This window comes from Prionailurus bengalensis, chromosome D2 (genome assembly GCF_016509475.1).
Source record: "Prionailurus bengalensis isolate Pbe53 chromosome D2, Fcat_Pben_1.1_paternal_pri, whole genome shotgun sequence".
Classification (NCBI taxonomy): Eukaryota; Metazoa; Chordata; class Mammalia; order Carnivora; family Felidae; genus Prionailurus; species Prionailurus bengalensis.
In genome coordinates, this window is record NC_057351.1 from 51370591 (window position 1) to 51514769 (window position 144179).

Consider the following 144179-nt stretch of genomic DNA (forward strand, 5'->3'; position numbering starts at 1 on the left):
ATGGGTATTGAGGAGGGCACCTTTTGGGATGAGCACTGGGTGTTGTATGGAATAAATTTCATAAAAAAAAAAAAAAAAGAAGAAGAAAAGAGAAGACCCTGTGGAGAAAAACTGCCCTAAGGAAGCAAAGGGGATGTTGGAGCAAGTTTATAGATCAAAAGAAAGGCACTCTGTGGTGCGTCCTAAGGGTGACAACAGGTGCCAGCATTAAGAACCTAAGCGGTGGGGTGCCCGAGTGGCCCAGTCCATTCAGCACCCGACTTCAGCTCAGTTCATGATCTCAAGGTTCGTGGGTTCAAGCCCTGCATCCAGCTGTGTGCTGACAGCTCAGAGCCTGGAGCCTGCTTCAGATTCTGTCTCTCCCTCTCTCTCTCTCTGCCTCTCCCCTGCTCGCTCACTCTCTCTCTCTCAAATATAAACTTAAAAAAAATAATATCATTAAAAAAAAAAAAAGAACCTAAGCAGAGATTGGCCTGGAACAGGCACTCTCAACGAGGGGTGATTTTGCCCCGCAGGGGATATTTGTCACTTTCTGAAGAAATTTTTGATTGTCATGACATGACAGTGTGAACAATTGGCATCGAGTGGATAGAGACCAGAGATGCTGTTAAACCTACTACAATGCACAGGACAGCCTGCCCACCTTCCCCCTGCCCCTCAACAGCAAAGAATTATCTTGCCTGAAATGTCAGTAGCACCAAGGTTGAGAAATCTTGGCCTAGAAAAGGGCGACATGGAAAGTTAGCATGAGACAGACACCCACTAAAACTAGCACAAGGAAAAATGGAGGGCATTTGACAGGATTCAGGGGAACTTCCCAGAACTCAGGTTTGGAGGCACAGCCTCATAGGAACTGGAGAGTGATTTGGAGGCCATTGCCTCCATCTTGCTCAGTTTGGGGTCACAGGCTTCCCTTTTCTTCTCTCTGCTCACCTGCTGGGTCTCCTCCTTCCACTCTGCTTTCCCAGTACATGGCCCAGGCTCCCAGTCCCAACCCTGATCCCACTCCTGGCCCATGGTTTATGGTCCAAGTCTGTATATAGGCATTTGTTGCAATCTTGGTGCTGGGAGACCCAGATTGGCCAGTCCTGGCCAATGAATGATCTGGCTTTGAGTCCCACTGTAATCAACTATGGCCAGAGGGCAAGACCCTACCCATAGTCCTCCCAGCAGGGCTGTGGCAGGCAGAAGTGGTTTTTCCCTCAGAGACATGAAGAAAAAGAGTGGGTGAGGCAGAGAGAAAAGTATTCTAAGGAGTTCAAATCAGGTGGCCCGAAATCTTGCTAAAATGGTTACCTGCCAAGACCAGGGCCTCTGAGAAGATCATGGGGAACTGCAGAAGTAGGTGAGCTGGAAAAGAATAGCTGTGGGGGATTTGATCAGGATCTGACCAAGAGGCAGGGATTGCCAAGTGGCTCTAAGAGTCTCCACTACAACTGGAGAGGTGCCTGCTTCACTCAAAGAAAAGGAGACAGCCTTCCCCTCCCGGATCACAACCACTGGAGAGCCATTTTTTGGCCTGTGGAGAGACTGGGGCAAGTTCGGTAAGCGACCAAACAGATGAGAGTTATAGGGGAGACACTCCAGCCAAACAAGACTTCCCAGAACAGACGCTGAGAGGCTGAGAGCTCACAGGGTCTCATCACTCCTCCCTGGGAAACCCGACAAAGGGGCACTGCTTCTGTCTGAAGTTGGCCTCCCTCAAATCACCCAAAGTGGATGTCCAGAAAGGCTTCCTGCCTCCCCTCTGCTTGTGTAGTGGGCAAGTTATCAATTTATTGGCTCTCAGTTCCAAATATACGCTTCATTGCCTGCTCTGTGATCATTCAGGTGGGCCCTCTAAGCATTTTTCCATTGCAGCAAGCACGGTGTTACACATGATCAGCATAGGACATTGGAGGGACTCGAGGAGAAAGAGGCTTCTCTGCCTACATCCAGTATGCTTTCATCTGCTTCTTTCTGATCGCACTGCAAAACCTACGGAGCTGTGGAGTGTGGAACATCTGTGGCATTCCACCCCAGCCAAGAGCCCAGACCTACAATGGCTTGACAAATTCACAACCCTAGCCTGGTGACCACCTTGTGGTGGCCCTCCTGATGGAACATGGCGTATGTTCTACACACACAACATATACACACGTGCGCACACATGGGACGTGTGCACCTGTTAGCAATCACTCTCTCTATGCTGTGGGATTATGGGTAACTTGTATTTTACTATTACATATAGATGTCAGGAATCAAGGCCAAAGAAAAGAGGTATGAATTCTCAAATGTCAAAAGATCATCTTTCTCCTGTCTTTTAGAAAGAAAACTTCCCCTGGGGCACCTGGGTGGTTCGGTTGGTTAAGTGTCTGACTCTTGATTTCAGCTGAGGTCATGATCTCACAGGGACGGAGCCCTCCATTGGGCTCTGTGCTGACAGCACAGAGCCTGCTTGGGATTCTCTCTCTCCCTCTCTCTGACCCTACCCACCCCCTCTCAAAATAAGTAACCTTTTTTTTTTTAATTAAAGAAAGAAAACTTCTCCATATTAAGCTGGTATATATCAGTAGGTTAACTTTCCTCATGTAAGTGCATAGAACTATTACATTGAGCTCTTACATTGGTTTGGAACACATGGAAATATACAGAAACAGAGCAGGTGCTTCAAGTCTATTTACCTGCTGCCAAGGACAATAGCAGCCCACCTGGGAGGATATTGTACACAGAAAAATACATCTTGTATTTCTTTCTTGAAACTTGGGACGTGGGAGGAGAAATGAAAAGAAATATGGAATGGCAAGCACATAGGAGTAATTATATATGCAAATGTGTAGTTACTTATTCATTTGAGGTGTTTCATTTGCCCTTGCAAATGTGTATTCTGAAACCACACAGGATGAGTAGTGTATACCCTGAATCTCTACCTTAATTGCTTTATTAATTTTGGCATTCCAGGAAGAAAAGCCTCAGGAAAGACAGAGGGGTGGTATGTTGGGGATGGGGTTGCATTTGTGATCATAATTGTGCTGTAATACTTGTGAAGCCCAAATTCTCTGCCCTCTTTTCCGTGGGTTAGAAATGTTTGTCTGTAATATCAAATGAATTTATTCCTTGGCATTTAAAAGAAACACTCAAGTAACATAGTTTCAATGGGTTAAATCAATTTCAATTTCTGGGAAATGAAGGAGTGTGTGTGTGTGTGTGTGTGTGTGTGTGTGTGTGTAAATCATTTTCCAAGCCTCTTGGATTGTGCTGACACCATTGTTATTTCTTGAGAATAGATCCTTCCTAAGTCACCCACTCATATTTTGAAACTTGCCAGGATTTGAAATAACTTGATGCATTTTCAGTGCTAAAATTATCCTTGGAGGAAAAGTTCTACACACCAAACGTTACCCAAAAAAAAGGACTCTAAAAATGCTAATTTGGGGTTGTTCATGCCAGGAAGCAAGGCTGGAGAAGAAGTGAATTCATCCCTGCCCAAGTTAGGGAGGGAAAAAAATATCTGCGGTGCCTCTCGAAGCACAACTCTGTTACCATCGCAGCTTGGAAGGCTGCTCGTCATGCTGCTGTGTGTGCTCCTTCACCTCTCTTTGGCATTCTGATTCTTTAGCTAAGCAAAATGAGGAGTGAATCCAAGATGTCCACATCTGGTGAGTAGCTGGGGTGCAGGGATGGAATGCACAGTGAAGAAATCATATTGTTAGCTAAGCAACTTTTTCTTCTTTTTAAGGCAGTTGTCGTAGTCTAGAAAATGCATGACTTTCTTTAAGGAAAACTACATCGCAGGAATATTCATGTGTATGAAATAGTATTGGCACCACGATTTCATGAATAATTATCGCTACTCTGATTAGGATTAGAGACACTGTGGTTTAGCTAATAACTTTGATCTGGCTCTAACGAGACCGTGGCTAAGTTGTTTCAGGTATAGGTGATGGTTTTTCTAAGAAGCTTCAGTTACCTGGGCTACAAAACCCACTCATTTCACATCACATCCACCAGGCACATAAATAAATGACCAAAATATGATGATTTAGAAGATTCATTTGATCACAAATACGGATTTTGTCTTCTAGCCTTGATACTCTGTGTTTCCTCTTTCTGGAAAAGTCCCCTCTCTCCATCTTCACCACTCTCTGGCCCCTCCCTCACCTTCCACCTTCCCTCCACCCCCATGCATACTTCCTTTCATTTCCCACAAGAGAAACTCTTCTTCCTGATTCACTTTACGTGCCCACTGCATCCCAAAGACCAACTTAAATTAGGTGCCCTTCTATGTTCCTTCAGCACCCCCACCTATATCAGCACTCATTAAGCTGAATCGTATCTGGTTTTCTCATCTGCCTCCTCCCACCTGACTGGACGGCTTCTGGAGGGCGGTGATCGATGCTCTAATCCTAGCATTTTATTCGGCACAGAGTAGATTCTCAGTAAACGATGGTCAAGAGATGTTAAAATGCTGTGCCTCACAGGATTGGCCGAAGATCCAATGAAGTGAGGCAAAGGAGATTGAGTTTCAAATGGCAAAGCCCTTTCTAAGTGTTAGATAGTTCTGACAAAATGGAATACACAAAAAAGTTGTTCTGTTGTGCTCATGTTTAAGTGGAAGTTTGGAACAGCCTACGCTTGTTACAATGAATAAAGGGAGTTGGGAAGGGAACGGATCTTTGCTTATCATTTTCCCTGCGCCGCACACTTTTTCATATATTCTTATTAATCCCTTCAGCAATCCTGGAGGCGATATTAATATCCCCATTTTATAGAGGAGGAGATTGGAGCTCAGGAAGACTAAGACACTTGCCAACATCACACAGCTAATAAGTGGCAGAACCAGGATTTGATCCCCATCTGCCTGCCTTCAGAACCCACGTTTGCTCTCCTATGCAGGATGATGCTGTTGCAGAGGAAAGAATCTTGGGCCATTCATAATTACCTTGCTCTTTCCTATCCTACCCATCCCCCATTCCACAGATCTGGAAAAAAAGGAGGGGGGAGGTGGTGGTGGTGGGGGGGGAATTACCCAAGGGCAAAATTGCCGAAGGCATGCAACCCAGTGGTGTCTGAGATGCGGATGGCCCAGGAATCTGCACAAGTTTTGATGCCCAGAAGCCAGGAAGGTACTGCATCTTTTGCACAGCAAAAAGAAAAGGTATTCACCCATAGGGTAAATCAGCAAATCCACAAACCACTGGAGTCTGATAGTCAAACAAGTGTATTTTTCAAGCTCTGTTTTTATCCCACAAATTAAGGAACATAGGAATTTTTGTTTGTTTATTTTTCAGGTAGCCTCCAGCCCGACATGGGGCTTGAATTTAAGACCCTGAAGTTAAGAATCACATGCTCTCCTGAGTCAGCCAGGCGCTCCAGGGTTTAGAATTTAGAAATTCTAAAAGGGATGGTAAACAGGTGTGCCTGGGTGGCTCAGTTGGTTAAACATCCGACTTTAGGTCATGATCTCAAGGTTTGTGAGTTCAAGTCCTGGGGTCTGGGCTGTCAGTGCAGAGCATCCTTCAGATCCTCTATCTGCTCCCCCCATCTCAAAAACAAGCATTTAAAAAAATATTTTTAAAAAAGGGGATGGTATATGTTTTCACTCTTATGTGGATCCTGAGAAACTTAACAGAAACCCATGGGGGAGGGGAAGGAAAAAAAAAAAGAGGTTAGAGTGGGAGAGAGCCAAAGCATAAGAGACTCTTAAAAACTGAGAACAAACTGAGGGTTGATGGGGGGTGGGAGGGAGGGAAGGGTAGGTGATGGGCATTGAAGAGGGCATCTTTTGGGATGAGCACTGGGTGTTGTATGGAAATCAATTTGACAAAAAATTTCATATATTAAAAAAAAGGGGGGGGATGGTAAAACAAAGTCAGTATTATATATCCAAGAAGGGGAGGATGAGAACCATAGCACGTGTTATAACAATAGTCTGGATTATTATTAAGAACACAGTCACTTACATATTATTATATTAATTGTATTATATTATATATAATGTTATATATATTATTATAATCATGATAGATATAATCAGGGTAGAACAAAATCTTGACTATGATATATAGGCCTATTTAATTAGCGTGTCCTAACATTTCCAGTAGAAAATCTGTAGTAAGTTTGGGAAATGTTTTGTGGGTATTACATGGGGAGGTAGGATTATTTTAACATCAGGCTGAAGCACGTTTGAACCTCACATGGAAGGCACCTAGCCATCAGCAGAACATCCTGTGTATTCTAATAACTAATAAAGGACCAGCTTCCTTTACTCAGGCTGCACCTTCAGCCATGAAGGAACACACACACACACACACACATACACACACACCTCAAAAACTCCTATGCATTTTTGGGAGGTGCTGCTCCAGTGTTATGTGTCTGAAAAGCCCTTCCAGACATACTTAGGGAGAATTAGTTACTACTGTCTCCTCGGCGTGCTCATGCATCTTTGTACATACTTCTGCTGTAGTTCCGTTTCACACTGTGCTATGGTTAATGTCCTTACTGCTGGACCAAGAAATCAACAAGAGTAAGGACTAGGTCTTAGCATCTCTCTGTTCTCAGAGGTGATCTCTGAGTGCTATGCAGTAGATGCTCAATAAATGTTAAGAAAGACGACCTAAAAGGAAATGTTTACTGCACTTTATACCCTCTTGCACCACTAGAGGGCAATGTAATCAAGATTACTGAACACCACTGCTGTAGTTCCAGATGAATAGATTTGTTTCTTGTTTTTGTTTTGTTTTGGCCATGCCTTTTAATGAATTCTGTACTTCAGGGTGAGCAAACATTTCACAAGTGTAAAAAGAACACTTGAAATAGAGGCTAAGTGCTGGAGTGCCGAGGAGTCTAGGGATTAAGTCCCTGGCCTGGCAAGAAGAAACCACCGACTACAAATGGGATTAGAGATGCTCCTTAGCCCTCTCAGACGTGAAGCGGCGATCTGAAACACTGCTGCTACATCTTTTCACATTTTTACATGCTTGATCCTCCACATTAACCCCAGGGTGAAGTTAAGCATCACTGCGTTTAAGGGAAATCTGAGGGATAAGGGAATTACATTTATGGGGTGCGTGCCGAGGGGATACAAATTGAGCGCAACTTTCAGTCTAAGTAGTTTCTACATGTCCGTTCTGAGGCATAGCAATTCCACAGCTGGTTTTCCTCCTGTTCTCATTTCAGGCCCTTGGCAGGACAAGAATTCGAGGGGCAAGTTTCTCATGAGACATCCCCTCTGTCAAATGTAATATGCTTTGGAGGAAACTCCACTCAGTGACCATTGCCGTGGTGTCAGAAGATACCTCCAGGAACCCTTTCCAGGTCTCTTCCACCACAGGGCAGCTCTCCACCCTTTCAGCTCCCATAGTGTTTGCTCCCCGTGAGAGCCCCTGTCACACTCCACCTTGTACTGTATTTACGCGGGTACCTGCGTCTGCCCCCCCTCCTAGACTGTTACTCCTGTAGGCCCAAGGCGGGTTTCTTCATTCTCATAGTCCAAAGAGTGTCTGTTAATACCTTACATATAGTAGGCGTTCAGTACGTTTTGTTTCATTAAACCAAACAGAAATGAGTTTGTGTTCCACTAACCATGAATCTGAACCTATTTTTTTTAATTATTTAATTTTTTTTAAAGCCTGATTTTTTTTAAGTCTATTTCCACTTTCTTTTCACACAGCTGACTTCGCAGCAGCACCTGTCAATTTTAAATTTGGATAGATGCTTGTTTGATTAAAAAATTTTTTATCACAAACATTTAAAACCGGTCCAAGATTTAATTAACAGTTACATACTTATTTGGCCTAACTAGTTGCCTCATCTGTATATTTAATGGTGAGGCGTGGACAAAAATAATAGCTTTTTTAAAAAAAAAAAAAGTTAATAACTAATGTCCCTTTTCTTACTGTCTCCTGCCCATTAAAGCTGTGGTTTGAATGATTTAGCCAATCTAACTGCATTTCGAAATACAAACAAGTTTTTATTGTCTAATGTATTCAAAACATAAATAATTGGCAAACCGTTGAATAACTGTGGTTATAGTACAGACTTGATATAATTCTAGCTCAAGTCGTTTATTTGTTTCAGGTTCTGTTCTTAATATTGGGCCTAACGGGAATAACTTCTAGGGGGGCTGAAAACGGAGAAACTTGATGGTTATCAAGATTAAGTAAACCTGTGTAGCAGTACTTAATAATAAATGCGTGACTTAATATAGGCTTTAAAATTTGGAAATAGCTTACAGCTTAATATAGGCTTTCAAAATGCTTCCTGTGTCTAGAGACCCTCTTTGTCTAGGTAACCAGTGGACTAGAGGCATTCTGTGGTCCCTTCTACCTTAAATATGCTGGCATTTTTCTCGACCGTATCAATTCTATGACAAGGCAAAAAATTACCACAAACTTAGTTGCTTAAGACAATACCCATTTTGATCTTACAGTTTTGTAGGTCAGAAGTCTAGGCAGGCTTGGGTGAGTTCTCTGCTTGAGGTCTCACAAGGCTGACGTCAAGGTGTCGGCCAGCTGGCCCTCCCGTGGAGGCCCTGGGAAGAACCCCCTTAGGAGTTCATTCAAGCTGTTGTTAGAATGCAGTTAGTTGCAGTTGTAGGGCTGAGGTCTCTGTTTCCTGGCTGACAGTCACTGAGTCCTCTTGCTCAGCTCCTGAAGGCCACTTAAAACTCCTTCTTGTGGGGGAAGGCCACGATGGCACGTGAAATCCTTCCCGTACTTGAATCTTTCTGACTTCCGCCACCAGCCAGAGAAAGCGCTCCACTTTTCAGGACCCATGGGATTAGATGAGAGCCAGCTGCACAATCGCCCTATTTAAGGTCAGCTGTGCCACATAGCACAATCACAAGTGTGGCATCTCATCACATTCATGGGGGCTGGATATCATCGCGGGACCTCTTTGAGGACCATTTCAGAAATTCTGCCTTCCATACTGACCAGTGGAATTTCCACCTCAAGCAGTCAGTCACGGGGACACCTTTGCTGCCAGACAGGAAGATTTCACCCACGCCAGAGACAAGGTTTTCAGAATCATATAAGATTATTTTATTTAATTAAATGGACGTCTTTTAAAAGTGCCTGTTGGAATTTTATAGAATCCTTTCTAAGATTGTTCTGGTCCCTTTTCCTTCATGTCATTTCCTCAGAAAACATTACCTTTTTAGGGAGATAATAGGTTAATCACAGATACAATAAGCAGCTTCAAGTAAAAAGAATATTCATATTCATGAGGTGTCATTTACAGAAGTCTTTTTATGCCTAATCGTCTAAGATAGGGGTTAATAAACAATACAATTCTCTTTTGGCTATTTTCATCTGCCACTCATTAAATTTTAGCATTTGGCTACTTTTATTGGCAGAGTACAGATGTGATGAGCTGGCACCCGAGAGAGGAAGATGACGATAAATGTGCAGATCCCTGTTCTAGAACATTTTTTACTTTTGTGGAGTTGGAAGAGTAAAGGAACTGTTAGTTTTGTTTAAGTGTTCTGATCTGACTGTTGACTGGTTGACAGGTGACAGGTCACTTTCCACTAAGTAAACTCTACACTAAACACTACATAAAACTCATTTTCTCCACTTCACCCTGTAAGAGGCATAACAATTGTTGTCATTGTGACCGCAGCGAACCTGGCTTTCCTGGCCTTATAAAACTAGAGTATCATCAGCAACAATGGACAAAAGAGCCTAAAATCATAATAAGGCCATCACTAAGAATGCAGCTTCCTCCTTAGAAATGGCTTTCCAAAAGAGGTTTGTAATCATGATGATAAAAGTGTATGAGTATCAAGGTAGTCATGGGACTTCTTGACTTTCACCATGAGCTTCTTTACCAATTTATTACTACTTCTATGTTGATAGCACTCCCCCCCACCAAGAAGATGTTCTAGTGCCATTTAGTATTTTGTCACTAAGCAAAGCTCCTGCATGGTGAAAAGAAGGGTCAAAAGAAAGAAACAATGCATCAGAATGCATTAGTACAGAGCCTGAAGCCAGGAACCCCTTGAAATTCTGGAAGATGTCCTCATGTTAGCGATCCTCAAGTCACAGGATACTGTTACCTTGTAGGTGATGAAATGAGTCAGTACTTCAGCTCCCTATGAAGAAAAATACAGTAGAAATAGAGTGGACCTAGGAAGGTTTAATGCACCCTCTTTGTTTTTAGAGGAAATTTGCCAGGTGAGTGCTAATGACTCTGCCTAAATAGTGATACTGGGAGCCCCAATTCCTTATCTGTCTGCCCTTTAATAATGAACTCTAATACCTGATGTGTTTCAATAACACAGGATTTACTACAAATCTTTCCAAAATGTCCTCTGTTGCTTTCTTGACCAAAATCTGATTATAACATTGTACGTTGGCAAAGCCCACAAAGGCAGAGTCTCTGTGAAGCATTTAACATTCTTCTGTTTAATAATATTTGTTGAGCCTCTGGGCCAGAAGGTTGCAAAAGGGATTCTCTGTATCTGTTCCAAAAAACTTCCAGAGGCAATAGAAATTATTAGCCAAAGATGCTTAACTTGAATCACCACCTCAATAAGAGCTGATTATTTCAATATCTCTAGTAGAAAATGTTCTATTAAGATGTTAGGCAACAAGGAGGTGCTGGATAGGCCTTCAGTAGCAGTATTTCATTGTGGCCAAATCTGAGTTTACAACATCCTAAATGGTATGCAATTCCTCAAAAGGAATAGAGTGCACCTCTATTCCTGCCACAAACATTTTTTGAGCAACTATTCTGCACTTTTTGGAGAGTAAAGAGATGAATCTGCACAATTTACTAGATATATGATTGTTTAATTTCCCCATCTGTACAATGGGTTTGAGTTCTACGAAACAGAATAAAGGAAACCTTATTTAAAATAGAGTCTGGACGCACCTGGGTGGCTCAGTTGGTTAAGCCTCCAACTCTTAGTTTCAGCTCAGGTCATGATCCAGGCTCAGGTCGTGATCTCATGGTTTCCTGAGTTTGAGCCCCGTGTCAGGTTCTGCACTGACACTGTAGAACCTGCTTGGCATTCTCTCCTTTTCTCTCTCTCTCTGCTCCTCCCCTCACGCTGTCTTGGTCTCTCTCAAAATAAATAAACTTTAAAATTGAATCTGGAGGCCAAAGGGGGGAGCGCTCATACGCTACCACTTAGTGAATCACGGATGCAAACTTGGAAGAATCCTACTTTACTACTCCCACGGGAGGAGGTAGAAAGAATTTCTCCTTGCCCAGCAACTAGCTCAGCCAATAAGAAAATACCACAATTCGGCCAATGAGAAACTGTCATTAGCCTGAACTCTCCATTTCCTCCAATGGACGTTAGTTCAAAGCAGCTGCTCCCAACTTCCTTCTTCTCTCTATGAAGTTCCTCTCTTTTGAACTCCAGACTTGCCTATGTTTTGCCACAGCTTGCATGTCCCGGATTGCAATTCGTCTGCTATTCCCAAGTAAACTGGTTGTTTTACTTTTAAAGTCAATAGTCCCTACTCTACAGCAATATTAAAAGTAGGTTCCGAGAAGAATACATGAGCCAATCCTTGGAAAGTGCTTAGCACAGCCTCTGGTACCCAGTACGTGCTCATTGTTAGATTTATTAAAATGCATCACAATTCACAAAGCACTTCGTATGTTTTCTCATTTTGCCTCACCACACCCACGCAAGGATAAGGAAACTAACTCAAAGACAGAGTGATTTTGCCGAGGCCACATAATTAGTTAAAAATTGGAAGAAACAGAAAATCCACTGTTCAAAACTTCTAATTTTACTCTTTCCAATACCTTGCATTGAAATATAGAGGCACCTTTTCTAACTCTGAAGGGAAATGTTCATACTTGTACAGACGTGATTGCAATTTCCGAACTATTCATCTTAGAATTAAGACGACACATTTTACTTGATGAGGATTGTGTTTTCATAACTGAAAGAAAGGTTAAACTGGTAGAAATTCAAACAGTTTACTAAGACGAAAACAAAACAAAACAAACGGTGTGTGTGTGTGTGTGTGTGTGTGTGTGTGTGTGCGTGTGTACGTGCACGCGTATGCAAGTGCGTATACACACACACACTGTGTGTGACAGGAATGTGTTCAGCTGCAAATGACAGAATAAGCAATTAATACTAATTTAGGCAAGATAGGGACTTGTCTCATAAAACAAGAAATTTAGATATAGGTAGTCCAAGCTGATGCATCAGTTCCACAACGTCAGGAATGTTCCAGATGTCTTCCATCTTGCCACTACACTGTCAGTGTTTTGGCATTCATCCTCATACTTGCATCCTCATGGTTACAAGATTGTAGCACCAAATCCACACATCATACACTAATTTCAGGCGGGAAAAAGGTAGCAAAACTTTGCCTAAAACACTCAGCTTACACTTCATTGGCCTAAATTGTCACATGTAGCTAGCTACAAGGAAGTCCAGAAAAAAAGCCTCTTTTGATTGGGCATACTGTCATCTCAAATTGAATCAGGGTTCCGTTAGCAAGACAAAGGGGAAGAATGAATAGCGGCATCTGCCACTTGACTTATTTTGATGTCGTCAGCAACCTTAGAACATGTAGTTTCTTTTATTTTTTAAATGTTTATTTTTGAGAAAGAATGTGAGCGAGTCGGGGAGGGGCAGAGAGAGAACGGGGGACAGAGGATCTGAAGCAGCCTCTGTGTTGACAGCAGAGAGCCCGATGCGGGGCTTGAACCCATGAACTGTGAGACCATGCCCTGAGTTGAAGTCAGACGCTTAACCCACTGAGCCACACAGGTGCCCCAATTTTTTAAAGTTTTATTTATTTAAGCCGTCTCTACACCCCATGGGGCTCAAACTTGACTCTGAGATCAAGAGTCACACACTCTTCTGAGCCAGCCAAGTGCCTCCATATAGTTTAACTTAGATTCATGCAAATTTGAAATAGGTGCATCATGCATGGGATGTTTTTGTTGTGCCATTGTTTTATTGTTGTTTTTTGTCTCACGAGTAGAAAACAAATCTAAAATTGGGGTTAAAGATTTAAAAGAAGTATTTATCTACCTATACTGAGGTATCTAGGGGTGTCTATGTGTGTGTATGTGTGTGTTGACATACTGCTATTCCTTTGGAAATATCGAAAGATGGAATCCAAAACCAACTTGAAACACTCCATTTTACTGCCATTCACATTTTCTTCTACGTAGCACTGGGCTAAGACAAGATGTTTGTTTCATCCACAAGTGCCGACTCCCATGAAAACCAAGTAAAAAAAAAAAAACGTAAAAAAGGAAGAAATTATTGAGAGTGTTAGGCTTGTTATCAGAATTCTTTAAGATCTGCCCTCATTATCAGGGAAGGTTTGCCTGCAGACATTCTAAAGAGTGAAGTTGAGAGGCAGTAAAGCCCATTAATAAAGATGCCAAACTTTTAAAAAGTTGAGATGTGACTCTAGAGCTATGACGTGCAATAGGGTGGCCATTAGTCACAAGTGGCTGCTCAAATATAAATTAACTAAAATTTACAATTCAGTTCCTCAGTCACAATACCCACATGTAGCTAGTGGCTATCGTACAGGGCAGTACAGATATAGAACACTCTCACCATTGCAGGAAGTTCTATTGGACAGTATTGGACTTTCAAGAAGCATTCAAGACCAAATTGTCTGAATGAGTACAGCCCATCACTCAGAGCATTTTTCTAATTCCTCTTCGAAAACTGTCTTCAAAGCTCTTACAAACCACACTAAGAAAACATCTTATTTCATTTATTCTGAGCATATCAAGAGCCTCCTTAACAGCACACTCCAGATAGCGCTCCCTGAATAGCGATGCAAGGAGTAATTAGGCATGCCCCTTCTGCTCTGTGCCATGACCTACTGGGGGGAATAAATAACTAAGATGTAAGGTAATAGGTGTATAAATGTAAGTATGTACAATATGCTCTTGGAGCAGAGAGAGAGAGACAATTGATTCTAATTAGGACATTAAGAAAATGCCTTCTTTGTAAAGAATTCAAGTAAATGCTACACAAGCGAGGGGTTTCACAGTTTTGCTTTGAAATTTTGAAACAAAGGGCTGACAAGGAGTTACGTATTTTGAAAAGGTCATTCCAGTAGGAATTGGAGCAAGTAAACACTGAAGGCAAGACCAAGTGGCAAGCTATGGAAATAATTTGGGTTAGAGGTTGTTGAGGGCCCTTACTAGGTCAATGGCCAATGGTATCTAGAGAGGAAGAACACATTCTACAGAGGTCCGATTCAAAATTCAAAGCTTCAGTTTTGCCTCTACATAAACCTGTGCAATTCTTTAAAAAAAAAGCCATTTTGGGGGTATTCTAAAGAATAAGTTGCACAGATTCAAAACATATTTCAGTATGTTCTGTTACAAAAACAAATCAAGAAACTGTGTGTGTGTGTGTGTGCGCATGTGTATGGATGGAGAAATTTTCTAAAGATACAGACCAAGGTCTTAGCAATTATCTGTAGTTGGGTAGGATCCAGAGTTTATTTTCTTCATTTTGCTAACCTGTACTTTCTTTTTCTATAATGACAATGTGTTGTTTATGTAATAAAGAAAAGCTATTTTTTACATAATAATTTTATTTTTTTAAATTTTTTTTAAACGTTTTTATTTATTTTTGAGACAGAGAGAGACAGAGCATGAACGGGGGAGGGGCAGAGAGAGAGGGAGACACAGAATCGGAAGCAGGCTCCAGGCTCTGAGCCATCAGCCCAGAGCCCGATGCGGGGATCAAACTCACAGACTGAGAGATCGTGACCTGAGCTGAAGTCGGACGCTTAACCGACTGAGCCACCCAGGCGCCCCTTTACATAATAATTTTAAAAGCCACAGTCATTAAACCTAGGGAAGAGTTCTAACAATGTTTTTAACGACGTCAACATGGCTAAAATAGTTTCTGTCACCAAGTTTACTACTACTTTAGGACAACAGTTGAAATGCGAAAAGGATGTTTTCTTTAAAAAAAAAAACCTTAAAAAAATAAAACAAGTTTACTATTTCACAGCTATACTTTCTATAATTAAGGTATTAGTTATAAATCACTCTTGAAAGACCCGTCGGAATTTACTTTTCTATTGTTCACTAGATTTCTATTGTTCTGTGTAATTATAATAGAATGTTATCTATAATTAGGCCTTCCATTACCTTGTAATTTGGTCCTTCCTTTTCTTCCATGGAAATAACCAGTTCTCTAGCCTTTCCACTCTTCAAACTCCTATTCCTCACAGGTATAATTAATGGGCTTGGTTTTCTATCTGGATTTAGGAAGGTGAAATGTTTCTCCTGCCTCACTCCCAGTTTTTCCAAGGCTAATGAGTTTATACTTAGATGCCATCACTGTTGCACTTCTGGCTGACACTTGCATAGCCAAAAAGCATCTTTATACTTTTGTATGGAACTGCCAAAGCACGTCCTGCTCCACAACCCTCTCTCTCCCACCTAGGCCCCAGAGGCATGTTAGTGGTGATTGGGAATGAGCCCCTCAAGCCCACTAGTTCCCTGGGAGCCATCACTGGGAAGCTTTCCAGCATCCCCTTCCCTGCCTCCAACCCCCATCCTAGAGTTCATGTGCATCAAGAAGGGAAGGAGTTTTGCCTGGAGAGCAATGTACCTAATAGGATGTAAAAGAAAACATCGATGAATTATGGTTTGGGGTACGTAACTCACAGGAGAGTTAATCAGTGAACTTGTTTAGAAATGGATTATCTATGTTGGTGCAGTAGCAGAAATGAAAATTTCTGACTTGCCTGGTTTTGCCAATATTTAGGCATTTTGTTCTATTGAATGGGACTGCATGTACAGACACACTTTTATTTAGTCTCACACATGAAAAGAGAAAGCATAAGGCATGTAACTCAAGTGATTTCTCATCTAAGCATTTTTATCACAAATTACTAAATCTAGTTGAAAACAGTAAGAAAGGATACTTTCCTCCCTCTAGTATGTGTTCTACCAACCTAGCTTGGCACCTCAGAACATCTTGAATTGTAGTTAAAGGCCTCCCTTTAGAAAACAACAGCTAAGTTGTTGCCATATCAAAAGATCAGCAAGCTGGCCTGCTAAAAGTCGGATGTGATTATATGTTCCTCCCTAGAAGGTACTTCAGAGGTTTAACAAGGAAAGAAAACCCTGAGAAAGAATTCAAGAAAAATAGGGAGATGCTTCAAAGTGATGTCTGCATACATTATTTTCCCCCAAGGCTAATTAGCACAGAAATACTTTTTCCTATTACACTTGCCCCATACCTTTTACTAATTAACACTTAAATTGGTGATAATGGCAACGATAACTAGAAAGCCTTTCTATAAATGAGTCATAATTTGTAATTCAGAAATTAATTGAATACTAATTGTTACACTCATTACATTGGTTGCTTCAGATCTGCTTGCTGCAAATTCGGAGTTTGAAAAACATGCAACTTCTGCACTTTAGTACTTAGTTATGCTACTAATTCTGAATTATGTAAAACAACAGATAACCCAAACATCATCTTTGGCTTTGTTTCAGATATATTTTTGGTTCTTGGATCTGGGTATCGCTTTATCTGACAATTCACTCAACCTCAAAGCAGCAAAGCCACAACCTAAAAATCTGAAGACCTGAATGCCAAGAAATTGCCTACATTTAATAGGCAAAACAGCGCATTCTTACTCTCTCCCTCCTCTTAGATCTGCAGGTGTCCCCGCTGCTCCAGTAGACTGAGAAAAAAGAGGGGGCGACAAGAAAGAAAAGGAAATTGTCTTTGTGGTTGGGGGTGGGGGAGAGATTGTAATATCATGATTAAGAAGCTTTCCTTTTCTGTTTGAAAGTTCTTTCCCATATTAATGATCTGACATTAAGGAATGAGTCTACGCAGCAGCGGAGTTTGAGCCTGTCCATCTGTAACTTATAAAAGGAAAGGAACAAAGCAGGGATAGGAGGCAGGAAAGGGATGCAGCGAGAGAGCGAGATGTAGGCGCGTGGGGACGGGAAGGGAGAGGCGGATTTGGCAGTCAAAGGGGGGACGAAACGAACAGGAATGGAAAGTGTGGCCTGGCCGTCCAGCGCTGTGGTGGAGAAGGTGGAACCCACGGCGTCTCACTTCCCCCCACCCCCAGGTTTTTCCTTTGTAGGTGGGGGCTCTCAGGGCATCTGGAAAGGATCGGTGGGCTAAGAAAGGAAAGGCTGTCGCCTGAGGATGCGCAGGCTCGAGACCGCCTCTCCTGGGGCAGGCGGACAGGCAGGGACAAGCAGTGACTCCAAGGCTTTGTGGGCACTGGGCGGGGGAGGGGAGGGGAAAGGCCACCAGCCAGGTCCCGCGGGTCCTGGACGCCCAAGGTCAGGGCTGTCCATGTAAAGCATGTGGCCGCGCCCGCCCCGCCCTAACCAGCGCCAACTCGGGCGCTCTCTGTCCCGGCCCGACCCTCTGCAGACCTCCGCTTGTCCCCCCCGAGCCCAGACCCTCTAGGGCAGACCCCTCCTCGCCGTGCCTGGCGACAGTCGGCAAACAACATGGCGGCCGGCGTCGGCCGCGGCTCCTCCTCTCCCAACCCCGAGAACGGCCCGGCCAGCAGCGGCGGGCGCCCCGACCAGCAACCCGCGAGCCCGGGGCGGGGCGGGGGCGGCCGCGGCGAGCGGCAAGCGGCGGCCGCTGGCCCGGGCGCGCGCGGGGGTGGTGGCAGGGCGGGGCATCCGGGCTCGCACCCCAGGTCGGGCGGCGCGGGGAGCGCGGGCGCGGGGAGCGCGGGCGCGGGGAGCGCGGGCGCGGGGAGCGCGGGCGCGGGGAGCGCGGGCGCGGGGAGCGCGGGCGCGGGGAGCGCGGGCGCGGGGAGCGCGGGCGCGGGGAGCGCGGGCGCGGGGAGCGCGGGCGCGGGCGGAGGCGGCGGCGGCGGTTGGAAGCGGCGGCCCAGAGCCCTCTCGCGGCCGCGGCGGCAGCAGCGCCAGCCCCAGCAGCAGCCCGGCCGCCGCCGCCGCCGCCGCCGCCGCCGCCTCGCGCTCCCGCCGCCCGGCCCGACATGAGTGAGGCGGGTCGGGTGCCCTCGCCTGCCGCGCCGCCGGAGGTGGCGGCGGCCGCTCCGGACGAGAGGAAAGGGAAGGAGCCGGAGCGCGAGAAGCTGCCGCCCATCGTGTCGGCGGGCGCCGGCGCGACTGCGGTAGGTGACGGGCGGGGGCAGCCGGGCGCCCCGACGGCGGGCGTCTGGAGGGAGGGCGGGGGGCGCTCGGAGACCCTCGGGTCCCCCCGCGGAGATGCGCCCGGGCCACGCTTCCCCGGGCTGCAGTAGAGTGTGCCTGGTGGACAGCCGCGAACACCTCTAAAGCTGCACCTTTCATCCTCGGGAAATGTTGGGGTGGCCGCGTCCGCTGGCTGTTCGCGGTTATTGTCTGCTTTGAGGGGCCCACTTTGTCTAAGGAAATGGCCAGCATCTCGGAGGCGACGTTATCATCTGTTGGATGAGGATAAGGTGTCAGGCAGGGAGGAGTGGGTTTTCCATGGAGGTGCCTGCCTGCCTGCCTTAGGGGAGCCGAGATTTCCCCCCTGGCTTCGCTTTTCTTTCCCTTCCCCCCTTCGGATTGCACAGGCTGGGCGGCGAGTTTCCACTTAATTGTGACCTTTCCGTGGCTGTCAGGGTAGTGGGAGGTAGATGCCTCGGTGATGGTTTTAGTTTTCATATGGTACAGACATGTGACGTAAGGTGGGGAGGCTTTTTTAACCTTTTATTTAAACTCAAGTTATCTAAGCTTGACAGGGATGATTTCCCAGCTGGATTTTCTTAAGGATTATTTGGAGAGCGCTCAGCGGCTTCAAACTACATATTGCCAGATGATGTAATGGGACAACCCCCCCCCCCCTTCCCTGTTTTTACTGATGGTTATGACTCTGGTACTTTGGAGCACACACACACAAATTAATCTTTAACTTCTGGGATTTTTATTTGACATAACATGTACTTTCTGAAAGTTTGCTTTGGTACATTTAAAGACCATGACTTGTCATGCATCTGTGCTCGACAAAATAGTAAAAGTTTAAAGAACATGATACATTTTCTTTATTCCTACTTGCAATTCATTTCTTAAAACCTCCCTCTTAAATGACTAAGAAGTTACTAAAATAGCTCACTCTTTAAAGCGTTAGGAATAATGTTTTGATTCTGTAGGTTTTTCAAAAATGTCTAAGGACTGTGATAACTGGAAATTGTTAGAACAGGCTCGCTTCATTAAATCATTGTGGCTAAGTGTGGACAGTAATAAAAGAACACATATGGTAAAATATAGCTACAGTTGAGTGGTAAATTGGAGTTGCGGTTAGGAATCACTTTGGGAAATGCTTTGAAGGAATTTGTCATCCACCTGCTTGCAGACCCATTGGGGTTCCTGTGTTGGTACCCTGGACTTTCAGAGCTTATCCAGGACTTTCTGAACTTGCAAAAAGGCAGTGTTTTAAAAGTTCATTTCTAAATCGGTTGTTTAAAACAATGAATGCATATGCTTATGAGAAACAGTTACATGAATGTGGGTCCTCAAGTGAGTGTCCTCCCCAAAACATATTTATCTCAGTGTGGCTGAAAAATTGAAGGCTTGTGATAAAAACTTGGAGAAATTGATAGTACGGACCCAGGACTACAGACTGTTTCCTGAAACCCTTGGAATTCAGAAATTTTCAGACTTTTAGGAAGGTAATTTGGTATGTAGGTCATGTATAATATCCACAAGTGGGGTCCTGGCCAGTTCCCTATAATCAACATGTCAGTAGTTCTGCAGTATAATGTATGTTTGTTCCCACTAAGTGAGGTGAAGTCAGACTTAAGTATAAATAGCGTCAGATCAGTTCAGATCAGGTTGGATTGTCAAAAGAGTTCAGGTCAGGTACATGTTTCATCACCATATGAGTTACAAAAGCCTTTCCGTTTTAATAGCTTATGGGGTTTCGGAAGTGTGAATAAAGGATTATGGACTTTTTCCACTAGTCAAACAGAAGAATAGAGTTCAGTAAGCTTTTTTTTTTTTTTTAACCTTGAATTACAGAAATTAAAGAAAATTGAAGAAAATATGTGTTTGGTTCTCCAGAGGGCAAGAGAGCTGGGATGATGTCTCAGTCACCAGCAAGTGGGGAAGGCCTTGGTGTGGAGGGGCAGGGAAAGACAGTTTGTGGCCTGTTTGGTTCTTTTTCAACCTCCATTGTGGATTAGATGGAGCTTCTGGAAGTTTGCTTAGGAACCTGATTGCCATCAGTAACTTTTTTCTCTGGGCTGCTTTCGTGATTCTTTTTTGCCCCAGGTGATCAGTTCTGTCTATGTAGACTGAGTTCATGATTCAGTTAATGTAACCCTCCATTATTGGCTTTTTCCAAAAATCATTCTATCACATTTTTGTGAGAGTTTGGAAATCATTCAGAGTGACAGCTCCCTAGAATAAGTAGAAGGTCAGATTATGATGACCCTAATGAAGCCTGAAGAGTTGGGACTATATCCTGGAAGTTTAAAGAAATGTGCAGGAGTGGGCTTCAGGGTGCTGGAAAGAGAGCCCTAAAGTGATTGATCCTAAGACCCCTGAAGTGTGAAGGAAGCCCATTCTAGCCAGGAAGTGCCTAACACAGTGGTCTCAAACCTGACTGACCAGAGTTACCCTGGTAGCACGTCAAAATCCTAATTCCCAGGTCTCCCTCCACAGCACGGGTTTTCAACGTTTGTTGCACCGTAGAATCGCCTGGGGAGCTGTTCGAGCCATCATTGCCCGGTTTCAAATGCAAGCCAGTGAAATCAATCTCGGGCTTCTTTTTACTTCTCACATGTAGCTAAGATTGAGAAATTGATGCTTTATGTACTGAATTAAGGGCTCCATGGAATCTGTGTTTTAACTACATTGCTTCAAGTCTACTTAGTTTGTGGAGCAGTATTTGAAATGGACTGGTGAAAGGTAGGGATTAAATGAATGAGGCACAGCAGAAACCAGGGGTGGTGGGAGAACTGAGAGAAAAGGTGGTTAAAGTGGCTCTAGGATGCTCGAGAGGCTCAGGGTAGAGCCCTGAGAGAACCATCAAGGTGCGTGGTTTGTGTGGCGAGGTCGTGCAGATCTGCAGAGGTGAGGAGCCCAAGGAATTGGAAATAGTGCGTGGATACGAAAGGCTGGTGGTGTGAACACTGAATCTGCTGAGACTGATGGATTAGAGTGGAGGAGAATATTGCAAATTAGTTGCTACTATAGTTGCTAACGAAGTTAGAAAAATGTGGTGAATGGGGGAGAAGAAAGTGGTCAAAGGAAGAGCAGAAATGAGTGGTGGTGAGGATGAGTTTGACTGTCTACTTCAACATTTAAATCAGATGAACAGGAAAAGGGAGGAGGTTCTCCACAGGATAGGGTGGCAAGGAGTGGAATGGGTTCTAACAAGAGTTAGCTTTAATCAGGTCAGGAAGGTGAAGGGAAATGCAGAAATCAGTTTAGGATTTCAAAGAGAAGTTTGCCCACAGTGAGGGCCAGGAGACTTGTCAAGTAGGTGGAAGGTGAGGGAAGGTTTTGAGGGAAAGCACAAAGTTTGTGGAGAAGATTTGATAGGAAATCAGTAGCAGGAATGAGAAGTTTGTACACATTGTATGAGGTGTGTATAAATGGGCTTAGTGGAACCACTAGCCAAAATGTAACTACCAGTTATTAAACACCTATTATGTTTAGCTTTGGGCTAGATGCTAAGAAAACAGAAAAACAAGGTTTAAAAACATTCCTGCCTCGGGGTAGGCAGGGCTAACACATAGAAACATAACAAAGCAAAGCAATGTGTAGAAGTCACAGTGAGCCATAGAAACAATTTGCCCCATAGGAGACCAGAGTAAGGAAATCAATGTGTGCAGAACTGTGAAGAAAGGCCTGGAAGTAAAGGTAATTATTTAAGCTGGCTGGCCATTGAAGGATGATAGGATTTGGATGGGCAAAAGAAAGTGGGAAAAGTACTCCAGTGGGGAAAACAACATGAACAAGGCTTACAGAGAAGCATTAGGGAGCCATACAGCGAGTCCAATGGAAGCGTGCTGGGAACTTGTGGGAGGTAAGTAAGATTGCATGGGGGCTGGAGCCAGATCACTAGGCACAGAAGTGTGGACTTTTTTTTTTTTTTTTTTTTTTTTTTTGTCCATGGTTAGTGGGAAGCCACTGGAGTTGCTTAAATAGAGAATGAATGACATAATGAAATCCATGGTGGTGATTAGCAATAGCATGGACAGGAGGAGGAAGAGTGTAAAGGAAGGAGCTTCGTAGTCGGTACCCAAGATGACAGGTGCATCCACTCAGGTGGTGGCCATGTGATAAGGGTAAGGGATGGAGGAACCCGCGTGATGTGGAACCTTATTAGACAACAGAATGAAAAAGAAGGAAGATTGATACATAAAAGGATTCTGCAGTTTCCAGACAGGTTCTCTCAGAGAAACATGTTTACATAAAAAGGTAATCCAGCCAACATCATTCCAAATGATGTGTAGAAACTCACATAAACTCTGTCCCATCTAGTGTTCGGAACAATCTAACATATGGAGAATCTTGTGCCCTTTGTCCATCTTTTTTTTTTTTTTTAATTTTTTTTTCAACGTTTTTTACTTATTTTTGGGACAGAGAGAGACAGAGCATGAACGGGGGAGGGGCAGAGAGAGAGGGAGACACAGAATCGGAAACAGGCTCCAGGCTCTGAGCCATCAGCCCAGAGCCTGACGCGGGGCTCGAACTCCCGGACCGCGAGATCGTGACCTGGCTGAAGTCGGACGCTTAACCGACTGCGCCACCCAGGCGCCCCTGTCCATCTTGTTCTAAACAAGAGGTGAGACAGGAAAGAGTGAAGGCTGTGGTGCCGAAGGTATTTTAAGCAATTGAATAAACAACAGATATTACAAAAATACATCATATATGTGTATGCTTAATACACGTAAGTCATATAAATAATAGCTAGTATTTGAGTATCTACTCTACACTAAGCATTTTCCCTGTGTCTCTTGTTTAGTCAGATTGCAACCAAAAACAGTCACCACAACCACTGGGATGGTGAGGAAGATAATCTTCTTATTTCACAGAAAAGGAATCTGAGAGTCAGAGAGGTTACCTGTTCCTTGCTGGAGGGTAAAATGGCCGGTTAGGAGCAGAGTTGGTTTTAAAATTGAGATGTTTCTGACTCAAAAACTCTATAGTATGCTCTTTCCACATACTATATTGCTGGTGAGGGGCAGTGTGGTTCAAAAAACCTGCACCTACAGCAGTATTTGTTATTTTTGAAAAGAGGTTATGGTCCAGTGACAAGTTTGTTCAAAACTTTGTTACTGGAGATAGAACTATTATGGAAGAGAAAGATGTGTTCAAGGATATCTGATAGTGTCAGTTTTCGTGATGGTGTGAATATATCATTAACTTCTATGTAAAATAAAGCCGTCTAATTAGAGAAAAATAATCTGAGAGTCTTGCGATGTAAAAAGGAAGGGCTATAGCTATATAAACACATATCCAGGGTGTCTCTAATTTTGAGTGGGTTGTAAAGTCTGTTTGTCAATTTTTTTAACTGCACAGCCATTATGTAGTTGCCTGCTTATTCTCTCATTCATAACTAATTCAGAATGTTAGGACGTGAGTAATTTGACTGTATTTAACAATTGGAGAAAAGTGGTCGTTGTGCGTTGTGAACCAGGGAACCTCCAAAAGTGCCTTACGTGATTCTGAATCTTCTTCAGAGGGGAAATGAGAAGACTAAATTAATACACAAAAAGCATTTAGGAAAGAGGCTTGACAAAGTGAGCTGAATAGATGTTGGATGATATTATTATTAATATTATTATTTGCAAACCAACATCTGTCGCTGGAAAGCTGTTTGTAAGCCAGCCAGCCCTTTCTAAGTCCATCCTGTGGCTTTGGTACTCTCCTTCACAACTTTGTGTATCAAGCCTCCAGCCCCGTACCACCCTGTCTTCTTTCTCCTTTCCTTCTGTGCGTAGACACCACACACACACATACACACACAGACACTCACACACACTGAATTAAAGGACCTCACGCGTCCTCTGAACTCTTCAGGGCTGGTGTATGCCTGGGTTCACGTGAATTTCTTTTTGGAGAGGAAAAGAAATAGCTTCACAAAGGGATACAGCTAGTGTTGCCAGAGCAGCAGCTTGTTTTGGCATAGTGTTTGGAAATTAACTTATTTTGAGTTTGAGTTGAGGAAGAGAGAGTAGAGAAGGATCAACAGAAGACAAGTGAGGAAGTAGGTGGAGCTGAGAAGGCTCTGGGAAGCTTTGATTTCCCTACTTTTTCTCTGGTCTTGCCTTGCAAAAATGTTAGACTGCTACGCCTTATATGAGTAACAAGTTGTTCCTAAGTTCATATTTGTAACTTAGTGACATTTTGGTATGCAATCAAAAAACATCTTTGGGGGAATGATTGTAGTAAATGAATATGCCTCTTAAAAATAGAAATTATTGGGGTGCCTGGGTGGCTCAGTCAGTTAAGTGTCTGACTTTGGCTCAGGTCTCATGACCCTGTGGTTCATGGGTCGGAGCCCCATGTCGGGCTCTGTGCTGACAGCTCGGAGCCTGGAGCCTGCTTTGTGGATTCTGTCTCTTGCTCTCTCTGCCTCTCCCCTGCTCGTACTCTGTCTCTCTCTCTCAAAAATAAATAAAACATTTTTTTTTTATTTTAAAATTAGAAATTATTGAAATTTTACTAATTCAACTGAATTGAAAAGTCTGTCTGAAGTCTGAGCCTAGTCATTAAAAAGAGCTCTCTTTCAAATTACCTTGCTTTTGATCCACATGTTTTTATTAAAGAATAGCAAATTGGTTGATGAATTGCGATTGCATCAAATCAGACATTTTAAAAGTAGTATTTTACTATATAAAGATAATCTGTTGATGAAAAAATTTTTTTCTATTCCTATGTTGTAAGATATGTGAATAACATTTCCCATGCCACCTTGCTTTCCTGATAAGTGAATACTGAATTTTCTGAGCTTCAGGACTAACCTTTCTTTTATATTAAGTCGGATTACTTTTCAGTTATTTATAAGATTAATTAATTGCATCGTGACTTTTCTGGTGTCAGGATTTTGTTTCAGAATCCACATCCTTATTCCTAGTCTCCTTTGAAAGAATTGGTTTATGTCACTTAAAAGCAATTCCACTTGGACTGGTGCTACTTAGTTTGGGAGGGAAGTTCACACCTTGCAAGTAGCTGACTTTTCACATCTTAATAGAAGGCTATAGAGCAAAGTTAGCACTTCTGATTTTATAACGCAGCATCCTAATAGGGAACTGTGAAAAAAAAAACAAAAACAAAAAAAGAAAAACAAAATGTCTTTATCCAGTAACAGGGCTTAAAATAGTCTCCTTTGTAGACTAAATACAATTGAGGCCTCTCATCTGATGTGTCCCTAACTGGTGGTTTAGGTCAGTTTCTATTAAAATTGATAAAGCAGAGAATCTTAAATGCTTTTTATTTTAACTTAAACATATAAAAAAATTAATGTTTATTTTTGAGAGAGGGAAAGAACAGGGGAGGGGCAGAGAGAGGGAAACACAGAATCCCAAGCAGGCTCCAGGCTCTGAGCTGTCAGCACAGAGCCTGACATGGGGCTCGAACTCACAAACCATGAGATCATGGCCTGAACCAAAATCAAGGGTCAGACCCTTAATTGACTGAGCCACCCAGGCGCCCCATTAACTTAAAACATATAAATGTACATATGTTCACCTGCCTTTTGATACAGTGACCTTTGCTCAGTATCATAGAAAGTCACTTAATCTTTTATAAAGTTTTTCTATGCATGATAGGTAGTCCCCGGACTCCTTAATACTGAATGATACATGCATTACCTTAGGAGCACTTAAACTGTTGCTGAAATATTTATCTTTGGATTTGAAAAATAAATTTCAGTGAGGCATGGCCCAAAGTATAGATTGCTATTATCCCTACATGCATATCAGAAATCACCAATGCAAGAAACTCAGTTTTTATCCATTTAGATAATCTTTCGTTCTTTTTCTATAGTCTATTTTATACTGCATTTATATTTACCACTTTTCCAGCAAAGCCCTTCATCCAAAAGTGATGCAGGGATATTCTGAATCAGAATAATAGTTCTTTTCTTTTTCCTAAGGTTGTATGTTGTATTGAGTCTAGTTTAGGAAAGTATGTTTTCATCTGTCTGGATCAGCTCTGTCGAATACAAATATAATGTGAACCACACATGTAATTAAAAACTTTCTAATAGCTACATTAAAAAGAGTAAAAATAAAGAGGAAAAGTTACTTTTAATAATATATTTTATTTAGCCCAACATATCCAGAAACTTACACTTCGGTATTTAACCAATATAGACACTTCCTGAGAGACTTTGCCTCTCTTTCGTACTAAGTCTTTGAAAATTGTGTATTTTATACTTCATAGATATCTGTTTGGACTAGCACATTTCAAGTACTCAGTAGCTCCCTCTAGCAAATGTAGTATATGCTCCAGCAAATGGGCATATTAAGCAGTGCAGATCTAGAGAATATCTTCTTGTCCTCCCAAGATTCCTTAAATTCATTCTTAGTTTGAATGCCTATTGTTGCAATCCTCAGAGTGTCCTCCTCCTCCTCCTCCTTATAGAGATACATGAGGTGGAAACTACTTCTATGATGATACTAAGTGTAGCATCGGAGTGTAGAGAGTAGTTTTCTAGAGGATGCATTACACTTGGTATCGCAACAAATTGAACACAGAAGCAGGTAGAAGAATCCATGAAATCAGATGTTAAAAAATAGATTTGCAAAATGCAAAACAATGGCACTCTTCTCACTAAGAGGTTTGTTTGTTTGGGAAAATAATATTTTCCACAAACGGGTTTATTGTTCTCTTAAAAGGAATTAATACATGCAATAATTTTTAAGAGGGTAAAGGGATTCTGAGACCAGAAAGTTGGAGACACAGGTTGAATTCCCTTGGTTCTTTATTTGGCATTATTGATGACAGGTATTCTACATAAGTGTGTTTTCCAACTAACGAAGTGTTATTGCACATTTTAGAATGTCCAGATGTTGTTTATTGTATGGAGCGTTTTCTAAAATACATCATGTACATGTCAGATAGACGATACTGAATGTAATCTAGCATGTCCTGTTGACTGGACCCCTGCGACAGCTCTACATCCAGAGCTTACGTATCCACGGAGCTCTGTGTCAAGTTCATCTACCTGTACATTTGCAGTGTTGGTCTCTTCGGTGAGTAAAATTTCGGCCAGTTGACCCATCTAAATAGCTAGAATGTAACATTAATTTTCACTTGATACAGTTTAAAATGCAAGCATTTCCAGCTTGTTCACAAAACTAGTAGGTTGAACCATGTTATGAATGAATAATGAGTTTTCTAGATAGAGAAATTCAATTTTAATTCAGTCTAACATAGTGGTGAGATGCTATGGCTTGAAAATGTTTCATGGTGAAACAGAGCCAGCAAGGATTATTTTATCAATGATTGGTTTAGAATGTGAACAAAAATGTTTTATATTGTACAGCAGCTTTTGGGGATTCAAGGATGAGCAAGGTAAATTTTATCACAATCTTGAATATGGTGGAACTTGGTATTCAGCACAAAAGCTATTATGGAAAACTATGAATGTCCTTTTTATTAGTATCTGATGAGAAATATGGTAAAGAAATCAGAAATTTAACTCGGGTAGTTTGTTCCTCAGTAAAAGTTGAAAATAGGAATTTGTATTAAAATAAAATTTAAAATAAAGTTGGCAGTATTATATGTTAACAGGAGCAGAGCAGTTTTTGTCTATTTGTCTAAGTATTTTTTATTTCCATTTTTTGAAATTGCTTGTGATTATAGAGACCACTGAGGTCAATGTTAGGTACTTGTGAAATGTAATCTTTGATTAGTTATATAATTACCGCGCAAAAATTTTTCTGCTGTTCGTTGAACTCAGTTGCCTCTGCCTAGAGAGTCAAGTCTATTATTTGCTATACCAGGTTTAAATATTTTGAGTTTTTTCCTCAATGAATTCTTGCTGTTCCCTGCCCCCCTACCCCCCATTTGTGCTTATCTTCAATCTGTAACAGCTGGTTGGGTATCCTGCTACTCTGTGTTCTTCAACACATCCAGCCCACTGTTTGCAGGCTGGCCACATTCCAGGACTTCATCCTTAATGTTCTCCTTCTGTAGGACTCACAGATCGCATTTCCGAAACTCCTCACGAAACCAGATGTAATAATTGTGGTAGATCCAATTCTTAGATGACTCAAAAAGTAATGATCTCTAACCTTTAACTTAGTCTGATGTTTGATGTCAGTTAATACCCAATAGCTTGTTGAGTTGATTCTCTGATTTTTAGTTTACACGGCACAATATGCTGCCCTGTTTCTTCTCATGAAAGTATTGGTTTCGTGTAAGAGTTCTCTTATGTCTTGGACAAGAGTGTGGGGCAGCGGCTGTTTTGAGAGTTGGCTGTTGTTAATCTGTAGTGTACTGTCAACCTGTAAAACGGTCCACGATTTATCCCATGTCATCTAAGTATAAGGTATCAAGAACACAGCTGTCTTACAAACGAGAGACTTATGAGACCAAGGATTTTTTTTTTTTCATTTCATTTAAGGTTTTTTGATTAGAAGGAGCAGAAAGTAAGGCCAAATATGCCTCCTTTTTGAAAAAGGTGGGGGATGCCTGGGTGGCTCAGTCAGTTAAGCATCCGACTTCGGTTCAGGTCATGATCTCGCAGTTCATGGATTTGAGTGCCACATTGGGCTCCAGTTTGGAGCCTGGAGCCTGCTTCGGATTCAGTGTCTCCCTTTCTCTCTGCCTCTCCCCCAACTCACGCTCTCTCTCTCTCTCTCTCAAAAATAAACATTAAAAATTTTTTAAAAAAGAAAAGAAAAAGGGGGATTTATTGCAATGATACATGCATGCATATCAGAACCAGAAAGCAAAGTGGAAGAGAGACTGGCTACTTTCTGTGCCTCTGCTGTTCTCTTACTCTTGGCTGGGCTCTCTTTTCCATATTCCTTTATCTGAAGTCTGGAAAGACCTTCTGATGAAATGCTAGGAAGCATCGATGCCCTTTATGTCAGGTAACCTAATGTGTAGCCACATAGGCTGCAGATGGCTGCCTTTTGGTTGAGTGCCTGTCTCCGCTCCCATCCTTGGCCATTCCTGCACAAAGAATAGCAGTAATGCTATGGGGTCAACAGAAGCAAACATTGGATTTGGCAGCCATGAAACATGCTCAGTGTATCTTCCCTCAAACCTTTGTACCTTTCCAGCCACTGGCCTTTCTCCCCTGCTATGAAGCTTCTGGACAGAGCAATCCCTGCTCATTGCCTACATCCCAAATTTCCCATTCATTCACCAGTCCATTTCATATAGTTTCTGCCACTGCCTTCCCTGAATGTGTTGTCTCCAGTGTCCCCTAGATCTCACACTTGCTCATTCTAGTAGGCTCATTTCAGACCTAACCACTCTCCATCATTTAACATCGTTGATCACTTTTTTCTTGAAACTTTATCCTCCCTTAGTTTTTAACACATCACCTTTTCTTGGATTTCATATATCTTTGGCTGTTGACTCCTTTTCTTCTTTGTCAGCTTAATCATACATGCCTCAGAGATACTGTAGGTTGAGTTCTAGGGCACTGCGATAAAGCAAATATTGCAATAAAGTGAGTCAAATGAATATTTTGGTTTCCCGGTGCCTATAAAATTATGTTGACACTGTACTGTAGCTTATTAAGTGTATAAAAGCATAATATCTAAAAATCAATACACATACCTTAATTAAAAATACTTTATTGCTAAAAAATGCTAACCATCATTGGACTTTCAGTGAGTTGTAATTTTTTTCATGGTGGAGGGTCTTGCCTTGTTTTTTTTTTTTAAGCAAAGCCTTTTTACTTATTTTCTTTAAAGGATGGGGAGAAGGGCAGAGGAAGAGTGAGAGTCCCACACTCAGTGTGGAGCCCAACATGGGGCTCAATCCCATGAGCCAGAATCAAGAGTCAGACACTCAACCAACTGAGCCACCCAAGCACCCCAGTCTTGCCTTGAGGTTGGGGTGTCTGTGGCAGTTTCTTAAGACAACAGTGAAGTTTGCTGCATCGATTGGCTTTCCTTTCACAAATGATTTCTCTGCGGCCTCTGATGCTGGTCGATAGCATTTACCCACAGTAGAATTTCTTTCAAAATGAGAGTCATTTGTCTCAAACCCTGCTGCTGCTTTATCAACCAAGTTTTCGTAATAATCTAAATCCTTTCTTGACATTTCAACAGTCTTCACCAGGAGTTGATTCCATCTCAAGAAACCACTTTCTTTACTCATCCATAAGAAGCAACTCCTCACCTGTTCAAGTTTTATCGTGAGATCGCAGCCGTTCAGTCCCACCTTTGGGCTCCGCTTCTGATTCCAGTTCTCTTGCTCTTTCCACCACATCTCCCTCCAGTGAAGTCCTGGGCCCCTCAAAATCTTCCCATGAGGGTTGGAGTCAACTGCTTCCAAACTCCTATGAATACTGATATTTTGACCTCTTCCCATTAGTCACAAATGTTCTTAATGTCATCTGGAATGGTAAATCCTTTCCAGAAGGTTTTCGGTTGACTTTGCCCAGGCCTATCAGAGGTAATCCTGTCTATGGCAGCTATAGCTTCATGAAATGTATTTTTTAAATATGACTTAGAAGTCAAAATGACTCCTTGATATATGAGCTGTAGAATGTTGTGTTAGTAGGCGTGGAAACAATATTCGATGCCTTGTACATCTTCATCAGAGTTCCTGAGTGACCAGGTGCCTTGTCAATGAGCAGTAATATTTTGAAATGCATCTTTTTTTTTTTTCTGAATAGTAGGTCTCAGCAGTGGGCTTAAAATACTCAGTAAACCATATTGTAAACAGATGTGCTGTCACCCAGGCTTTGTTATTCCATTTATAGAGCACCGGGAGAGTAGACTTAGCGTAATTCTTAAGGGCCCTAGAATTTCCAGAATGGTCAATGAGCATCGGCTTCAAGTTAGAATCACCGGCTGCATTAGCTCCTAGAAGAGAGTCAGCCTGTCTTTTGAAACCAGGCATTAACTTCTCCTTTCTGTGAAAGTTTTAGATGAATCTTCTTCTAATAGGAGGCTGTTACGTCTACACTGAAAAATCTGTTGTTTAGTGCAGCCACCTTCATGAATTACCTTAGCTAGATCTTCTGGATAACTTCTGCAGCTTCTACATCAGCACTTGCTGTTTTACGTTGCACTTTTATGTTATGGAGACAGCTTCTTTCTTTAAACTTCATGAACCAACCCCTGCTAGCTTCCACCTTTTCTCCTGCAGCTTCCTCACCTCTCTCAGTCTTCATGGAATTGTAGAGAGTTAGGGCCTTGCTCTGGATTAGGCTTTAGTTGAAGGGAATGTTGTGGCTGCTCTGATCTTCCTTCCAGAGCACTAGACCTTTTTTCATATCAACCACAAAGCTGTTTTGCTTTCTTATCATTCATGTGTTCATGGGAGTAGCACTTTTAATTTCCTTCAAGAACTTTTCCTTTGCATTTTCAACCTGGCTGTTTGGTGCAACAGGCCTGATTTTCAGCTTATTTCATGCATCAAAATACCTTCTTCACTAAGCAGAATCACTTCGGGTTTTTGATTTAAAGTGAGATATGCAAGTTTTGCCTTCACTTGAGCACTTAGAAGCCATTGTAGGGTTATTAGTTGGCCTAATTTCAATATTGTTGTTTCTCAGGAGACAGGGAGGCCCAAAGAGAGGGAGGGAGATGGGAGAAAGGCCAATCCATGAAACAATCAGAACACACACATTTACCAATTAAATTTCCCATCTTATATGGGCATGGTTTGTGGTGCCCCAAAACAATTACAATAGATCAAAACAATTATACCAAAGATCACTGATTACAGATCAGTATAATAATAATAATGAAAAAGTTTGAAATATTGCAAGACTTATCAAAATGTGGCACAGAGACACAAAGTAAGCAAATGTTATTGGAAAAATGGTGCTGATAGACTTGCTTGATGCAGTTGCCACAAACCTTCAATTTGTAAAAATGCAGTATCTGTGAAAAAGGATAAAGTAAAGCATAACAAAAGGTGTGCCTGTATTTCCCACAGTTCTGTCCTTATATTAGTTGTGCATAACAATGGCTACACAACAGTGGCATAATGACAACCCTGTCAATTAGTAAAATATCCATTATCTTGACATGAGAAACATGCTTTTGCCTAGCAGCGAGCATTGATTCCTTTTCCGGTCACTCATGAATCATAGTCTTATAAAACCCAGTCTAGAATTTTCAAGTTTTTGGTGAGTTGTCAAAGTATGCCTGTTCTCCTGAAATTTGAAATAGAGCATTTTACATTCCTTATTTATTTTGTAATTTATGGAAGAGTTCTGTGATTCTCATTATGCTTCACATTTGGAACTGAAGTAGCTGTTACGTTTTGCCATTGTTTTGGCCCAGCCCTCCATGCCTCTTCTTTCCCTGTTCCTGTTGTCCTGGTTCAGACTTCCTTGGTTCAGACTTCAGATTTCCTCTGATAGGCCTGGTTTAGCTTCTAGTATTATGCCCTTCAGCCTCTTGCCTACACTGCCGACAGAGTGATTTTTCTAAGATACAGATATGGTCATGTCACTCCCTGCTTAGAAGTCCTCAGTGATTTTTCCCTTTCTCCTTCCAGCACATCATCTCTACTCCATAGCCTGAAGCCTTCATGAGATGGTTCTGCCTGCTTTCCCAGTCTCATCTTACTGGGCCATTCTCCCCTTCTGATTCTCTATTTCAACCACACTGCTCCCTAAATCCTACTATTGCTAAGTCTTAAATAACGGCTGTCTTTGACAGTTATCAGTGGAAAAAACAAAAACCTTCCTTTGCATATTAACTTATTAGAGATATTTAAAGCTAAGTTAACAAAGCTCCATTATTGAGAGGCCACTCATTGATCTCATTTTACAAATTGGTTACTTATATTGCTTGCTATGTGTAAATGAAATTTTGGCATTTGCTCCCACTATCCTTTAAGATATTCTATAGAACAAAACATACAAATAAGCAAACTTGGCCGTAGTAGTTAATAAAATTCTTATTTAAGTATCCTAATATTTATAGTAAGGAATGATTTACTTTTTAAATATATACCTTATTTTTATTTTATTTTCCTAATCAACATACTAGTTTTGTGAATTTGATTATGCAAATTATGTAATTTACTAAGACTGTTTTATAGAAAAATATTGGATATCACTGTCTTTTTTTTTTTTTTTAATGTTTTTATTTATTTTTGAGACAGAGAGAGACAGAGCATGAGCAGGGGAGGGGCAGAGAGAGAGGGGGACACAGAATCCGAAGCAGCTCCAGGCTCTGAGCTGTCAGCACAGAGCCTGACGCGGGGCTCGAACTCACAGACTGTGAGATCATGACCTGAGCCGAAGTCGGACGCTTAACCACTTAACAGACTGAGCCACCCAGGCGCCCCTGGATATCACTGTCTTATCTCTTTATCCAATTTTCTCTCTCCCTGGGAATCTGTATTCTAATTCTACTAGAGATTAGAATTGATAACTGTTAAATGGCTTTATTGATAGGATCAGTTAGTTGTTATTTTTTATTATTTGGAGATTCCACATATGAACTGAGCAATGTTCTTTGGGAGCTTCTTTTATTGAGAAGGGGTAGAGGAAGCAAGAGGAAAATAAAATATTGAGTCTTTCCTGGATTGCTAGGACATCAAATATTTCCTTAAAGTACACTTAGTTTTTCTCTTTAACGTTAATTTCCTCTGCTTAGGTGAGTTGCTCCTAAAGCTATTGAATTTCATTCAGCATATATCTGTAAAAGTCAAGAAGATAATGTCAGCCACAAAAGGTTGTTGTGAAAACGGCCTGTGTTAGGTATAACACACTTACTGTCACAGGATAGATTCTTAATAAGTGATAGCTACTATACTGAGAGACTTTGATATAAGGTGATTTAAGGGTAGAGAGTTCAGAGTCATTCAGAGTTTGAATCCCCACTTACCAGCTTTGTGGCTGTGGGCTTGGCACTTCAGTTTCCTCATTCACAAAGTGGGGTGTAAATACATACCTCATAGGAATGTTATATTAAGGTACTTAATACAGCACCAAGCCTATAGCAAGTACTCAATAAATGACTTGTTTTACTATGTTATCACAGGAATAGTCATTTCTTGAGCCACTCATCACATCATAGGTTTTGTACAAGACCCTACATGATCCTGTTTATGATTCTGAAAACAGATTCATATCCTACATCCATTAGAAAACTACTTTACAAAGGTGCCTGGGGGGCTCAGTCAGTTAAGCATCCGACTCTTGATTTCAGCTCAGTTCATAGTCCCATGGTTCGTGGGATCGAGCCCCGTGTCAGGCTCTGTGCTGACAGTGCAGAGCCTGCTTGGGATTCTGTCTCTCCCTCTCTCTGTCTCTGCCCCTTCCCTGCTCATGTGCTCTCTCTTTCTCTCTCTCTCAAGATAAATAAATAAACATAAAAAAAGAAGACTACTTTAGTTAGGCAATATGTTTAATGGGCTGGATTATATAGACTAATCCTAACTCAGAAATACTAGTCTTCACTGAGCCTAAGTCTAGGCAATGAGGAAGTAAAATTTCTACGTGTCCCCATTAGAATGAGTCACATGGCCCCACTTGTCTGTAAAAGAGTAGGGAAAGTGGGAGCGTGAATCCATGGTAATTGTAAATATTTCTGCTACATGTTATATGAGCTGATTCTGAAAAGGCAAATGGAGGTCAGTTTGGTCAATGAGGAAGGAGGAGAAGAAAAAAAGAAACTGAAAGACAAATTAAAGGAGCAATATTCCATAGTATATATACACCACATCTTCTTTATCCATTCATCAATCAACGGACATGTGGGCTTTTTCCATAATTTGACTATTGTAGATAATGTGCCATAAACATCAAGGTGTAGGTACCCCTTTGAATTAGTATTTTTGTATTCTCTGGGTAAATACATAGTGCAGTTGCTGGATCGTAGGGTAGTTCTATTTTTAACTTAAAAAAATGTTCTTAATGTTTATTTTTGAGAGAAAGACAGAATGCAAATGGGGGAGGGGCAGAGAGAGGGAGACACAGAATCTGAAGCAGGCTCAGCACAGAGCCCCACGCGGGGCTTGAGCCCACAACCTGTGAGATCATGACCTGAGCTGAAGTCAGACGCTTAACTGACTGAGCCACCCAGGAGCCCCTTAACTTTTTGAGGAACCTCCATACTGTTTTGCAGAGTGGCTGCACCAGTTTGCAATAGTACAAGAGAGTTCCCCTTTCTCCACATCTCACCAACACCTATTGTTTCTTGTGTTGTTAATTGTAGCCATTCTAACAGGTGTGAGGTGGTATCTCATTGTAGTTTTGGTCTGCATTTCCTTCATCTTGAGTGCTGTTGAGCATCTTTTCATGTGTCTGTTGGCCATCAGTATGTCTTCTTTGGAAAAATGCCTCTTCATGTCTTCTGCCCATTTTTAAATTGGATTATTCATTTTTTGGGTGCTGAGTTTTAGAAATTCTTTATAGATTTTAGATACTAACCCTTTATCAGATATGTTGTTTGAAAATATTTTCTCCCATTTTGTAGCTTGCCTTTTAGTTTTGTTGTTTATTTTCTTCCCTGTGCATAAACTTTTTTATTTTGATACAGTCCCAATAGCTTATTTTTGCTTTTGCGTCCCTTCTGGAGACGTATCTAGAAAGAAGTTGCTGCAGCTGATGTCAAAGAAGTTACTGCCTGTGTTCTCATCTAGGATTTTAATGGTTTCCTGTCTCACATTTAGGTCTTTAATCCATTTTGAATTTATTTTTGTATATGGTGTAAGAAAGTGGTCCAGTTTCATTCTTTTGCATGTTGCTGTCCAATTTTCCCAGCACCATTTGTTGAAGGGACAGTCTTTTTCCCATTGGATATTCTTTCTTGCTTTGTTGAAGATTAATTGACCATATGGTTGTGGGTTCATTTCTGGGTTTTCTTGAAGTCTGGAATTGTGTCTCCTTCAGCTTTGCTTTGTTTTTCAAGATTGCTTTGGCTATTTGGGGTCTTTTGTGGTTCCATACAAAATTTAGGATCGTTTGTTCTAGCTCTGTGAAGAATGCTGTTGGTGTTTTGATAGGGATTGCATAAATATGTAGATTGCTTTGGGTAGTACAGACATTTTAACAATATTTGTTCTTCCTGTCCACAAGCATGGAATGTCTTTCCATTCCCTTGTGTCATCTTCAATTTCTTTCAGCAGTGTTTTGTAGTTTTCAGAGTAGAGGCTTTCACTTCTTTGATTAGGCTTATTCCTAGGTATCTTATTATTTTTGGTGCAATTGTAAATGGGATCGATCCCTTAATTTCTCTTTCTATTGCTTCATTATTGGTGTGTAGAAATGCAACAGATTTCTGTATGTTGATTTTCTGTCCTGCAACTTCTGAATTCGTTTTTCAGTTCTAGCAGTTTTTTTGGTGGAGCCTTTCAGGTTTTTTATATATAGTATCATGTCTTTTGCAAATAGTGAAGGTTTTACTTCTTCCCTGCTGATTTGGATGTCTTTTGTTTCTTTCTGTGGCGTGATTGCTGAGGCAGGACTTCCAGTACTATGTTGAATAAAAGTGGTGAGAGCGCACATCCCTCTCTTGTTCCCGACCGTAGAGGAAAAGCTCTCAGTTTTTCCCCATTTGGGATGATATTAGCTGTGAGTTTTTCACATGTGACCTTTATTATGTTAGCATTATCTTTTTAAATTCTGGCACACCCAAGGTATAGTCACAGTGCTTGAAAAGAAATGAACTCTAATAAAAGGTTTATCTTTTTGCCTGAACTTTTCAAGTTGCTGCGTCAAAAGACAACAAAACCTTCAATGAATTGATGTGTGAAGTATCACATGCATGTTACCTATTGGAAATAATATTTGTGGAGCTCATAAAAATAAAGTTATCTAAATACAAAATGAAAAGAGCAGTTAACATGAATGGAGCGTGTTGTGCGAGGAGCTGTGCCGGTTACTTTCTGTGCATTATCTCAGTGAAACCTCACAGTAACCCTGTGAGGAAGATACTGTTAATACCCCTGTTTCCAAACTCTGTCAGTTTATAGCATGATATGACTATTTTCATTGTATATTTAAAACAATTTGGTCCTAGAAAAGGTAAGTCAATGTTATATTTTTTGTCTATTATCATACATCTATCATCAAATTAAAATCTCTGTTATAAGTGTTTATGATTTCTGCAATAAAATAATTTAAATATAGCTAGTGGGAATTGTGCTGCAATGTTAATTTTTCTGTTTTTAGGGTTTGGACAGAGGATCCAAAGGCCAAATTTCCACTTTTAGCAGTTTTGTTTCAACTGTTAACCAGAAGAAAGAAGCTGCTGAAAATAGAAGTTCACCTACACATCTTGTTTTCCCTAACATCAAGAATGGTAAATTAATAATAATTAAAAGTACACATAGTCTGTATATTTTGGTTGAAAGTATATTATTGAACTATTAAAGAGTCATCTGGTAGGTGAAGTTAATTAATACAGTATGAAAAAGAAATAAGCTGTATAAATATTTACAGAAAGAAGCAAAATTGTTATTTGTAGGTGATGGTTACATAGGGTAAGGTATGAATGACATATAAATCTCATGAATAATAACGTTTGGCTAGACAGCCGGACACAAAACAAATACACGAAAATTCACTAGATTTCCTTTATTTGAGGAATAATCAATTAGAAGACTTGATGGAAAACAATGAAATACTTAGAAATAAACCTAAAAGGAAACAAGCAAAACCTACATGAAGAAAAGTGTAATACTTTATCAAAAGACTAAAAGGTCGTGGGATGGAAAAATGTCATGAATATCGTAAAGATGTCAGGTATACCTGGTTTACTCTCTACATTTAATCAAATTTTGGGCAGTCCTTTGGGGGGGAACTTAAGAAAATGGTACCCTATGTGATCTAGAAGAGTCATTGTCCAAGAAAATGCAAGCAAAAACACTGAGGAAGCCCGTTCCTCCAGAGGACACATATTATAAAGCTATTCTACTTGCATCAAAAGTAGCCAAATGGACAGTAAAAATGCAGTGTATAAGTGGTATTCAGCTATTCAAAAAATGGAATCAGGATGACTGGTTAACCTATCAAAAATAATAACTTGAGATTTTTAAAACTAAAAAATACTAGAAGAAAAGGCAGGAGGTTGTTTCTATACGGTCTCCTGGCATGACAACAATGCCAAGAGCCATAAAACAAAAAATTGACAAGTTTGAGTACATAAGAAAATTTAAAACTTCCGTAGGAATTTTTAAAAGTCATAAAGTTAAAATATAAATGTCTATAAATGTCACAGTTGGTGAAAAACATATCCTTAATCATAAAGGTTATGAATAAATCAATAAAAGGAATATTCCAATAAAAAAAAGGCGAGGGGTATGAGCAGACCAGTCAAAAGAGGAGATATGAGCAGTTAACACGCATGTGAAAGGATGCTCACTCTCACTTGTATTTAAAGAAGTACAAATTATAACAAGAAGTTAACATTTTCCTCTTCAGTTGCAAAGAGTGAAAGGATTTATATCTGTGATGTTGTCTAGGGAGTGTGAAAATTGGCACTTTTATGAATGGATGGCTTGGAATACTATGCCTCTATTAAGAAAAATGTGATATGTATATAAAGTGTCTAGGAGAAAGAGCCACACAATACACTGTAAAATGAAAAACCCAAGTTACACATAATATGACTCCAATTTTCTAAGAATAGGTAAACCTTTTTTACTTCTTTGAGCATATGAAGAGGCATGGAAGGATGCCCACCAATCAGTTAATGGTTTTCTCTGAAAAGTAGAATTGGGTGTATATTATAAATATGCTTTATTTCTTTATACAACTCTGTATTGTTTTGTCACAGGAAACATCCATTACTTGCATAATTTTGAGTTCCCCTGGCCTATAACAAAAGAAATCTGCAAAGGTTTAAATGTCCCTTGCATCCAAACAAAAGAAAACAAACCTAGAAATGTTTAAGGACACAGTTTTTGGTAAATTATTGTGTCCATCAGGTGCATGTGACATAAATTATTCTTTTTTAAAAATTTTTTTAAATGATTATTTATTTTTGAGAGAGAGAGAGAGAGAGAGAGAGAGCGCGCACGCGCGCCAGGGAGGGGCAGAGAGAGAGAGAGGGAGACACAGAATCCAAAACAGGCTCCAGGCTCTGAGCTGTCAGCACAGAGCCCGACGTGGGGCTTGAACTCATGAACCATGAGATCATGACCTGAGCCAAAGTTGGACACTTAACCGACTGAGCCATCCAGGCACCCCTGGCATAAATTATTCTTACACAGATTTTTAGGTGACATTCCACACTAGTGCTCGACCTGTTGATTTACACCTTTACTTAATTTACACAATAATTTACACTTTTGCAGGTTAGTATTTACATTATCTGATTTATCAACCTTTGCCTTTGGTAACTTCTTTTTTCCTTTATTTATATACTCAACAGTGTGCACACATACATAAATTCATATTCTGTCATCTCAGGCTTACTCCAAGGAGGCACTTGTGCCCTTTATGTCACAGTCCCCTAGCCCACAACAAAATAAAATAAACCTGTAGTTTGGTACCATTAAACAAACGAAGAAAATGAGTCTATTTGATGAGGGAGTGGAGTTGAGAGAAATGATATGTATATGAGACATGTTAACTGCATACCAGCTATAAATTTTATTTGTGTATTATTTGTGTATACATTATTTTATTTGAGCCTCACAACAGTCACATAAAATAGAATAGATATTAGAATCCCTGTTGTATTAGTTATCTATTGCTGTATAACAAATTACCATAAACCTAATTGTTTTAAACAACACCTATTTATTAGCTGATGGCTCTTTAAGTCAGAGGTCTTGGTGGGTGAGCAGGGTTTTCTACTCAGAGCCTCACAAGGTGTTGTTGGCTGGGCTAGACCCTGGGGAAGAATCCTTCAGGCACCTTCAGGCTGCTGGCAGAATTCGTTGTTTGCAGTTGTAAGGCCAACGTCCCCCCTCCGTGCTGGCCATAAGCCAGGGATGCTCTCAGCTTCTAGAGACCACTTGCACCCTCCACCTCCGCTCATAGACCCTGGAGTATCACAGCTTCCTGTTTTAAGGCTGGCAGCTGGCGCCCTTGTGTTGAATCCTCTTCCTGCTTCCAGTCTCTCTGACTTTATCTTTTGCAACCAGTGGGAGGAAACTCTCTGTCTCTAAAGGTCTCAGTCATTAGGTTTGCCTACCTGGATAATCTCCCTATTTTAAGGCCAACCAATTAGTAACCTTAAGTACTTATTTCTCTGCAGTCCCTTTTGTCATGTAATCCCGATGGAATATTAGAAAGCTGAGACTCATGGGGGCCATCTTAGTTTCTGTTTATAACACCATTTTATAAGTAAGGAAACAGGCTCAGAGAGGGTAAATGACTAGGCCGAGGTCACCGCTAAGTGTCAGAACCAAAATTCAGTCCACAATTTCTGACAACAAAACTCTTTATTCCTCTGACAGATAGAGGAAACTCCTGATTGACCTGTTTCTCTTGCCTGATTAATCATATCACATTAATCATACAACTCTTATTACATCACCTTCATATTCCCTAACGCTTCCAAAATTAAATTAAAAAAAATTTTTGCCATGACACTCAAGGATGTTCAAAATATGACAGCTTTTCGTCATTATGTCCCACTTTTCCCCTACATATAACTTACATTTCAACTCTTCTCCTGGATGCCTCCTCACAGCTTACCTCAGAGGGGTTTTTTTGCCAGTTTGATCCCACTGCCTGGAATGCACTCTCCCCTCATCTCCACCTGACAGAGATCCTGTCCTTCCAAACTACTTCTTTTTTTTTTTTTAATTTTTTTTTCAATGTTTATTTATTTTTGGGACAGAGAGAGACAGAGCATGAACGGGGGAGGGGCAGAGAGAGAGGGAGACACAGAATCGGAAACAGGCTCCAGGCTCCGAGCCATCAGCCCAGAGCCCGACGCGGGGCTCGAACTCACGGACCGCGAGATCGTGACCTGGCTGAAGTCGGACGCTTAACCGACTGCGCCACCCAGGCGCCCCCAAACTACTTCTTTACCAAACCTTTGCTGATTCTCTCCAACCAGATACAGTTCTTCCCTTCTTTGACGTTCCATTTAGGTTTTCTTTTGTTATTTCCTCTTATTAGTCTCCCAGTCTTATGAAATATCACTTGTATACTATAATCTCTTAGACTGTATGTTCCGTGAGGGAATAAATACCTTTGTAATCCCCACAGGCCCTAGGCAGTTACCTTGTCCATTACAGGTTCTTAGCAAGTAGAGTTGACTCTTAAACAACACAGGTTTGAACCATATAGATCACTTATATGCAGATTTAAAAAAAAATTTTTTTTAACGTTTATTTATTTTTGAGACAGAGCGAGACAGAGCATGAACGGGGGAGGGTCAGAGAGAGGGAGACAGGCTCCAGGCTCTGAGCTGTCAGCACAGAGCCCGACGCGGGGCTCGAACTCACACACCGTGAGATCATGACCTGAGCCGAAGTCGGCCGCTTAACCGACTGAGCCACCCAGGCGCCCCCAGATTTTTAAAATAAATACAGTACAGCGAATATATTTTACTTATGATTTTTTTAACATTTTATTTTCTCTATCTTACTATTGTAAGAATACAGTATATAATACATCTTACATACAAAATATGTGTTAACCAACTGTTTATGTTATCAGTAAGGCTTCCAGTCGACAGTACACTATTAGTAGTTAAGTTTTGGGGGAGTCAAAAGTTATATATGGATTTTCAACTGAATGAGGGGTTGGTTGCCCCTAACCCCCACATTGTTAAGTGGTCACCTGTATTACTACATAGAGTAAAACAAAAGAGAATTCAGAACAGAGGAAATGGCTGTCGGAGTGGATGTCCCCAAGCAGTAACAGCAGCAGCCACAGCAGCAACTTCATGTAGTGCTTACTGTGTGCCACTCACAGTTCTAAGCACTGTACATATGTATGAATTCCCTTAGTCCTTACAGCAGTCTGATGTTGGAATTCTTTTCCCATTTCAAGGCTAAGGAAACTTAAGCCACAGAGACTTTTAAGTGACTTGCCCTGCTTGAATGTACATAGCTAACGAATGGCAGAAATAGAAAAAGGAAAAGAAAGCCAAAAGTGGTTTTTTGTAATGCCTTCATGGAAAGAAGAGTTGGTGAAAGAAAAGGAAGTGAGTCCTGAAAGAGGGAAAAAATCATGTTGCGCTGTGACTTAGAAATCAAGGGGGAAAATTAAAGGAGAGGATATAGTCTATAGTGTCATTGCTAAGTGAGGATAAGATGAGTAAGCACTGAGACAACACCAAAGATTTGTTGGTTAATGTGTGCATGGGTGACTTAACAGAACAGTTTCAGTAGGATGGTGTGAGGACAGTGCAAATTGTAAAAGTTAAGGGGTGGACTAGTGGCGAGGATGTAAGGGCAACGTAGACTGCCTTTAGAGTAGCTTGAACTGAAAGAAAAGCAGGATCTTGCAGGGTAGTGTTGTCAAGGGCAAGGATCTAATACAGAGGGAGACTAAAGTTTCAGTAGGAACATAGAATAATAAAATGAACTAGTAGACTAGAGAAGTGAGCGGTGTGAGGATGGGATCAAGGAAAAATGCAAAGCGTAGGGGTTGAGACGTCAGCTCCAGTGAGGAGAGAAGAGCACCTCTTACTCACACTGTGGAATTAGAAGGAAGAGAGGAAGTAGGAAGAGGAAATGGAAGTAGGAAACTCACTTCTCGCCTTGAGTTCACTTCTCTCTGTGGAGGGTCTATTAGTTTCCTCCTGCTGCTGTAACATAGAACATAAACGTGATAGCTTAAAACAACAGAACTTTATTCTCTCAAGGTCCTGGAGGCTAGAAGTCTAAAATCCAGGCATTGGGGGAATTGATTCCTTTTGAAGGTTCTGAGAGAGAATGTGTTCCATGCCTCTGTCCCGGCCTCTGGTGGTTACCAGCAATCCTTGGTGTCCCTTGGCTTGGAGATGCCTGTCTCCAATCTCTGCCTCTGTCTTCACATGGCATTATCTCGTGTATGCCTTTCTGTGTCCACATTTCCCTCTTCTTGTAAGGATGCCAGTCATTGAATTAGGGCCCACCCCAATCCAGTATGACCTCATCTTAATTTGATTACATCTACAGAGACCCTTTTTCCAATCAAGGTTACATTCACAGGTCCTAGAGTTTAGGACTTCAGTATATCTTCAAACCTATCTATTTGAAAGACACAGTTCAGTCCACAACAGTGTCAAGAACCTTAAGAACATTGAAACGTCTGCTGTGGAGAATGACAGTCAAAAAGAAAGTCATGATTAGCTGTGACCTTCTTTGTTTGGACTGTTTGTTCAAATTCATTAGCCTTTGCTTCCACACTGATTCCTGTATTCCATTCTGTCCATACTAAAATCCTGATGTCTGAACCAACTTATTTGCCCACAACCTACCTGCCTCCTCCTTGGGTGGGTGCGTTGACTCTGAATATGGTCCATGTGTTTGAGCCCCCACTGCTTGTCTGAGGCCCTCTCATCTGTGCCAGTCGTGTGGAATCTGGGCTCAGCCCCAACCTGAGCTTGGAGTATTTGTATCCACCACTCTAGAGGAAAAGACCTCTTAGCAGACTTCTTTTACCCTCTTGGAATTCCTAGTGCTGACTTCTCCTAGCTGTTCTGTCTGGATGCCGGCTGGATTCAGGCATGACCTGGAGTTCATATGTCAGGGATGCTGTAGACAGAATTACTTTCTTGAATGGGAAGTTAGACTAAGTCTGACAAATGTAAGCATGTTTATAATTCCTTGATCTTTTGGGAAGCCTCTTTTACTTGCCAGTAAGATGGTTTCCTCAAAGATGCATCATTCTTGGCAGTTATTACAATTTCCTCCCTCTGGTAGCAGGACCTATGCTGGGTATTCTCTAACAGCTTGTCTCCCCATCTGATCTTCAAGTGGTATTAGAGAAGCTGCAAAAGCCCAGCGTGGGTTTACCTAACAGCTGAGGGATGCCTTTCCTCCCTGGAGATCACATGACTAGGTATGTGTGTCGAGTTGGCTGTCCTTTTGGAGATCAGGGAAGTGTAGGAGTTTTACCTACTACAACAGCTGCTAGGGATGATACATCTTCAGAAAAACAATATAAGTGGTAAGTAATGGTGGAGGGGGATTAGCACTACCTTCTCTCTTATTCTTTTGTATCTTCCTTTCTAAAGTGGTTATGTCCCCTTTCAGACTTACTTAAAACATCTTTAAACAGCCCAGAAAGATTTAAAAGAAATGAAGCAGTATCCTCCCCGTATCTTTTAAAATGTCTTTGCACTTCCGGTAATTCAGAAAAGAGTAGACAGGAACCCTGACATTTCCCTCAGGGTCACCGTCCCTCTCCGGCTCAGTGCATTTGGTGAGTTTAATCTAGAAGAGCCCTGAGGTGACACCGTGAGCTCTGCAGTTTTAGGCGTAACTCCGGAGAAAGGCGTCCTGTGAGCTTTGCCCCTCTGAAATAGCTCTGGGAAACACAGAGTGGTCCTCAGCTCAAATGGTGGGTGGAGCTGTGTGTGGCGGGGACCTGCGACCTCTACACAGGTGAGCAGGTGAAGCACCACAGAGTTTGCACGGTTTCTCCAACAGCGGCTTCAGAGGCCGACCGAGCCACAAGCTGTTAGGAGAAATCCAGCGCAGGACTTGCCATCTGGGAGAGAGAAAAGGATCTGAAATAGCTGCTTTCGGAATCTTACCCTAGAAGTATCTCCAAAGCCTCAGATGACCCCGTTTCCAGGTTTCTGGGGAGAATGAACTGATTTTGGACTAAGTCTCCAAAATCTTTCCCTAGGTCAGAGTGCGTACCTTGGACTTGACTTTTCCTAACTCTACCTAGGGGAGAAGTACATCTATCGTGAACTCAGAGTGCCTTGCTGCATTTATTTGTTTATTCATCTGTCTCTTTACTAGTCTGTAGGCTCCTTAAGCCTCTATTTTGGAGAGGGAAAGGGCTATCTATCCTTTCTATTTTTTATACTGAAGGTAATTTTTTGAATAGGTAGCAAGCACATTTGTGTGTTTCAAAAATCAGTACTATAAAAAGTAAGTTACGTTTTGGACGTCTCAGTTTTACATTCTTCCCTGCTGTCTGTTGTATTCTTTCCTGTGCTTCTTTATGGAAATGAAATCAAATACAAATACACGTTTTCACTTCCTACCTTTTCTTAAAGAAAAAGTAACTGCATGTGCATTGTCTTGCACCTTATTTTTTTTTAGTTCGTGTATCCTGTGTGTTTTTCTGTATCAGTACATAAAGAGCACCCTTATTCTTTTTTATAGTTTTCTTCCCCTGTATTGGACATACTATAGCTTATTTAATAAGATGATAGTAAAAGAAATTTAATGAGTTGTGTCCATTCTTTTAGTGTAAACAATGTCACACTGAATGAATTTGTACGTGTCTTTTTGTTCATATGCCAGTGTTTCTAGGATATTCCTAGAAGTGGGATTGTTGGGTCTGAGAGCAAATGCATCTACAATCTCCTTGAGTTTTTAATACATCTGTGCATCAGGATCCAGCCTCCACGGTACATGGTGTCTTTACTCAGTGCAGAAATACATGGGAGACTGTTTTTTTCTGGGTTTCTGGTCAGTTTTCCCTGTTGGAATGTCAGACTCATCCCTATAATAAATTTTCAAAGATATGTCCAGTAGCACATCAAAAGGACTTTTTAATATTTTTATAAGTAGACCCACAAGAGAACATTTCGCCTATGCTTTTGTTGCAGTTTTACAAACATAAACATCATTGAACTTAGTAAAAAGTACATCTCCAAAAACTAATGAATATATTGCAGTATATTTGGTTCTGGTGGCTAAAGTCCTATGAGTCAGAGGATTTTTTCCCCCTCTCTCTTCCTTTCTCTCTCCCACCTTCCATTTTATTTTTTGCCAAATGTTCAGAAAAGTCACCCTATAGACAATGATGTAAACACCACCTGTTATGACTAATCCACTCTGGTCTCTTTCTGTTTCAGTTGCCTGCCACTACTGAAGTAATCAAAAGCAATAAAAGTACTGCATTGAGAGAGGGATCCTTCAAATTGTAGCTCATTTATCACTGCCTGGTATCCACACATTGTAAATTATGATATTAAATAAGAATTGAATTTTTGAGTTAACTACTACCAGTAATTGTCATTGCGACCTTAGACATTACACATAGCGCTCATGAGCCTTCTTTTACTCATTTATAGAGTGAGGAAATGGGGCGTTATGTGTTGAAAATATCTTCTACCTCAAAGTTTTATGATTTAAAGGGTTAATTTTCTAACATACTGATTTTGTTCGATCCTTGCTGAGTTTTGTTTGACATTTCACAGTTTACCAGCCCCTCCTTCCATGCACTTTAGGCTTTAGTTTTGCTACTTGTTTTCCTACATGGTAGAAGGTTTGGCATTATTGGACAGTGGAAAAAACATGGATGTTATGACTTGTCAGGGTGTGTTTGAATCCTGGCTCTGTAACTTACCAGCTGTATGATCCTGGAAAAGTTATTTAACCTCTCTGTGCTTGTTTTTCCATCTATAAAATAGCGTAATAAAGAAACCACCTCATAAGTTTGTAAGGATTAATGAAAAAAAGCATTTAAAAGCATTCAGTTATGGGGCGCCTAGGTGGCTCAGTCGGTCAAGTGTCCAGTTTTGGCACAGGTCATGATCTCGCAGTTCATGGGTTTGAGCCCCACATCAGGCTCTGTGCTGACAGCTCAGAGCTTGGAGCCTGCTTCGAATTCTGTGTCTCCCTCTCTCTCTGCCCTTCCCCCGCTCACGCTCTGTCTCCGTCTCTCAAAAATGAATAAATGTTAAAAAAATTTTTTTAAAGCATTCACTTCTGTGCCTTATGAAATTCAGTAAGTGTGAGTGATAATACGACAAGCAGTTACATTGGAGGGAAGGGATAACAATGGGCAGGAGTTTCCATTACTTATTTCATGAGTAACTGCACAAATTTTTTAAAATTTGAAACATCACACATATAGAAAAATGTCATCAACATTTGTGTATGGTTTTGATAATAATAAAAGGAAAGCATGTGAACTTAGCACTCAAATCAAGAAAAAGAACATTACAGGCCCCTTAAAAGCCCCATTGAGCCCACCCCAGTTGCATTGCCCTGCCTTTCTGTCCAGAGGTAACTACTATTCCCTTGATTTTTTAAATTTTTATTTATTTTTCTTAGTGTTTATTTTTATTTTTGAGAGAGAGAGACAGAGAGAGAGAGAGAGACAGCATGAGTAGAAGAGGGACATTGAGAGAAAGAGAGACAGAATCTGAAGCAAGGTCCAGGCTCTGAGCTGTCAGCACAGAGCCTGACGTGGGGCTCGAACTCACAAACCCAGGCACCCTCCCTTGATTTAAAAAAAAATAGTTTTGTTTTTATACATTCCTGTAAACAATATACTGCCTAAATTATATAATTATACAGACACACACACACACACACTGCTTAGTTCTGAAAAACTGAATAGCGAGCATAAACCTCGGATGTTTAAGGGACAATATTGCCACTATTAGGTGAAGATTCCCAGGAGACGATAGTCTGAACAGAGTCTCTGAATCAAATCTGGCTCCAACTTCCCCAAGAATTTATGAGTCCTTTCTGGGGAAGTCAGTGGGCTTCCAGGTCATGAGTGAGCCCTGGGAAACAAAAGAACCATTGGCATATCTGACAGAGCTGTGATTTGGACTATGTAGTAAATGTCTGGCAGAAATATGGTCTCTCCAGCTGTCAGCAGTTCCCCAGGTTAAAGCAGTGAGGTGAACTGAGTGCCCTCAGCTGATTCAGATACCACAGCAAGAAATTTCATCTGGACCTAAGTACCTTTCTCTTTGGCTTCCTTCTTTTTCTGCTCATTTTCCTTCACGGGTTTCAGGAAGCTGTCTTGGCTCTTTGAGTGCTTAATATGCTCAATACTTAGATTCATTCTCTTGGCAAGAATCTTGCCTTTAGCTTGTTTGTTTACGACAGTGCCAACAGCAAGATGGGTTAACACTGTAGACTTCCAGTTTTGCCCTGGTAACATTTGTGGGGCATTCCTTTTTGAGTAATGTCCATTCCCTTGATGTCAACAACATCACCTTTCTTGTAGATTCACATGTATGTGGCCAAAGGAACAACTCCATGTTTTCTAAAAGACCTAGAGAACATATGGCAGGTGCCTCTCCCCGTTCCCTTTGAGTTGGTCATTTTAGCGAATCACTAGAAGATGGCGGTTCCAGCTGAAAGGCTGGTGATAGGCTTTTAAATTTTTCCCCTCCCTGCATGATTTCTGACTCTTCCAGGTTGCTTTTGTTTATTTGTTTTGGTTTCTACAATATTGGAATCCCTCGAAGGCTTGTTCACTCCTATGCTGGTGACTGATGCTGGCTGTAGTCTTGGACTTTAAATAGGTTCTAGATGGAACACCTGCACCTGGCCTTTTCGTGGACTGCTTGGCTTCCTCACGGCATGGTGACTGGACCCCAGGGTCAAGCACCCCAAAAAGAGACAACCAAGCAGAAGTTTTATTACCTTTCGTAACCTAGTCATACAGCATCACTCTGTCACAGTTTTTCATTAGCAAGGATTAACTAAAGCTGGCCCGTACTCCAAGGGAGAAGAGTTAGACTCCATCTTTTCATGGGGGAAATATAAAAGGATTTATAGATGTATTTTATTTTTTTTTTTAATTTAAATTCAAGTTAGTTAACATACATTGTAGTCTTGGCTTCGGGAATAGAACCTGGTGATTCATCTTTTATGGGTAACACCCAGTGCTCATCCCCAAAAGTGCCCTCCTTAATGCCCATCACCCATTTAACCCATCCTCCCACGCACCTCCCCTTCAGCAACCCTCAGCTTGTTCGCCATATTTAAGACTCTCTTATGCTTTGTCTCCCTTTCTGTTTTTCTCTTATTTTTCCTTCCCTTCCCCTATGTTCATCCATGTATTTTAAAATGACCACACTATGTGAATGTAAAATCCTCAAAGAGGAGCCAGGTCTTTTGACTCTTGTTTTAGAACTTTTTCTTATATCCTGTTGTAGGACAGGAAATCATAACTAAAATCAGGTGTTTAGAAGACATATGCATGTTACGTTTCCATGCTGCTTCAGTTTCTGTCATAATGTCATCGTATAGTTCACTCTATTAATAGAGAATTTTTTTCAATTTTTTTGATTGGTTTGTAAGTTCTATCCCTTTTGTTCTTAAGTAGTTGTAGAGATGGACATTAGAAATTATTAAACTAGTGGTTTTCAAACTTATTTTTATTTTTTATTTTCATAGAAAACACTTTTTTGAAAACCAAAATTTTTCTTGGGGCATCATTATATTAAAAGCAGAGAAAAGCTAAGCTGCTCTGAGCAAACATATCCACCAGCACCAGTCCCATGAGGTGGTCCTTGAAGTTCTTTGGAACCTTGGGAATAACTAACTTAGGTTATCTCTTTCATATTATCATTATTATTTCTTAGGTTTATTTATTTTTGAAAGAGAGAGAGACAGACAGACAGTGTGAGCAGGAAAGGAGCAAAGAGAGAAGGAGACACAGAATCTGAAGCAGGCTCCAGGCTCTGAGATGTCAGCACAGAGCCCGACATGAGTCTTGAACCCACAGACTGCGAGATCACGACCTGAGCCGAAGTTGGATGCTCAACTGACTGAGTAACCCAGGCGCCCCCCCCCCATCTCTTTCATATTATAATGTCAAAAGTGTGGTCTAAGGAGTTTCAGTGACATGTCTAAGATTATAGGAGTAAGTGAGCCAACAATGGGACCAAGTCCTTACTTTTTTATTATTACTTGAGTGTAAATTATTTGGGATGACACTTAGAGGATGGCATTTTGCAACACTGTGTCACGAGCAGCAAACCTTTTAAACTAGTGTTTCCTTTCCATCAGTAGAGGGATAAGGAACAGGCCCAGGTTCTCCTCCTGAACGCCCAGCCTCCACAGAGACTCGTGTTTACCTCTGATGCTGCCATTGCCATCTGTGCTGGATGGCCAGGAACAATCTTCAGTGTCCTAAATCATGTGGCCAATTTAAAATGTCAGTCTTAATTTTGGTGGCTCCACTTGTGGAAAACCACATATTACTAGTTTCCAACCAGAGTCAGCTTATGATCGCTTCTTGAAAACAGTGAGTGAGCTGGCAAAATTTGGCTGATAATCTCACACCCTTATACATAGTTGTATTATGATCTTCATTCCCCCCCCCCCCAATATACTTCCAGCCCCCACCAGAACCCTTAATCTTTTTGCACTGGCTTCAAGTGTTTCACTTAATGTTTCTAAGCAACCAACTAAAATTGGCAGCACTATATTAAAAGCTAGGGAAGACGATTACTGCTTATCAATTTAGCACAAATTGTACCCAAGTATTGGCTGAATGAAACCAAAATGACAGGTTTTCACTGATAAACATATTTTGGCTTTTTTCAGCGTATTACAGTATTCTATATTGCAGAAAAGCCTGCATGTGATGGAACAAAGAATTGTTCTATTTATAATATCAGTTTGAGATTTAATTAATCTCTCATCACCACATTTATTGATTTTCTCTCTTGAATTAGACTTTAATAACCATCTGTGAGAACAGACTGAAAGCCTGTCTCTGGAAACAATGCCTTGGTATTTAGGGACATGAGAGCAGCTGTGAGCTGTTGTTCTTCCTTTCTTAATAGTTGAAAGTCACATCCTGTAGTTTGGCTTTCATTCACTAATGTGAGCAAATGATCTGCCTTTCTTTCTGACTCAAGTTCCATTTACATAGTACGTTAACATTCTGTGTTACTCTTCTGTCCAAGTTACCTTCTGACCTAAAAATAAATCCCATCTGGGCCTCTGGATCTAATCTCACCCTATAATCCTCTCGGTCTCAGCATTACTATTTCTCTTATGTAAGAATCTTCCCACTCTCGGGCTTTGCCAAAACCCAGCTCTCTTACTAACTAGACTTTTTCACTCTTCTTCCACCTCAGCATGGTATTAATAAAAATGAGTGGGTATAAAAATGTATATATACGCTTTGTGAGTGAATAAGTTAATTTATATTTGAATGAGTCTGTGTGTATCTAATAGTGGGTGTTTATAGCCCAGGTTGGGAAAGGTGTGTGGGAAGGGATAGGAAAGGGTGAGCCTGGTGAAGAGGAAGAGAAACTGTAGAGGAGCCTCAAGACAACAGTAACAAGACCGGTGTTGGAGAGAGGAGACTATCATCTGTTTCTTTGCTGCTGAGATGCCTATTTCTTTCTTATGGTTATAGGTTTCCAAACACAACAAGATATCATTTGTAGAGATACCTAATTTTACTTGCTAATAAATTGAACCTCAGTCCAATATATGCCTAAAATAAAAATTGCTAGAAATTGGGTATTTCCATATTGAATAAAGTGTATAAAAATCAGTTCTGGAACTGAATGAAAGAAATTTAATCGTCTCTCTTGTACTGTCAGCATCACTGGTCTTTCCTAGTACCCACTGAACAATGTTTCTCTGTGTGATCCTCGGACCGGCGGCATCAGCATCATCTGGTAACATGTTAGAAATACAGATTCTTGGGCCCCACCCCAGACCTACTCAATCGCAAACCTTGGGGAAGGAGCTAGTAACCTGTGTTTTAACAAGCTCTCCAGGTGATTCTGATACACAATAAAGTTTGAAAATCATTGCTGTTAATTATAAGAAATTGGCATGTCTGAAGTATCCTCTAATATGAAAGATATTTTACTTTAAAATACACCCTGACACTAATGAAATTTATCCTAGTTTATTGAAGTTAGTCATAGATGCAAGGACAGATACTAGACTGGGGGAGTGGATAAGGAAGGAAAGACCTTATAGCTATGTTACTACTGTGATGATTGATACAGCTATGTTTGCTTAGTTGAAGATATATCCTGATTACATAAGAGTAGAATTAAATTCTATATGTGTACATTTCATTATTGTAGAATTTAGGATATGAAAAATATTCATTTACTCTATTGGTTTGGAAGTATTAATAATTCATAAAGTAAAATAACCAAAATAAAATGCTTAGTAGATGGGCTCGAAAGCAGAATGGAGGAGACAGGAATAAATTAGCTGGAACATAGAACAATGGAAGTTACCCCCTCTGAGCAATAGGCAGAAAATAGACTAGAAGGAACACATGAATTATCTCAGAGACCTGTGGGACTGTAACAAAAGAGGTTACTTTCTTGTCATGGATGTCTTAGAAGGACAGGAGAAAGAGGGTAGGCTGAAAAAGTACTTGGAAATGACTGAAAGCTTCCTATATTTGGGAAGAGACATAAACAGGTTCAAGAAACTGAACCACATACAGGATAAACCCAAAGAAATCTACGTCAAGACCTTCGATAATCACATCTCTGAAAACTAAAGGCCTCTGAAAAGCAGCCAAACACAGCACCTTACCTATAGGGTAAGATCACTATAAACAGAAAACAGTGAAGGGAGGTAAAAGGTACCATTTCTATACTTCACTCCAACTGGTAAAATGGTAACACCAGTAGACTATGATAAGTTGTATGTATATAATATCTAGAGCAACCTTTCAGAAACACTACAGATGAATCAAAATGGAATTCTAAAAAATGTTCAAAATAACCCACAAGAAGGTAGGAAAAAAATAAAACAAATAGAAAACAAAAAAATAAAACAACAGACTCAAGCCCTGATGGATCAATAATTACATTGATTGTAAATGGTCTAAAATACATCAGAAAAAAGAGATTGGCAGAGTAGATTAAAAATCTGACCTGGCTGTATGTCATCTGTAAGAAATTCAATTCAAATATAACAATACAGGCAGGATAAACGTAAAAGGATGGGAAAAGATACACAGTAGTGGCTGTATTAATAGCAGATAATCTAAGTAGACCTAGAACCAAGAAAATCCTGGAGAGAGAGAGAAATATTATATAATGATAAAATCAGAATTATAAGGAAAGAATTAGAAATATATATTTTTTTTAATTTTAGAAATAAACCAGAGGGAACACAAAAGCAAACATACCTACCAGATAATGCCCTAAGAGAGCTAGAAGATGAAAAGGAGGGAATGTTTAAAATTTAAAAAGAAATGAAGAAATCGATAAAAAATTTGACAGAAATTAAATTGAAACAGGCAGAGGCTCACATCTGGGTAATTGGAGAAAGGAGGGGCTTGGTAAGACTCTGTCACTCAACTGATTCATGATTTCAAAGCTATTTGTCTTCTAATAATTCATTAAGCCATGCATTCCTTTTGTGAGATTCTTCTGTATTTGTTTTGTTTTGCAATTAAAAGATTATGAAATGCAACAAAAAAAGCAAACAGTGAGCTGGCAAATATTTGCAAAAAGAAAAAGGAAAATATGGAAAAGTGTCATGCAAATAGGTTTTTTTTAAAAAAAAAAACTAAAACTACAGTCAATAATTACAGAGGATGTAAATAAATGGTTTGCATATATTCAAGAAGGTAATAAACATTAAAAACATTGAGTCTCACTGAAATACTCCCCGAAACACAACTTTCTGGAAAGGAGCAAGGAAAGAAACTTTAAATTTAGTAGATTATATCTGCAGATAACTTTTAATTAAGATACGGCCTAATATTTGTTGTGAGTGAAGTTGGGGTTAGAGGGGACTGGTGGCAATAGAGCCTACAGTAGGCGCCCTTTAACTGTGGTGGGTTTTCTGTTATGTGATCCCAAGGCAAATGTATTACTAAATAATTCATTTGTTTTCTGTTCACGTTGAGGTAGCCTGGCATTTTATAATTTGGAAAAGTTTTACCATTAATTACATTGAATGCTTTTTTTATACTTCACAGTGAGAGACCTACCACCAATTTGCCTTGATGTTAGACAAAAACAGCGTATCTCTACAGAAGCATCATCATCCGAAATGAAGGCCCCAGTTCTTCCAGAACCTGTTCTTCCTAACCAGCCCAAGACCATGAAAGACTTTCAGTAAGTTTCAGCTCACTGTTATATGTAGACATATGGATATCTGCGTGCTAGTACTTTCCATATTTTAATATTTTTATGTGAGAAATTGGACTCGTGGCTGTTTGTAAGGCATTGGTCAAGAGGGAAGACACAAAAGTTGAAGGTGAAAACAAATGTATAAATAACAGGGAAGGGGTGGACAATGTGGCAGCAACACTAAATAACAGAATATGAGTTAAAATAGACAAAAAGGAGATGAAGGTGGTGATAAAATAATGAAATGTTGCCTTTTTAAAAAACTAGTATTTCATCTACTATGTAACACGTAAACTCTAAAACCTATGTCACTACTGAAGAAAGTCCAAATGGATACCTGAAGGGCTGAGTGATAATGGGAAAGTAGAGAGAGAATGTAAACAAATCTTTCAAGAAGCTTAGCTGTGAAGTGGAGGAAAGGAAGTGTTAATTGTAAGGAGCATGTCAAGAATGACCTTTTTCAAAAGCATGTAGATGGGAAAGCTGAATTGATATCATGAGCTAATTAAGAATTATAGATTCATAAACTATATTTACATTAACTGGAACATACTGAACGGCTTCAGTATTTCAAGTTACATGCTTGGTGACATTTGTAAAGAAGAAATGCTGTTTTATCCGGGTAGTATTTCTGTCATAGTTGATGTATGTTTTCATTTTAGGGAAGATACAGAAAAAGCTAAGTCGTCAGGAGATTGGAAAGCAGTACATGATTTTTATCTGACAACATTTGATTCTTTCCCAGAACTAAATGCTGCATTTAAGGTAATTACACATAAAACACATTTTTCAATTTTAGTTTTCTTTTTTTTTTTTCTTTTATTACTTTTTTAATGTTTTTATTTATTTTCGAGAGACAGAGAAACAGAGCATGAGTAGGGGAGGGGCAGAGAGAGAGGGAGAGACAGAATGCAAAGCAGGCTCCAGGCTCCGAGCTGTCAGCACAGAGCCTGATGTGGGGCTTGAACTCACGAACTGTAAGATCATGACTTGAGCCCTTCAAATGCTTAACTAACTGAGCCACCCAGGTGCCCCTAGTTTTCAATTTTCCAAAGAAGATACGATAATTCAGCTCTTTCCCTACCCAATATTGACTTAAGCAGCCGTTTAAACAAACATTTATAGGTAATAATTTCTGAAATTATGCATATCACAAATAAATATTACTTAACTGATATCTTAAAGGTTGTTTGTATTTGTACTAATGGTGATGTTTCACGCCACCCTTTCAGTTTTAAAAAGGAAAGTGACTAAAGTAATTCTCATACATTCATTTTTATTTTTAGCAACTTGGCCCTGAAAGTTCTTTTTCAACATCCTACCAAGAAATTATGAAGTAATGGTTAGGGCTCAGATATTACTAAGAACAGTCCTTAAATGTTATATATACACTAAACTTATTAATTGAATTTGCAGAAAGATGCCACCACCTCATTTAATACCATTGAAGACTCTGGGATTAATGCTAAGTTTGTGAATGCTGTATATGATGCCTTACTTAATACTGTAAGTATTGTTTGTGAACAGATGCAAATAGCATAACTCTCTATCTCTTCTGTATTTCAAAAGCAGCCACAGAAATATTGTAATAATCACTTTGTAACATAATTATATTAGAAATTCTGATATAATTTTATAGTAAATTTAGTTGGAATTCTCAGAAAATTAGATTTTTTTAATTAAAGGAGAATTAAGCAGAAAATACTTCTGTGTCCAGTTCATCTAAGGCTTGCTGAAATAAAATCACGCTTCACTTAGTCAGCAAAAGAAGATAAATTATTTGATTGTACTGGCATTGCATTGAATTTATAGTGGTTCTCAAACTTTACTATGTATGGCAATCACAGGAAGGGCTTTTTAGAATACAAAGTTTCAGATTCAGTAGGTCTGGGTAGAGCCCAAGCATTTGTGTTTCTAACAAATTCCCAGGATATATTGATGCTCCTGATCCAGGGACCACATTTTGAGAACCACAGTACAATAGATGAATTTGTGAAGAATTGACATTTTTTTAATCCGTAAGCATGGTATATCCCTCCAATTACTTGGATCTTCTTTGGTTTTTCTTGATGATTTCTTGTAGTTTTCTGGATAAAGGTCTTACCTGTGTATTGTTACATTTATTTCTAGTACTTGATTTTTTTCTGATGCTATTGTAATTTGCTATTCATATTCTAATTACTAGTATATAGAAATACTTTCATATATTTATCTTTATTTACTTACCATGCCAAATTCACTCACTAATTCTAATAGTGCATCAGTAGATTTATTTGGATTTCTGTATGGACAGTCCTGTCATTTGTGAAAAAGGAGACTTTGACCTCTTTAGTCCTTTTATCTTGCACTGGCTAGGACCTCTTGTACACTTTCAAATAAAAGAAGTAATAGATACCTGAGTACTTTACTGTTTAGTATATATAAAAAGGTACATAATAATATTTGTCATGAGAGAAATGTAAATAACATTACATATTTGTTCAAAATGAGTAAAAAGTTTTTTAAGCACCTTACCATGAATTGACAATATTGTGGAGCAGATGGAACTTTCATACCTTGATGAGGGACGGATAAACTAGTACCACCACTTTGGAAAATTGCTTGGCATTATTCACTAACTCTTAAGCATATACATATATACTGTGACCCAAAAAGTTCCACTCCTAGGACATTTGTCTGACCTTTTTTGACTTGGAATATTGCCAATGTTTTATAGACACTAAAAAATTAAATCTACAACACAAGGGGAAAACTCTCTAAAATGGAAATACGATTTTTTTTAGTATTTGAATTATTAAACTATATAGGAATTTTTTTTATGCCTTTTCCAAATCCAGCAATGAAAAAAAGTCTTTCTGTTAATGTTTTATTTTTTTGAGAGAGAGAGAGAGAGAGAGAGAGAGAGAGCGAGAGCATGAGCAGGGGAGGGGCAGAGAGAGAGGGAGACACAGAATCTGAAGCAGGCTCCAGGCTCTGAGCTGTCAGCACAGAGCCCGATCGGGGGCTCCCACTCACAAACCATGAGATCATGACCTGAGCCAAAGTTGGACACTCAACCAACTGAGCCACCCAGGCGCCCCTGAAAAAAAGTCTTATTTTTTTATTGAACATAATTTCATTGCACTTAATAGGATTGTGGGTTTAACTGCTAATTATAACTTGGTTCTGGTGGTATTCATATATTTAAATATATGCAGCCATTTTATACTGTTAAACATGCTACTCTTGGACTTGTGCTCGTGATTTTATCCTGTTAATCCAGGGAGAGTGAAATTGTTGTTCAGTCATACAATACTGATGTTGGTCATCAAAGGGCCACCGTATGTGTTTGTGCAGTTGGTGGTGCATGACCTATCCCGGGGAGCATTCTCATTGTAATCTTATGTCATTGGTGCTCTAGCCCTCTCAGATGTGAAAGTGATATCACCATAAGTGGCAGTTCTGGGTCCTCAAGTCAGATTTTAACTATTGAAACAGATCTGTCACTATAATTAACATATATAAAAGTCACCTAAGTAGTTAATCCTAATTATTTTATGATTTTCTTTTGCCTACAGCCTCAAGACATTCAGAAGACGGTATTAAAGGGAATCATTAACAGCCTATTACGAGAATGGAAAGGGTAATTGTAACTAACATTTAGCTAATTGATACAGATAATTTCTACATCCCATACGTCTTTAATATATATGTATGTACTTTACTCTCAGAAAAAAATTTTAGTTGGTATAAAAACATAGATCAGAAAGAAATTATAAACTGTTTATGACAAAGCTTTCTAACTTGAGATTTGTGACTTCTCAGGAAGGTCCATAGGTGAGCTTCAGAGGATCTGTGAGTCCTTTGAAATTGCATATAGGGGCACCTGGGTGGCTCAGTCAGTTGTGCATCCAACTTCAGCCCAGGTCATGATCTTGCGGTTCGTGAGTTCGAGCCCCGCTTTGGGCTCTGTGATGACAGCTCAAGAGCCTGGAGCCTGCTTCAGATTCTGTGTCTCCCTCTCTGCCCCTTGCCCACTTGCACTCTATCTCTCTCTCAAAAATAAATAAACATTAAAAAAATTACATATAAAATTTGTTATGTACAGATATGTGTGTGGAACAAAAATGGGATGGGTAGTTACATTGTAATCTAGAATTAAATAACGTGGACATTAAATTTAGCTTTGGACTTCTTGGTAACTAGAGCAAAATTTTTCTTCTTTCTAATATAAGGAAATATAAGTTTGGCTACTGAAGTATTTTTTTCTTAGAACTAAATCTTGAATCGTTATATAAAGAATGATGGGCCATGTGATTGATAATGTTGAAACTGTGGATATGCATAACACAACAATATACTTTGAAAAGTCCATATTATTTAAAATGATATTATTTAAGTAGGATATAATGTAAATAATAGCTTCTTTTGAAGCCAAAGAAATACCATTAAATTATAATCCGAATGTTTATATTAAGCCCCATTTAAAAATATCAAAATTATTACATGTTAAATGTGCTCCATATTTTTAAGTAACATTGCTCTGATTTTCAAAGAAATTCATGGTTATTACAGAAAATTTAGAGAAAGCACTACGAGTATTATTTAAAAGCATAAAAATGTTGAGGCGCCTGGATGGCTCGTCGGGTAAGCGTCAGATTTTGGATCAGGGCATGATCTCACAGTTCGTGTGTTCGAGCCCCACATTGGGCTCTGTGCTGACAGCTCAGAGTCTGGAGCCTGCTTTGAATTCTGTGTCTCCCTCTCTCTCTGCCCCTCCCCCACTCACACTCTGTTTCTACGCTGTCAAAAAATAAAAAAAAATAAAATGCTTAAAACATTTTTTTTAAAGTATAACATGTTAACATTTTGCCATCTTTTTTCCTAGTCACCTTTTTTTTAAACAATTGACATCACACTGTGTAGTTTCATGTGATTTTTAACTTAACAGTATTTTTCCTAATTTATCATTCCAGTAATAAGTTTGCATTTCCTTGAATTGTATGGTTGTGGTCAAACACGTAGTGCTTTACTGAAAATGGAGAGATTTAGCACATGCGGAGCATTCCGGAGAGATGAGGAAGCCCAGGGGCCTGACCCTGCCCGGCCTCAGTCCGCGCTCAGCATACTCAGTGCTTTCTAGCCTAGCACATGCCCTGCTGAAGCATGCCTGAGACACATTAAATGATAATTCCATTGATCTATCTAAGGAGCGTGTGGTCTTTACCCAAAAATCTTGTTTTATTTTGGATTTATTAGAATAACAACAAGGTCTAAAGCTCGCTGACTATTATGGGCTAGGCACCTTTCTAACAATCATCCATGTGTTTCTCATTGAATCTTCACTACAAGCCTGTGAAGTGGGTAATACGATTATTTTCATTTCACAGTAGAGGAAACTAATTTACAGAAAAGTTACATACATGGCCCAAGTTAACACAGTAAGTGCTGGAGTCAGGACTAGAACCCAAGCAGTCTGGCCTAGAGCTGTGATCTCCCACCACAACTTGAGCGCGCACAACTGTGTACTGCGTTGGATTACTAGTCCCCAGGACAGGAAATTGGAAATTGGCATGGTATTGCTATAAAATGGAAAAAATAGTGTTCGCCTGTCACCAGGAATTTTAATATTTATGAATTGCCTTGAGCATTTAAAAAAATTTTTTTTAACATTTATTTATTTTTTGAGAGACGCAGAGTGTGAGCAGGAGACAGGCAGAAAGAAAGGGAGTCACAGAGTCCAAAGCAGGCTCTAGGCTCTGAGCTGTCAGCACAGATCCTGATGTGGGGCTCAAACTCATGAACCACGAGACCGTGACCTGAGCTGAAGTCGGATACTTAACCGACTGAGCCACCCAGGCGCCCCTAAAATACTTCCAAATATAATTTCTAAAACATAACAATAGTCCCATTCAGAAAATAGTATGACAATTATTTAGAATATTACAGACAGAAATAGTTTAGATTTGTTTTAAGCGTAAACAGTTTAAATCCTCATTCAGTCAAGATAGTTCTTCTACAAAGAAATGTTATTGACTAAACATTTTTATAAAAATATGTGTATACATTTTTCACATTTTAATACATATGTTATATATTTATTTTCAGATTATGTAGCTTCACATTTTGTAAAGGTCGTTTAGGACATTTGGGGTAATGGTTTATGTTTTTAGATTTATTTTGTAACTATAACAGAAAAGTAAATAATTATTTAGTGATTTTCTTTTCTTTTTTTTTTTTTTTTAAATTGTTTTTCAACATTTATTTATTTTTGGGACAGAGAGAGACAGAGCATGAACGGGGGAGGGGCAGAGAGAGAGAGAGACACAGAATCAGAAACAGGCTCCAGGCTCTGAGCCATCAGCCCAGAGCCTGACGCGGGGCTCGAACTCACGGGCCGTGAGATCGTGACCTGGCTGAAGTCGGACACTCAACCGACTGCGCCACCCAGGCGCCCCAGTGATTTTATTTTCTTAAAGGAAATTCAAGGAGATACTGGGAGGGGAACCATTTTTCCCCCAGCATTTAATTTTGAAAATTTTCAAACCACAGAAAACTTAAAGATGATGAAAACTCAGTACATCTTTCACCTACATTCACCAGTTGTTAATTTAATGCCACATTTGCTTTTTGCCTTCTCGCCCTATGTATGTGAGTACATGTGTAATTATTTTTTTAGCAAGTGGAAGACACTTCACCTCTAATTACTTCAGCGTGTATTCCCTAATAACATTCTCCTACATCACCGTAACACCGTGTCGCACCAAACAAATTTAACATTTTTCTAATAGGACTCTCTCAAATGCAGTCCACATTTACATTTCCCCGTGTTGTCTCAAAAGTGTTCTTTAATGTCTGGGTTTTGTTTTTCTAAATTTTTTTTTTCAACGTTTTTATTTATTTTGGGGACAGAGAGAGACCGAGCATGAATGGGGGAGGGGCAGAGAGAGAGGGAGACACAGAATCGGAAACAGGCTCCAGGCTCCGAGCCATCAGTCCAGAGCCTGATGCGGGGCTCGAACTCACGGACCGCGAGATTGTGACCTGGCTGAAGTCGGACGCTTAACCGACTGCGCCACCCAGGCGCCCCTGGGTTTTGTTTTTCAATCAAGGACCCAGTCAAGGATCATGAATTGCATCTGGTTAACATACAGGTGAACCATTTTTAATTCAAGAAGTTACTTCCGGGTATTTGCGAGAACGTATTCAATCGATCCCAAGAGGGTGAAAAAGAAACCCTTACCAGCTTTGGAATATCAAAAACTCTTGGTCAGATTTGATAATGTGACAATCCAGATTAACATGGAAGACAATTGCCAGTTAGTCATTTTTCAGAGGTATTAAAATATGAATTTAATTTAGAATTTAATTTGAAACATACTAGATATATTTAAAGTGTGATTTGATTTGCAGACATTGCTAGATCTATCTCTTCAGAAATAGACCTGTAAACACAAACATATTTTCTTACTTCAGTGCATCAGTATTTTTAAGTGAGAGATCAGCTATCCTTTATTAAAACAAAAACATAAGTGTTCTAAAATTGTTGATTGTTCATAGATTTTTAACTCCTTCCTGAGTTAGTCATGATATTTACCCCCAAAAATGTTATAGCCTACTTAAGTCACTTTTTAGTTATCTTCAGAACCAGCCAAGGGTAAGCACAGAGGAACCTATATTCCCAGCATATCGTGAATGTTACTGTCTCAGTAATCATACATATTAACTTAAGTCTCATTTTTGGCTTTTACCAACTCAGTTCTCGCAGAAACATGTAGTGATCATTTTTTGTTCGAGGCTATAAGATCAAATATGAATCTGTAATCAATTATGCTTGTTTCTTTTACAGTCCACGAACAAAAGATGATCTTAGAGCATATTTTGTACTTTTACAGGTAAGAAAGCAAGAATCGAAGTTGTCTAATTCAGATCTTGGTCTATGCATGTGTTAAGGGAAATGATATCAAGTACTAAGTAGTATTTTGGGCAACATTATTGATACTTTTTAGATTATAATATAACCAGAGCATTAAAGTTATAACAGATAAACAATGGGAAGCTAAATTATCTTGAAGATTAAAATTTTAATGTAGTTCTTGCCTTTCTGCTGTGGTATTGGGTAACAAGCAGCATGGAAGCACCTCTTCCTCCTCCAGCCAACCTCTTTTCTTGTCACTAGTTCTAACGGGCTCCAAAACTTTATTGTATTTCCCAACTAGTAGGTTTCTGACTTCTCTAGGCATTTTCAGTAAATGCTTTCGTTAGAGTTCTAATGGAAAAATCAAAGTGGTTGCTTATATTTGCTCTACAAAGGTGATGAACTTTTTCCTCGTGAGAGATACAAATGAAAAGAAATTTTTAGTTTGTATTATTTTTTGAAAAAGAAATATGTTATTACATAGCAAGCATACTGCTTTTGTATAGTCTTTACAATTTACAAAAGGTGCTTGTGTATATACGTGTCTCATTTAAAGGTAAGAAAAAATGATGTTAAATAAGATATGGTGTTCAATTCAATTTTATGTCCAGTAAAAAGAAATCTGCATGGTCGGAATAAAAGAAAGGGGAGAAGGGAAAAATGGAAAAGAAGGGGAAGATGGAAAAGAGGTAGTTGAGAGATGGAAAAAGGGAAAGAGAGAAGTAGGAGGACAAAGGCAAAGGTAGAAGAAAGAGAGGAAACATATGTAGATAGTAAAAGCCAGAGAGATGACAGCTTGTTCAGATTTGTTAAGTGAGTATATTAATTAGCAGTCCCCTCTGCCCATGATACCTTCTCTTGAGCACCACTAGGTGAGGCTATCAACTGAGGGCATTCTCTGAATTTGAATTTGTGCTTGCCAGTAAGTCAATTTTGAAAATACATGGTGCTCTCATTTCCCACAATTTCAGTTCATTTTTCAATAATAATCCTTTCTTCCATGACGTTTTGAAATGCACATCGTGAGAAGAGTGTTACATTTTGGAACTATAACTAGAGGTTTTGCTTAGCCTTCAGGTACTCCTTCAGTGTCCCTTTAACATCTGAAAGTTGTCGAAAGCTGTTATATGGTTCTCTCCTTGTTCTTTGTGAGATATGCAACTAACTCATTTCATAATGGCCAAAGTTTCACAACCAGCTTTTATTTCATTTTTCCAGCATTGTTTTTTTTTTTTTTAATCAAGGAAGAACCAGGTTTTTAAATTGGATGACAGTGATTGCCATCACTTATAACAGCCACTGAGCTAGGAGCCTTACATACATTTTCTTTTTTACTACTTAAAACAAGTAAGATAGGTATTATCATTCCTGTTCTACAGATGAGGAAATTGAGAATCAAAGTTTAAGGAACATGCCTAAGTGGTAGAATCAGCCCTCAGACCCAGATCTGTCTTAATTTCAAAGCCCATGCTCTTTCTGCTGTACCATAGCCAAAATCTAAGAATCTGTTAATTAAATAATCAAACAAATAGATTATTGTTTTCGAGAATTTCACTCAGTATTTCCTAATCTCAAATGTAGTTTCCTAATTTACCACTTAGCTCATTAAGCATAGTGTCTTTCCTTTTACATGTTAACAAAATTTTAACACAATTATCTTTAATATCTTTTTCAGAATCCTCAATTTAATAACACATCTACGTATGTCATCTATGCTCACTTGCTACGACAGATAGCTACCTTAGTGGAAGCTGATCATCATTTCCTAGTTCACTGGTTTAAAAAGTAAATCATTCTATGATACTAATAAGAACTCTTATAATCGTACAGTTGCAAGTTTGGTATTAGTGCTTTTATAACAAAATATATTTAAATGTTTTCAGGTCTTTAAATGATCTTCTAATTAACAGTATTTCAAAGCCAGTTATAAACATATATGTTAGTACCACAGAGAGGGCAGGTAACCACTTGCTGGTGCAAGCTATTGAGATTTCTGTCCACTGCTCTCACCTTCCTGTCATTGGTTTTCATATATCTCAAAGATGGTGACTGGATTTGCTCAGATACTACTATTTCAGTGTGTGTTTTTTAATTTCCTATCTTTATGTCAGTAAAGACACATAATGTCTTTTCCTTACCTAATAACATCATCATAAAATATAGATTAGCCATCAATATCAATTTTTTAAAAATACAGTATGTTTTCTCATAGAACTATACTCACATAAACAGTGACTTTTCTCTGTGATTGAGAAAATATTAGAGGCAAAATATTTTCAAAATTATTTTTAAATACAGTGGATTCTCATTACTCATGATATTCGTGTTCTGTAAAGTTGCTGCTAACAGTGAATTAACAAATACTGAACCATTGTTCCCATGAGACATGACATGGTTAGGTTCATGTGAGCTGTGGGTCATAGCATTTCCATCAACCAATGAATACATAATCTTGCTTTATCTCCATTCTCTGTAAAGATATCTTATTTAATATAAGTTGTCAATTCATTAACATTGAACGTATGACCAACAGCACTATAATGTCTGAACAAACTTTGTCTAACACAGGTTTATTCTCCATAAGGTACCTCACATTCCCCTTGTACTTAGGAACACTGGACAGAACGTCAGCACTGCATTTTGGGAACTTTTAAAACACCAGAATTACAGCAAAAAGCACAAAAGTGTGGAAAACATGACACTGAGTAAATTGTGTAAAGGATACCTGTTTACAGTATGAAAGCTAAAACAAGAAGGGAGAGTGTTTCTTTGTTCGACCTCAGCTGGGAAAATGCACATCTGGCAACTCACGTTCTTTGCCCTTCTCCACATCTGCAAATGACCACACATGAAAGCTCCACCGATACCAGTTTTGGGGGTTGCCATTAAATTTTAGCAAGTAGGCGAATTTGCAAATACTGAGTGTGAATAACAAGGATTGACTGCATATTGAAAGCCTTAAAAATGAAATGCTCAAGATTAACTTTATAGTAATTTTGGTGTTTATTTCTTATTTGACCAAGAAACACTATTCAAGGTAAGATTTTGCATCTTTTCAAATGTTTGGCAATTTAAGAAATAAAATTTGAGGGGATATTCTAAAATTGTATGTGTACAGGATGCACTTTGATATCTAACAAATATATTGCCAAAATAGAAAATGTGAATTTTATTGGAATTATTTCAAAATCTTTACCAGATTATCCCAGAAGAGGTTCAAACAATTGGTAGAGAGATTGCTGCAATTTATTTCCTTACGCCTGTTTCCTGCAAAGCCTGAAGAATTTCCACCTATAACAAAGTGCTCCTGGTGGATCCCATCAGCATCTAAAGTGTTGTCTTTACTCAGTAGGTTTTATGATTTTATCTTCTATTTTGTGAAATATTAGGGACGTTTCTATAAGGATCTCAAAGCACTGTAGAGGCATTCTCTTAAATTTTAAAACTTTCCTTCGAAGTGAAGAGTTGTAATCTACTTGTTTTGATAACAGATTTCACAGTTAATTTATAAGCATGGAAAAGCTTTATGCATTTTATTGGGCAGTGTTCTGTGTTATGGCCCTCTGCTGCACGTGACCTGCTAAGTAGTGACCCATAAGGAAACAGGAACTTGCATTGGTTCCTGAGAATTCCTAGGAGAGAACACACTGACAGGGAAGTGGTGGGAGAAGGTGACCGTCTGTGTACTCCCTTTACTATAGTCTTCTAGTCCCCACCACAAGTTATTTTATGAAAGCAAGAAACTATTGGCTGCATTTGGACCATAGTTTTAAAACTACCTTTTAACTTCGGAACTACAATTGCTTAAAATAGGAATTTCTAGATAAAGTCTATCTCGTGGACATTAAAGTGTTCTTATTAGAGTGAATCACGTGTATTTTGGAAAAGATCATTGTTAGAATTTATCTTTACAGATACTGCAAACAGTTTGGTTCACCCTCCCCTTATTCCTTATACTGATTTCTATAATTCTACATTGGATCACATTGATCTCATGGAAGAATACCACACCTGGCAGAGCTTTGGAAACTCTCACAGGTACGCTCCAAAGCTCATTTTGGTTACTTACCTAAATGAAATACTGTTCAAAACAATGACTGGATGTTAAATTTGTAAAAATAAATTTAAATCTGCATATGAATTTATATATAAACTTTGGATATCCAGTCCTGAAACATCATTATATTTCTTAAGGCATCTTTTTCTTACATTTTGAGTTTATATACATGTTAATTTGGCTTTGGTTTGATTAACAACATCTTTTTAAGAAGGGAAAAGTTGTATCTTAGTATGCAAGTTTCTTATGTCGTCTTCTTCTATATGCTATCATCCAGTACAGTGGTCACAAACTTTCTCTCTAAAGAACTAGATGGTAAATATTTTTGGCTCTTTGGACTATACCAACTCTAGTGTACCACTGTAACACAAAAACAGTGTTAGATAATATATAGATAAATGCCTGCATCAGTGTCCCAGAAAACTTTCTATACAAACACAGGTGGTAGGCCATATTTGTTCCACGGGCCTGAGTTTGCCAGTGCCTGATCTAACACAGCAATCACACACATGTGCACATACACACATACATTTCATTCCTTTTCTACTTTATTCTGCAGAAAAAGTATCCTTTATACACAATATAAAAAGAAGGGGTGTTACAGCAAAGGGGCTTCACCACAAAGTATTTACTACAATAGTATAATAGATTTTTAAAACACTTGACCAAATTCTTTAATACACTGCACCTATATCCACATTCATAATTTGAATTAAACCAGTGAGACTGTCCCAAACATAATTTAATCCCAGACCATGTGATATCCTGGAGAGTGTGTTTATTCTAAAGGAGATTAAGAGATATAGTGTGGATATAAGTATCCTCAAAACCCCAGATTACTTTATAAATTGGTTCAGTCCACCAGGGACCCTTTCTACTAGAATTGGCCAAAACTAAGACTGGCCTTATGGACATATCTCAGTCCATATCTGAACACTCAGAACCAGGTAAGAATTGTTTCTGGGGACCTTGTTCTGTCTGATGGATGTTCTTTTGGCAAAGCTGACTTATTTTACAAAGACACTTTTTTTCTCCACCTTTAATATAATTGTAATGTTGTAGACAGAACAATTCCAAAAGTTACTGTGCATATTTCAGTGACATCTTTTAATACAGAGCTCTTCTAACCACTGGGCTACAGCATTGGTGTACCAGAATGAGTTACAGGGGAGTTTTGATCCTATGATCCTTTCAGTTTGGGGGAAGCTAGCCTGCACTTAGAGGGGGACCTGGAGCCCTAGAGCAAGTCACCTTTGGCCATGAGCAGCCACATCAGTTTATTTGCTTAGTACCATTTTTCTATGTGCGTGACTAGGACAAGGTTGAGACACACTGTTTGAAAGTACAGAATAAGACCGTTATATATCCTGCTAAGCTCATTGTACCTGTTTTATTTCCAGATTTTTAGTTAGCACTTAGTGATTCAAAACTATTACACATTAGTACTGAACAGCTCTTATTAATTGACAGTCGCCTCTTGGAGAAAGCTGCTTTATTTGTGGTTCACACTAGGGCTATCTCCTTTTTCCTCATAATGCCTTCTTTGCACCCAGGGTTTGACTGTACTTGAGTGGATTCCAGCTGTAACTGATGGAGTGATTGCAGCCACTTCTGGTGAAAGGCTGGCTCCTGAAGTGTCACGGTTGCCATAGTAGTTCTCTCTAAAGGCATTTCTCTTGGGATAGTTTGTGGCTCTTTTATTAACATAAGATCAGCTCTGATCCAGGAAGGAAGTTAGTTATATTCATGACCTTTGATCGTAATGTTGTGTGTCTTTACAAATACAAACCATTCAATTCAACTACATCATTAAATACAATGAAGCTTGCACATCAGAAATATCCATGTAATAATGGATTTTTATAATAATTTCCACACATGAATTTTCTGTCCTAATCCTCCTTCATTAGCACTTCTGCCTCCTGGTTTTGGTGTCGGCCATATTTTCACAGGTAATGATCTACAGGTGACTATTCATAAACTGAAATTTTCTGTATAAACCATGTAAGTGATGAGCACGTTTCAGAACGTTCGATGTAGCTTGCTCTAGAGGATGAAAGCATCGTGCATCTAGTAATGATCTATGCTTCACAAGGCTGTGGGGATTGAAAGAGATGATACACATAAAATCATTTTGTAAATGGTAAAACACAATACAAAAGTAATGTTTTATATTGTTAGGAGGGGTACCTTAGATTCCCTTAGTATAATTTTGCTAAAAATACACCATTTTGCTTTTTCTGTTTTCATTTGTTGAGCAGGTTTTCCTTCTGTCAGTACCCATTCGTTATTTCTATAGCTGCAAAAAAAATCATTATTCAAAGAGACTCAGAGCAACAGATGATAAGCATCGCAAGGGTAAGCCAGCTACGAAAACGTATTTATGCTGACTATAATCAATATAGTACATAATTTAATGAATAAATCAAGTGTCTTGTGAATTGTTCTAGCATAATCAGGAAATGTTCAAAGTAAAATTCATTTTCTTTTTTTTTTTTTTAATTTTTTTTTTCAACGTTTATTTATTTTTGGGACAGAGAGAGACAGAGCATGAATGGGGGAGGGGCAGAGAGAGAGGGAGACACAGAGTCGGAAACAGGCTCCAGGCTCTGAGCCATCAGCCCAGAGCCCGACGCGGGGCTCGAACTCACGGACCGCGAGATCGTGACCTGGCTGAAGTCGGACGCTTAACCGACTGCGCCACCCAGGCACCCCGTAAAATTCATTTTCAAACTCCCCCCAGAAGTGCTTAAACCAATCCACTATACAAGAAAGAGATAGCCCTCATCAAATTCTCACTGTATTATGAGTAGAGCAGGAATATTAGAAGCCTCTCACAGATCCAAAGTACTGGGAACTTGTTGGATGCCATTCTGTGGACACCATATTCCAGCTCCATGGCAGCCGTCAGAGCACTGGTGGGAACTATAGGAAGGCCAGGCGTGTCCTTACGAGCAAACCTCTCAAACCACTGGAATATTCCCTAGGTTTTATGAAAATCCAACAGAAATAACCCGAAAGTTATAAGATGTACAATGTTGGGAAACTGGGAAATAAGTCCAAAAAAAGTGAAAGACATTTTATCGATTCTCAGGGAACCAAAATGCATGGAGACCCATAGAAACTGGGATGGTAGTCAGACTGGCTGTAGGCAGATCGTGCGTTCGGATGAAGTTGATCTCTGGGCCTATCCTCACCACCCCTGCTGCCTGTGGTTCAGCACAGCGCAGGAAAACTACGTATTTTATCTAATAGATACAGATCTATCTAATAGATACTGCTCTGAAGGAGCAGATTTTCTTTTATTAGAATGCTAGACTATATATTTAGATGCTCATATATTTGGAGTATCTGCTTTCATGACACTACTTTAAAAATTAGAAGAAAGGTTGGCTGTAGTCTTCTAAAGATAAAAAGAGATCCTCAGAATAAAAAGAAATGATTTCCATGTCTTGTCCAAGAATATAAAAACAATTCTAAAGTATAAATTATAATACTTCAAAATGCTTTTAAAAATAAGAAATGTTTATTCTTAAGTAATTCAGTTCCCAGAAGGTGAGTATTTTTTTCTGTCACAGAGCAGGACAAAAGATTTGAGTGACTGGTGACATCCCAGAGTCAGCTTACACTGACTATGAGAATATTAGAAGAAACATTATTGCCTGTGTGTACCAAGGGAGTTCCAAAGCCACTGTACCCCCCTGAAAAGTAAATTTAAACAGGTATATTTGGCATCAGAATTATTACTTAATCTCGGGTAGATATTGGCTCAAATATTAGTCTATAGAGCTACTCATTTTGGCAGTTTCTATTAGTTGCATTTATGCAATTTCGTGCCACTAAACCTTGTCTCCCATTAGCATCTTAGTATAACTTGGTTTTCTGGATATTTCCAGTGTGATGGCTTTCCAGGAGGTAGACTGGGAACAGAACATAAATGCAGCCAATAGTTACAATTTTATGCAATTTTAGTACTTTTTTACCTAGGGCTATGATTTTGTACATTTGTAAAAACAAAAAGTCTGAAAGAGCTAGAAGTTTCCCTTAGTTCCTCTGAGCAGTTTTCTGCTGTGGCACTCATATTTCAAACATCAGATATCTTCCGTGGAACTTTTTTCTAATTAAAAGGAGAGTGGCAGCTGTAGACGCTGTCACAGGCGTCTTCCACAGAGAATGGACACAAATGAGTAGAGACTGAAGACTTAAGTGGAATTATGTGTTATTATGGGTGTTTCCCAACATTTTAACTTGTAAATTGTCACACCACTTGGAATTAATGACTGGTGATCATTTTGACCCAAGGACAGACAGCCTTACAAGTAGTTAATGTAAACAAGAGCTTATCTGAAGTTGCGAAAGAGATTGCCCAACAAAAATAACTTCCTCATCAGACTGTGTTCCAAATTCTACCATTTGGGGGTGACTTCTTTTGTTTGAAGTATTTTCTATTAAATATTAGTTCCTGATGGGAGGAGTAGCCACTAAACCTTGTCTACCATTAGCATCTTAGTATAAATTTGTTTGCGGATTATTTCCAGAGCTATGGCTTTCCAGGAGCTAGACTGGGAACAGAACGTAGGAAAGAGGACAGTAGGATACTACCCCAGGAGTATAGATCTTTTTGAGTATCAAAGGGAAGACCCAGGGAAAGAAGAAAAACACTATTAAAAACCTTTAGAGAAAGACAAATACCATGTGATTTCACCCCTACTTGGAATTTAAGAAACAAAACAAATGAACGTGGTTCATAAAACGTGGTTTTACGGTTTATTGTTAACCATAAAACAGACTCTTAACAATAGAGAACAAACTGAGGGTTGCTGGAGGGGAGGTTGGAGGAGATGGGTTAAATGAATGATGGGCATTAAGGAGGACACTTGTGATGAGCACTGGGTTTGTATATAAGTGATGAGTCACTAAATTCTACACCTGAAACTAATATTACCCTGTATGTTAACTAATATTTACCCTGTAAATGTGAAACTAAAAAAAAATAATAATTTTTTTAATTGGAGTGTAACTGACAAACAGTATCCTATTCGTTTTAGATGTATATCATAGTAATTCGATATTTTTACCCATTATGAAATGATCGCCATGATAAGTCTAGTTGCCATCTGTCACCATATGAGGTTTTTACAGTGTCATGACTATATTCCCTATGCTGTACGTTATATCACTTAGACAAATAAATTTTTAAAAAGAATAAAATTTCTAAAATAGGAAACAAAAATAAAAAGTAAAAGTCTTTAGAATTGGAAATACGGAGATGAGGTGCTCTGAATTAGAGTGTTTTATTATAGTAATCTATAAAATCGTGAGTATAGTGTTATGTAGATTTTTGGTATTAAAATTTTATCTACTAAAGAACTTTGCTGCATGTATTTAAAATGTCTGAAATGTTCATCTCTAGTCTGTAGAGTAATTTTCCTTTGCTACCAAAGAAGATGAAGTAGTCTGATAAAAATTATTTAGATAAATTATATAAAATTAATTAAATAAATTATACAAGCTTGTAGATGCTATATGATAAATATTTATGTGTTTCTAATAGATATCTTTAATGTTTTTTACATACTCATTACTTATATTTTGAAAAACCATGAAAAAAATATTTTTTTAAATTACATTTCCATTAGCCAAACATAACAATTGTTAATATTTTGGTAAATTTTCTTCTGCTATTCCTTCTCTGTATTATTTTTAAAAGGCAATAGAGTTGAAACCATTTTGTATACACACTTTTGTTCCCTTATTTTTTCACTTGTACCTTTCTTGAATATTTTCATGGTATTTATATAATTATAACCATCCATTTTAATAGTATTAGATTCCATTATATAAATACATATATAGAATATTTCTAAAGTTCCACATTTATAGGTGATGCTGTGATGAACATCTCACTGTATAAAATAGTTTTTGTGTTTAGAATTCCCAGAATTGGAATTATTGGGACAAATGGTATGGACCTTATTAATGTTTCTGATAAATGTTGACATATTATTTTCTAAAAGTAGACTAATTGTGCTTTTAGAGTAAATTCAGTACTATTTAAAAAGCTGAAGCCAAGCTTGTCATCAGTAGTATGTACCTCATTTCAAATGTTCCCACTTTGTTTGTATCTATTGGACAGAAAGACTTACCATTTAAAAGATGAGACATATGGAAACTGATATGCAACATACTTTGCTATAGAAGGTGAATTATTTTTGGTCCTCCCTTTTGGACCCCGTTTGGTTATCATTATTTCAAAATGAAAAAAATATATAAATATATAATAATAATAATTTGTATGATTGAGTTTATGAAAATATTTATATGAGAGAGGGCATAGAGAAGGATACAACTGATTTTTAGTCAAGTGCTTAAATGTTTTAAATGAAATTATAGTCTAAGTAAAAACTAAAAAGTAAAATGTTTGCTTTTCTTTTTTAATCAGCAAAGTCTGGTGGATAAAGTATCTCGAAGACAGAGACCTGATATGAACATGCTATTTCTAAATATGAAAGTAAGACGGACACATCTGGTTAGTGATTCGCTTGATGAGGTATAGATCATTTATTCCAACATGGAACTAATTGATTAAAACTTTACATAAATTCTACAACATGGTGTATTACTGAAATCTTAGTAATCTGTTTTTCATTTCTGTATGCCAGTAGGTGTGCATCCTTGTATTTTGATACCATAGTTAAAATCAGTCGTGTATTCACAATTAAGCCTTATGTTCATTATTTGTGTTTCTTAATGGTTTGTTGTTAACTCCCCAGAGAAGGATTTTGTGTTGAACACTGAAAATGAGTAATTCGTGTTTCTGAATATGTAACTTAGATTCTAGACCCACCTTTGTTCCTGGTTGGGTGGGTAACAAGTCATTTTAACTTCCCTAGGCCTGAGATTACTCATCTATAGAGGTCTGACCTACAGGGTATATTAAGTATACTCAGGCTCAGAGGTATTTTGATTGAATGTATGTGTGTATATTACAGAGCTTCATGTGTTTACAGTGCTTCAGCCAGATCTTCATGTGGCTGTTATAAGATAATGGCTGATGTCATTATGTGATTTTTTAAATCAGGAAGGAAAGTTAAAGAAAAGGAAATTAATTATTTTATGATATAACCTGTTAAATTAAAATCTTGGAGGCAGTGTAGGAACCCAGGCGACAGTAACTTTGGGCAAAGTACTTGATCTCTCTTAATCTTTCTCTTAATCTATATGACAGACATAATAATGCTTAATTCACATAGTATCTGACAAATTACTAGATGAATGGATGAATGGAGTGAGTTTTATGACATTGTAAAGAAAGATAAAGATTACTTACCACATTTCCCAGAATTGAAAAAGTTAATTTCCTTTTTACTGCTCTTTGTTCTTCTCTATAATATAATTTCTTTAAATAGTTAACCCGGAAAAGAGCAGACTTAAAAAAGAAGTTGAAAGTTACGTTTGTAGGGGAAGCTGGTTTGGATATGGGTGGCTTGACCAAAGAATGGTTCCTTCTTCTAATTCGCCAAATTTTTCATCCAGATTATGGTGAGCATTTAATTTTTATGAACTGGTGTTTCTTCATAATTGTTAGATTCAAGTAGTGACTTATTTTTCACCTACCCTATGACTTTATAGGTTTTTTTTTTTTTTTTTTGTCAACCAAAAATGTTGAATAATTTAAGGATTTTTGTTTATATTTTTAAAAGTGACCAAATTGATGATCAAAATGTTTGTTACCTTACTGGGAATCATACACAAAATGTATAAAGACTGTAAGTATATATTTGCAAGGCAACATCCACCTCTTTCCTGAATAAATCAAACTCATGAAAATTTGTCATTGAAAAAAGAACATTCAGAATTAGAAACAAGATGGCAGCTTGCTTTACACTAATAGCTGAGGGCTTTTTCGTTAGATTGTGAGCCATTTTCATAAATAAGAATTCATTAATTTTTTAAGACAAAAGCAAACTTGAAATTTAAATTTTATTTTTTATTTAGAGAAAACACCTATACAGTCCTTAGTATCTATAAAATATTTTTCTTCAAACAGTTTTAAGTGTTTTTCTTACTTTTTATTTTGTATATATGTAGATATAACCTCTTTCTGGCAATGGAAAATAGAGATGACATGGATAAATTAAAATCTCCAGATAATCCTCATAATTAATTTTGATCATAACTTATAAATTATACATTGTTGTTTTTATAAAAGAAAATCAACTGATTAATTTAGTTTCTATCTTTTTAATGCATATATACCCTTGGTTCAGGATACCAATAAACAGTAAAAGGTTCTTACATACTCTTGGCATATATATTTTATATATTTTACCATGAAAGATGGTTTATAACAATAACTGTTGCTGAAATGTTTTGCTTCTAATAGTTGAGATATCATGTACATTTTTAGTACTTTGATTTTTTTTAATCAGTCATGTTAATGAAATGTTTCTTTTTTTTTTTTTTTCCAGGCATGTTTACATATCACAAGGATTCACACTGCCATTGGTTTAGCAGTTTTAAATGTGATAACTATTCTGAATTCCGATTGGTTGGAATTGTATCCTTTAAACTTTCCACTAGGAGGTGCTAGTAGACTAGAAATTTTAAATTTTATCAGAATTTTGGAAAACTTCTCATTAAGTCTTGCAGATTAAATATTCTTGTCAAATTTGCTAATAGACTTTTAATCATTTGCAGTATCACAGTATATCACAGTTATATGTCACCGGACTTAATTGAAAGGAATTATGAATTTTTTATATTTTTCTCTGAAAACATGATCTCAAAATAAAAACAGTTCTTGTTTCATATATTATTTAAATTATTAGAAAATTAAGATATTTTTAAAACAGAGTATCTTTCCCATTCATAATGAACTATTTTCTGTTCTTTTACCTTGTGCTTATTTCACTGAGTTTAATAAATTGAAATTGTGGAAATTAAATCTACGTCTTTAATATTCCCCCAAATCCTGAGACATCCATAAAAATTTTAAGTTGAATAGAGTGGGAATATTTAAAGTATATGTTGTTATTTAAAGTGTTTTTTTAATTATGTAAATTAATTTACATCCTCTGTGCCATCCTCTGATGCTTCTCCGGTGTATTGAAGATGGCATTCCTGCATTGGGTAGGAGATTGGAAAAGATACCTACCGCATTAGCTCTTTTAATTCTAAGAAATATAATCGTCCATGGAAGAAAGGAGGGAAGAGTAAATAAGTGAGCTAGCACTGGAGTTAACTAGCTTAAAAGAGAGAAGAATATCCATCTTTAAGAAGGTTACCCTCTAGATGGGCCGATGACCACCAATTCAAGGTCATCAATTCTCAGAGTCACATGATTATTTGACACGAAGTTGTAAGGAGTTTGGAGAAGGAAGGGTCAGCGTATTCTTCCCAGGCAAGATAGAGATTTAAAAATGGAACCATTCTATCTGATTAGCACAGGGCTGGAGTGACTGGGAGAATGGCTAGAAAACAGGCTGCATTGTGCTGGGCTTGTTACAGAGCAGTGTGGGGGGCCTTGATTGAAGCAGAGAGCACCCCAGGAGTTAGGGAGGACACCTTCAGCAGTTAGGAATGACCTTAGAGAGGGCTTGGAATGTCTCTTATACTTGTAATAAATCCTGAGGATTGTATATTAAAACTGAGAGAGTAGATGGAAGAAAAGGTAGTAGGGAGAAAAACCACACATTAAGAGAATAAACTTAATTTGAAATTTTGTATATGTTGTTATGTCCAAAGGTCTGAAGTGCCAAGTTCCACAAAATAGAACGCTTACCAGTTCTTAGACCTATGGTTTTATTTTGTATTATCTACAGTAATCATTTGTTGCATGTTCCAGTTTCATTGAAGGCCTGAGTCACAGATGCTTCTCACTATACTATGAGTATGAGCTATTTGAATTCCCTGATATATATGTCTATTATACTTTACATTTTTATCACAGCTTAGATTTGGGTGATATTTTGACTTTCTAATATTTATAATGAAGTATTAGAGCTTACTGAGCCATCACATTTTTAGAATGGTATTATACATTAAGTCATGAGCTTACTAATTAGCTTCTTTGGCAAATAGGCATTAGTTTCTATCCAATCATTACCCAAAAGAGCAAGCACAGTAAGCGTATTTACATATGCTGCATATTTCAAGTTAATTTATTAAATCTAAATTAGATTATTATAGCCACTACTATCTCATTATTATGTGTCTTTATCTCACATGCACACACATGACAAAACTATGGAAAGTGAGATTGATGCCCCAAAAGCATGATAATATATAGGAAAAATGTGAGATGGTTGTGAGATCACATGGATTGTGATCATGTACGTAGGTGAGAGATCTACCAAAGGTGAGGAGAAGTAAAAATTGAGAACACACATGACAATTGAGAAGATGTAGTTGGTTCCATAACGTATTTTCACTTTATAAATTTCAGTTCCAAAGATTTGTTGTGCTAGTAGTTCTGACAGCATTGCATTCCAAATGGTTCATTTTTATATACAGTAAGGCTTTGGAGTTTACAAGAAATGTTATAGGGAAACCTATAACAATAATTATAAAATGTTTCCAAGATTGCATGAAGAGCCATAGTATACCAGTTTTTAAAAACTAGAATGGCTTTTACCAAAAAGGGCATTGACGCATGGTATTCAAACCCTACCCTGTTTGCACTACATGATGCCTCCCTCAGTGGCCCAGCAGAACCTCCCTATCCTTGCCTCGCCCCTGCTTCAACCAGCGCAGCTGACTTACTGTGAAATGAAACACTGTACTCTGCATATGAAAGTGCCCTGTAGCAAATCTTATGAGCCTACTCTTAAAAACCTGCCTTCAGAGTTATGATTTTTTTTTAAATTTTTAATCAAAAATGCTTGGAACTTGTCACTCTGGTAGATGATCATAAATGGTAACTATAATTATATTATGGTCATTATCATTGTTATTATCACAATTATAGAAGTATGTTATAGCTCATTTTCAGTATCTGTCCCTTGAATACACTGCTCAGTCTCTGTCGATATGGCTACCTATAAAATAACTTATCAATTCCTTAAATTATTATTAACTTTTGTTCTGCCTTAGTAAATTGAAATACTGCTTGTCTTCCGATTAAAAAAATTTTTTTTGAGAGAGACAACACACACGTGCACAAGAGGAAGAGAATCTTAAGTAGGCTCTGTGCTCAGTGCAGAGCCCAACTTGGGGCTCGATCTCACAACTGTGAGATCATGACCTGAGCTGAAATCAAGAGTCAGATGCTTAACCGACTGACCCACCCAGGCGCCCCTTCCAATTTCTAAAAATTATTTTCAGTAATTTAGCCAGCCCATATGTTTAGATTTCCTTTTGAGCCTATAAAATTAATGATTTCCTTAATAACTTGATATAGTAGTCTTTATTTGACGGTTGAAATATGACATTTAAAACCCCTCTTTTCGTGGGTTCAAACCCCAAGTCGGGCCCTGTGCTGACCGTCCAGAGCCTGGAGCCTGCTTCGGATCCTGTGTCTCTATCTCTGCCCTTCCCCTGCTTGTGTGCATGCTCTCTCTCTCTCTCTCTCTCTCAAAAATGAATAAACATTGAAAAAAATTTTTAAAACCCTCTTTCAGCAAATGGATAAGTTAAATTCTGCCATATAAGTAATAAATAATATATAGTGGGGCAGGGTTTAGATATATAACATCTATAGCTTTTTAACTTCAGCACTTTGAGTAAACTCCAGGTAATAAAGCCCTTTCAACTATTTCTGTAGGAGACTGATCGTCTTATTAGCTTACCAGTAGCATGTGTGTGCGTTTGTGTGCGTGTATCCATATGGTTTATTCAGTTCAGCTGTCTTTACATAGTCTGTAGTTAGTTTTAAAATAGCAAAATGATCACCAGAATTAGTAGTGTGTTCTGCATCGAGTTCTGAATAAATTGCTGCTACTTATAAAATCACCAAAATTGTTTAAATTTAGAAAATGTTTCCTTGTATGTTAAACAATTTATGAAATGTCTGAAGTTGTTATCTACTGTGATCTTAGATGAATTTTTCTAGGGAAATCATCAAATACTATCACCTGAACCCTTCCCTCTTTTCACATGGCTTTTGGTAATCAAGGAATTATATTATGGAAAATAAAGGAAAGGAAGTATGTGGGATTAATTAAAGTCGGTGTTAGATCTGAAAAAACTGTGCAAGAAATATACTGATGCATAATTCAAAACTCATTTGTTGTCATGGATTTTATGTTAATGCTTAACATTCAGTATGCATAGCTTATGGGACTAGCTGTTTATAACAGCATTACCTTGGATATTCGTTTCCCCCCCTGCTGTTACAAGAAACTGTTGAGCCCTCCCATCATTCCTAGTGATCAGAGTACACCAGTAGGCATCTGCAGTGTGACCACTGACGACTTATGTCAAATTATGCCTGTAAGTATAAAGTCATTAGCATCTTATTCCTTAATGCTAAATCATCTCTCTTCTACCTGAAGCCTTTATCCTTCTAATGCTATTCTTATTTTTAAATATGGTTTCTCTCTACCTTTGGAACCCATCTCCTTTTTCTTCTTTCTCCTTCCTCATAGAGACACATCACCCACTTTGCAACACCCCTAAGCTCTTGCAGCATAGTGGAACAGGCTTTGAAGTGAGCTCTGCCACTTATAGTCCTGTGAACTTGGATAGGTTGTTTAATCTTTCTGAACTGTAGTTTCCTTATGTGAACAATGGGATAGCAAAACTTATATATGGGGGATTACATGGGATAATAAAGTTCTTGGTACTTGATTACTTCTGTGGATTCTTATTAAGGTGATACTGTGCAGTATCGTTAATAGCATCTGCAAAAATGTCTCTAAAATGAAGACAACAAATGAATTTCATGGTACTGTCTCTTATAACATTCCTCAATTCAGAAATTAGATTTCTGATCATCAGATTTAATCCAAGATTAAAATTTAGTAGAGGAGTGGATACTATCCATATCCTTCTGACAAACCCCTATGATCATGTTTTTTTACAGCTGAGTTTTCATAACTATTGGTCGGCAGGAAATTCTCAGTAAAGTCTTTGGCAAATAGCCTAGATGTGGAGAATCTCTGTTGCTAAGTATTCCTGTCTAAATACCCCGGTGTTTTAATGGCCCGATGAGTTTGGTGCAGGGTTGGCGCCTTCCTGTGAAAGTTGAGAAACGCGTCCAGAACACGTGTTTGGTTAGAAAACTACTCTTCATACTCCTCAGTGGGTTGATACCAGGCACATTTTTGGAAGTTAGTTTGGGATATTTTCAATTAAGAGCATAAAACCACATTTTTATTAGACTTAGTAGTTAGAAAAAAAAGTATGATATGAGAGTTTACCCAAGTTAATAGAGTAGGATCTGATTAAGAAACTGGAAGTTCTCCCTTTTACGGTCTTGTATCTGCAGCACACTAGCTATGACTCTGGATGATTCACTTAATTTTTTATCTGTAAAATGTTGGGAGTAGACTGATATCTGAGTTACTGTCTCATTTTAGATTTTTGTGATTTTTTTTTTGTCGCACATATCCAGTTTTTGTCAAATTTGTTACCAGTCTTCTCACTTTATTACTGGTTTTGGCCAATAAATCGCCTAATTTTATGATTAAAGTTATTCAAATTTGGCTCATTTAGGTCCAATTTTATTGTTGTTGTTGTCAATAATAATGGATATTTTATGAATAACCGTACCAAAACATTGTTTTATATTATGGAGCTGAAGATTTCACTGCACTAATTTCATATTTTTATGTTGGCTCTTTAATGAATCAAGATTCTGCGTATACCAGGAGATCAGCTGTAGAAGAAATTAAGTTTCTGTACATGCATTAATCAAGATTAAAAGGATGTAAAAAAAAACTGCTGTGTTAGAGTAGTGGAATGTGGATAATTTTTTTAAATTTTTATGAATGGATTATTTATTAATAGCACCTATTAAAAGTTGCTACCTAATTTCCATTTCACATGGGGTAAATATATCCATAAAAATTTTTAATGCTTTTTTATTCAAATCTTTGTTTACCCATTTGTACACTGTACGTTTCTAAGAAGAGTAACAGGAAAGCAAAGAGAAACATGTAGAAGTAGACAGGTTTCTTAATTTAAGGACAGTATATGTGAACACAGGATGAAAAGTACAGAAAGTAAGTGAAATATTCAACGATGGAGCCTAGTGTGTGCTGTTAATAAATACACTAATAAGTGCAGTAATACTCAACTGTTTCCTTAGACAAAGCACTAGAATTGTCCAGTGGCAACAATAAGAAATCTTCCCAACACAGTCTTGTGAAAATTACACTTGAGGGTGTTAGATGAGAATAGAAGAGAGTCCAGAATAACCTTGAATCAGCAACTGTAATATCTCTTCTGCTTAAGTCACTCCCGAATATGTTGTATTAAACAAGACCAGGGTATTCAAATGGTGTATAAAAATAGTATTCAGTATCTTCACATACTCTTTCTTTAATTACACATTTACAAAATCATAAAAAGTTTGTGTGGGTAACTAATATTTTAGAAATAGTATATTATAGTTAAGAGTCTAAGACTGACAGTACAGGTAAAAAAAAAAATTCTCCACAAAAATAGGGGTTTGAAACTACAAAGTCTGGAAATAAAGGGCCTGTAGTCCTAAATAAAACATCTGAATATATAACTTCATGACCTATTAACTTTGTCATTAAAAGTTTCACCTCTGAAACATGAGAAGTCCTTTCCCTTGGGTTCACCTACTAGTCCCTGGAGTTCTTAAAAATTTCAAACTCCCAATTATAATTTTCAGCATCCATAATTTTTATTAATAATTGAAGGATGACAAGCATACCAAATCTGTGCCAGCCTAGATTTGTATAAAATTTTCTGACTTTAATGGAATGGAAAATGTATTATGTATGTAAAATCTAACTATTCTGTTGTTTACCTTTTCTTCTAATAATTTAAAATAAATTAAACTATAATGTTTTTCATAAAACATGAAACATTTTTTAATAATGCATGAATTTTTCTGTTTGTAAATATTTGTTCATGGATAACATGAGTTACAGGAAACTATTTCTTCCACTGTTCTCACTTTTGGGGGGGAGAGGAGAGCACTGTAACAAATGTAGGAACCACTTAACATATATGAACTGTGTGTATTTATGCTTAAAAGATGAATCCTAATACAGCAGATTTTTTAAATACTACAAATTCGTAAGTAGTAATGTTGCAGAAAGCAGTGATTTACTATGGAGACTCCACTCTTGCTACCTAAGAACAGATCCCAGAGTCATGCCTCCATCATCTCAACTGGATGTTTTCCTCTTATATGACTTTTTCTAGTGAGTTTTTCCAAGCCTTTTATGTCGTAGAAATCACTAACAAACATTACATTCCCTGGAAAATATATCCCAAATATTACCTTTAGTTCAAAATTGGAGTGTATCGACTCTACTCACATGTAAGTTAACTGAAGTAGACGTGCTTAACTATTTTAGGTAACGTTATTTGATTTAAAAACACGGGTAACCAATTTCTTTTTACAGGAGTTGGCCCATGGGTTAAGTGAACTCCTATCATATGAAGGCAATGTTGAAGAAGATTTCTATTCAACATTCCAGGTACTATTAAAGGCAAATAGCTTTCTGTTAACCATGTATTTCATATATGAAAAAATGCCATTTGTTATTTAACACCTGTCATTAGAAAAGATGAACAAGGATTAATCAGTACACACCATTCCTTGTCATAAAGGATCTTAACTCGATAAAGCAGAGACAGTGAAGTAGACACCTGTAGATGAGCAGTCAAGAGAGTGCCTAAAGAAATTCCTATGACTCTGCTAGGCAACTGTCATATTTCCTTGACTCAGTTACTTTTTCACAGTTTTCAGCTTCTAAAAATAAGCCTCTCCTAATAAAAACTAAAAGAAACAAACGGGAAGCCTGGGTGACCCTGTTAGTTAAGCGTCCAGCTCTTGGTTTCGGGTCAGGTCATGACCTCATGGTTCATGAGGTCGGGCTCTGGGCTGGTGGTGCAGAGCCTGCTTGGGATTCTCTCTCTCCCTCTCTCTTTGCCCCTCCCTGTCTTGTGCACGCATGCTCTCTCTTTCTCTCAAACAAAAATAAAAATAAGCCTCTATTTTAGCTTCATACAAGAAGATAGGAGCATGGGGCACTTGGGTGGCTCAGTTAGTTGAGCATCTAACTTCGTCTTGGGTCATGATGTCACGGTTTGTGAGTTCAAGCCCCACACTAGTCTTGCTGTTGCTGCTGTTAGCACAGAGCCCGCTTGAGATCCTCTGTCCCTCTCTCTCTGCCCCTTCCCCTCTCATCCCTTCCCCCTCCTCCCCCCCCCCCGCCACCACCTCTCAAAAATGACTAAATATTTACAAGAAAAAAGTTAGAAGCAGGAACTAATGGTTCAGACCAAAATGGTCTCATTTCCATTCCCCTAACAATAATTGGGAGATGGAAATCAGAGTAATCCACATAGCTCCAAAAGCTCCAAAGACCTGTGTATTATCTAAATGGCCACACAAGTTTATGAACAGCTGTTAGGTGTTTAACTGTATTCAACAGAGAGGATTTGTCCCTGTCGTTTCTATATTTAAAACCAGGAAGAAAACTGTTCTTAAATGTCACAGACCAGTTCACTGAATCCTACTATTAAATTAACCATAGCAATAAATATCATGTGTTGGAATCTCCCATCAGGTTTTTCAAGAAGAATTTGGAATAATTAAGTCCTATAATTTAAAGCCAGGTGGTGATAAAATTCCAGTTACCAATCAAAATAGGAAAGGTAAGTCAGACACCATTTCTTAATTAAAATGCATTAATGTTTACCATTTACTTTTACTGTTTAACAGATGTAAAATTGCTTTCCAGAATATGTACAGCTTTATGTTGACTTTCTTCTCAACAAATCCATCTATAAGCAGTTTGCTGCATTTTATTATGGATTTCATAGTGTGTGTGCTTCAAATGCCCTGATGGTGAGTTTAAAACTAACTTAGGCTTTTAATTAGGTTTTATAATACTATAATATTGACAAATAAGTCCTTAAGTATTTTAATAGATAAGCTTCTAAAATAGAAAATAATTTCTACTTTTTAAAGGTAGAGCTAGAAATAAAGAGTTTTCTCATTTCAGCCTTAATTCTCTAATAGGAAAAAAGGCCAGTCAACTCTATTTTTCTTTCCTTATGCTGTGTCTTATACTGTCTCTTTTGGGGCTTTAAGAATTTTCCTCAAGAGTAGATGAAGAGATCCCATAGGCTCAAGGTCTTAACGGAGTCAACACATAAGCTCCCGGGCGAAAGCCACAACTTCTTCTGATTAAGGAACATATTGAAACTGCTTCTGGCTGCAGCTTGGAGTTATCATTTACCCATAGGAAATAGTTTGTCTTCAGAATCATGATGAACTCTCGTTGGTTTGGCTTGCCTTAGCTATGTGAATATGGGTCAGCTGCTATATAGAACACTGTGTCGGAAATATCCTAAGATAAAAGCATAGCTTTCTAAAGAAGCACTGCTCTCCACCCAAGCTACGTAGGGTGCACTGCATCATGCCACTTGTATCTCCCCTCGGTTTTATTATGAGGGTTTGGCGTAAGGTCTTCCATTTGAGTTATTTTTATAGAAGAGAGCTTGTTTTAGAGTAACCTTTGTCACATACTTGTTGTTAAAAACACCTTTGAAAGTGGAGCACTTTATTGAGTTCTAAGTGGATTTTGGCTGTGACGCACTGGTAGTTGTGGGGGTGGAAGAAGGGAAAATAAGAATGAAATGGCGTAGCATGGTCTCTATTCTTAAGTTTTAATCTCTTTAGGTGGGAGACAACTTATATGGGTGAAAAAACAAGTAGGCGACATGAGACAGACTGTAACCCAAGTACCCAAATTCTGCATGCACCTAGAAGGTGCGTGGGGTATCGGGAGGAGGCTGGAGTAACTCAGAGTTTCAAGCAGGCTGTGGGGGGAGAATTGTAATTTGGATTCATGCTTAGTCATCTGCTTGTTTTTCTGGCAAACAGCTAATTACTGTTTGCAAAAGGGAGAGCCTAATAGTTTGACAAGATTTATAAACTTTCAGAAGCAAAAATATCTTAACCTCGGTAGAAAAATAAAAATGGAGATTTTTCCTTAACTAAAATGGCTTGATTTACTAGAAGACATGTTTTGTAATTTGATTCAGGGAAGATAGTTCCAATTTCACTTTTTTAATCATCACTTTTTATTATTATTTTGGGGAAATGACTGTCGGCAGCTGCTTCGTCCAGAAGAGGTTGAAATTCTGGTCTGTGGAAGTCCTGAGCTGGATATGCACGCTCTGCAGAGAAGCACTCAGTATGATGGCTATGCGAAAACAGACTTAACTATACGGTGAGCTCATTTCCTTCTGAAAGTGAGATTGCAGAGAGGGAATGAAAGAGAATGTGACTTATTTGTCAAATTCACAGTCTTTGAATCAAGTTAAGTTAGCTCAAATATTGTAGAGTCCCACCCTACCTTATTTTATCTTTAGAAAGTAAGGTGAGACTATTAAATATGAAATCACTTAGCAATCCACTTGGGAGAAAGTGATCTAAGTAAGTTTCTATAAAACTATAGAAAATTTACTCTTTTTTTAAGTTTATTTATTTATTTTGAGAGAGAGGGAGAGAGAGAGCATGAATGAGCACAGGGGAGGGGCAGAGAGAGAGAGAGAGAGAGAGAGAGAGCAAAAATCCTAAGCAAGCTCCAAGCTGTCAGCACAGAGCCCAACTTGGGGCTCGAACTCACAAACAATGAGACCATGACCTAAGCTGAAATCAAGAGTAGGATGCTTAGCCTACTGAGCCACCCAGGCACCCCCTAGAGACTTTACTTTAAAAAAAAAAATGACTTTGGGGAGGAGCCAAGATGGCAGAACAGCATGGAGGTTTTTTGTGTGTCTCACATCCATGAAATACAGCCAGACCAACACTCAACCATCCTTCACACCTAGAAAACTGATCTGAGGATTAACACAACAATCTGCACAGCCTGAACCACAGAATCCAGCAGGTACATGGCGCGGAGAGATGAACTTGGGGAAAGAGAAGCCGCAGAGGACAGGGAGCTGCTTTTGCATGCAGTGAGAGGGCGGAGACCATGGGAGAGAATATGGGAAAAGTACCCCCCGCTGAAAGCAGCTGGAGAGAAAGTGGAAAATTGGAAACAGCCACAGGGACTGATCTAAAAAGGGAGAAAGGAGAAAGTTTAAATTCCATTAAGACTATAAACAGGGAGGACAGAGTCTGAAACTCCACAGCTGATACCTGGAGGTGCTCTGTTGGGAAGGGCGAATCCCCAGGAGCAGAGTGGGGTCTGGGAGGTTCTCAGGCCACACGGGGATAACCAGTTCCACTGCTGGAAGGACATTTGGTAGAGGATGTGAGGCCATCTGGTCCCAGCAGACCCCAGAGAACAGCCACATTCACTGGTGCTGGAACAAGGTCATTAAGGGTGAAGCCTGGTGCCAGATGTGTGTTGTGATTTCTCATAATCCTTGAAATGCTGCCGCTACACTATTTCGCAAACTTTTTCTGGGGCGGGCTGGCACCTGGTCACAGTCTCTGGGCATCTGCAGCAGCACGGTCCTGCAAGCGCTCCTGGGTGCGACCAGCACCCGGCCATTGCTCGGTGAGACCCTCCACATAGGTGCTGAACGGGTCAAAGCCACAGTCCCTCAGATGAAAGGGGCCAGGAAAAACAGCCACATCAGAGACAAAACTCGGGAGGGAGGTGCTGCCTGGGGCTTGGTCATGGACTGTGTAAAAGCAGGGAGTGGACGGAAGCCGAGGACAAAGGACAGGTGCACAGTTGCTGATTGAGGAGAACAGAGTTCCAATAGTAGAGACTGGGTAGCTGGGTGACGCAATTTTCACCACTCCGGTGTACAAGTGCCATAACAATCCACCCCAGTAAGCTAAGCAGCGCCATCTAGTGGAGAACGGAACCATTACACTAAGCCACACCCAACTGGGCCAACCTCGCTCTTCAAGAACACAAGTCTCACTGCTGCTTAGTTTATGGACTATAAAGCACTTCATAGTTTGATTTCTAGTGGAAAATGAGGTAATTTAAGTCGTATTTCAGTCTGTTAGCCAGTCTGTCCAATTTTCTTTGTTTTTTTTTCTTTTTTCTCTTTTTTGTTTTTCTTCTTTTTCTTGAATACGGAAAAAGAAAATTCATTTCTATTTTCAATTTTTATTAAAAATATTTTTCTTTAATTTTTTTCTACTGTATTTTTTACTTTTGTGTAAATTTTTTCAAATTCTATTTTACTGCAATCATTTCATTTTAGTCTACTTCAGTGTATTCATTTTTTGCAAATACTCAAACAATTTTTCCCCCCTTTTTTTCTCTAGTCTATCAAGCCACTTTGAACACCCAGACCAAAACACACCTAGGATCTAGCATCATTTATTTGATTTTGTGTGTGTGTGTGCTTGTTTTTAATTTTTTAATTTTAATATTGTTTTAATTTCAATTTTTTATTTTAATTTTTCTACCTCATTAATTCCTTTTCTCCCTTCAAAATGATGAAACGAAGGAATTCACCCCAAAAGAAAGAGCAGGAAGAAACAACAGCCAGGGACTTAAACAACACAGATACAAGAAAGGTGTCTGAACCAGAATTTAGAATCACAATAATAAGAATACTAGCTGGAGTCGAAAATAGATTAGAATCCCTTTATGCAGAGATAAAAGAAGTAAAAGCTAGTCAGGATGAAATAAAAAATGGTATAACTGAGCTGCAATCTCGAATGGAGGCCACAGTGGCAAGGACGGATGAGGCAGAACAGAGAATCAGTGATACAGAGGACAAACTTATGGAGAATAATGAAGCAGAAAAAAAGAGGGAGATTAAGGCAAAATAGCACGATTTAAGAATTAGAGAAATCAGTGACTCATTAAAAAGGAACAACATCAGAATCATAAGGGTCCTAGAAGAGGAAGAGAGAGAAATAGGGGTAGAAGGGTTATGTGCAGGCCAGAAAGGAGTGGCAGGATATATTCAATGTGCTGAATCAGAAAAATATGCAGCCAAGAATTCTTTATCCAGCAAGGCTGTCATTCAAAATAGAAGGAGAGATAAAAGGTTTCCCAGACAAACAAAAATTAAAGGAGTTCGTGACCACTAAACCAGCCCTGCAAGAAATTTTAAGGGGGACTCTCTGAGGGGAGAAAAGATGAAAAAATAAAAATAAAAAACAATAAATAAAGACCAAAAGCAACAAAGACTGGAAAGGACCAGAGAACACCACCAGAAACTCCAGCTCTACAAGCGACATAATGGCAATAAATTCATATCTTTCAGTACTAACTCTAAACATCAATGGACTAAATGCTCCAATCAAAAGACACAGGGTAATAGAATGGATAAGAAAACAAGATCCATCTATAAGCTGTTTACAAGAGACCCACTTTGGACCTAAAGACACCTTCAGATTGAAAGTAAGGGGATGGAGAACCATCTATCATGCTAATGATCAGCAAAAGAAAGCTGGAAAAGCCATACTTATATCCAACAATCTAGACTTTTTTTTTAAATTTTTTTTTTAACATTTATTTATTTTTGAGACAGAGAGAGCATGAACAGGGGAGGGTCAGAGAAAGAGGGAGACACAGAATCTGAAACAGGCTCCAGGCTCTGAGCTGTCAGCACAGAGCCCGACGTGGGGCTTGAACCCACAGACCGTGAGATCATGACCTGAGCCGAAGTCGGATGCCCAACTGACTGAGCCACCCAGGCGCCCCAACAATCTAGACTTTAAAGTGAAGACTGTATCAAGAGATAAAGAAGGGCATTATATCATAATTAAGGGGGTCTAACCACCAAGAAGACCTAACAATGTAAATATTTATGTGCCAAATGTGAAAGCACCCAAATATATAAATCAATTAATCACAAACATAAAGAAACTCATTGTAGTAATACCATAATAGTAGGGGACTTCAACCCTCCACTCACAGCAATAGATCATCTAATCAAAAATCAACAAGGTAACAATGGCTTTGAATGACACACTGGACCAGATGGACTTAACAGATATATTCAGAGCATTTTATCCTAAAGCAGTGGAATATACATTCTTCTCCAGTGCACGTGGAAATTTCTCCAGAATAGACCACATCCTGGGACACAAAACAGCCGTCAACAAGTACAAAAAGATCGAGATCATGCCATGCATATTTTCAGATCACAACGCTATGAAACTCTAAATCAACCACAAGAAAAAATTTGGAAAGGTAACAAATACTTGGAGACTAAAGAACATCCCCCTAAAGAATGAATGGTCTAACCAAGAAGTTAAAGAGGAAATTAAAAAGTTCATGGACGCCAATGAAAATGGTAACACCACAAACCAAAACCTCTGGGATGCAGGAAAGGCCATCATAAGAGGGAAGTATATAGCAATCCAGACCTTCCTAAAGAAGGAAAAAATATCTCAGATACACAACCTAACCTTATGCCTTAAAGAACTGAGAACAGCAAATAAAACCCAAAACCAGCAGGAGACAAGAAATAATAAAAATTAGAGCAGAAATTAATGCTATCAAAACCAAAAAAAATAGTAGAACAGATCAATGAAACCAGAAGCTGGTTCTTTGAAAGAATTAACAAAATTGATAAACCACTAGCCAGTTTGATCAAAAAGAAAAAGGAAAGGACCCAAATAAATAAAATCAAGAATGAAAGAAGAGGGATCACAATCAACACAGCAGAAATAAAAACAATAATAAGAGAATATTATGAGCAATTATACACCAATAAAATGGGCAATCTGGAAGAAATGGACAAATTCCTAGAAACATATACACTACCAAAACTGAAGTAGGAAGACATAGAAAATCTGAACAGACCCATAACCAGTAAAGAAATCGAATTAGTAATCAAAATCTCCCAAAAAATAAGAGTCTGGGGCCAGATGGCTTTCCAGGGGAATTCTACCAAACATTTAAGAGAGAGTTAACACCAATTCTCTTGAAGCTGTTCTAAAAAATAGAAATGGGAGGAAAACTTCCAAATTCTTTCTATGAAGCCAGCATTACCTTGATTCCAAAACCAGACAGAGACCCACTAAAAAGGAGAACTATAGACCAATTTCCCTGATGAACATGGATGCAAAAATCCTCAACAAGATACTAGCCAACTGGATCCAACAATACATTAAAAAAAATTATTCACCATGACCCAACTGGGATTTATACCTGGGATGCAGGGCTGGTTCAATATCTGCAAAACAATCAATGTGATTCATCACATCAATAAAAGAAAGGACAAGAACCATCTGATCCTCTCAATAGATGCGGAGAAAGCATTTGACAAAATACAACATCCTTTCTTGCTAAAAACCCTCAAGAAAGTAGGGACATAAGGATCATACTTCAAGATCATAAAAGCCATGTGTGAAAGACCCAACACTAATATCATCCTCAATGGGGAAAAACTGAGAGCTTTCCCCCTAAGGTCAGGAACAAGACAGGGATGTCCATTCTTGCCACTGTTATTCAACATAGTATTGGAAGTCTTAGCCTCAACAATCAGATAACACAAAGAAATAAAAGGCATCCAAATCAGCCAGGAGGAGGTCAAACTTTCACTCTTCACAGATGACATGATACTCTACCAATCAAAAGATTCTACCAAAAAACTGCTAGAACTGATTCATGAATTCAGCAAAGTTGCAGGATATAAAATCAACCGCACAGAAATTGGTTGCATTCCTATACACCAACAATGAAGCAACAGAAAGAGAAATCAAGGAATCGATCCGATTTACAATTGCACCACAAAACATAAAATACCTAGGAATAAATCTAACCAAAGAGGTGAAAAATCTATACGCTGAAAACTATAGAAAACTTATGAAAGAAATTGAAGAAGACACAAAAAAAGGGAAAAATATTCCATGCTCCTGGATAGGAAGAACAAATATTGTTAAAATGTCAATGCAATCTACAATATCAATCTACATATGCAATCTACAATATGCAATCTACATATTCAATGCAATCCCTATCAAAATAACACCAGCAGCATTCTTCACAGAGCTAGAACAAACAATCCTAAAATTTGTATGGAACCAGAAAAGACCCCGAATAGCCAAAGCAATCTTGAGAAAGAAAACCAAAGCTGGAGGCATCACAATCCTGGGTTTCAAGCTGTATTACAAAGTTGTAATCATCAAGACAGTATGGTTCTGGCACAAAAACAGACATTCAGATCAATGGAACAGAATAGAGAACCCAGAAATGGACCATACACGTACGGCCAACTAATTTTTGACAAAGCAGGAAAGAATATCCACTGGAATAAAGTGTCTCTTCAGCAAGTGGTGCTGGGAAAACTGGACAGCGACATGCAGAAAAATGAATCTTGGACCACTTTCTTACACCATTCAGAAAAATAAACTCAAAATGGATGAAAGACCTCAATGTAAGACAGGAAGCCATCAAAATCCTCGAGGAGAAAGCAGGCAAAAACCTCTTTGATCTTGCCCGCAGCAACTTCTTCCTCAACATGTCTCTGGAGATAAGGGAAACCAAAGTAAAAATGAACTATTGGGACCTCATCAAAATAAAAAGCTTCTGCACAGCGAAGGAAACAGCAAAACTAAAAGGCAATGACAGAATGGGAGAAGATATTTGCAAACGACATATCAGACAAAGGGTTAGTATCCAAAATCTATAAAGAACTTATCAAACTCAACACCTAAAAAACAATCCAGTGAAGAAATGGGCAAAAGACATGAATAGACACTTCTCCAAAGAAGATATCCAGATGGCCAACCAACACATGAAAAATGCTCAACATCACTCACTCATCATCAGCGAAATATAAATCAAAACTACAAGGAGATACCACCTTACACCTGTCAGAATGGCTAACATTCACAACTCAGGTAGCAACAGATGTTGGCAAGGATGCGGAGAAAGAGGATCTCTTGCATTGTGGGTGGGAATGCAAGTGGGTGCAGCCACTCTGGAAAATAGTATGGAGGTTCCTCAAAAAATTAAAAATAGAACTACCCTACGACCCAGCAATTGCACTACCAGGTATTTATCCAAGGGATACAGGTATGCTGTTCCGAAGGGACACCTGCACGCCAATGTTTATAGCAGCACTATCAACAGTATCCAAAGTATGGAAAGAGCCCAAATGTCCATTCATGGATGAATGGATAAAGAAGAAGTAGTATACACACACGCACACGCACACGCACACACACACAATGGAGTATTACTCGGCAATCAGAAGGAATGAAATCTTGCCATTTGCAACTATGTGGATGAAACCGGAGGGTATTATGCTAAGCGAAATTAGAGAAAGACAAATATCATATGACTTCATTGATATGTGGAATTTAAGATATAAAAAAGATGAACTTAAGGGAATGGAAGCAAAAATAATATAAAAGCAGGAAGGGGGACAAAATATAAGAGACTCTTAAATATGGAGAACAAACAGAGGGTTACTGGAGGGGTTGTGGGAGGGGGGATGGGCTAAATGGGTAAAGGGCATTAAGGAATGTACTCCTGAAATCATTGTTGCACTACATGCTAACTAATTTGGATGTAAGTTAAAAAAATAAAATTTAAAAAAATTAAAAAATAAATAAAAGGATAGATTTTTAATTTTAAAAAATGACTTTGGTTCCAGAATTTTAGGGATGCTATACTTATAAGTAGAATTTTAATAGCACTGTACTGAAGAAATAAGAATTGTAAGTTATATAAGAGAGAAATGGCTTTTGTACTATACCCTGTTGGACTACTTTTATAATTTTATAAAAATGTTACTTTTATAATAATGTTAGAAATAAGTCATACATAGAGGCTTGTCATTTGTCAATCTCACATTAAGGAGTATTATGTATGTTTAAGGGAATTTTTATCCTCAAAAGCTTACTTTATGTTACTTTACTCTGACCTGCAGGCTTTCTGACAAGACATTTTATATAAATTTCCTTTGGTGTTCTTTAGATATTTTTGGGATGTTGTGCTTGGATTTCCTCTTGATCTTCAAAAGAAGTTGCTACATTTTACTACAGGAAGTGACAGAGTGCCTGTAGGAGGAATGGCTGACTTGAACTTTAAAATCTCAAAGAATGAAACTTCTACTAACTGGTAACTTTCCAGATTGTAATTTTATTTTTAATCTGTAAATTTTGCTAATAATAATATGCTTGGACTTAGAGGAGTCTTTCAATCTGAAGTCATTTTCATAGAAAAATCTTGGGAGTAAAAACAAGCCTGAAATGAGAGAGTGTGCTTTAAAGTTCTCTGTTAATTTTTGAGACTTGCCAATGCTGACTGATAACCTATTGCCTTTTTTACAATGCTAAGTCAACTGCTTTGTAGTCCCTTTTAAAATCTAGCTGGCTTTTAGTAGAATATTGTGTAATGTTCATTTTTATTTAAAGGTTTTTTTTTATTAAAAAATATTAAGGTGAGGGGTGCCTGGGTGGCTCAGTTAAGCGTCCAACTCTTGATTTCAGCTCAGATCATGATCTCATGTTTCATGAGTTCAAGCCCTGCATTGGGCTCTGTGCTGACTGCTTGGGATTCTTTCTCCCCCTTTCTCTGCCCTCACCAGCTCGCTTTCTCTCTCTCTCTCTCAAAGTTAAAAAAAAAAAAAAAGGTAATCTGAGTTATGTAATTTAATACAAAGGTGACATTACATCTAAACTTTTCCTATTATTATTTCAGGGATTATTTTATGAGTTCCCATGGCTTAGGCATGAATCTTCCACAACTCTAGGATTTGCAGTAAGACATTCACAAAGATTAAATATAAGTGACCGTCAAAGATGTATACATCACTGTCATAGACCCACTAGGTTTTTGTTAAATAAGAATGTTAAATTTTTACATGGTAACAATATTGGTGTAAAGTCAGACTGATCTGAATTTGATTTTCGGGTGTGTGACTTCACCGGCTCTACAACCTGGAACAGATTACTTAACTCGTATATTCCCATGTTTAGTTTTCCTCATCGGTAAATTGAGGACAACAAAAATCTGTTTTTTAGATTGCTTTGAGTCTTAAACACTGCATATAAAAGCACTTGGCACAATGCTTATCATAGACCAAACACTCAGTAAATGCAAACTGACTATAACAATTTTAAGTCTTTCAGTACAGAGGGCTGTCAAAGTTTAGTTTCTAATAATATAAACTTCTTTTAAAATGTTCTCCTTTTCCCTGGTACATTCCCTATTTTTATTCACGGACTTCTCTGACAACCTTTGTGATGCTGTGATGTTCATAAAGGCTGAAGGAAGGGCCTAAGAAATCCGTAGCCTCTAGGGTGAAGATAGATACACAGTGTCATGGAGGAGAGCATGGGGGGGGTGGTGCTGCGCTGAGGGCAGCGGCATGGAGAGTGCAGATATCAAGTATCCAGGAGTGATCTTTTTATTACTTTTTGACGGTCAAGACTGAAATTATAGTAACAGTTATATTGTCTACCATCCTGCCTGTTTAAATCTTTTAAACAACCCACTTGGATGGCTTACCCTGTCATGGTGGCAAGGACACTAAGATTTGGAGACATGAAGCTACTGGAACAAGGTCCCATGGCCAGTAGTCGGGGAGACAGCATTCAAATTCAGTCTGACTCCAAACATAATGCCTCTAGGATGAAAGTTTCCCAGGAGCACGGGGACATTGACTGCCTTGTCTTCAGAGGCTGCCTCAGTGTCTAGACTGGTGCCGATAGGTAGTAGTACTCTGTAAGTATCTGTTCAGCGAAGGGATTGATGAGCCGCCTCCTACCATAGTGAAATAGATTTGAATTGCCCTGTTTGAAAGTAGTTTAGCAGCTATCCTGTATGTATTTTGAGACTTAGTATCTTTAAAATACATTTTTTCCCCTAGGTTGCCTGTGGCCCACACCTGCTTCAATCAACTTTGCCTTCCCCCCTACAAGAGCAAAAAGGACCTGAAGCAGAAATTGATCATTGGAATTTCAAATTCAGAAGGTTTTGGACTTGAGTAACCTAGAAGACTTGAAATATATTTTATATGTAGCATTCACTTCCCTCTTATTGTGCCTTTAACCTTTTCATGTCTCTGTCTCACAACACCTTGACAAAGCTCACCAACTTTAAAATACTGATTTTTTTTTTTAAATCGAGTATGAAGTATGTTCAATGGGGGAGGCACGATTTTCTAAAAACACAGAAATCGCTCGAGGAAGGAAGAGACCAGACGGCAGAGACAGGTGTGGGTCCGGCCCCTCTTTTTTATAGCACTTTATGATTCTCTGTAAGTAGCTTCTCACAGGTGTTCCACTGGGAAAGCAAAGCACAGTGAAGCACGCGTTGACCCCGTCGCGGAGCCCAGTGGCAGATTGCGTGCTGCCAGCACACGTAGCAACGCACATAGCTACATTCTCATTCATGTAAGGCATGTAGCCATATTTTCATACACCTGAGGGCAACAACAAACAGCAGTATAAATGCAGTTTACAGGGTTTTTTGATATACTGGCTTTGGTCCTATAAGATTCTTTTCAACTGTTGCTGAAAAGCATGTAAATAACTACATACTAGCCTGAGAATAATGGGATTTTGATAGTGCCATTTATTGCTAAAAGATTTATTTTTACAAAGTAAATTCAGGGTTTTAGATGTGTATACAGCTTTTACAAATCAATAAAGATGACTGTACAGGAGTGTTAACTATTTTCAGACCATTGGGTTCAAGGTTATGTTCTTTTAAGTAACGTTAGTCTGCATGCACGTTGGCAGTAAACTAGTTAGAGTATTCTGTAATATTTGTATAATGATCATTTCTTCTTAAGGGTCAGAATATCAGAAAGGAAATCAGATCTAACTAATTGTTGATAAATTAAGTCAATTACAAGCACAAAAGAAAAGAACTGTTTTTATACATACTTTGACATACAAGGCTTATTTCTAGTATTTTTGATCACCAGTTGTACTGAAACACTAATTTTTGCTAAAGGCTAGGATAAGATATTTGACAAAAGTGAATACAATAATAACATCTGTGTCAAAATGATATAGCTTGGTGTAAAAATAAAGTTCAACATTTTGGCCAAAATGTTTGTATCTCACTGGATTCTGAATGTAGTAAATTTAGAAGTTCCCTTTTTGGAGTTTCTTAAAAAAGCAGCATGTAAAAAGAAACTACATTTTAAGTGAGACAGTAAATGGTTTTCTTTTTATTTACAGCAAATGAAGCAGTTTTATTAGCATGTTACAAATATTTTCGAATCAAGACTTCTCTATTATACTTTGATAGCTTTCCTTCAGAAAACTCTGAAGATGTATTTGCAATAATAATGAAGCCAGCATTTAGTACCAGCATATGGTTCACAGGCAAATAATACTGTCCCCCAATTTTTTCTCAGTTACACTGTTTTCTTATTGCTCTGCTTCCTGCACCCAACCAGCAGAATTCTTTTAGGGTGGAGGAACGAATTAACTCATTCTCCTGTAGTTCGAAAGCCAATTCGCCAATCTTCAAGGAAAAGGAGTTAATTACTTTGTTTACTATTCTCTTTAGGACGGAAGTGACTCTGCTTTTCCATAGGGTATACTATGTCAAGGATTTTTCTAATTAAAAACCTTGGAAAATCCTAAGAAAGTTCAAGGCATGTTGGTTTTGTTTCGTTTGCTCTGTTTTTTATCCATATGCAAATAAAACTGCTTCTCGGTTACTCTGCTTGAAATAGAACGTAAGATGTTTAATGTAGGTTACTGCTTACTAGTAAGCACAAAAGAATCATGTATAAGAAATCAGACTTAAGTGTTTTAAATAAAATGTAAACAGTTTTTATTTGGTAGAGACGGGAAAATTGTGCTGGCTTGGTCTGCATGTTTAATGATGTGCTTGTATATCGATAGCTATGTCACTTTTAAATAAGTACACAAGCAAGCCAAATTTTTAAATGACAAAGTCCATAAATAACTGGAAAACTATTGTTGTCTGTTGTTAATAAGTTGAAATTTGTAACCATTTATCACTTACTTACACATTGCCTTTATTTATTTATGTTCTGTTTTTGGTTTACAGTGTAATAATACCTCATTTTTTTAAAAAAAAATCACTACTGTTCTATTTCATTAATTTAAATAGCTAGAAAATTCATGTAGTTGCTTTTTTAAATATAATCTGTTAAGGAATTCTTGATTTTTATATCCGCCACAGTAAATAAAAGCATTGCACAGTATTTATCAGTATTTACAAAATGTCCTGTCCTTTTTAAATCTTTGCTTAATCATATTTTTGTCTGTATGATCAAAAGTTTTTAATGGTCTGTCTTTTTTGTACAAATATGTATTGTATTAAGTTGTTCATTTCTGGAAGAAAATTTTTCAAATATTAAAGTTATACAATCAGTCAGGCTTCAGCTCAATTTTTTAACATTTGGCAATTACTTAAAACCATTAGTTTAAAATACATTATAAAACAAACTATTCTTTTCACTACACTCTTAAACTAGTGCTTAGGAAAACTGCCAATACATGCAGCTTCAAAAGCTATGTGTTAATATTGACACCAAATAAAACCAACTTCTTTCACATTATTTTCAGTATGAAACAATGTATATCCAGTGTCTGGATGGTCACAGATATTCTATCAAATGAATGTTAAAATGCCATGGAGACCACTGGAAACAAACTAAGTATGGCATTTCATTGGCTAGCTTCAGATCTTATGTGTTCCTCCCCAAAACCATTAGTTTGGCCATTTCCCTTTGCCCACATCTCCTATGCTTAAGGAAAAGAGAGAGGAGATTGTGAGAACGTAGGGGAGAATATTATGGGTGATTAATGGAAGAAGGTAGATAACTGATTAACAGAAGATAGGTAGCTGGGTGGGAGAAAGACCAGGGTGGTCTTTCACAGGAGCAAATACAAGATCAGTTCACCCAGATGGCCACACAGCCGTTAATCCTTTAGGTTTACCAGTCGTGCTTTGGAGCCAGACTGCCTGGGTTGGGGTTTACTATGTACTACTTTTGTTTCCTTGGGCCAGTTACTTACTCTCCTCACGCCTCGATTGCTGCTTGAAAATAATTTGTAAATGGAGCTAACAAACCTACCTACCTCGTAGATAGGGTTGTAGGAAGATTAAATGCATTAATGTGTGTAAAGCACTCACAGTGCCTGGCATACAGGAAACCGTATGATGTGGTGCAAGAGGAACCATGGTGGTAATGTGGTAACATCTTAAATCCCCTGCTTCTGAAGCCTTCTGGAGGTTTTGGTCTATCAGACATGAGGGCCAACCACAGATTAAAGAACACAAAGAGCTTCTGAGGCATTAAAATGATGTTAAGAGAGTATTTCTTATTCTAGAAACAGCTTCAGAATTTATCCCATAATCATTAATGTGTTTGTATGATGACTATTATTAGTATAGATTATGCATCGCAGAGATCTTCTAGTATGAGGCCTGACTTTCGTGATACAAATTGTTAACTGTTACTGTAGTCCATAAAATAAAACATTATATAATATAGTTTGTTTAGATTTAACCATGTATTTACAGTCTCCTTGCACACCATTCCCTTGTCTGTTGTTCCTCACACTTACCTCCGGGATCAATTTTCTTCTTCCTAAATTACAATTATTAAAAGCTCCTTTAATGTTTGTTGGTAGTAAATTCTTTTTTCATTTGTCTGAAAATGACTTTCTTTCACTTTTATTCATGAAAGATTCATTAAGCATGCATTTTTATGTTGATGCTTTTTGTGGTTTTTTTCTCTTAGGACTTTTAATATATTAATCTACTGTCTTTGGGTTTCATTGTTGATATGAAGTTAGCTGTCAGTGTAATTGCCTTCCTTGGTAGATAATCTCTTTTTCTCTACTTTTAATATTTTCTCATGACACTGCTGAACATCAATGACATATATAGATATATATACACACATATATAAAAACACAGAGCTTCTGAGGCATTAAAATGATGTTGAGATGTTTATATATATATATATATATGCAGTGTATTTTTTATCCCACTTAGAATTCATTATGGTTCTTATATCTATGGATTTGTAACTTTTAATTCTAGAAAATTCTTCAGCCATTTCCTCTTTGAATATTATTTCTTCCCTTTTCTCTCTAATATCTCCTATTAAGCGTATAATGGAACATCTCATTCGACCATTCCATCTCTCTGTGTGCCTAATCTGTTGTTTAACCAACTCACTGAGTTTTTGGTTTTGGTTTTTTTTTTTTTTTTTTTTCAATGGCTATACTTTTTATTTCTAGAAATTTTTTTAGTTCCTTTTCAAGTTCACCTACTCTTTTTTCATACTGTTCTTTCCTTCATATGGTTTTATTTCTTTAACAATTTTCAGCGTACCTGTTTGATATTCCTGTAGATGGTTCTACTCTTCAGTTCTTGAAGTACTAATTCTCACATTTCTTTTTTTCTTTTTAGGATTTTCTTTTTAAGGATTCTCTACATCAACATCGGTAAAACCCACAGCCTCGAGATGAAGAGTCACATGCTCCACCGACTGAGCCAGCCAGGTGCCCCTAATTCTTAGGCTCTCGTAGTGATTTGCTTCCTCATGTAATTTGTAATTTTGTATTTTTGCATTTTCTATTTAATTTTGGGTCCTGAATCGTGCAAGTGCCCTAGCACAGTAGTGTCATGTTATTCTCAACCAAGGCCGCACATATTTCCCACACCAATTTATGTTAACTTCTTAGATTAGGGTTCTCTTTCCATGTAAATGTGGACACCCTCAACTGTGGTGAGTTTATGAGTAGAATTTTTCTATCCCCTTTTCATAGACATAACAACCCTTTTAAATTCTAGGCTTTACAAAGTGGGGTTAGTTTTTGGCTCCTCTCCTTGAATAGGCCTGCGGCATGTCTACTGAACTCATGCACATGGAAATCCATGAGAGGTCTCATCACCCCATGAGTCACCTAATCCTGCTTACCGCTTTCAGCTTTTCATTTCATCCTCATTTCCTATAACTAATGATTTCCCTTCCTTTCAATCTTAGACATTTATATTTTAAGATTTTTATAGATATGTTTCCAAAATTTATAAAATTTTACAGTAGTCAATGGCCTCTTCCATTTCAGCTCAGCCTATATAAGCGTGCCCCTTGGTTCTTTTACCCCATCCAATGCATGAAACTTTTAAAAACATTGTTTTCTGTAGCTTATTTGCAACAAGTCTTATTAATTTGTTGATTTAACACTTGTTTATTGAGTTACTATTATATTCAGCTGGAGGCTGATCTTCCACTCCATACACCTCTTGGTTATTCTTTACAAACATACAAAGCAGATGTAATTTTAAATATTTATGAAGCATTAAAATATGTATTATAGCAAAAAAAAAAAAACTTCTCCAGGATTTTCGTAGCAATTACACAACTCAATGTTTTCATGCCATTTAGATATTATGACTGCACCCATGGGTATACATACAATAGGAGCATTAGTCCCCATCAAGTTTAGCTGCTGGGTTTTCCAGCAACGAAACTTGTTTTTTTCTATGTGTATGAACACACACACACACACACACACACACACACACACCACAAAAGAGAAAAAAAAGAATTATTTCAGTAGAATTTCTCCAGAAGCACAGTCTTGTACTGTGTTTCCACTTGTATATAGCCCACCTCTCAATTTGCCTTCCCTATTCGTCTCTTTCTCTCTTACTCTCCTGATTGACTTGACTGGTAAACATTGATCTCATTTTGACTTTTCTTTCTCTTCAACCTCCTATCAGCAAGCTTCACCTTTATGTTTTATCTCCCAATTTCACCCTTCTTTCTACTCCAGTCCTACAGCCTCCTCCTTGGTTTAGACACTTAACCTTGACATCTAACTGGACTCCCTGACTGTAGGCTCACTCTTTCCCCATTTATCCTAAGGCTCCTACAGTTAATCTTTATAAAATTCTGTTTTTAACGTGCCTCGCCATCAAATGTCGAAGATATATCTGGTGCTTATCTGACCACCTTCCAACTCCAGAGTCGAACATGCATTCCACTTCTATTTTGCATATTCCCCAAAACCAGCTTCCAAGAGGATCCTCCTTTACTGAACACCCTACTCAGTCCCATCCCTGCTCAGCCTAGTGCTTCTGAAGTGCACTTCCTGATCCTCTCCAGCCAAGTCCTCCCTCAGCTCTACCCCAAATCAACTCCACAGTCTCCTGTCCTCCATAGCCTCCCAGACTCGAATTTTCTGTCCCCGGCCGAACCTTTCCCTGAACCATCATTCCCTCCCCCCCCCCACCAAACAAAAAAGCTAGCTTGAAGGCACATCTCACTCTTTTTCACACCACCCCACCTATCTTCATTCCTCAGGTGGCGCTTCATGTTTTCAAACTGTTGTGTGGGTCAGTATGTGCATATCAGCAGCTTGAGAACGGAAGATATTTCTCGTGTCCCCACCTAGCACCTAGCACCTAGCACAGTGCTGGGTCAGTAAACTCAGATAAAATCCTACCTGACTTGTTGACTTGACTGGACAGGTGAAACAGTCATCAAATCAGTGGAGTGAACCAGAAAACTACTTACCCTGCTTGGGTAGTTTCATCGTTAATTGTGGCCTATTGTCCTGATTCACGCAAACCCTTTCACACTCTGGCTGGCAAGACTCCCGTGTGTAGGCCTTGGAGAAACAGCTTTTGAACCCCCACCTACCACCATGTTCCCATCAGCCTAGGCCCACCTTTCCACACCAAACTACACAGAGCCTTAGCCTGCCTGCCTGCAATTACCAAGTGGTTCATTTACCAAATGAAACAAAACCAAGGAGCAGTGGTGGTCATCATACATTCACTGTGAAAGGGAAGACAAAAATGACTGCGAATTAGTTCTGTGGTATAATCCAAATTTTGGTTATGAGTGTACGTATGTGTGTGAATATGTATGTGCCTGTGTATGTGTGTGTTATGTTCTGAAAGATTATATTGCACTTTTTTAATAGTAGTTATCTCTGGGATTATGTATAATTTTACTTTTGTCTTTTTGCTCATGTGTTTTTAATTTCTCTGCATGAATACTTCCTAATAAAGGGAAAAAAAACTTTCTTAATTTTCTAAACCAGCTATCCAGTACTCTAAGCGCCTACAGAATATTGAATGAAGGAACAGAGATAAATATTTATGGACACTTATGATGTATGAGACATATACATTTCACATTCAATCTTTACAACAACGACATGAAAATTGAAACTCAGAGAAGTCTGGAAGTTTGCCTGAGGTCACACAGGAACCAAGGCAGAATTTGAACTCATGTCTGTCTGACTCAAAACATTATGATTTTCCATTTCAAATGCTTCCCCAATTAGTGAGACTTTCCAGAAACTCCTAAGCTCAAACTATGCTGCTAAATGTGGACAAAATATTTCTTCATTGATTGGCCCAGGAGTCAGTCAGTCTCTGTTCTCATCCCAAATCTGACACTTAATGGCTGGGTAACATTAGATGATTCCTTTATTTGCTTTTTTTTTTTTTGTCTTCAAAAAAATTACAAATATTTTTGGAATTTTAAAATATAGTACCGAAAAATAATTTTCTTTGGGTGAAGGAAGAAATTTAGTCTGTAATAATGTCTAGGAAAACCTCAATAGTGAAACATTATATATCCGATCATCTGGAATATAGGCAAAGAGTATTAGTGGGGAAATTTATAGTTCTAAATATCTTTATTGCCGAAAGATAAAATTAGTTGATTTGACAAAGAAATTAAAATTTCAGTTGGGGGGGTGGCACAAAGAAAAATAAAGAGAAAAGGAGAAAAGCATCAATAAAGAACTAAATCAGAAAAGATAGAAACAGTATGAGTGAGACATTAACCCAATAGCAGGTCCCTTGAAGAGGCTGATACAATCAATCAACTTCTAGCAACGTTAAGGGAAAACAGAAAACCACACCAGCTTAGACAGGAGAAGCAGTTGCAAGTGGTGAGGTGTGTCATAGAGGCCACGTTTATCCTGCTCAGCAGAGGCTGCAGTTTCGTCACTGGACAAAAACAGGTTGGACAGGACAGATGTCAGAGACTGTTCTCACAACACCCTCCAGAAACATGGCTAAGGAGAAAGAAACCGCATTGGACCTAATCACCACACCCGGGGACTCCTCCCGGTTATGCTCTGTCCTTTGCCTTAACCTCTCCTCTGAACTCCACTCGCAGATTTCAGCAGCAGCCCAAGTGCTCCCCTCAGGGTCCTAACAGCTCCTTCAAAATGCAGCCACTTGGTTCTCAGATCTCAGATCCTCCCTTCCTCCTCTCATCCCCCCCTCTGTCCTTCATCTCTCTTCTCCTCCACCTTTTTTCTCTGGTTCTAGAAATGACACCACCTACCTGGTCACTCCAGCTTTCCCCTTTGTCCTTGTCCTTGTCCGAGCAGTTGCTGAGCCCTGAAAATTTTGTCTGTACAGTGTGTGTTTACTGGTCCAGGCCTCGACCCCCTAATCACGTTGGGAACTCCAACCTGGTCTCTCTGTGGCCTCTTTCTTCCCAAATCCGTGTACACACAAGCTACCATCACCACTTTGCTCCAAAACCCTCAACAGCTCTCTGTTGCCCACAACACAAGGTCAAAACATGGCAGCAGATTGGAGGCTTTTCATTGTTCAACCCAATTTTCTCAACCTTAACGCCTATGCTTCTCCTTCAAGTGTGCCATAATCCTCCCAAACAGACTTGCTGGAAAGCTATGGCAAGAGTTCTGAGAGTGTTACTAAGAAATTGTGTGGGCACCCAACTTGTTCCTCAAACAAAAGAGCAATAAACATACTTGGGTATGCAAGAATTTAGGGAATGCATCCCTTCAAATGCCCGTCTTAACCAGATGAACAAAAACTACTAGATGGCAAATCCAAGCTACAAGTAGATGAATCCTAAACGTAAGAAAACAAAAGCAAACATAACGTCTGATGGGGCAAGTGAAACCCTGTGTATGGGGCAAACAAGACACGTTCATTGCAATCCTCAGCAGACAGAAGGATATAGAGCCAGGTTTTAAGTCCCAGCTCTGAGTCAAACTAGACCTGGATTTAAATCCTCCTCTACTCTATACTAGTTATGGGACTATGGAAACATACCTCAACGTCTCTGGGCCTCAATTTCCTACCTGTCTACCTACTTATTTACCTATCTTCATCTATCTACTGCATCTATTCATTGTCTAAAATCTATCTATATATCATCTATCATCTACCTCTCCACCTCACTTCTGTCTGTCACCTGTCACCTAGCTATCCATGAATTACGAAACAACTGAATTATTCCATTGTTGGGAAAATCCTGCTTCTTTTCCTACATACCCACACTGACCCCTCCCTCCCACCCGCCTCACCCCCCCACCCCCCACACCCACACACACAAAAGGCCTTTGATTCTCCTCTTCATTCAGGGAGTGTTAGAATGAGAACTTCTCTCCAATCTCTGACTGGGGGCAGGGGACTGGGGCAGCTGCTTTTTGATTGATGAGTACCTGGGCACATTGGGCCATGGTTCACTGGAGTATGGATCTATGCACGGAAAAGCTTCCCCAGGCCTTGTTCTTCTCTCTAGTGCTCTGGGTGGCCTAGCCACCATGGGCATGTGAGCTTTCAGACTCCTCAGTCAATGGCCACGCCCATGGAGACCCACCATTCTCAAGCTCCTCCATTTGGGGGGAAGTAAGTGCAGAGGGGAGATAGGTCAGTGAAGATCAAGCTAGAGTAACAAAACAGATGCCCTAAACTCAGTGGCTTTGCCCAGTAGAAGTTAATTTCTAACTCACTTAACAGTTCTGGGAGGATAATCAGGTCATCAGGAAGCTGTCACCATCATGATGCCCAGGCGACTTCCATTTTGTGGCTCCACCATCCCCTAGTGCATCACTGATGTCCGTATCCAGTGGGCTGAAGGAGAAAGTGTGGCAGATCCACCCAGAAGATTTTCACGGGCCAGGCCAAAAAATAGCACACACTATACGGGAGAGAACTCAGTCACAGAGCCACAGGCTGGATTCTCAAGAAGCAGATGCTGACATGAAGTTCAGGGGTGCACGAAAGTCTTTAGAAAGCAGTGCCTATGGAAGGAAAATGGGGGAAGCAGAACTAGGCAGAGGGAGAAACCAGGCCATGATAGCACAATCTGACAGTGCAATGGCCAAACCCATGGGGAGCTCTGGAGCAAATATTGCATGTCAGACTTGTCCTTTTTCGTTCAAAATGGCCAGGCCTTTCTTCCATGCCTCAGGCAGTCAGGACAGCCCTGGGAAGGGTGTGACGTTGGGTGAGGTGGCTCCATGTACTTCAAGCTGAACCTGAAGGAGCTGACAGCTGAAGTCTGTCTACTGACTACACTTCCTGGAAGCGGTGTCTGGAGGCACACCTGCGTGTCTGCCATACATGACCACACCTAACTTCCAGGGAGTCTGAAAAATGTGATCCAGCTCCAGGCCCAAAAAAAGGGGAAAGCAGAATGCTGTGACACCCAACAGTCAGGCAAGATCTCAGCATGTTCTCCAAACCCAGGAGGGGCCTGTACTTGGGAGCTAAACGACACAGCAAGTAGTCTGATTTCCATTTAGCCACGTGTGTTTACTCCATCTGCTACAGCCCTGAGGAGGGTGGGTAATGGGCACAGGAACCTAACCCTGGCAATAATGTCCAGAAAGTACCCGAACAGAAGGTGCCTGATCAATGTGGCTTCCGTCTCCAGGTTTGCCTGCTGCATTGGACTTCTTTGAGAGTATGAACAGCCCCATCTGGAGCCTTGCTTACCAGCATTGGGAGTGATTTATTAAGTGAAAGGGGGAGATGAAAATGGCCTCTGAATTACACAACTGCCCTTGTTTATGTGTGGGCCCATCGGCCTTGACCTCCAAGCTGCTGAGGGCCTATGATCACTTTCTAGGTCCAAGAGAGAAATCTGGAAACCTAGAAATAAATCCCCCACTTTATACCAAGTGAACTACTTTTCTCTTTTGACTGTCATTTCTGAAGTTCCAATGGTCAAAGGAAGAGTTGGGAAGTTTTCTGTGTAGGTCACAGCTGAGAGCACCGCTGCCAAGCCCTCCTCTTTGATCCCTCACATGAGAACATTGGGAAATTCAAGCCAAACACAAGTCCTAGCCAGGGAGGCTGCCTGGGTTAACCCAGGTCTGGTCATCCAGAACCACAGGCAACTAGCCCTGGGTAGCTACCTCCTCCCTGAGCAGGGAATCTGACAGGCTGCCAGCCCAGGTGGGTGAGGAGCAGGAGGGTTGCAGAGGAGGGCGTGGTGGGATGGGCAAATCTGGGCCCACCATTCTTTCTCCTCAGTGCCACTCCTCAGTGGCATCTTAAGTGTGGTGCTCCCTTTGAAGAAAAGAGAGGAGCACCTGGGTGGCTCAGTTAGTTAAGCATCTGACTTCGGCTCAGGTCATGATCTTGAGGTTCATGAGTTTGAGCCCCACATCGGGCTCTGTGCGGACAGCTCAGAGCCTGGAGCCTGCTTAGGATTCTGTGTCTCCCTCTCTCTCTGCCACTATCCTGCTAGTACCTCAAAAATAAACATTTTTTTAAAAAAAGATGAGAAACCATCACAGAACTGAGAGGAAAAGACCATCTCAGCCCTGCTCAGGCCCTCACCTGCTCTGTGACCTTGGGCAAGTGATCTTGCAGAGCCTCCATGTTGTAGCCATCAAATGGCGGGGGGAGGGAAGGAAGAATATCAAGTCCACCGACCTCTGTGGTGGCTTTTTATTTTTATTTATCTTTTCTGGTGACTTTTTAAACCTTGGGTTTGTAGACCTCCAGGCTCTGTGTGCATTCTTCTTGAGTCCAATCAGCTCTCCTTTGTCACTTTTCTTTTTGATTTTGATAACCTAAAATAATTTCTGCAAGATGACTCTGGCTTACCTGAGGGCCATGTCATACTGAGTACTGGAGGTGTCATGATTTCAGACAGTGTTTATGTTTGAATCCAGGGGAGACCAAACAATGTCTCAACATGTAAGACAAATGAATGAAGGTGTATTAGTTTCTTATTGCTGCTATGACAAATTACCACAAACTTAGAGGCTTAAAACAACAACTTTATTTTCTTCTAGTTCTCAAGATCAGAAGTGTGAAATGGGTCTGCCAAGCTAAAATCAAGGTGTCAGAAGGGCTACATTTCTTCCGGAGGCTCTAGGGGAGAATTGGTTTCCTGGCCTTTTCAAGCTTCTGGAGGCTGCCCACATTCCTTGGCTTGTGACCCCATCCTTCATCTTCAAAGCCAGCAATGTAGCATCTTCTAATCTCTCACTCTGACCCTCCAGCCTCCGTCTTTCATTTATAAAGGCCCCTGTGCTTATATCAGGCCCACCCAAATTATCCAGGATAATCTGCCCACCTCAAGATCCTTCACTTAATCATACGGGCAATGTCCCAATGGCCAGCTAAGGCAACATGTTCACAAATTCCTGGGATTCAGACATGGATCTTTGGCGGTCATTGTTCTGCCTACCACAGAAAGCTTTCCATTGCTCAACCAGTCCAGTTGAAGACCAAATGGACACAAGAATAAAGAATGGTCAGAATGGTAAAGCAGGTCTTTCTCATTCACTGTTTTTCTTCAGTGATCCAAGTGTCATTCTTGTGACTTTTTTTATTTGACTATATCTGAAGTATTTGAAAACTAATTTTAGATATTATCCTGTGCCTAAATACAGCACAAATAATATTGAAAATGAAAGAAAGTAAGCTTTATATACTTCATGGTTTCCTCCCTTTCCTAAAGTCCCCAATGCATTAAGAAGACCTCTTCTTGTGCTAACATAGACTGATGTCGAAAATTCGTGGTTAAGTATGAAAAGCAACCTTCAGAGCAGCGTGTTTGGTATGATCCCCGTTCCACAAAATAACAGATTTGTGTTTGTTTCTACAGAGCAAATACCTACAAGAATATAAACCAAACTATTAACTGTGTTATCCAGGGAAGAAGAGGCAATAGGATTCCAGATTTTCACTTTCTGAGTTACAATTTCAATAAGGTTTGATTGTGTGTGTGTGTGTGTGTGTGTGTGTGTGTGTGTATATATATATATGTATATGTGTATATATATGTATATATGTGTATGTGTATATATATATATGTATATATATATGTGTATATACATATATATACAACTTCAATAACGTTTGTACATGTATATATATATACATACATGTGTATATATAGTGTGTATATGTGTGTGTGTGTGTAAAATATTGTCTGTAATACAATAATATAATATATATGTAATAAACATTATTTTTTATAACCAGGAGAAAATAAGGTAGTACTTGCTTATGTTTAAAGACTAAGGGGCTCTCCTAAAATATAGTTTTTGCTAGAGAATAGCATGAACCAAAACTTCAGGATTCTGCCCAATCAATGAGAACCTTAGGCCTCACCTCTAGGTACTTCCTATTACCTCCTTTCCAATTCCTCATTAGAAATTTGAGATCTGTTCCCTACCATTGCAATCACAGGGAATGTAGGTCAGGTAATTAGTAACCAGGGTTTGTATACTTTGGAAAACACTCAGTACACTCGGGAAAAATAGGTCAGTTTCCATTCCTCAGGACAGTATCCTAGGGCTTTTGACAGAAGAGGGACCCTAAAGTCACTGAAAGCAGGCCCCTCATTGTACCCTGAGACACAGAGCTAGGTCACCGGGTAGGAAGCAGCAGTGCGGGATTCAAGTGAGCTCTATGGGACTCTGGAAGCCTTGTTCTTGCCACTTGACTGCCCCCTGGTCAAATACTGAACACGGCCCTTCCTGGGATTCCAACTAGGGCTCCAGAGAACTGCCAGGGTCCAGATGTGCAGGAATGGCTCCTCTCATGCCCTGTTTCACCTTAGGCTGGGACGCTAGTGACCATGGGGAGTAATTGGGTGCATTGGTTACCCAAACAGTTAGCCCAGAAATACACATGTTGCAAATGGGTCAAAGGCTGGTTGGAGGGTGGGTGAGGCTGGAGGGTGGCTGGACTGCTCCTGCTGCAAAGCAGCACCATCTGTGTTAATGCTACTGTCTTGATGATTTCTTAAGTAACCGTTGGTCCCTTAAATGTAGACTTTTACAACAAAGCCATTCTCTTGAGTGAACTGAATATGTTATGGCTCGTAGACCCCAGAATGGTTCTGGCCAGTGAGAATATCAGTGCAGACAAATTGGAGTAGCTTTAGAAAATCACTGGGGGTGTTTACACCACCCACCAAGCACCAGATGAGTTGGAAAATTCACATGCAGAAAATCCTGAGATTCACCCAGAGAGTCAGGACAGGAGGTCCCAGGATATAGTAGCATTTGCTCCAAGGTTCACCAGTTGGCAGAAATCTATGAAGAAAGGTGGCCCAGCTGGTAGCCAGCCTGGAAATGCTGCTTGCTATTTTCTCACCAGACTCTTTGCTAGTGTTGGTGTGGTCACCATACTCTCCTCCTATCAGGGCAAGGCATACAGTGGAAGATGCTGAGGACACATAGCATTGGTGAATGGGGCCGAGCTGCTTCTGTGTGACACCTCCAGGGTGTCACTACCTATGAGCAAAGCCTGACTACAGAAAGTCACCAAGCTTTCTCTCAAACGAAGTGGGATCCCAGTGCCACACCATATAGATCCAGCTACTACACTGCTACATTCCCTTGAAAGCTGGAAACATGTGCTTTGTTCTATGGGGGTGGGGTGAACAAGGACTGAAGCATCTACTCCAACTCAGAATTCAGAAGCATCTCCTCCAGAGCCTTCCAGAGTTGTTCTCATCAGTCCCAATTTTCAAGGATTCATCAGTGTAGAAAGCCAACCAGCTAATCTGTGTGCCAGAGGGCTGGTCCTTCTATGCAACCAAGAGCACAGAAAGGTCCTTAGGAAAAGAGCCCCTCATCCTTCCCCCCATTGCTTATAAGCCTGTGTTTGGTAAGTGGAGATCGTCCTACCCCCAGGTCTTCCACCTAGAATTCTATCTAGGATGGCAGGCTTTGGAGTGTAGGGCACATGTGAGACCAGACCTCAGACACCAGGAAGCTCTACCTTCCAATGGAAGCATTCTGTTCCTTCTGGGTTCCTATGTTCAAATGCCTGGGGATTATGAGGAAGCCATTGTGTACTACTAAAGGTTGATTTGTTGAAGGCCAGCTTCTTTCTTTCCTCCTCATTGTGGACAGTATCATAGCCTGGCTATAAGGGAACAAGAGGCCATAGAAGCAGAAATCTTGTAAGCTGGGTCAGAACTCAGAGGCCACCTAGTGAGGAACACAGCCATACCATCAGGGGCTTTATACACACGATTGCAAAGGAAATGGATGATCTTATGGCACATAAGGCCCCAGAGCTCCAGGAGTCTGCAAAAGAGAGCGACCACTTTTCCACATCAGATTTCCATTTCAATATCCAGGGTGTTCCAGAAAGCAAGAAAAGGCAGATGGTCCCGAGATGCCCTGACCATCTTGGCAGTCTTCCCTCCTTCCTCCACTCTGAGGAGTGAAATGACTCATCACAACACCTTCCTTCCCTTCCCAAGGCCTGATGATTTCCTGTCTAGGAACTGTGGAAGGAGCTGAAATAGGCCAGGGCCCAGGGTAGGAGCAGAGAAACGTGGTGAGGAGAAGACAGCACCCAGAGATCCAAGCACAGAAATTAGCTAAGAGAAGAGCTACTTCCTTTGAAACGAGCTACAAGGGACTCAGGGCTCTGGCTACTTGGCTTCTGTCATGCAATTCCCCCGAGGCCTCTGCAAGAACCTCAGGCCCTCCAAAGCCCGGGGTAGAAAATGTCATCCATCCAATCCAGTGTTCTTGGGGAGTGACTTCAAGAGGAGTGGGGGTGGTGGGCAGGAAGGGACCACTTGCCCCACACCAAACACATTCCGGGCCAGGCCCTCTGGGCTCCACCTTGGCTCCCTTGGGCCACTCTTCCTCTTTTCAGGGTTTCTTGGAGCTCTGACAGCCATATCCTCTTGCAGCAAGGCCTATGGGCACATCATTACTGGCCCTAAGTGTTTACATCTAGGCTTCTCCATGCCATGTGGCCTAACACTGAAGCACATGGTGGGGATGAAGGCTGCCCTTCCTGTCTCCCAGTCACACTGCCTGATGCCTGTAACCAAGCCACTGCAGGACACTGATGAAACACTGTGTGGACAGAGGGCGGGGGGGGGGGGGGGCCCACAGGGATGATGGGTTGACCTTACTGGCATCCCTGAAAGAGCAGTCCGCACAAGAATGTGGGAATGATGAGTGTCTCTAAATTCCTCCCTAAATCCTGTCCAGGCATTTAATCTTCAAAGCCTTAGGATCTCCACACCACCCCCTAACTCCTGCCAAAGGACCTTTGTCTCAATTTACCAGGCTCTGCCCATAAGATCCCAGGATCCTTCCTGCTTGTGTCAGCCCCCAAAATTCTGCCCAAGGACTCTACACTAAGCTTTTTTATAATGCAGCTCTGGACTGCCTTCTCTGCTCTGTTGGCATGGGGAGCACGGAAAACACAGAAATGATAGAAGAGCCCAGCCCCACCCTTGCTAAGCTCTCCACCTGGTAGAGAGATAGGACCTATGTATTCTAGTCCCATAGATGTCATGGTGGCATGTGCTGTAGGAGAGAATCCTTGAAGAGCCAGGGAATCCCAAGGAGTGATCAGTTTGAAGTGAGTAGATCTGGGCCGGCTCAGAAAGGATGAGGAGAGTAGAAAGATGAAGACCAAGGCCTCGGGCTGGACAGACCAGATGTAAATCTTTCACTTCCTGCTGTGTGACTCTGTGCCTGTTAACATCTCTGAGCCCAATGGGGATAGTAATACTCATCCCACCAGACTATTGAAGGCTATTGAAGACTGTACTTGGTGCTTGCCCCACTGTGGGTGCTCAGTACACATTATTTCCAAGTAGGAGGAAACTATCTGAGGCCAAGGGCTATAATAGTTTAGGTTATGGGCTTATTTTACAAATGGAGGAAATCGAGGCCCAAACAAGGGAAGCAACTTACTCAAGGTCATGATACAAGAACAGAACTCTGGGCTCCGAATTCCCACTTTTGTGATTTTTCTACTATACCACCACACTGCCCAGCACATTTTCGTTTGGTAAATTTCTTTTTTTGTTAGAAAAAAATATTTTTATTTTTGACGTATTGTAGTGGGGAAACCATCTTTTAAATTTTATTTAATTTTTTAAATAATTAATTTAATTATTTAATTAATTCTTTTAATTCAATTTACTTAAACTAAAAAAACAAAAACAACACAGTTTACCCTTTTCTCTAACCCCTTCACCCTATTACACACCATCAATCTACTTTCTGTACCTGAGCTTATTTTTGCTTTTCAATTTGATTCCGCATATAAGTAGAATCATACAGTATTTGTGTGACTTATCTCACTTATCATGATGCCCTCAAGGTCCATCCAGGTTGTCACAAATGACAGGATTTTCTTCTTTCTCTTGGCTGAATAATATTCCATTGTGTGTATATGTACCACAGTTTCTTTAGCAGTCATCCATCATGGGCACTTAGGTTGTTTCCATATCTTGGCCATTATAAATATTGCTGCAACAAACATGGTACAGCTACCTTTTCAAATTAGTGTCTTTGTTTTCTTCACATAAATACCCAGACGTGGAGTTGCTATATTGGTAGATTTTTAACTTTTTGAGGAATCTGCATACTGTTTCAACTTTTTGAGGAATCTCCATACTGTTGTCTATAGTGGCTGCACCAATTTACGTTCCCACCAACAATGCAGAAAGTTTCCCTTTTCTCCACATCCTCATCAGCACTTATTATCTATTGTCTTTTTGATACTTGCCGTTCTGACAGTGTGAGGTGATATCTCATTGTGGTTTTGATTTGCATTTCCCTGATGGTTAGCAGTGTTGAGCATTTGTATGTCTTCTTTGTATGTCTAGTCAGATCTTCTGAGCATTTTTTATTTGGATTGGTTTTTTTGCTATTGAGTTGTATTATGAGGTTAGGTTTTTTGGTTTTTTGTTTTTTTTTTTTTTTTTTAGTTGTGTGAGTTCTTTATATATTTTGGATATTGGCCCCTCATCAGATATATGATTTGCAAATATCTTCTCCCATTCAGTAGGTTGCCTTTTCATTTTATTGACGGCTTCCTTTGTTGTGCAGAAACTTTTTAGTTGATGTAGGCCCCCTTGTTTATTTTTGCTTTTGCTCCTTTTGCTTTTTGGTGCCAGATTAAAAAAAAAAAATCATCACTAAAACCTATGTCACAGAGCTTGCTGTCTATGTTTTCTTCTATGAGTTTTATGGTTTCAGGTCTTAAGTTCGAGTCTTCAGTTCACACTGAATTAATATACCATCTGTGTATCAGAGTTCTGCCCCAGCTCTGTTTTAAGTTGAGGAAAACTCGGGCCCCTGAAGGGCAAGTGACTTGCCCCAGGTCACACAGCCAGGAAGTGGCAAAGTGGGATGGGTATCCTTGCTCCTTCCCCTGCCCCACTGGTTCAACCCCTTAAACATGAATGTGCATGTCCCAGCCTGGGGCTCTGGGCTCAGCTCCTACTGTGTCTGACTGACCTTCCTCTCACCACACTGGATTCTGTACACAGTTGGCTGTCCCCCTGGTTGTTCAAGCACAAAACTGAACCTTACGTGGATTTGGGAATGGACATGTTTTCATTTCCTGGGAAAGCCTAAGCCCCCTAGTTGGGGCTGAATACAATAGAATGTGATTTAAAAGTTTTCTTTTTGTTGCAGGACTCCTCAGTCTTTATTATAATAATGTGGATTAATTTCTAAGAGAAAATGTCATTTATAAAACTTTTTCCAAACTTTAAGTGCTTTTTCCCAACAAACACTTACTGATATCTTCATAAATAAAACAGGTGGGAAATGTAGGTCTTATCTTGTCTATCTATTTGCATCTAAAAATAATCGTTCCCTAATCCAAAACTCAATCATGATTAAGAAGATAAAGACTTGGGGTGCCTGGGTGACTCAGTCGGTTGAGTGTCGGACTTCAGCTCAGGTCATGATCTCACGGTCTGTGAGCTGGAGTCCCACGTTGGGCTCTGTGCTGACAGCTCAGAGCCTGGAGCCTGCTTTGGATTCTCTGTCTCCCTCTCTCTCTGCCCTTTCCCCACTTATGCTCTGTCTCTCTCTCTTTTTCTCTCTCTCCCTCTCTCTCTCTCTCTCAAAAATAAACATTAGAAAAAGAAGATAAAGACAGGGGCCTCTTCTTGAAATGAAAAAATAAATCCCAACAAAGGTTCAGTGTGAGCATGAGATTACGTGGACTGCCTGTCATTCCTCCAACACCCAGTGTCTGAAAGTTGGTTATCTATCTACTAGCAGGGGAAGCTGGTGGGAGTGTTCCAGATTGTATTTTCCAAAGATCGCTGCACAAATATTCTTGTCCCGCTTTCTCTTCCACAATGCAACTTTGCCAAGCTGCCATTAGGAGGCAGAACAGATTTCCCTCCCCTGAAATCTCAGTGGGCTTGGAACTGCTTTAACCAGAGTAGGGCAGGAAGTAACACTTTGATTTTGGGGGCTGAGTCATAAAAACTGATGCAGCTTCTACCTTGGCTCACTGGAATACTTCCAGCCATGTAAGAATTCCATCTGCCCCAAGGCTGCCATGATATCAGGGAGCCCAGGCCACATGGAGAAGCCATATGTAGGTGCTCTGGTCAGCAGTCCTGGTCTTCAAGTCATAGCAACCAAGGCACCAGACATGGGAGTAGAGGAACGTGCAGGTGACTGTGGCCCCCAGCTGAGGTCCCAGATGTCATGGAGCAAAGACAAGCCAGCCCCTTTGTGCCCTCTCTGAATTCCTGACCCAAAGACTCTGCGAGCATAATAAAAATGGTTGTTGTTTTAAAGCCACCAAGTTTTGGGATGGCTTCTTATGCAGCAATAGTAACTGGAACAGGGAGTGTGTGTTATTTGGGCACAGGTGAGCACATTTCATTGAGGATTCAGATTGTATCAATATTCTCTTTTATATTGATAAATGATACTGTCTTGTATGCTTTTTTGATTGACATTCAACCTTTTGATTGGGGGCTCCTTTATTCTACAATACATATTCAAATACAGCTATTTGCATGATCAAAGGGACAATGCACAGATGTGGTACCATCTCCACGGGGCTTGTACTTTATGTGGACACTTGGTCAAATGCTGGTTTCACACAGTTGGAAACACTCAACAGGAAGGAGGGACTGGGGGAGGAAAAAGGAAAAAGAAACCCCCTGGTAACCAGGAGATAAATAAAGCTCTGGGTGCTCGAAGCCACAGAGACAGTAAGTCAAATGGCTTGAAGCCGGAAATGGTTTTCCAACCAGCTGTGAATTTGAAAATCCCATATGTGGTACAACATTAAGCTGCTATTTTGGAAATTCTTTCATCTTTTTCAGAAGCATCTCAGGAGCCCTTCCTTCCTCTTGGAAGGCAGCCAGTCCTCTACAGAAATCACTTCATCAGCAGGAGCCGAGGCATTTCGCATGCAACTGCACAATTCTAGAAACGAGGCTTAAAAATATACTCTCCTGGGTGAAGAAAGAAACATCACAGAGCAGTGTTTCTGTAAGCACCAGCTGGGTAGCTTTGGATGCACTTTTTTTCCCCCCTTTTCTCCTTTGAAGTGGCAAAATTCTGGCATCTGCGTATAAGCGTAATGCAGCATTATTGATTTTCTTAAAAGAATGATGATTCCACTTCTGAGTTATTGGGAATTTTCCACTATCACCAATGTCCACGGCACCAGGAACATCCTCTTAAATGTTCAATTGAGTTTATAACTATTCATTGAGTATTTGGGCCAGAAACCATCAGGAGCTGAAGAGGGAATAATGAACAAGAGAGTTACCCTCTCTGCCCAGCGGCAAGAAGAGAAGCAAGGGAGGGCGCTCCCTCAGATGGAAGCAGCGCTAAAAGCACCTGCATCAGGATGAGTGGGAACCCATCCTGATAAACACATTTTGGACACAAGGAGAAAGAAGTGATTGAGATAGAGAAATGTTAATGCAAACTGGGTATTAGGAATTATTAACTATGTTTATATGATAGTGGCACTGTATATGGGTGGGTTGTTGTAGTTTTGGATTTTGTTTCAGTCCTTTTCTGTTACAGGCACATAGAGTATTTATGAGTGAAATAATATGCTGTCTGAGATTTGCCTTTTACATGTCCAGGAACACACACACACACACACACCCCAGACCAGACAACTTCCCGAGTGTCTTCCACCAACCCTTTAGGAATATATCATTGCAGTGCTATTTAAACTGTTCAGAGAACTGAAGATGAATTCACTCATTTGATCCCCATTCTCTCATTTAATGACCCTACGGGGCAAAGAGTGTCCTCACTTTACATGTAAGGTCACTAAGTCACAGAGATGTGAAGAATCTAGGAGGTCATGGAGACAAAGTCAAAACCAGACGATGAAATCCTAGTGTAAGTGCCCCTAACCTAGGGCTACCACATATGGTCCCTGTGGATGGCACCCCCTGGAATTGAGCAGAACACAACATGACCTCTAGAGTGGGCCTCTCATGTGGGCCTACCTTTATTACTATGCTATTCAGTGTTTCATAAATGAGTAAATGAAAGAATAAATAAATGATAAATGAAGGAATTCTCTTCACTTCTTACTAGTTTCCCCCTCAGCAGATGGGTTCCCTAAATCTTTCCTTGTTCTCAAGAAGGCTGAATGCAGAGGTATCCATGCCAAGGCTGCACAGACTGAATTCCAGCAGCTTCTTTGCTAACTCTGCTTTCCTGCTTGAGAACAAATCAATTGTCAAAATTGCCTTTAGGAAATGAAGTGATGTTGGCCTGGCTCCTTTTGGCTGCCCTGTCTTCCTCCAACTAAGAGGAAGAGCAGTCTGCCCCCTGTCAGAAACCCTGGCCTAAGATGAAGGAAAAAGCCATCAACACGGTGGGGTGCAAAAGAAACCAGAGGCCCATCTGCCCAAAAGTACTTACTTCCTTGGACTACTTCTGTGCTTGAAATTCCTGCCATTGGCATCTCTTGGCTAGATTAAGGCCCAATCAAAATGTGAATCTATAAGCTGAGGGTAAGAGCACACAGATGAACTTTGGTCACATGTTCACAGAAACACAAATTCCTTCATCCACGAACTAGGAAATAGTGGGACCAAGAGGAATGAGATCCAAAGGGGTATCATGAAAGGAGAGAGGAATCTCCAGAAGTCCCACGTGTGGAGCTATTTATTGAGAGGAACCTGTCTCTGCTGCGATTCCGGAGGGAAGAATGGTCTGGGAAGATAAGCGAGGCAGCATGTGGACATTGGGAGACCAGCAGCAGATCTGCGGGACCAGGAGCTGTGAGAAGAGAGAAGACTGAGAGAGGGTTGGGATGGATGTGTTGGTTTATTTTGGTGTCCACCACTCTCTCCCATGTTCTTTCCTTTGAACCTTTGTGGAATCCCTCCCCATTTCATAAGGTCCCCAGTGAGGCTATCTATCACAGTGTCTTACTCCCATCTCAATGAAATGAGCATGTGATCCAGGCTAACCAGATTCTTCCATGAGATCTATACACAGACTTTGAGAGATAGAAGTCTGCCATCAATGCCTTTTAAAGAATTGTTTTAATTTATATGGTGTTTTCAAAATCCAAACTTACACAAAAATAGCAAGAATAGTACAATGAACCTAGTATGTCCTTCACCAAGATTAACACTTTGCTGTATTTGCTTTATGATACTCTTTCCTTTTCCCTTCTCTGCATATTCTTTTCTGTTCTATTCTATTCTGTTTTGTTCTATTGTATTGTACTTTCTTCTATGATATTATAGTACTATTGTGGTTGTTTTAATTGTTGCTGAACCATCTGAGAGAAAGTCACAAACCTCATGATCCTTTATCCCTAAATACTTTACATTTATCTCTTACGAACAAGAATATTCGTTTATATAACCATAATACAACGATCAAATCCAGGAAATTTAACATCGAATCACTACTATTACCTAATATACAGTAAATTCCTTTATAACAACTTTTTTCCCCATCCAAGACCTAATCCAGGACCTAGGATGGCACATTGCATTTAGTTTTCATGAATGAAAATGAGACTCTCTAGTCTTCTTTAGTTTGAGGAACTCCTTAGCCTTTCTTTGTTTTTCATGACATTGGCATTTTAAACAATATGTAGGCCAGTTGTTTTTGTAGAATGTTCCTGAATTTGGGTTTGTCTGACTGTTTCCTCACAATTGGATTCACTTTTGGCAGGAGTACCAGCAACTTTCCTGATAGGGAGAGCCTATCAGAGGAATGAAGCCTTATAGAGACGAGATGAACAAAGAGGTAGAGAAAAAGAACCAACCCTGATGACCCCTTTAGTCCAGTGTACCTAAAGTTATTTGCAGATCTGGACCTTCCAGTTACATAAGGCAATAAATTCCTCTTTTTTTTTCTTTCTTAAATTAATCTGAGTGGGTTTCTGGCTACTCTGACTCACTCGTCTCTTAGCCAATAATCTTGGGCTACGCAGTATCCTCAAAAGGCCTCAGATGGGTAGGACCAAATGAAGTCTGACCAGAAGGACATGTCCTAGACATCCCACACGAAACTGACCATCTTCCCTAGTAACAAGTCAGAGGCCATAAGGCAATAACTACTTCCACTTGTTTGCCCCCTGAGAGCCCTTGACCCTGGAGAAAGCCCATAACCTGCTATGGTCTAAGACCTAATGATACAGAAAGGAATCTGGCTTATCTTTAGTGCAGGGATATACGTGGTCTTTCTCTTCTCTCTGCCTCTTCTCCTTTTCCAGGACCTCCCCATGGGGGCCTCAGTTGTCCTCTCCTTTGTCCTTCAACTTGTAGTCACCAGATGTCCTATCTTCATTGACCATTTATGCCTCATTACTATCTCATTATATGGCACAGGCTGTTGGGCAGTGGTGTGGCAGCGGTCCAGCTGAGGTATGCAGGGGAAACTTGAGACAAGGAGAATCACTAGGAGACCTCCAGCCCCCAGAAACAGAGGCTCACGTTTTGGAAGCTAAAGAGGGGAGAGGCATCCAGAACTAAGAAGGTGGGTGGATCGGAGAAGCACAAATGAAGACAGAAATGGCAGAGCTCCCGGATGAAGCACAGAGAATAAATGCAGAGACAGGAAGACCAAAATTTCCCCTTGTCCAGGGTTGAGGACACACACAGCTGCTCCCCATCTGCATTAAGCCTCACACTGACACCCTGAGTTGGTTAGGAAATGGCTTGGCAAGGTCCCTCCTGGCTTTTTGGAAATCCTCTCTGAGGAACTGTTCATTTCCCCTCCCTGCTCTTCCTTCCCTTTCTCCACTCCTCCTCCTCTTTCCCTCCTCCTCTTCTGGCTCTTGTGGCATAAACATGACCTGGCTTGACCATAACAAACATGACCATAAAACTTTCTGGCTTCTAGGGGAAAAGCTCCCCCCAGCTATGCCCCCAATTCTTGGAGGACAGGCATCCTCACTCACTGGACCCAGAAGATCGGGAAGATGCCAGAATACCTCTGCCTACTACTCCCACCAGCCTGACTCCAGCTGCCTCATCCCCAAAAACCTGCCCAAAGGAGAAGATCCAAGTGACACAGGAAGACTCCTTTTTTCTCAAAACTCTCCAAGCTGCTGCCACCCAGCTTGTGGGGAGAGGGTACTAGTGGCATTTGGGGCAGGAAGGACCTCAGCTCACTAGAAAGGCTGGCTTCTATTGCCAAGGGACCACGTGTGCTCAGAGGTCTGTGGTCAGGTACGGCTAGCACACCCTGATGTCAGTCTTGGTGTGTGTCCTCAAGGGGGCAGGGCTGCCTCTTCTTAATTGTATGTGTGCACGCACAAGCACACGTGTACGTGCGCACACATACACTTAGGCACAGCAACCCACCCAACGTTAGGAAAAGGTCATTCTAACCCCTTGTTGGTAGAAATGGACTCTTGCAGCTCTAGATGGGAATTTGAAAGCCCAGACCAGCAGAAAACCAGCTTCAACTGCTTCACTGAGCCATAGTCGACTCAACTAATAAATCCTGGTGCCAGGAAAGTCCTGCTGACCTATGCAGGCTGAGCCTCCTAAGCCCCCCTCTCCTTTGTGCAGCCATCCTCCCAAGAAAACCATTTCCTACTGCACACAGCACTCTGCACACTGGAGGCGCCCCACAGGCACTGGGCAAGGGATGTGGATTTCCCAGAGAAGCCTTTAAACCACCAGTATCTTGGCTGCAAGGCTGCAGCCTCTCCCATTTGTAGTTTATCCAGGGCCATTCAGTTAAGCAGGGATAGCTGGAACGGCCCATACCTGCAATGCAGGTCATGTTTATGCCACAAGTTTCAAGTCAGGTGCATATCCTCGAGGGTTCTTTCCCAAGTGCGGGGGTTGGGGGATATGACCACTGTCTGGAATTTGTACCATTAGTACTGCTGTCACTGGAGACTTCCTCCCCCACAAGGACACATGTGCACTCACACTCACGTAGACACTTAGACACATGTAGATATACACACACATTAACGTATTCCCACGCACACACGATCACAACTCTCTTTTTTGCTTTATTCAAGATTTTATAATTACAAGATTTTTATACTTACAGTAGGCAAGGTATTGCAAAGATAATACTTTAATAATCTCAATGCTTCTATGTTATCAGTGTTAGCAGTTTGGGATATGTGCTCCTGTATCTTTCTTGGAACTGACACAAACATGTAAACACATTCATCAGGGATTTCTCGGTCTGAAAACAGGATCATTATTAAACTTCTTTTTCAGCAACTTACATCGTTATCACTGTATTTTAGCTATTCCATCAACTCAGTATGGATCTAACTCTTTATAATAGCTGCACGCACACACAATCTGCACCTACTTATGTTTGCATAGACATGTGTGTATAATTACACACACCCACACACATCCATCCCCAAGACTATTCGTGCTGGCGCTGCCCCCAGTCTGCCAAACACGAGGTCACTGCTGCGTGGCTTCACCCTCACAACCACTTTCGAGACCTCACCGGTTTGACGCTAGAAGGTGGTTAAAGGCACGCCACCTGGCCAGCCTGAGCTTCTGAACAGGCTCCTCATGCACCTCCCCAGTCCCTGTCAGGACCTTCTAGAGGTAAAAACTTTAGCCTGGGAACAGGGACCATGCTCAGGGCCAGGCAAACACATTCGGAGGCTGCCATGGTGACGGGAGGGAAGAGACCAAACTGGCAGGCCCAGCAAGAAGCTATGGGGTGTCCCGGAGCAGCAAAAGATCCCCTTTGGCTAGGAATCAGAAACTGGGTTCTAGCCCCAGCCCTGACATTAACTCACTGTGTGACCTCAGGCAAGCCTTTACCCTCTCTGGGCTTCTGTTTCCTCTTCCACAAAATGAGGTGTTAGCACTGATGTTCCTAAGGCCCTTCCGGCACAAGTACTGGGTTTGGTCGGTGAGCCTTGCTTCTCCCTCTGTGCTGGCAGCTCCCTCTTACATCTTCCTCCCCTTGGACTCTGCTTCCCGCACCCTCAAGGCTAAGGACTCCTGGGAGGGAGCTGGGGAGGCCAGGGCAGAGGCTGTGCCTGCTGAGAGAGCCCGGCAGAGAGGCTGTCCTGGATGCCAGAAGAGATGGGAATTGCCTAGGCCTGGGCAAAGCCTCACCACCTCCTCCTCAGGCCGGAGAAGGTCTTGCTGTGCTTTGAAACCACGTTGCACCGTAATTACACCTGGTGACACCAAGCACTTTCTTCTCAATTTGCCCAAAGAACAAGGTAATATTTCAGCAAGCGCTGAGCACTTTCTACCTTGCTGAGCAAGTTCTCGTGTGATCTTCCCTGGTGAACTGTGGGCTCCTTAAGTGCACCATCTACTGCTTGCCCATTGCTACATCCCCAGGGTCTAGATGATTCCTGAGATATATTAAGTGTAGAGTAAATATTTCTACGTCTAGTTGATTCTGATTACAAATGTAATCACTTACGTTGCTAAAAAAAAAAAAAAAAAAATCCCAGCAACACGTAAATGATTAAACTTAGTAAGTGAAAACTTTTCCAAACTTCTGTTCCAGCTTCCTTCCCACCAATACCCATTATTAACAGCTTGGCAACGAACATTCTTTCATGCTAGGGCCAGATAATTCTTTGTCTTAGATGATTAGCAGCCTATCTGTCCTCTACCCAGAAGATCAGTAACATCTCCTCAGTTGAGATGACCAAAAATATCTCCAGACATTGCCACATATCCCCAGGGGGTCAAATCACCCTGGATGAGAACTACCATTCTGTACAGATACAGAAGGAGAGAGAGAAGACAAGTAAGCAGGAGCAAGAGAGCAGGGAGAGTGGTCGGTAGGCATAGGTGTAGACAAATTCATACAACTGGTTGAATGTAAATTAAAATTCCTATTCCTGATTCCCAGTCTTCTGTGGTCCTAGTCTATTCATTCATTTTTTTTTCCTCTTCATTCACCAAATATTTCCTGAGTGCTTACTTACTATGGGCTGGAAACTCTGCTCACAGATATATTTAAAATGCAAAATGACAGCTCTATTTCCTACCATTGCCCCCTTCTTCATAGGCATTTTCAATCCCCCAATTGAAAGGAGAGTGGGAGCAAGCCATTCCCAGATTCAGACGGTTACACCTCAACCTCCAACCAGTACTGACCAGCTCCCTCCCTGCTTCTGCCCACACACCTCCATCTGGCTGGCTGCCATATTGGGCTGAGAAGAGAGAAAGGGACAGAAGAAAGAGAAAAGAGGAAGGGTGTTGCTTGGTGCCCTTGGACTTCCTTGGAATGGACAGCTGGAATAAATGCTGTCTGGAAAGACTGGAGCTCTGGGTCCTCTCCAGCCCACCAGCACCACAAATGCCATCTCTCTGCAACAAATCGCTAAGCACTTAGCGAGTACCCATCTCCCAGATGTATATAAATCCCTGTCCTGCCCAACTGGTCTCAGCCTTAACTGTGTATCTTGGATGGTCCCTGAGCAGAGTCTGTGTCCACCCTCAAATCAGGCAACTGGCACAGCCTCTGGGTATTGACTGATTCAAAGATTATGGTTGAGCAAACAGGAGCATGTTAATTTTTAATTTCGCTTTGTTGGTTGGTGATCAGGCTTCCTCTTTGTCCTATAACCAATAATTACCTGGTCAGAGGACACACGCAATCCTTTCCCTGTAATGAAAGTCCACTCGTCTGGCCTTCCTGACCCTAGCTGGGATTTTTAAAGCAACTCCCATATTGATTCGGTCTCTGTCAACAGAGAAATAAGGGACTTATTCTGAGTTGGGCAACCCTGGATCAATGAGAGACCCAAGTTGAGCAGCATGGTCGTCCTAGAATTAAAGAGGAATTCCCAGGGAGGTCTTTGAGGTTTGGGCTTTTGGGTGGGGACAGAGCCTTTCTTCTAACAAAGGAGAGACTGTGACAGGGCAAGTATCTCTTTCCACGGCCCCCAGTTCATAATTCACCACCTACCACAGACACCCTGCAGCACAACATGAGGATAGAAAACACCAGCGATGTTCACCTCATCTTCACAGGAGCTCTGCCACTTGCCACATGCCTTGGTTCACATTGACATCATGTCTTTCCTCGCAGGTCGCTGACTGCACTCCATGGCATGGAGAAGGAAACTGAGGATTATTGGCCTGCCAAAAGCTACACGGTTTTTCAATATCTTATAAGGTCCAATCACTTCATGTAGAGATCAGCCATATATTTTTCCTCTTCCTGTTTTCCTTTTGCTTTTGGGGACCAAAGTGGTTTCAGTTTGAATACCATGATGAATTTAACATAGGTCAGGAAAAGACACAGAAGTAAGTTTTCCCATCTGGGATGGAGTAGATTTTTCTTTTTTATGCCATGATGTCTACCCTGTCACTAACTGCAGAGAAAACATTCTAACATTTCCCTGAGGTTGTTGAACCAAAAACAAACAAACAAAAAACCTAGAGAGATAAAAAAATGTAGTCAGAACCTGAGTAAAACTTGAATGTTAGAGACCCACTGAGCAAGGATTCATTCAGCTAGCCTGTTTAAAGAATTCACTCCCGGAGCACCTGGGTGGCTCAGCTGGTTAAGTGTCCAACTTTGGCTCAGGTCATGATCTCATGGTTCATGGGTTCGAGCCCCACGTCGGGCTGTGCGCTGATAGCTCAGAGCCTGGAGCCCGCTTCAGATTCTGTCTCCAGCTCTCTCTGCCCCTCCCCCACTTGTGTTCTGTCGCTAAAATAAATAAACATTAAAATTTTTTTTTACATAATTCATTCCAGAAAAAGATGTGTTGAAGATACAAGTGTGCATATGTGGATGCGGTGAAGATACAAGTGTGCATATGTGGATGCGGATGTGTGTGTGTGTGTGTGTGTGTGTGTACAACTTCAACTTCATTTACAGATGTTGGCAAGTGGCTAAAAAAAGAAGGAAAATTTTGTTCAATGCTCACAAATGTACCAAATTATACAAGCCCCACAGAATTCGAGAACCCGAAGGAGACCAAGAAATGAGTTAGCAAAGCAAGTTAAGGCTTATGACCTTTTTCTGAAAAGCTACTTCTGAGTTTCCTTAAGTTTTAAGATTATAGGAGACATAATCTTTGGTGTGGCTGGAGAGTGAAAGGTGGAGTTAGTGAGCACATACGGCTATCTGCCTGCATTAAAATCTCACAAGCCTCCCCATCGCCTATACTTGTGTTTCGGTACAATATCAGCCTCACGGGATCCTCTATGCCCATTTGCATGGTCACGCTTGGTTGGGAAATGCTGCCCTTGGATATTTACAATACCAAGCCACATAATAAAGGCTGTTGCATTGAGAAGTCCCAGCATAAGGGAAACCTCACTAACTTTGTTTAAGACGAATACCCAGTCTTATTTCATGATGGTAACAGGTAGGACACGGCTGCAAGTGACAGAAATTCTGACGCAAAACTAGGATGACAAGGAAGTTGATACTTCACAAATCAGACGTTCGGTCAGGTAAACAGGCGTGGGAGATTTTTCCTCACGTGATTCTATTCTGGTAGTGTCAGTTACAGTTTCCGTTCGGCAGACTCGTCCTGAGATGGCCATTCCAGGCATCACATTATATTTCCCACTTATTGTACAAGCACACCAGGGACTTTTTAAGTACAAATAAAACACCAACTGGAAAATCTAATCTGGGGCGCCCGGGTGGCTCGGTCAGTTGGGCGTCAGACTTCGGATCAGGTCATGATCTCACGCTTCCTGAGTTCGAGCCCTGCATCGGGCTCTGTGCTGACAGCTCAGAGCCTGGAGCCTGCTTCAGGTTCTGTGTCTCCCTCTCTCTCTGCCCCTCCCCCACTTGCACTCCATCTCTCTCTCAAAAATAAACATTAAAAAAATTTTTAAGGGGCACCAGGGTGGCTCAGTCGGTTAAGCGGCCGACTTCGGCTCAAGTCATGATCTCGAGGTCCGTGAGTTCGAGCCCCGCGTCGGGCTCTGTGCTGACAGCTCGGAGCCTGGAGCCTGTTTCAGATTCTGTATCTCCCTCTCTCTGACCCGCCCCCATTCATGCTCTGTCTCTCTCTGTCTCAAAAATAAATAAAGGTTAAAAAAATTAAAAAAAAATTTTTAATCAAAAATAAAAAAAAAAGAAAAGAAAATCTATTCACTTCTTGGTGAAGGGTTGCCCTGCACCTCTTAGAATACTCATCTGCCTTGTGGTTATGCCCTGCTCCAGGTCCTAACCCAGGCTGCAAGTTACAGCTCTTATAATCACACCTACCAGCGGAGCTGTGCCCTCAGAGCTTTACTCCAGTGACTTCCATGGCCATCATTAGGCTCTCTGTGGATCCCAAGCCACAAAGCCAGACTCCGCTTTCCCCCATGCCAAGTCCCTCGCTGGAGACTTTGAGGAGATATTCTGTCAGTCTGACCACCCCAGTCCACCCCCATCAAATCCCCCTCACTTCCACACTCTGCTCTGTCCTTTCCCTCCCCAGAAGGGCTTTGTATGCAAACTGACCCAACCTTCTTCAGAGTGCTGCAAACCAGAGGGAGAAGCCAACAAGTCCCCATTACACCTTTCTCCCAGGCCACCACAGCCTCTTCCTCTAGAGCCTACTAAGCCAGTGGCTTCTATATTGAGCTGTGTTGGTCACTGTGACAATTGCCAAAGCCGTATGCCCACAGCTGTAATGCCAGAAGGCCCACTCGCTCTGTTACAGTTAATCTGGTGGATGGTAGATAAGGTTGCAACCTTGATCAAATTGCAACCCGGCTTCTGCCTTCCCATGATCATTACTGTTACCTCAGCACCTGCTGTATCTGAAAGGACTGTGAAAAAGGATCCCCCACCCTCCTACAGAAGTATTTGTAAGTCGTAATGCTGAAAGCATCTTAGCTGAGACATACACAGTAAGCATTGGGTTGGGTTCTGAAAAGCATATAACCTGGCACGTTCATCAAAAACTAATTCCATTCAAGGGTGCCTGGGTGGCTCAGTCAGTTAAGTGTATGACTCTTGATTTCAGTTCAGGTCACGATCTCATGGTTTATGAGTTCGAGCCCCACGTAGGGCTCTGGGCTGGCAGTGAGGAGCCTTCTTGAGATTCTGTCTCTCTCCCTCTCTGTCTGCCCTGCTCCAACTCTCTCTCTCTCTCTCTCTTCCCCAAAAGAAACAAAGGAACATTAAAAAAAACACAAAAACTAATTCAATTCAAATAAACTGAATATATTCAAAAACAAATATGCAAATATTTATACAGCAACTGCCATATGGTCTGCTGTGTAGTCTGTTTCAATCAACAGTTTGGACTGTCTCTGTCTTTGCTGAGATTAACAATGTACATAGAGTTGTTTTGTAAACATAAATTATTTGAGCTAAGGGGAAGTAAAAGAAAAAGGAACACCTGAGGCTGAGTGCCCACCCGCCTACAAAAAAGATAACCATTTGAAGTTGAGGTGCTGGACATTGATAAAACTTTCCCCAGGCTCGGGGGCCCAGGTGGAGGAAACATTACAGGTTTCTGAGTGAGTATGGAATCCAAGGGAAGGAACCAATAGCACTTAGTGGCTGCAGAAGAGCTGGACTTGAGGTCCAGCCAGAAAAGAGTAAATTTCACTAAGAACTGGGGCTGAGAAAACTCACTGAACAGACTGGGAAATCCCTGGAGTGCCTATAGCCAGGCCACCCTGGACTCCAAGATTTTGGAGCACACCTGTAAATTGCTTTCCTGCATGTCACATATGCCCTGAAATTCCTTGTAGAGGAGTCAAATTTAGCTCTGGAAGGGTCATATGCTTCGGATGACTCACCACCAAACAAGTCTAAGGGGGAAGGAGGAACAAGGAGTCCAGATTTAGGTCTTAGGTCACAGGCAAGAGAAGGAAAAGGCTTTAGTTCTTTGGAGGCACTGAAAGCGACAATGAAAAGGGGACCTAGCCTCCCATTTGAGGGTGTCATTCAGGAACTGACCACAAGCTAAGAATCATTTGTATACAGGAGGGACCACAAGGTCTCTTAAAAGGCCTAATTGGCAAGGAGAAGGACCCTGCACATGTGGCCAGGGTCCCAGCTGCAGCCTGGCTCTCCGCTAAGTCATTGGTTCCACAGATGCCCTTGTGATCCCCAATTGGCTGACATCAGTGCACTGAGAGACCCCACCTGGGTGAGCTTTGTGGCAATGCACGGTTCTGAAATCTTAGCTCGTTGTCAAGGTGATCCCCACAAAGAGCATCTGGAGCAAAGATTGGCCAGCACATGTTGATCCAGGGTTATGCCTCAAGTTTCCACGGAGCCCAGACAATAGGAAGGGGCAATTTTTGCCCATGGACATCATCTGGGATATAGGACAGGTCAGCTTTCCAAGGCATTCAAGGACTAAAAAAGAAAATTCTTGGGGGATAATCGGGAGATGCTTCTAAGGGCAAGAGATCAGAGTATTAGCAGAAGGGGAAGGGTTAAGAAGTAAGAATTATTGAATATCTACCATGAGCCAGCTGCTTTATTTGCATTCTCTCTCTTAATCCTGAAAAAAATTCCATAAAGGAAATGTGACCCTTCTGCCTGTGACAAACGAGAAAACAGATTCAGAGAGAGACAGAGTGAGCTGCCCAGGGATGCTAAGAAGTGGCTGGGTCAGGGTGCAAAGCCAGCTCTCATTTTTAGCAGAGCCTGTGTTTTCCCAGTTAGACTGGAAATCTAATTCAACAACAACAACGAAATATTAAATGTCTATTATTTAATAAAGCATAGAGCTGGGCCCTGTGGGCAGATACAAACACGAGCAAGACACACTGTCCCTGCCTCACAGTCTACCAGGAGACGCGAGAACTGTAATTATAAAGTCCGAAAACTAATAGTAGATAAAATAGTCAATATCAACAGCTCTTCAACCTCACCTTGCACACTCCACCCTCAGTCACCGGATCTGGCTAGACTGGACTTCTTGCCCACTCTTCTAGCTCATTCCTGCCTCAGAGTTTCTGTATTTGCCCTCTTCCCTGCCTCTCCTGACCTTCCCCAGCTCCCTTGCCCCCTATGTACACCCTCACCCCCTTTCCTCCCTCCTGGCTTTATTTTCTTCCTAACCCTGAGGACAGGCTTTGAAGCCTTATTCTCTGGGATCCAGTCCTGGCTTCACCACCGTCTGTGTGATTTTAGGCAAATTAGTAACTCTCTGAGCTTCAGTTTCCTGCCTGTTGGTCGACAACAATTGTATGTAGCACAGAGTATTTCAGTGAGGGCAGACGAGAATAATTAATGAAAATACCTAGAGCAATGACTGGCATAGAGCAACTGCTTCACATAGGACAACTATCGCTATCATTATTAATTTGTTTGCTTCTTGTGTTTCTTCCCCACTAAAATGTAAGCGCCACGAAGCAGGGATGTGGTCTGTTCACCAGGACGTCCTCAGGGCCCAGCACAGGGGAGCCCCACAATAATTATTGATTGAATGAATAACTTTCTACGTGGCAGGCATGGGTTATCCAACTAAAGCTTCATAATAACTCCACGAGGCAAGAACCGTCATCATCCCCATCTTACAGATGAGATTCAGAAAGGCTAAATACGTTTCCTAAGACCACACAGCCAAAACATGGCGCGCCTGGACTCAGACCAAGTAGCTCCGCCCTGAAACACCACCTGGCTCACAAGCCAGCGGGGGCCGTGGAAATGCAGCGAATGAGGCAGACACAACGGGCAGGAAGAAGGAGAGTTGGTCGTGTTGTGGCCTTCAGTTTCGGTACCCGGGAAAAGCTGAGTTAGAAGAGGGGGTTTCTGAGTGGGTCTGAAGGATGGGCAGCATTCGTGGACAAAGACTGAGGAGAAGGCATTTCTGGAAGAGAAAGGAGGAAGGAGCAGAGCACAGGCCGGAGGACAGGAAAGCTCTGAGCATGTTTAAGAAAAAGCAAATTGTCTGACTAGGATATGAATGCCCTGGGGTGTGACCTGTTGAGTCACTGCTGGCCAGTCACTGCTGGAGCTAATGCATTATTTGTAAAGGGGTGGCTGCTGAGGGAAATTATGCAATGCCAGCCTTTTCTGTGTCCAGAGGTGGAGATGGTTAGTCACCTTGGAGCAGACTTTTGTATTGAGGGGAAAAATGACTTGAGTGATTCCTTATCCGGGGAAGGGGGGAAACGGGGAATTTCTCCTGTGGTCTGGCCAAGGCTGCCCCCCTCCTCACCCCTCTGTATGTAGAGCCCGGGAGCAGTGGAGCCAGGAGAGGATGAGAAGCAATTTGCAAAGGAGCCCTTCTGGAAGGGAAGTGACCACAACCACACTTTCTTCCCAGAGTGGGAGGGTGGAAGCAATTAGCCCTGATTATGGCTCAGTTCACAGGAAAGGGCATCAATGGCCCAGAAGGAACTTGCCCCAAGGTAAGAGCCCTGGGCTGGTGCCCTGAGTTTCACACAAAGTTAAGGCAATTGGTGTGGCACAGGGTGATGACACAGAACACAGGGTCCCTCAGACCCCAGCCACGGACCAGTATCATGCTTTGGAAGCATCCACTGGGCACAGGAGAGAACTGGAAACCATGACCCTGGGTCATAGCCCTGCTGTGATTGCTCAGAGCTCGCTGCATCATTAACACATGTCTGTAGACAGGGAGGGATGGAATGCCACAACCAAAATAGTGACACAGTTGGAATGATAGAACATTCTAGTGCTCTCTGCCTAGATACAGAAACAGGAGCCACTTGTGATGTTTGGCTAATTCTGAAGGAGATGAGCTTCAAAAGCAGGACATCAGCCTTTCTGCTACTAAGAGAAGAGGAGCTAGAGGAACCAACTAGAGAAAAAAAAAAAAGAGATTGAAATGTGACCATATTTTTACTTCAACCTAATGACGTGGTTATAATTTTCTAGAAATAAGCAAAGACATCTCCCAGCAACGCCCTTCAGCAATAACGCAAGTGACTGGTGAGTCACAATATGGTAGGAAGAGAGAGGAGCCTGAGAGCCCAGGACGAGGAACAGTGGCAGGAGAGCAGTAAGGGGTGGGAAAGCAGGCTGATGCCAGGGAAGACACACTCTATCTAGGTCTATGGCTGCCCCAGCCATCAGCTAGTCCCCACCTTCCACTTCAAAGATTATAGAGATGTTTAGAACAGACTTAAAACCGCCACGCAAGGACTACGCTACAAGTTGTGATCCGTTCTACTGTTGATGGACATTTGGGCAGTTTCCAGTTTAAGGATATTATAAATAGTGTATATACCAGCACATATCTATTAGTGAACATATGTAAGCATTTCTTTTGAGTGTCTACTCAGGAGCAGAATTGCTGGGTCATTTGGGTATCACTGTGTTCTGCTTTAGTAGACACTGTGAAACAATTACTTAAAGTGACTGTACCAATTTATACCTCGTACCTGAACTGCGTAAGAGCTTCAGTTATTCCACATCTTCACCCAAACTTGGTATCATCAATTTTCTGGCGGGTGTGTGAGGATGTTACATTGTTTTTAAGGTGCCCTAATACTCTATGGACAGAAAAGGAACCTCTCCTTTATTCCTACCCGTATGACCACTTGAGGTTACGAAAATAATGTTCTTGCTTTGATTGTCTAAAGCAATGCTTCTACAATATCCGACAAGCCAACTCAAAGTGTTAGGCCAAAAGAATAACTTTTTAAGAAAAAAAAAAGTGTTTCCATGGGGCGCCTGGGTGGCTCAGTCGGTTAAGCGTCCGACTTTGGCTCAGGTCACGATCTCGCCGTCCGTGAGTTCGAGCCCCGCGTCGGGCTCTGTGCTGACCGCTCAGAGCCCGGAGCCTGCTTCCGATTCTGTGTCTCCCTCTCTCTCTGCCCCTCCCCCGTTCATGCTCTGTCTCTCTCTGTCCCAAAAATAAATAAACGTTTTTTAAAAAAAAAAGTGTTTCCTAATTTATACCAAAAAAAAAAAGTGGATAAAAATTTTACTTAAAGTTCTCCAGCAAATTTTTCTTATATTTTTGTCACCCATTGTTGCTTCCCACTAGCAAATGCTAGTGGCCAACAAAATAAACAAATAACAAATGAAACAATAACCTCTTCCAATCCATCACATGGAATTATAGAATATGCAATTTGCTTCTATAATTTTTTTTGTAACCATAAGCATTTCCTGCTAAGTATACAGGTTCCTCTGTGCTAAAGAGGCCCTTAATGTCCATCATTCTCTTCTTTGAGATTCTATTTTCCTCATAGCTGGGAAAAGGAAGCCCTATATACCATACGATCCTCTTCTGCCCACAACTGATTTCATCAAGAATAAACACACCTGGCTCAAGGTGAGCCAATCAGATCCTCTCTCTTGCAGCAGTTAGGAATTAGGACTTAAAGGCTGAGTCAGTTATTTAGAGCCATATAGTTATATGAAATTGGAACCAAAATTGACACGAAGTTACACAAAAGCCACGTGAAAGCTGATGTGATGTTGGCATGAGCAGACCTTAGGAATATATACCTACAAGAGGGTTTGAGAGCAAAATTAAGTATGGGTTGCACAAAATGATTTCGGTCTCAAAAATCCGAATTATTTCAGTTATCTAGGACTATGGCAGGACAAGGGGAGATGAATGTCAGCTTTTTGTCATTAAATCAGAAAGACATGGAGCCTGAAACAGAGATCCAGACTCAGAAAAAAAATCTCTTAGCATGTTAAGAAGAGTAATCCTGAAGAAGTCTTCGCAAATAAGGGATGATAAATGGAAATTAATGGTTCAGATGCCATTGATACTAATTTAAGGTGCATTAAATATCATTGATTCTGGTATTTGACATCATTAAGTATATAGCATGATTTTCATTATTTGTTGTGCTGTCTTTGTGGTCTATTTTAATGAATGTAAAATAATTCATAAGCTTTCATCAGCTCATCTAGCTATTGTCCATTTAGCATAATTCTTTCCCATTCCATTCTAAATCTTTCTAATATGAACACTCCAGTCACATGGCTAGTAGGTCGTGGACCTCCAAAGTTGGAGACGAACTATTGAATTAACAGACAAGTTAGGAGGAAATCAGCAGTGCTCCATTTAACAGCTTATTGGTTTATTTTTGGTAAATATATCAGTTAGAATTGGCTAGGTTTTGCCATGGTAACAAAACTCCCAACTATTAATGGCTTAAACAGACCAAGATGTACTTTTTGCTCATACCACATTTGATGTAGGTTGGCAAAGGACCTCTACTCATCATAGTCACCCTGGGACTCTGGTGAACAAACGCTCATCTCAACGTAGACTTCCACAAAGACAATACTACAGGGAAGGGGATGAGGAACATCATGCACTGACTTTAAAAGCTTCCATTCACATTTATTTGGCCAAAACATGTTATATGGCCATGCCTACGAAAGAAAGTAGAGAAGTGCAAGCTCACCATGTGCCCAGAAGAGAACCAAAATATGTGAGACTGGTCTTAATGACTAACGCAGTGTGTGTGCTCACAGTGTTATTCTATGTGTATCACCAGCTGGCTTTTCTGCTGGCAAAGTGGCCTTCTCATTTGTATGATGGAATTAAGTAAGTCAATAATTCATGGTATTTCACAGGTGCGCTGACACCCGAGTTCATTTGAAAACTGCTGGCGCACCCCGTAGTGGGAATTCCAGTTAGGTGGGCAGGTATCATACCACATAGACAATGCTGTCCACCATAACTTAGGTCAGTTCTATTTCCAGACTTCGGTGTGCATGAAATATTATAAATCTGGGCACTAGTCTGGGTTTTGGGAACTCTCTGAGAGAAAAGAATGCAGCCAGATATTCTGGGTCCTGTTGGACTTACAGAACCATGGTACAACCACATGTGAGGGAGTGGGGGTGGTGGTGAACACCATAGTGTTATGTCATGAGCTGGCTTTAAATCTCAGAAACTCACCTTCCTTTCCTGTCAAGTGAAGAAATTGAAAAAGAGCAATATTTATTTATTTATTTATTTATTCATTCATTCATTCATTTATTTTATTTTAGAGAGAGAGAATGAGCACTGGAGAGGGACAGGGCGGGGGCGGAGGGCGGGGGGGGGGGGTGTGGGGAGGCAGGAATCTTAAGCAGGCTCCACGCTCAATGCCAAGCTGAATGCAGGTCTGGATCCCACCACCCTGGGATCATGACCTCCGTGGAAATCAAGAGTAGGATGCTCAACTGACTGAACCACCCAGGCGTCCCTAACAAAGAACAGCTTTTAAGTACACAACCCTTTACAGAAATAGTATTCAGAATCCCAGTGTATAAAATAGATACGACGTGATGCTAAAATGGGGGGATGAAGGACCAAGCCTCACATCCCATTATACATCACAGGCAACAGCAGTCCTTGAAACATGTTCACATAGAATCTTGAGAACTCCAGGGAACATGACTTAAACGCTAGGATTCTGTATTTGTAAGATGCTTCCCTGTGATCCTGTTACTCTAGCTTTAAGGCCAGCACTTCCTGGTTCCAGGTCTAAAGTAACCACGCTCTTCGGGCTGCGCAGGGGGTAAGGGAGGTGGGCTTTGCTGGAGGCTGGGGGGTTGGGAGGTGGGGAGTGGGCAGCGACAAGAATGTTGGCGACCAGAGTAATTATGCTAATCTGCAAGCGAGCTGTTCCCACCTCCGTGCGTGTGCGAGCACCTGGAAGTGTGAAGCGTGAAGACTATGCTCTCCCCGGTTATGTCCACCAGCGCCACTATCCCTTGCCTGACGCGGCCCACATCAAGATCTCTCCGCCAGCCAGAAGGCCTTGAAATAAAAGGAGACCCCCTCGAGCAGCCTCTCCATTGATGAGACTGTGGAACTGGGCCCCGTGAATTTCAGCCCGAGCTTTGCGGACGCGAACGGGAGTGCGCAGGCGCGCGAGGCGGCTGTGGGCGCCGCCGTGTTCTTGAGGGGCGTCCCGCTCCGGTTCAGATCTGGGAGAAGCGCTGCCTGTAGCGTCCCTCCTGCACACCTTTTAAGGGGAGAGCGTGCCCAAGCAGACTCAGAGGATGCTCGACGTGAAGGTCAGCCCGATTCAGGGCTTCCCAGCCCAGTGGGACTACGACAAGAACGACTGGAAGTAATAAGAACCATCTGCTTGTACATCTGAGCCTCCCTTGTTCTGCCACCTCCGTGCAGCTCAGTGTATTTACTGGAAACTGTTATGTCGCAGTACCGATGCTAACAAGTGAGCAGTTTGCATGGAAGAAAAAATACACAACCAGCATTCACAGCCCTCCTTCCCTGGCACCGTGCTTGGCCCAGCCTGGACCTGGCCTCTCACCCCTCCATGCACCAAAAGGCCACCCTCGGCTACTCCCCATGCCTTGAAAACCGTTATTATTCCGATCCCAAAGCTGCATGCCCGTGACTGCCAATAAGGCTGACGTCTTTTGCCTCTACTTGCAAGAGGGCAAGCCATGCCTGTGATTTAGAAATCTCACAGGCCAAAGCTCTTCTGTTTCTGTGCCCAGGCTCCGTTTCCTCTTCTCATCAAGTGCAGCTCTTCTGTCATCTAGGTGTCATGAGGTGTGGTGAGAGGCAGTGGAAGGAGGCTCTCATCCCGTCTGAGAATTCCTTGGTAATTCTCCAGGTAATTAATGAGGACTCTGGGAGACACTGGGAACGCCTTTGGAATATTAAATAAAGTGGCTTCTATTCTGGCTCTCTTGCTGCTGCTGCTGCTTCCTCACAACAAAGGGACTTACTGTGCTGTTGTTGGGTGTGTCTGATCATCACTTGGCCACCACAGCCCCAGTCCTTCCTTTGACTTGTTGAGTTGGTCTCCTGTCAGAGTGTTGCTGATGGGAAAAGGACACACCTTTACTTTAAGACTCATAACTATCAGGAGCTCCCTTTCCAGTCATTGACATTGAAATGCTGTACTATTTGTCAATAAGCCTGTCTTTATCTAGGTCATTTGCTTTGTCTTCATTTGAGTCATTCTCTAGCTGCTTGCTACTCAGAGTGGTCTGGACCCTAGACATCACCTGGAAATTTGCTACAAATGCAGAAAATGGGCCCTGTCCCAGACCAACTGGGCTCAAAATCTGCCTTTTCAACAAGATCCCCAGGTCATTGCTCTAGTCTACAAAACTGTAAAAGATTGAGTGACATTGTCAATGGTGATAGCCCAGCTGTCTCGGAGAAGGACATTTTCACAAAAAGCAGTCATCCAGGACTGGGGAGACCTGGCTTCCAGTCCTGACTTAGCCACTAACCCGCTCAGTGGCCTTTGCCAAGTGATTTAACCATTCTGGAATCTTGGATGAGCTGAACTCCTGACTCTCCAAGTGCCTGCTCTGAGGACAGAAAAGAGAAAGGTAAGCTCCCTTCTATATGCTGATGACATGGTTTTATTGCCAGGCACTCAATAGACAAGTGTCCCCAGGATCTAATTCCGAAAAGAAGAGCTTCAGAGCAGCTACCATAGTCATTTTGTTTTGTTAACTGTCCTTCAGCATTTAATTGTTTTGTCAAACACAAGGCTCTCTAGGGCAACTCACTCCATTCATTTACCTTTTTGTAACCTCTTTGCTCTTCGGTTCTCCCAGCTTCCAAAATACGTGTGATCACATCTGCCAGGCATAGACCCTAGGGAGAAAACTATGAATGAGTGTGAAGGCTGTTAATAACTATAGCATTGTGAAGAACAGTGAAAAGTTATTAACAACCTAAATGCCCGGCAACAGGGAACTGGTTAAATAATACACCAGTAATAATACATAATAAATGATGGCACCCACAGAATCGAATTCCATGGAAACAATGTTGAAAGCATGTCTCGAAAGATATGGACAGTTGTTAGTGACTTCTCACTGATTAATAAAAATATACTGAAGACTATGGTATGGAGTGTGATTACATTCCAATTTGAATAAAAGTGTATAAATATGCACACGAAAAAAGACTGAAAGCATGATGCTCATTGCTTGTGAGTCCTGGTACACTCTGATTATGGGCAGTTTTATGTTCTTCGTTTTGCTTATCTGTCTTTTCCATAGTGCAAGAGCATTATAATTTTCTAAGGGAGAAAGTTTTTGTTTTGGTTTGGTTTTTGAAAGAAAGGCATAGCATTCCTAAGAAAATAGAAACGCTATTTCTATCATCATTGTATTCATCAGTAGAGAAAGCTGCCTCTGGCTGGGGGAGAGCAGACTTTAAGAAATAGCTCTGCAGAGGGGGAGGGGAGCTATCTTTTGCCTTCAGAGCCCGAGAGGAGAGGGGGGAGTAGAGAGGAAATCATAAATTCTTCCTGGAGGACAGAAATGGAAACTCACAGCCCTGCAAACAAAAAGGCAGCAGAAGTAGATGGCATGCCTCCTGCAAGAGTGTCAAAGTGCTTGGAGGCCTGGCTGGGGGTGTGCAAGACAGCATTTCTCCCGTCTCTGGCCAAAAACAGGACAATTCACCTGCCACATGGTCCTTGTAAAACCCAAAGGAAGGCGATTTGTTTGAACCCAGTGGAGGCATTTGATTCTGACCTACCTCGCTCCTTATTCGTTGAAACGCTTGTTTTCTTCATTTAAAATCTCTCTAGAACAGAACTAGCAGTGATACAAAGCCCGTCGTCTTTTCTGTTGTAAATAATAGTGATGGTGGTGGTGACGGTGATGTCAGTTAGCGGTGATTCTGGTAGTGACAGTAGAGGAAGTAGCAGTAGTAATACTACGCGCCAGCTAGTTGCCTATATGGTTTTATATAGACCTTCATAAAAAACCCTTTGAGACTGGGAGTATTTATGAAACCAAAGATTTTTGAGGAACCCAAGGCTCAAAGAAAGTAACTGCCCCAGAGTCGTATAGTAGGAACTGGAAGCTGGATTCTGATAAGCTTTGTGAACTCCAAAAATCTTCCTTTCTCCTGGAACACACCAGAAAATTCAGATGCTACCGGTCCCAGTTATACGTATCAAAAGCCTGATGAAGATAAGCTAATTCAGCCCTTGTTTTACCCCTGTACATGGCCTGAAGTTGGTTCTAAAATTGTCTACAAGAGTCAAATTACATTCAACAAACTCAGGATGCCTTTTTTTGAAATTCAGTTTTTTTCTTACATCAGTAGTTACGAGACTCTTGAAATATTTTCCTCCCCACTTTACTAAAGAACCACTTCACTTTCCAGTAGATATTATTACTCTTCCGTCTGGATAATGTGCCAGCCAACATTCCCTGATTTGGCTGTCACTAGTAGGAGACTTTCCCTGGTCTCTCCCCTGCTAGAAACCTGTTTGCTAATGAGCAGAATTCAAGATTGGCGCACTCTGACCCTACCCAAGAGTATTTAGTTAGAAAAAGATTAAAAGAAATTTTATTTCTCAGCTCTTATAGAGCGGTCAGATGTGTTATTTTTCCTAGTGATGAAACTGAGTTGAAGGACATTATACAGCAGAGACATTTCTGCAGTGGCCTAGGTATCATGAACCCATCTGCCTGTTCGGGGGACCCCCATCTCTGCTAAGCCAGAAATGTGGGGACTGGCTGGATATCAGGAAACAGGTGTCTCCCAAAAGCACTGGTCATTCAATGAAAGTACACTGCACAGAGGCCCTGAACTTAGAGAGATTAGAGAGAAGCAGGAAATAGCTCGGGAATGTTCTCAGCTGCAAGTAACGGTAAACCAGCGAGGAGTACCTTTTTAAAAGGTAGAATTATTTTTCTCTGTAACAAAAAGTCTGTGGGTAGTCGGTCCATAGTTGTTTTAGCAGCTCAACAATATCATCAAATTCTCTGTTTCTGGCTTTCTATCCCAAATCTTAAGCATGATGGCTTTTCAATTTTGTCTATAACGTGTCTCAAGATGCCAGCCACAGCTCCAGATATTATTTCTATGTATAAGGTGTAAAGAAAGGGTAGGGTGTTGCTAGTCATATCTGATGATTTCATTTGGAATGCAAAGGCTTTCCAAGAAGTTTCCCAACTGATTTTTACTTAGATTCCATTGGCCAAAATGGCTACATGAGCCAGCCCTCACTGTGAGAGAGGCTAGAAATAGAAGTATCTGGTGAGTGAAATCATAGTGAATGACTTTGACTAATCAGATTCAACCTCCGCAACTAGGCCATTACCACCCTAAACAAAACCAGGGTAACCAGAAGAGCTAAACAAAATCATGGTATGTGGGGAAAAAGGAGGGATGGCAGATAGCTGACTAAAATTGTCATGAAGAATAAGATTCCAACTAGTATGAGGAGACTCTGTCACAGTTTAGTGTCTAATGCTGTGAACTCTTGGCCATCTGAGCTACACATCAAGCTGAAGACATACCTCAGGATTCCAGTCATGCCTCACTTAGGAGGGAACATAGAACCAGGGCCAGAGGCAGCAGCAGCTGCTCGGGAATCAGTGGTGACAATGTTGTATGTTAGTGTTCTTTCGTGAGCAACTGTTGATATGTGTCCTGAGATTGTAACCTGTCTGGTCACTTGGAATCTACAGGTCTCTGCTCCCTCTACCACTGCCAACTTCTTAGATACTTATAAACTTTTCCTTAGACTATGGATCTGTAAGAAGTGCCCCTTGCCTTAGGCTCTTGCTTCCTGCAAAGAAAGAAGAATACACCTAAGTGCCCACTAAACTGAGAATGGTTAAAGAAAGTACGGTATATCTTTACAATGAAATATGATTTGGCAGTGAGAGAGATTGATGTCATTCTGTATGTGCTGATATGGAAAGATCTCTAAGGTGTTTATTAAACGATAAAAAGCAAATTGCAAGACAACAGAGCGTGATACCATGTACCTCTAGGATAAGCTTTGTGGTAGTTGTAAAATAGGTCTATAAATTCTGTTACAACTGCTTTCAATCCCCTCCCCCCCCCCCCCCCGGAGCGTGGGCTTTTTGTAGTGATTCACTTCTAGAAAAGAATGAAGCAGAAGTAGTGGTATACAATTTCAAAACAAATGTCATAAAAATGCTACGGGCTTCCTCCTCCTTCTCTCTTAGATTGCCACTCCTGGGGGGAAAGTTAGTTGCCGATGTCGCAAGGACACTTAAGCAGCCTGTGGCAGTACCCATGGGGCAAGAGATCAAGCCTCCTGCCAACAGCCATATGAGTGAGCCATCTTGGAATAAAGTTCTATACATCCAGTCAAGTCTTCACATGGTTGCAGCCCCTGCCAGCATCCACCCAGATCAGAGACCCCAAATTAGAACCACTCAGCTAAACTGCTCCTGAATTCCTGACCTGCAGATAATACATGTTTGCTGTTGTATGCCACGAATTGGCATACTCACTAAATTGTGAGTTGTTATACGATAGTGGATAACTCATATGACCTCCGTATGTACATATGTAACAAGACTCAAGCCCTTACACTGTGTTAGTCACTGTTTTGAAAGTACTTACATTTCATCTTTACAAAAACCCTATGAAGTAGAGTCCAATATTATCCTTATTTTACAGAGGAAGAAAGCAAGGCACAAAGAAGCAAATTAATTTGTCCCAAGGCCACAAAGCGATTTGAACCCAGATAATGTTAGAATGATTACTTGTAACCTCTTACACTATACTCTGTGTGTGTGTGTGTGTGTGTGTGTGTGTGTGTGTGTGTTGCAGGTGTTTTGGTGGGATGTGCTGTGTGCATGGAAGAAGTATGGGATTGGGGCTCCTGAGTGGCTCAGTCGACTGAGCTCTGACTCTTGGTTTTGGCTCAGGCCATGATCTCACCATTTGTGGGTTTGAGCCCCACCTCGGGCTCTGTGCTGGTGGCATGGAGCCCGCTTGGGATTCTCTCTCTCCCTGTCTTTCTGCCCCTCCCCACTCATGTTTTTTTTTTTTTTTCTCTCTCTCTCTCTCGGTCTCAAAGAAATAAACACTTTTTTTAAAAGAAAGAAAAAGTATGGAAGATAAATATCAAACCGTTGATCACAGTGACTTCTGGGGACAGAGGTTGAGTTGGTGAGAGATAAATGAAAAGGGAAATTTTCATTTTTTTCCTACCAATTTCTGTATTGCTTGAGGGTTTTTTTTTCATACAACATACTTGTATTAATGTACTATTTGTGTAAGTAAACTTACTAATTTGGCTAATAGATGTATACTATTCAAAGAAATGAAGTGTCAGGAAAAGAATGGGCACATCTGACCAAATGCAAGATATCAGCCGTGGATTTGCTTAGGAGTGAATCAGAATCAGTGAATCCTTTGGTGGAGTTGCAGGGGTAGAGGGAGCACTCCCAGCCCCCTTCCCCTCCAGTTCCAGACTTCCTCCCTTTCCCACCATCCATGAGGCAGGTAGAAGATGTGTGCCCTCTCTGATGTGTCTTCCAAGACACGCCCAGGAGTCCTGCAACTTGCTCCACGGCTGCCCCCCAATGCTTGACACGTGGCATCCTATCTGGAGACCACAAGTAGAACAGTTGGCCAGGACACAGGCAATCTATTTGTAGTCTGGGCCAAGGCCTGGTTCAGGAATAGACTCTGGGAGCAGAATGATTCAGGAATAGACTCTGAGAGCAGGGTTTCTCCCTTGTGATTGGGAAGGATCATGTGGCTGGCGTGCTCCCTGACACTCCTTGTCACTGTGGGGAAGATATACTTAGTGTCTGGCCTGTGACAGAACTGTAACTAGAACCTCGCTGCCTTGGTAACTCCAGGGCACTGGTCACAACCTGATCCTGTCTATTTTTACAAGCTCACTTTGTGGAGTGGCGATAAGAGTTATCTTTCTGATGCAAGACAGGATCAGATGGGCCTGCCCTGGTGGCCTGTTGCAGTAGGCATGGGGTAATGCATGGCCTTGAGCTTCTGATATGTGAGAAGTCACACCACTGCCCACTATCCTCCCAGATGACTGCAGTGTGGTAGGAGGTTCGCCCAGCTTGTAGGAACAGGGCTATCACATGTGAATGCCAGACACCTTATTAATATGCCCAGATAGAAGGCTTTTGTCTTACCCCTAAAGGAAAAGAAGCCAGGTCTCATAACAAACTTTTGCCCCCAGAGCCTCCATTTATCGAGCAACAACCACAGTGACCTCATTAATCAATCCCAGTAATTTTTCTCAACTGAGCCTTCAAAATTAGCCATGGAAGACCACCTCTGGAAGCCTCTACCAACCAATATTATCCCTCCCTGTGATGAAAACTAGGAGCCATCCTGGGCTGGAGGTACTGAGAAAAACAGTAGTGGAAACTTGACTAGGAAAGAGGATGAAGTTGTACCCAGGTTGAAGGTGGTGTTAAGGGTGAAAGAGCCTGGGTGTATCACCATGGTGAGGAAGAAGCAATGAGGGCTGAATATTGGGATTTAGACATTAATAAGAGTTGGTAGAGACTTAGGGTACAAGGCAGTATTAGGACTGCTTCTTTTATCATGTGACCCTGGGTAAATTCCTTCCCTACTCAGGTCCTCAAACTTCCTACCTGTAAAATGAGTGAGTTGGACAAGAAGCCTTTATCGCCACTTCTAGCTCTGACATCCTGTAATACAAATAACACATCCTATAATCCTATAATAAACAATATTTATTATAGTATAGCCTGGCATTTGGTGACTATTAACCACAGTACCCCTTAGTTTTCTCTTCAGGGTTGAGTGGAGGGGACTTCTAGTAACTTCCCAATATCCTTTCCCCTTTTTTCATTAGTAAAAGAATTACAGTTTTTAAGCAAGCAATTTCACTTAGCTGAAAGACTTAATCTCCCACATTCCCAGCAAGTTAACTGTGTTCTATCCAATGAGATATACATTAAAGTGTTGTGTGGAACTTTGGGGAATTCTCCTTAAAAAGGAAGAGGCTGGGGGCACCTGGGTGGCTCAGTCCGACTTCAGCTTAGGTCATGATCTCATGGCTCGTGAGTTACAGCCCCGCATCTGGCTCTGTACCAACAGCTTGGAGCCTACTTCGGATTCTATGTCTCCCTGTCTCTCTGCCCCTCCTGTGCTCACACTCTGTCTCTCAAAAATAAACAAACTTAAAAAAAAAATAAAGTAAATATTTAAGAAAAGGAAGAGGATGATGTGATGGGTATAGTCTCTGCCTTAGAGTTGCTTAGACTGTTTTGGTAGAGAGAAATAAAACACTGGAAAAATTAACATATACACTACAAAAGCATACATGCCTTTGTCTTCAACCAGTTGACCAGCTGTTCCATTCAGCCTTCCAGGAGGAAGTAACTGGAAAAATTTTAACTTATCCATTCAACAACAAATACTGAGTTCCCATTATATTCCATATTCTGCTGAATTAATCATCTATAAAATTTGACCTCAGGGTGCTCTCAAACCCAAGAAAGACACAATATTGACCTAATATTTTAAAATCATATTTAACCAGGGACACCTGGGTAGCTCAGTTGGTTAATCATCCAACTTCGGCTCAGGTCATGATCTTACAATTCATGGGTTTTGAACCCCACATTGGGCTCTGTGCTGACAGCTCAGAGCCTGGAGCCTGCTTCAGATTCTGTGTCTCCCTCGCTCTCTGCCCCTCCCCTGCCCATGCTCTGTCTGTCTCAAAAATAAATAAAACATTACCAAAAAAAATTTTTAATAAAAATAAACAAAATCATATTTAACATTAAAATACAGATTTTTTTCAGCTTTTATTGAATAATAGAAGAGTTGGCAACATGGAACTTATATTCCTACCTGACAACAATTTGCTGGAACTGAGTAACAATGCCTCCTTTCAAGGGGATTTTGTTCTCCATTTTATGACAATTCTTACCATTCATTTTCTTTTCTGTTTTTAATTTTTTTTAATGTTTATTTATTTTTGAGACAGAGAGAGACAGAGCATGAATGGGGGAGGGTCAGAGAGAGGGGGAGACACAGAATCTGAAGCAGGCTCCAGGCTCTGAGCTGTCAGCACAGAGCCCGACGCGGGGCTTGAACTCAGGGACTATGAGATCATGACCTGAGCTGAAGTTGGACACTTAACCGACTGAGCCACCCAGGCGCCCCACCATTCATTTTCTTTACACCAAACTGTTTTATCCATTTCCATTATTTCCTCACTGGCCCTGTAGGGCATTGGGGGTTGTGACCCCTGCCCTAAAAGCTAAGATGCAAGGGGGGGTCATATGTTCCATTATCATCAGAAACAAACATTTTTTAAAGCATTTATATATCAGAAGACTAAATTTGAAATATTGTAGGCCTAAAATCTACTTGAGCCTCTGTGTTGATATTTGGAAAGAGAGAGAAAAGAAGGAAGAAGAGATGAGGAAGAACAATGCAAAGAACAATAAAATCCTGTTTCGTCCTTAAAAGGGATGAGAACAGCACTTCTTCCTGCTCTTTCTATTTGGCTGTGTTGGGTTTAGATGAAATAGTGGATCTCTAGCATCCATCTTTGACATAAGGAATGGTGGATCAGAGATGTGGAAGGATTTTGAGTCTCTGATGACTTCATGGAACAGCTACAAGTATTATGTGAGAGAATAACGCCTTGGGAGTGGAAACCATTATTTTGTGTTTTCTGTGTCATGAAGCCAACCCGAATCCTACTGATTAAAAGGTTCAAGTCCAACTCTCAGGCCTGCCTATGAGAGCTTCCTGGAAGCCCCCAGTTTTCTGCAGGAGCTCAATCCACCTGCTACTCAGTTGACAATCTTGAACACTTCTTCACCCCCCCACCCCATTACCTCCTGGTAACCACAAAGATCACTCCAGCCATTCCAAGAAGCCACCTAATCACAGCATTAGGAATCTGATCTTACCTGGCCATGTGGATGCTTTGGGAGACAGATAACAGAAAACCCAAGTCAACTATTTTAAACAATAAGGACATCTTGTTACCTCAGTTGACAAGGAGTCCAGAGGTAGAGGAGTTTCAGGGCTGGATAATCCATTGACTCAGCAATGCCATCTTTGGCTTGGGCTTTTTACATCATTCCATTTTGCCATCTACAGTGTATTGGTATTTGTCCTCAGCATGACTCTTGGCTGCAATTACTCCAAGCATCCTGTCCTTATCCAACAAACTCCAAAGCCATGGAGACTAAGATTGTAGCCTTCACTCTCATAGCTCTTTAAGATGAAGGAAAACTTTCCTAAAAGCTCCTAGCAACAGGTTTCCCTTCATGTTTCTTTGGTTAGAGTTGTATCAATGTTCATTTCCAAACCAGTCACTGGCAGAGAGGGTAGAATTGTTGTGATTGGTTCAAACGAATTAAGATTCATTCTCTGAGGACGGAAAGGGGTATATAATGTCTTCCCTGACACCATGGCTGCCCAATACCAAACGAAACTGGAGTTTTGCTATGAAGGAACAAGGAGCAGGAAATGGATATGTTGGCTATGCAATAAACAGTTCCATCAAACCATGTGACCTTGAGTCATTGATTTCCCTCTCTGCGTCTCGGTTTCCTTATCTGCAAAATGATATCTAGGGCCTCCAAGTTATTTCCCAGTTGATTATGAGTACTGATTGCTAGTGGCAGAAGGTGCTCCTAAACTGACTGGCATGTAGGGATCACAGCAGCATCAATAATAGCATAAGGAGGTCTAGAAAGGACTCATTGGAGTGTTAAGGCTGTAGTGTCCTTAGCTGTAGCCTCCTCCCCTAGGGAGCCCCTTTATAATATAAAAGCCCTCCTTAGTCTCTCTCAAGCCATTGGCCTTTACAAAGAGATGTTGATGCCCATCACTACCCAGACCTCACCCAACCACCTAGTCACCCATTCATTTATTTGCCATTGAGGATCTACTACATTCTGAACTCTGTCTGATTTCCACTCTGCCCTATTAGGGGATGAACAAGAATGGATTTAGAGGTAGGGAGTTGGGGACAGGTAAAAGAAGAGCTGTAAAATCCTGGTCCCAGTTTTTCCTCTTTCAGTCAGTTAAATTCTAGTTCACAGCTCACTTCTCCCAGGGAGCTTACCAGATTCCTCTAGCTTCCTGCTCAGTCTGTGGTCTGCCAGGAG

At 40.4% G+C, this 144179-nt stretch overlaps 1 protein-coding gene and 1 pseudogene across 3 annotated transcripts; both read left to right on the plus strand.

Annotated features, from left to right (window-relative positions):
* Positions 1 to 17804: 17804 nt before the first annotated feature.
* On the plus strand, positions 17805 to 96326 carry HECTD2 (HECT domain E3 ubiquitin protein ligase 2). 3 transcript variants are annotated; one of them, XM_043596964.1, is made up of 21 exons: positions 17805 to 18086; positions 37229 to 37358; positions 53813 to 53951; positions 54629 to 54731; positions 55383 to 55472; positions 57524 to 57588; positions 61795 to 61840; positions 63539 to 63648; positions 65063 to 65211; positions 65778 to 65901; positions 68182 to 68278; positions 72363 to 72470; positions 73330 to 73462; positions 74392 to 74480; positions 78194 to 78352; positions 81466 to 81540; positions 82636 to 82723; positions 82810 to 82916; positions 84191 to 84306; positions 91939 to 92082; positions 93836 to 96326. In XM_043596964.1, exons 1-21 carry the CDS (start codon positions 17949 to 17951, stop codon positions 93954 to 93956), a joined length of 2331 nt encoding a protein of 776 aa, XP_043452899.1. In that variant the 5' UTR covers positions 17805 to 17948; the 3' UTR covers positions 93957 to 96326. The 3 variants fall into 3 exon arrangements, 2 of the variants coding, with proteins under 2 accessions (XP_043452899.1, XP_043452900.1); XM_043596965.1 differs by lacking the exons at positions 81466 to 81540; positions 82636 to 82723; positions 82810 to 82916; ... (1 more) ...; positions 91939 to 92082; positions 93836 to 96326 and having other exon boundaries at positions 17905 to 18086; positions 78185 to 78295; XR_006299801.1 differs by lacking the exons at positions 63539 to 63648; positions 68182 to 68278; positions 72363 to 72470; ... (7 more) ...; positions 91939 to 92082; positions 93836 to 96326 and having other exon boundaries at positions 17902 to 18086; positions 65778 to 65884.
* Positions 96327 to 132890: 36564 nt separating this feature from the next.
* LOC122493543 lies at positions 132891 to 133664 on the plus strand (annotated as a pseudogene).
* The last annotated feature ends 10515 nt before the right edge of the window (positions 133665 to 144179 follow it).

Excerpts from the sequence above, each read along its gene's own strand:
- HECTD2 (XM_043596964.1), top strand. The coding sequence starts at position 17,949 with ATGAGTGAGGCGGGTCGGGTGCCCTCGCCTGCCGCGCCGCCGGAGGTG. Across the intron at positions 18,087-37,228 it reads CGGGCGCCGGCGCGACTGCG|GGTTTGGACAGAGGATCCAA; the intron begins GTAGGTGACGGG and ends TTCTGTTTTTAG. Across the intron at positions 65,902-68,181 it reads AGCTTTGGAAACTCTCACAG|GTTTTCCTTCTGTCAGTACC; the intron begins GTACGCTCCAAA and ends TTTGTTGAGCAG.